Here is a 117,119-nt window from a genome sequence, read left to right as displayed (position 1 = left end):
ACTGATTTTGAGGCCAATTCTTGACCCTTTTCAACCAAATAAAGTTTAAACACGTTCCCGTATATTCATCGATCTCCCGTATGAATTTGGTGACATTTGGATCGAAACTGACGGAGCCTTTATAGCATACATAGATAGATAGATACATACAACATTCCCCTATTTATAGTAAGATGATGCCTACCATTAAAACAATGTTTCCAAACAAGCAAAAATATGTATACCAATGCACCATACATACTTCAACCACAATCCAACATATCTCAGATGTTCAATTTTACCCCGGGAATTTTACTGGGGTAATGAGAAAAGTATGATCTTTCTTCTAATACCATCTGAATAAGAAAAATGGGGAATTAGTCCTGTGACTGCCCCTTCCCTCTGATCGCGAAATATACTCCTCAAAAGAATTAAAGCATCAGATGCATATCAGCGCATTTTTGAAAACATTGGATATGATATTATTATTGATAACTGTTCTTGATCTTTCATTACATCACTTGTTCCCTAAGCTGCATACAAAATTCACTCATTACAAATTTCTGCCATCACCCACATCGTGAAGGGAGGAAGGAAAATGGAGGCAAAATTTCTATTTTGAAGCCATTTTTCAAACGTCACCAACGTCAAGGTCAAGTCACACATTGGGGGTGGAGAAAGTCATTAATTTAACCGTACAAAAGATGACCACCCAGCCCCCTCCTCATTTCTCTGAGGGTAGGGGTATTAATCGTGATCATTAAATGGTACAGAACATAGAGTATTCATTTATGCATTATGTTGCACTATTAAAGGAGCTCAATTATGACCCCTACCCTCAGACATGTGAGGAGGGGCCGGGAGATTATCTTTTGTGTGGTTACATTAATGACTTTCCCCACCCCGGGGTCAGATTTGGATCGCATACACTTACTTGCCTCAATTTAAGTGAATTCCAGTTTCACACAATAAATGGTCACCCATACCCAGAATCCCACTTCACCCAATCCACTGTGATCATTATTGCGTATTACCTTGCATTACCCACAAACCCTTTGCTCAGTAAAAAATGAATTTAAAATATGGTATATATTTTATTTGACTTCAAATGAACTTGCAAATGACCTATAAAAGTGTTGACATATATGGTAGTACACTATACAGCAAGTTGTATGCATTTTGTATCTACAGTAGACAGCAAGCTGTATGTATTGCTATCTACGGCAGACAGCAAGTTGTATAAAGTAGACAGCAAGTTGTATACATTGCTATCTACAGTAAACAGCCAATTCTATGCATTGCTATATCCAGTAAACAGTTGGTTGTATACGTTGCTATCTTCAGTAGACAGTAGTTTGTATGTATAGTCCAACCTCTCTTATCTGGATCTCTTTTATATGGATCTATCTGTTATCTGGCTGTGAAATCTTCACAGGAAAACATGTTTTTGATGATTTAAAACCTTAATTCCATGCTCTGAATGACATCTATGTTGCATAGAGCACTCTAAAGCCATCTTTCAGTGTTTATTAGTTTCCTCCGTGTTAAAACAATCTTTTGTTGTCACAATTTCAGTACTTGGGACAGTCAATGCAGAATTACATGTAATTCACTTATCCAGATTTTCACTTATCCGGACAGAGCTTGGAATAAAAGAGGTTGGAATGTATTGCTATCTACAGTAGGTTGTGTACATTGTTATCTTCAGTAGACAGTAGGTTGTATACATTGCTATCTACAGTAGACAACAAGTTGTATACATTGATATCTACAGTAGACAGTAGGTTGTATGCATTGGTATTCTACAGTAGACTGTAAGTTGTATGTATTGCTATTTACAGTAGCCAGTAGGTTGTATATATTGCTATCTACAGTAGACAGTAGGTTGTATGCATTGCTATCTACAGTAGACTGTAAGTTGTATGTATTGCTATTTACAGTAGCCAGTAGGTTGTATACATTGCTATCTACAGTAGTATTGATATATACAGTAGACAGTAAGTTGTATACATTGTATACTATCAACAGCAGACAGTAGGTTGCATGCATTAATATCTACAGTAGACAGTAAATTGTATATATTGCTATCTATAGTAGACAGTAGGTTGTGTACATTGATATCTCCAGTAGACAGCAAGTTGTATACACTACTATCTTCAGTAGACAGTAGGTTGTATGCATTGCTATCTACAGTAGACTGTAAATTGTATGTATTGCTATTTACAGTAGACAGTAGGTTGTGTACATTGCTATCTTCAGTAGCCAGTAGGTTGTATACATTGCTATCTACAGTAGACAACAAGTTGTATACATTGCTATCAACAGTAGACAGTAGGTTGTATGCATTACTATCTACAGTAGACAGTAAATTGTATATATTGCTATCTATAGTAGACAGTAGGTTATGTACATTGCTATCTTCAGTAGCCAGTAGGTTGTATACATGTACATTGCTATCTACAGTAGACAACAAGTTGTATTGATATCTACAGTAGACAGTAAGTTGTGTACATTGCTATCTACAGTAGACAGCAAGTTGTATACATTGCTATCAACAGTAGACAGTAGGTTGTATATATTGCTATCTATAGTAGACAGTAGGTTATGTACATTGCTATCTTCAGTAGCCAGTAGGTTGTATACATTGATATCTACAGTAGACAACAAGTTGTATTGATATCTACAGTAGACAGCAAGTTGTATACATTGCTATCAACAGTAGACAGTAGGTTGTATGCATTACTATCTACAGTAGACAGTAAATTGTATATATTGCTATCTATAGTAGACAGTAGGTAATGTACATTGCTATCTTCAGTTGACAGTATGTTGCATACATTGCTATCTTCTGTAGACAGAAGGTTGTATACATTGCTATCTACAGTAGACAGTAGGTTGTATACAATGCTATATACAGTAGACCAACACTAGATCTACAGTAGACAGTAAGTTGTGTACATTGCTATCTACAGTAGACAGCAAGTTGTATACATTGCTATCAACAGTAGACAGTAGGTTGTATGCATTACTATCTACAGTAGACAGTAAATTGTATATATTGCTATCTATAGTAGACAGTAGGTTATGTACATTGCTATCTTCAGTAGCCAGTAGGTTGTATACATTGCTATCTACAGTAGACAACAAGTTGTATTGATATCTACAGTAGACAGTAAGTTGTGTACATTGCTATCTACAGTAGACAGCAAGTTGTATACATTGCTATCAACAGTAGACAGTAGGTTGTATGCATTACTATCTACAGTAGACAGTAAATTGTATATATTGCTATCTATAGTAGACAGTAGGTTATGTACATTGCTATCTTCAGTTGACAGTATGTTGCATACATTGCTATCTTCTGTAGACAGAAGGTTGTATACATTGCTATCTACAGTAGACAGTAGGTTGTATACAATGCTATATACAGTAGACCAACACTAGATCTACAGTAGACAGTAAATTGTATGTATTGCTATCTATAGTAGACAGTAGGTTGCATACATTGCTATCTTCTTCAGTAGACAGTAGATTGTATACATCGCTATCTACAGTACACAGCAAGTTGTATACATTGCTATCTTCAGTAGACAGTAAGTTGTATGCATTGCTATCTACAGTAGGCAACAGTTTCTCTGCATTGCTATCTATAGTAGGCAGTAAGTTGTATGCAGTAGACAGCAAGTTGTATGTATTGCTATATACAGGAGACAGCAAGTCGAATGCATTCATATCTACAGTAGGCAGTAAGTTGTATACATTGTTATCTCCAGTAGGCAGTAAGTTGTATGCATTGCTATCTACAGTTGACAGTAAGTTGTATACATTGCTATCTACAGTAGACAGTAAGTTGTATACAGTATACATCAATTTGTATGCATTGCTATCTACAGTAGACAGCAAGTTGTATGCATTGCTATCTTCAGTAGACAGTAGGTTGTATACATTGCTATCTTTAGTAGACAGTAAGTTGTATACAGTAGACATCAATTTGTATGCATTGCTATCTACAGTAGACAATAAATTGTATGTATTGCTATCTACAGTAGACAGTAGGTTATGTACATTGCTATCTTCAGTAGGTTGCATACATTGCTATCTTCAGTAGACAGTAGGTTAGGATATATACAATGCTATACAGTAGACAGCAAGTTGTATACATTGCTATCTTCAGTAGACAGTAGATTGTATACATTGCTATCTACAGTACACAGCAAGTTGTATACATTGTTATCTTCAGTAGACAGTAAGTTGTATGCATTGCTATCTACAGTAGACAGCAAGTTGTATGCATTGGTATCTACAGTAGACAGTAGGTTGTATACATTGCTATCTTCAGCAGACAGTTGTATATGTTGCACTCTTTAGTAGACAATAAGTTGTATACAGTAGACATCAATTTGTATGCATTGCTATCTACAGTAGACAGCAAGTTGTATGTACTGCTATCTACAGTAGAGAGTAAGTTATATACAGTAGACAGCAAGAAGTATGCATTGCTGTCTTCAGTACACAGAAAGTTGTATGCATTGTTATCTACAGTAAACTGCAGGTTCTATGCATTGCTATCCACAGTAGACAGTAAGTTGTATGTACTGCTATCTACAGTAGAGAGTAAGTTGTATACAGTAGACAGCAAGAAGTATGCATTGCTGTCTTCAGTACACAGAAAGTTGTATGCATTGTTATCTACAGTAGACTGCAGGTTCTATGCATTGCTATCCACAGTAGACAGTAAGTTGAATAAAGCAGACAGCAAGTTGTATGCATTGCTATCTTCAGTAGACCGCAAGTTGTATGCATTGGTATCTACAGTAGACAGTAAGTTTGTATGCATTGCAAGTTGGAGCAGCGGTTATTCCCTCACCTTGCACCACTGAGGTCCTGGTTCAAGCTCCTGCGCAGCCCAAGGACTCATGTGCACTTGGTTTATCCCGATTCCATGCTTGCTCTCGTAGGTTTTCACCAGGATCTCTGGTTTCCTCCTGCTTTCAAAATCGGTGATTAGTTGCTTGGTTATCAAAAACTTCCTTCACCCAATGGAATTTGGGGAGCTGCATAGATAATTGGTAGATGTTACAGTCCAAGTGCGGATAGGTTTGCGCCAAGTTCAGCTGCAACCAGCCTAATTGATGCGATCTGATTGTGATGATTAACCATGGCAGCAAACTTACAGCGCTTTGATCCCTCTGAGATCTGGGAAAAGAGGCTATATAAAACACCAGAATTTATTTTATTTATTTATTGCTATCAACAGTACAAGTTGTATGCATTGCTATCTATAGTAGACAGTAAGTTGCATGCATTGCTATCTACAGTAGACAGTAAGTTGTATGCATTGCTATCTACAGTAGACAGTAAGTAATGCATTGCTATCAATCGTACAGGTTCAGGTTGTATGCTTTGCTCTCTTCAGTAGGCAGTAAGTTGTATGCTTTGTATGCATGTATATGCATAACCGGAAGTTCCAAGAATACAAAGAAAATACTGTTTACTGCTCTCAATTATGTCCTGCTGATTCTAGTATATAGGCCTAACAGGGACAGATTTAAGCGGTGGCCCGGGGCCAGTGGATTTTGCATCGGGCCAGTAAGCTTTCAACAACGCTGGCCCGGCGGGCCACTAGATTTTTGAGCCTGATATAACACATTAGAGACAAGATATAATCAGTCTAGATGCTGAGCATGCTTTGACGAGTAACCAAGTAGAAGTGATGGACATTTGTATCTTTATTTAATGTTTTTTTGTATATCGTCGGCTGTATTCCATAGTGGCGTATAGTGATTTTTGGTCATTTTTTTGAAAATTGGCACAAATCTTTTTAATGATGTTCTCTTTCATTTTTCTAAGTCTCATCAGTCATAATTAGCTAATTAATTAGTAATTAATTAATTAAATGCAGCGATAGTTACAAAGTGACATTTTTTGTATTCCATAGTGGCGTATCGACCATACGCCACTTTGTATACACATGTTATAATTTAGAAATATCGGCAAAAATGAAAAACATTGTATGTCATAGTGGCGTACACGTATCGGACCTATACGCCACTATAGAATACAAACGACGAAAAGTAACGCCATAGGGATTACACGGCGACCGAGGTGGCGTAAGGTTAACGTTAGGTTAGGGTATTGCGTTTTGTTTGTTTTCCATAGTAACGTATAGTTTTGTGCTTTTTATTTTCAGTTTGCCAGCAATAGTATGTATTTATTTCTTTTGAAAAATATATAACAATAAAATCTATTTAGTTTACTACAGAAATTTCACATATAATGAATGTCTGATTTACACAACTCGATTTTAAATTGGCATTTCTTCAAACCCGATTTTCTCGAAAAGTTGTTTATTCGCGGCGCCCCACTATACGCCACTATGGAATACAGACGACGATATATTCTTATTCTTGCGTTGCTAGCAAGTTGGAAATATACAGCAGCTTTTTTCATCGATAGTAGGCCTACGTACTACTTCCAATCTATTCCGTGCGCTATCTAATGATGATAGCGATACCACAAAAAAATGCATATTTGAACCTTTGTGAACTTTTGGAACTAAAATACCGGGCTAAAATAGGCAGGACTACTGACTGAACCCCGAGACTACACTCTCTCTACATTGAGTACCTTTAGTAGGCCTACAAAACAAATTAAAATGTTAAGGTTTGCTTGACTTTAAGGGATCGTATAGCAATGTTTTCACATATTTTTGTGGGACCTGAGAGCACATCAGACATATCAAATTGCATTTTGAAACGAGGAGTGTCCTTCTGATATCATATGATTTTGACTTTTTTTTTAAATTCGCGACATACACATTTTATGACAAATGATTAAGAATTCATATAGATTTCCCCCCCCCCAAAAAAAAACACACACAAAAAAGTCTTTTTTTGCAGTAGAACATATTGAAAAAGCTGGGCCAGTAAATTTATTGCAGGGCCACTAGATTTGCCATTTCACTGGCCCAGAGGGCCAGTAGAAAACAGAAACCTAAGTCTGTCCCTGGTATATAAAGCCTCCAGCATACTTTCCTGCCGCTTGCCGCTGCGGCAAGCGGCAGGGCGTTTCAACCAATGACAAACCTTTATTGTGTCCGTTTGTCTGCAATGCGCGTGCGCCACGCCGCTCAGCGGCAAGCGGCAGGGTAGTATGAAACCAGCATAAGACTTGGAAATTATGTCTATTCAGGCATCGTCATTATGACTGTGACTCCATGAACATGTACTCTACCTGTTGCCAACACAAAGTCAGGGTGCTTGTGATGCGATGTAATATCTTTTAGTTAAGCAGCAAAATATGCAAATGTTGCTTTCCTGGTGGTTCTTGGCACCCCAATGGCGATCCCCATATGTGCATCAAATTTTGTGATTTGCGGCAGGTTTTGTTCATGCTCCATAGCATGCATCTTGGCTGGTCCACGTTTCACAGTTGGGACCTTTTTCACAGCAACACATCCAACCACATAATGAATGCCTCATCATTCCTGTCCTTCCATTTGTGTTACTGTAGAGAATAAAAGACGAAACTGAGTGAATGTAACTGAACAAATGCCAATGGTTTAATTGGAATACACATCAAATGTATGCATTATTTAATTGCATGCTTGTAATATCTCTTAGTTAGGCAGTCAAATTTTTTTATATGGATTTTAAATATTGTTTTGTGAATGTGTGTCTCTGAAGGGTTAATGACCGTGAAATACTATAAAAACGTTGGTGGGCAGAAAACAGTATCTAACATGAGTGTTACAGAAAGCATGACTAGACTAAAAATGCACCCTCTCCCCAATGATAACAATATCCTACAAGGTCCAAATTTACAAATATGACCACTTTTTCATGTTAAACTGGGTCGACAAACATCTTTCAATTTACCTCTCTCCATTTCCCATTTGAACTTCATTGGGATCAGTAGCAGATGTTGTAGAACCACTATTATCATCAGTGCTGGGATGTACCAATCCAGATCCAGATTCATGATCAATGCTCTCAAAAGGCTTACTGTAATAAAAAGAATTTATTCAATCTTATTTTGTTCATCAATTGTTACCTATTTTTCTTTAGATATTTTGCTTTAAAAGACAAAAATTGATGATTCCTTATGTTTCCTTATCCCATACAGTAACCTCCATCCAATTAAGTCAGATTGCTCCTAATAAATACTGTCTTGTTCCTAATAAATACCCCCATCAGCTCTAAAATACCCCCCATAATTTTTTCCCTGAAAAAGTGACCGAAATGCAAATATTTACATGCCATGTCATGAGAACAAGCTTAAAACTGGCATTTGCCGCATACAATGTATTTGATAATGCTAAATTACATGGACAAAACTTCAATTTCCATCCAGTCCGTTGCCAAATTATAGTAGAATCACATTCTTGCATAAATGATGTAGTATTTACCGATGACTTGCTGCTTGTCAACTCTTGTTGTAGACATCATCATCTTGGATTCGAACTGGAAGTAGGTTGTATTTCTTGTTTTTAAAGCTTTTTTTCCATTGGAAATTTGGCTCTTCATTATTTGCCCTCTCCTCTGTCTTTACCTTTACAATTCCTCATTCAATCCAAGTAGGCAGTCACAGCTGCAAGAAGAAAAAGGAACACTCATTGTTGATGATTTAAAAAAATTGGGACAGCATATCCAAAATAGGTCATCCGAAGATATAAATAGTGAGCACCCTATATTATATAGTGCAGCTATGCCCAGGTTTGATATAAAATTGATTATTTGAGCCCATATTTATTGGTCGAGCTGAGTTTTAGAATATTGACGAGACGTAGTCGAATCTAATATTTTAAAATTAAAACTCATAACGAGATCAATAAATATTATGTAAATCATCAATTTTATCATTATTATTTTGTGTTTGATTTTCACACACTTGATAATGATTACAATTGGATTTGAATATTATTTTATTTTTCAGCCTATTTTACAATCTATTTTACAGCCTATTTTGACATCCTTAGGCTGAAGAGCAGGCAACCACAGGATTCCTCCATACATATGCATATGTGACAAGTGCAGCTATCTAATCTGCTTGAATCATGTCTTCCTCATACCTTAACACATGCCTCCATCATACCCTACTGGCTTTCTTCAGGGGAAATATAACTATTATATGGTCAATTCCAAGCAACCTCGCCCAAATTGTCAAAATTTAAAAATCAAGTCAATTATGTGATTTTGGTGTCATATTGTAGCTAAAAAGCGATATTTTCTGAAAACGTACTTTTTTAGGAGGAAGTGGTGTCCATTGTTAGAAAAACATCCTAATTCGCATAAGTTTGCATATTCTTGACTGGTAAAAGCAGCAAAACTAAAAACACAGCAACTGCTCTGTACTGTAAAATTTTGGAAACAAATTATGCATGTGAATATAAAGTTTATAACTAGCTCAAAATATAAACACCAGAAATTTTCAAATTTTATAACGTGTAGCCGTCAGCATTGTTTGAGTACCAATTTTACGATTAAAAGCATCATTCCATAGCAAAAAGTATCATTTATTACCACTGCAATTTTAAAATAAGGTTGATTTTCATTGAAACTAGAATGCAAAGCAAATTTATTCATCCCTATCCAATGAAACAAAAATAATTTTCAAAAAGTCTAATTTATGGCGGCGGTAACGACCAATTAAAGTTGCATAATTCCATAGCGCTATGGAATGATGCATAATTCATAATGTGCCCGCTTGAAAAAATATTCACAATTTTGGGTTAAAACTTTCTGAAATGCATTGCACAGAACTATCTTTACAGTAATTGATGTTTCAGCATTGCCTGAACCATTGTCAGTGACATTTCTCCACAAAACCCCTGCATCATTCCTCAAGCAACGCCATAAGGATTTATGGATTGCAAGGATTTTTTCTTTAAATTTACGATAAAATAAAAACAGTGATGATTATTTCTTGATAGATGGTGATAGTTGTTATGTTACATTCTATGGCTAACATCCAGTGCTAAATTTCACTTCCAAGAATTTTAGACTTAGCAGAATGTTGACATAATTTTAGTTTCAAAATGTGACCATGCAACACAAGTTATTGGATTAAAAAAAAATCGGTGATAAATATTTTTGGCTAAATATTGATATTTGTCAGCTAACATAAGTAGCTACGTATATAAAACACAATTTACTCAAATTTATTGATATATTTATTTTTATTTTCAAACATGGACTGCTTTTCATTTTCTATGGGATTTTACACACAGCATCATTCCGCAACGCTCCTTGCATCATTCCGCAACGTGACCTAGTGTCGGCAAATTTGGCATAAAGAAACGATGCCCAATTTTTTTAAATCGATACTGACAATTGTCAGTTTACATCCTAAGCTTTACATTAAGTGGCAAATTTAATATCTCAGATTACTAAACTCACAGTTTGTTAAAAATGTTTTAGTGCAAAAAAGACTGCTCCCGTGCGCATCATTCCGCAACGCGAACTTTGCATACATGTATGCAAATTAGGAAATTAGGGTGGTTTGGAAAAGTTTCTCCTACCTTAATCATTCACTTATCAAAAATACTTTAACATTATGCTATTCACCTTATGCTGTTAATACATATTTCGCTGCTGCATCAAAAAGAAATTTGTACGAAGGCAGTTTGCATCATTCCGCAACGCTTGGAATTGCCCATATATGTATAATTTACTGAAGCTACTGATTTCACAACCACAAAGTTCTCAATATCATTTGATTTGTTTCACCTTACAATTTGGTATACTTTGTTCAGCTGGTAATAGTCAAGACTAAATAACATTGTGGATTGATATAGAATAGCATGGTGTACATACAGCACCAACACAAAGTGCACTATGTATTACATGCGCTAAACACACAAAATTACAAAAAACAAATAATTCCTGCCTACTACAAGAGCTGTGAATATAGGTTTAGGGGTGCACATTGGTAACTAGTCTCCGGGTCCGGGAAAACATAATTTTCTTGACATGCGAGCGACTCAGCTCTTTAAAACTTACACTTTCTGCAAGCTGAAGGTCAGATAAAGACAGCTTGTGCAGAGGAAACAGAGAGTCCAGTGACTTTTTGCAGGATATTGCCGACTAGATCGCCCTATATGCCATACAGCTTACATAAGATTGAAAATAGCATGGTGTTTCTCATTTCTGAAATGTCACACATTTTGAAAGTTTAGCCAAATCTTCATAAAAAGTCAGATCATGCTCATTTTTCATAGACAATCTAATTCCCAGGCCTAAATGAGGATTAAATATGATTCAGGGCCTAATAGTTGGTTTTCAGCCTTTTCTAATGTACTACCGTACTTAAAGTTCCATGGCATTTTCCCTCTTTTGAAACACAATTATTTTTCCTACAAGGGTATCATAGAGATTCCTCTTAATACTGGTTTTCACTCTTAGGTGTGCTGTCACAGTACTAAATTGTGTGTGCTACCTATACTCTTACAGCGCATAGGCACAAGGGCGATAGCACTTGCCATGTAAGCACTCTGATATCACTACCAAATGAGGTAAAACCAAAAATAAGCCAAACAAAGATAACCTACCTCCTTTCACTCTGCCTGGAAGAACATTAGTATTTTCAACCTCCACATGTATATATTAATTTGTCATCTTGTGAACAATTTCTACACACAGTCATCCACTCATATCAGCACCATGAAGCTATTCTTATCCATGTCCAGGTTAAGAGAAATAACATCTCTAATTGGAAAGAGTCAACTTCCTAGGGCAGATAAAAACAAAACACCATTTCATTTTGTCAAAATAAGAAAAATACAAATGCAATATATCATAGAATTTCATAGCCTCAACAAAGTACAAACATTGCCACACAAATACACACTGTGTCCCAATAAAAAATAAAAAGACGCTTTATTTTGTACCCGGTACTCTAAAAGTGCATATTAAAATCACACAATTAAAAAAAACCATGTAGCACAATTTTTTCTGAAATTTGTTTGAATTTGGTTTAGTGGTTAATAGAAAGAAATGGATTTATGATTATGTTAAGAGGGTACTACACCCCTGCACAATTTTGTGCCTATTTTTGCATTTTTCTCATAAATTATAGTGCATTGGTGACAAGTAAGATATGTATATTATAGGGGCAAGGACTACAACTACTGCACTGGACATTTTATTTCAACACAGACAACATTTGTGGGGTTACAGTCAAAAATGAGGGGAAACCAATATTTGATCAATAAATCAATAACTACTTGCCTTGAATTTTCAGTGCACTAGTTGTAGTCTTTGCCCCTATAATATACATATCTTACTTGTCACCAATGCGATATAATTTTTGAGAAAAATGCAAAAATAGGCACAAAATTGGCCAGGGGTGTAGTACCCCCTTAATGCAGTTTTTTCCAAGAAGGTCCTTAAGCCATTCATATGTGTTCATTCTCAATTGAGTTATTTGCAGGGGCGTAGCAAGCGGGTGGATAGGGTGGACAAAGACTGATAATAGCAAGGCATACATCTTGTTATATACATACTGTAGATAGCAAGAGTAGGCATACAACTTGGCATCTACTCATAATAGCAAAGCATACATCTTGTTTTCAACAACTCTTCCTGTACCTTTGTACAGGAGCCAAACGTTATTAATCCGTGATGAATCCACACTTTTCCAGTACCGTATACACAAGGTTGCGTGTACGTGTTACGCGTGAGCGTATAAAATTCATCATTTTGGAACTTATGTGTAAACATTTTCGTAATGTTCATTGTTATTAAAGTAGCAGCCAACTTTACCGCTTTTAGTTTTATTGCTGATATCAATATCAACAGAGAAATCACTGATCATCTTGTAAGGTTAAGGGGGTACTACACCCCTCAATAAATTTGTGACTATTTTTGCATTTTTCTCAAAAACTAATAACACGCTGGTAACAAAAGTTATGTATATTATAGGGGCAAGGAATCCAATCACTACACTGAAATTTCAGCGACCCAAGAGAAGCGGTTCGATACTTATGATAGAAAATGAGGTACCGCTAGGATGTACCTCATTTCCTATCATATTTACTGAACCGCTTGTCTTGAGTCACTGAAATTTCAGTGTAGTAATTGGATTCCTTGCCCCAATAATATACATAACTTTTTTTTACCAGTGTGTTATTTATTTTTGAGAAAAATGCAAAAATAGTCACAAATTTACCACAGGGGTGTAGTACCCCCTTAAGTGGCAATGACAAACGGATATTCCGAATGGAAGAATTGTTACTGGAACGTCTCAGGACCCTTTTATAACATGTAAATTTGTCTCTAATAAACGCCTGTTAGGAAAAAATTGGGTAAACCATGTAAAAAATAGCCGCCCACCCATAATGACTTTGTTGCTCGAGAACTCTAGCCAAGAATTTGCTCACCGATAGCTTCACATTCTAGGCTAGAGACCTTTGCATTCAAAATCTAGTCGGATTCGCTGAAGCATGACACCGTGTAAAGCAATGGAAGGTCAGAAGTAAACACAGCCGATCACGACAGGCGATTGCATCAAAAATGTTGCTAAAATTACACTTCAGCAAAATTTTAGACTGTCCAAAATACACAAATCTTGCTCAAAAGATACAGTTGACTCATCGAAATAACTTTCATTCAAATTTCAACATTAACAGAATAAATAATCTCCGGTGTAAAAAATTGAACTGCTGTCCGACCGAAAAACCATAGTAAAGTACTCTAGCATCGAATGCGTAACTATCGTGTGCAAATTCGAAGCTAGAGTTCTCGAGCAATGACTTTGTTAAGCGTCCTGGGTGCTTATTGGAATGAATACGGTACTCCTTATTTCATCACTCTGCATAAGCAGTACACACAAAACTTGTCTATTGTTGACAATTTTCTTTTTTCACCAACGCCCTTTGTTTACCGACGGCCAGATAAACCTACGGCCATGATGAGCTACGCCTTACATGTACTTGAGAATTCTAGCTTCAAATTTGCACACAATAGTTACGCATTCGATGCGTTTTTTTTGGTTTTGGTTTTTTTTACGATAATAAAAGATCGAGAATGTGCCAAAAACTTGGGACGGCTCCAGTTATATGCATGTACTTTGGCCTAAAGTTTAGGATTTTACCACTCTAGATTTTATAAAAGTCATAGAATTGATTAAAAAGCAGTACTGTCGGAATTACTGCATGACTGTGGGCACCAAACCATCGAATTTTCACGTGTACAATATGTATACACAAGTTGTATTGAGTTGAGTAAGCTTAAGCTTACCGTGCTTTAAATCCTCACACGCTGTCTAAATAAGTTCAGTTCGTAAACATTGTAAATATTAACCCATTAAACAAAAGTACTACGATCTTCTTGATCTTACCAGAACTGACAACACAAATCCGTAGCAATCTGACGACTTTGGTCATAAATTAACACACAATACTCACCACACAATGATGGACATAGGAACGGCGTCCATGAGACTCAGCGAGTCTACCACACAACCAGGCACACAACACGGCATCGCCAAAGTACGCTGTTCAATTTGTAAACAAAGTTGAAGACCCCGCTGAAGTGTGTTGACCATATTTGGAGAGTGACGTCATTCACTCTTACGCTGCCTTTAGTTGGATTCGTAAAAAATACATCAGCTGTTCCCATTTGTTTACTTACATGCGTTGTTTATGTTTTGAAACATCAATTTAATAGGCATGTAGTGGTGAAAACGTACCCAGCATCACATCACAAGTACTAAACAAGGTGAGCTTTCTGTAGACTTAAATAAATTATAGCTTTTGTCTCATATATATCGGACTACAACTACAAGTTGCACGTCTGTAGACTTTCTGAGTTTGTCTTGAGTTGATTGTTGAATTCATTCATTCTTATTTTATTTTCATCAATCATCAACATCAATATACAAGTGATACTAATACACTAATAGATCAACAAAGTAATAAAGTTAAATGTAAACAAGAGTCATTGGTATAAATAAATTTCAATACATTTAGGTAGTAACAATTAAAGGAGTATTTCGTGATCCTAGCATCCTCTTTTTATGACATTTTTCAGTACATATCCACGAAAAAAGCATATTCCCAAAATTTCAGTTGATTCCGATTTTGCGTTTGCGAGTTATGCATGATTATGTGTATTACACTGCTCCATAGACAATACGTTGTAATTTCGTTCTGGTGCACCAGAACGAAATTCAAATTTCGCGATATCTTTGCTAAACGAATTAATCTGCAAGAAATATTTTGTACATAAACATTATGTAGCCAGAGTATTCCAGCGATATAAAAATCTCAACTTTTTTTTAGAAAAGTGGGGGGATGAGGCTGTGGATCACGAAATGCCCCTTTAAATCAATATAATTAAATTAGAATAGCATTACTATGATTGACCAAAATACACTTTAAATGATCGACATTGATCAGCAAAATAATTTTAATTTATTACGTTCATGCGTTTACGCAGAGAAGATGTAATAAAGAGGAGGTTGATCAAGCTATCCTCAAACAAAATATGTGTGAGACCGCTCACTCAAAGTAAATGATGCATCACCCTATTTAGCTGCTTTACAATAGAATACCACAATAGGGTTTGAACCCGGGATGGGTGTGATACACAAGTTGCAGCTGACTGCTTTTAGGGTTATGTCAGTGTGTTTATGTCATCATGCCATACACACCGTGCATGCAGACCCTGTCATCTTGTCAGATTTCAGATAAAATATGACTGAAGTTCCATGGCAAATCATAATTTTTGCTACTTGTTGCCACTTTCAGACTCTATTATTTATGATAAAGAATGTTAACAATTATCAGAATATCTTTATTAGGTTGGCAGGAAATGACAGGAAAATACATAAAATAATAAAATAGAAATGATCAACAATCATCACCTCTCTAAAAAATCCTAAAAATTTCTTCTTTAGAAATTTATATATTTACAAAAAACGGTGGATTTGGGGAGAAATTTTACAGCACTCGATTTCTTTCTTGTATTATCCACATGTGGTATCCCATCCAAGCAGCAGGTCCTTAACACACGCTGTTTCATACTTTTTAACAAATTCTCTATAGAAACATTGGAAATATGTTCAATTCTGAAGTGAAAATTGGTCAACCATGGGCGGTCACACACATAACATCATAGGATATTTCAAGTGGATGTCTAACTACTTGAGAATAAAGGACTATGAATAGATGCGACAGGATTACCTACGGGATTATCTCAAGGATATAATTCCGTTGACCCTCCTCTTTATTACATCTTCTCTGGTTTACGGTATGTTGATTTTTTTGTTGCATATTATATAATTATTATAATAAATATATTTTGCAGTAAGCCTTTGACGAGCGCATACTATAGCTATAATAATTTCTCGATCATGAGAGTATGAATGTACTGTGACCTGCGTGCACTGCGTAATGTTGCAAGTTTAGTGGAATGCCACAATAGCGCGATCGATTGTGCACGCACAGGAAATGCAGAGTGTGTGTGGTAGGCGTTATGTACGCTGACGCAATTGTCATTATGCGTGCCTATTGAGCTCTCATGATCGAGAAATTATTATTTTAGCTATATACCGGGATGTTGCATAGTCATAATTAAACAATGTGTACAGCGCAAAGTTCATTCATAAATTTGCAGTCGGCAACAGCAGATCCCGGTAGCAGATCGCCTCGGACACAAGTGTGTTTCAGCTTGTCAAAGGTTTACTGCTGTCATGCGCGATTAATTGCAATATACGCTCAAATGTCGCGCTATGTCCGGCTTGTCCGCAGGTTCTCGCGACATCGCGATTTTAGTTTTTTTTATTGGAATTCACTCTTGAATATTATGAGGGCATAAAATATAGTCCAGCCTCTTCAATTGTCCGACCGCAATGTCGATTTAAGGTAAAGGTAAAGGTAAAGGAGACGATCCTGTATAAACAGTGAACGGAGTGCCCATCTCTCTTTCATTGGCGATTGGGCCAGACTCCTCTATGTAATGTTGCTATAGGGGGATCGCTACACCTCCTCTACAGCGAGTCTGTTACCTTCCCAGCATTTAAGAATGCCGGTACCCATTTAAACACCTGGGTGGTGAGGAGTAATCGAGATAAAGTGCCTTACTCAAGGGCACAACACGATGACGCGCCGGGCTCGAACCCGCAACCTTTCGATCATGAGTCAGTGCCCGTTCCGCTAGGCCACCGTGCTCCCTAAATAAAACTATAGAGAAAAATTCTGAGATATGAAATGAGAGCGATGAGACATGAAAACAAGGGCTTTAGCATGTTATGTTAGGCAGCCAGTCCGTGTATGTAGGGAGTGTTTTACAATCCACACCCAAATTTGTAACACACCAAGTTTTTGCCCACATGGCCTAAATACTCTTAGTTCCAGTAACTGTAACTCAGTATCTTCATTTATCATTGGGACGATTAGAGTCAGGGCCATAGAATGTCATTATGTTTATGATAAAGACTGATGTCTTGCTGGCAAGACTAGGCTGAGGCTGATCGGTTTAATCACGGACGGACATTTTCAAAATTGATAGAAAAACAGCCTGGTAAAAAACAACTGCTGACATTTGCTTCATTGTTTTTTTTTTGATGATGAAGAGTACCGGTATCATTAGCCTATTGAAAAATGTTTTAAATGGCAGGTATGATTTGTTACTAAAAATAGAATGAAAGAAATGTTTGCGTCACAGACGGACGAGATAGTACCGTACTCTTGTCATTTCTATCTAAACTAATCAATACTTATGGTACCAATACTTTCCAGGAGAATGTGACAAATTTTGTCACAGACGGACACTTATGGGTGTCACAGACAGACACAAATGCTAACCAGAGGAGCAACTTTTAAAATTGTCATTTATAAATACCTGGTCATGTGTCCTGAACTCGCCACCCTTAGTGTTACATCACAAATATCATGAATTTTTACACAAATCGAGTTTCTAAAATCTCAGCAATTATCAACCCTAAACTAGCAAAAGTATACATTTTTGGAAAGCTCAAGGCATTTAAGCAATTCAAATATGCATATGTCAACTTATTATACAGGGTGACCTTCAAGTTATACAGGGTGCCAGAATAAAAAAGATTCGGATAAAAAATGGGTTACTTAATGAATTGCTTATTACCAACTTGCAGTAATAAACTCAAAGTAAACAACATTCATTTGGTTAGAGGATAGAGAGAGCCCATTGACTTTGGAAGAAACCAAAATCACAGCTATTTGGTAATCTCGGAATACAGGGTATCCCAAAGTATGTTAGATTTTTTTACAAGTAAGTAGAGTCAAAATCCAATTTACAGCCTTTACAGAAGCAGATTATGCACTAAAAATATCAATCCCATAGAGTTTGTGTGTACCACATCCCCCACCTCCACATCCCCCACCTTCGCCACCCTGCCTAGATTCTGAATTCTATGAAGCACATGCAGTGTCAGTATTAAAAAGGCTAACGGAATTCTTTTTACAGGGTTGAAAGTGCATTTTATTTAGCAATACAATGAGACCACAAGCATGACAATAACTTAACTTGCTTGGCAGAGATATCATCATTTACTTTGAGTCAAATTTGGGAAAATGTAACATCACCACCTTTTTTTCAAGACGCACGACCACCCCTTAGTTGAAGCAGCTCCAGTAACTGCACATTGCCATGGAAAAATTATCTTGCAATAATGACAACAAATATCCATTTTTGTTACAGACGGACAGAATTTTTGTCACGGACGGACATTTCATTACAAATTTTAGTACAATGTCCTATATATTTGACAGCTTATAAACATCAAAAGAACTCTAAACTTGGTTTTACTATATTTGTGCTGACCATATGTGTTTAAATTTGTCCTCAAGAATTGATCAACAAGGGACCCTTAATTCTTCAGATAGACCCCCCTAAACTTGCTCCATATGGCCGAAGTCTTTGTAAAAAGTTCACTCCACTAAGTACCATATCTAACAGCCCTGAATAATCAACAGTAAATAGGCATCTTTTGGTTATATATATTCAAACAGTTAATGTTAGTTACTTTGCAAAAACTGAGCATCAAGTGATTGGTCATCTTTAAAATAGACCCCCCCCCCCGAAATTGCCCCAAAATGACTGTGTACCAATATTGAAGGTTATTTATAATTCACAGTCCTCATAGACCCTCCCTCGGGTCCATGGAGAACGACTGGTAATGTAGATTACATAGCATTAAAAATCAACCCAATACATGGACCCTCCCAGTCTGTAAGCAATTTGACTTCCAGTTCCCACAAAATGCTGGGAGTTCACTTTTACGGATTTGGAGTCACGCAATCTTTCTATATACCACGTCCATGTTTTCACTACATTAACGCTTGTGTAAGCGACTAAAACAACGATATTGTATCCGACCAATCAACGCAGCTTGGCAGCGCGGGGATATTTGAAAAGGCTTCCCTAGCTAAATAATGTGCAAACATTTGCAAACCGCACGCGATAATATACGCAATATGGACAATAGGCCCCCCAAGTCCGAGTCGAGTGGTTGCCTTTTATTATTGCGCTGCACCATGGGTCTATCAGACGCGCTCCACTTGAGCTCAATACCTCTCAGTTGTTGACAAGTGTCCCATCCGATCTTAAGGCCATATCCCATGGCATAGCTTTGTGCTACCATATTTGAATTGAAACTGGGCGGGGCTTTCGTGAATTGACATCAGAATCACCGGGCTTCGTTGAACGAATATTTGGAAGTGAAATCTCTAACACTTCGGAACAGTCTCGGCGTGGGGAGCGGTCACTGAAGTTTAGAGTTCAATATCTAGGAGGTGTGATCAGTGTAGTGGCATCAATTTGAGCTAATTTGTGCAGAGAGAGGAATTGGTTTTGGGCTGTGTATTTAGAATGGGGGGGGGGGGGTACCGGGTGTGAAGGAGTATGGCATATTTTGGTAGGCTATTATGTAATTATGTATCGTTACATTATCCAGGCCGGACCGCACCGAGACTGTGGGACAGTCTACAGTCCTCATAGAGTAACATATCATTTTCAATAGTGAATCAAGCAACAATGAAAGTACTAAAGGCATCTGTTGCTTTATATGTTTAACTGGTTAATGTTAGTAGCTTTGTAAAGATTGAGCATCAAGAGATTGTACATCCCCCTGAAATTGTCCCAAAATGGCTGGGGACCAATATTCCTGACACAAAGTACCATTTTCAGTACTAGTGAATAAAATAACAATGAAAGTGAACTGAAGGCACCTTTTGCTTTAAATACGGTATTTAATTTGTGTTGCTTTGCAAAGATTGAGCATCATCAAGAGATTGGTCACCTTTAAAATAGACCCCCTGAAATTAAAATGTCCGTCTGTGACACTTATTTTGTCCGTCTGTGACAAATTTTAAATTGAAGATTTATCTTAATTAATGGTACCTTTGTTAAATATCATTCCTGCATGGGAAATGGCATGTATGTGATTGATACTTCAGCATGTTTTTATTTTTCTACCCTGTGTTAGCAAATAGTTAAAACACTTTCAAACATGTTTTTCATCATGGACGGACATGCTGTTACTAAGTGATAGCGCCTGTATTATTTCCCACCAACATTTTATAAAATGTTTATCCTATTTTATAAATATCTAGCTATATAACAGCACCAATCTTGAAAATGTAACATTAACTTGAAAATGTTGCTTTTTGAATTTGAATTGGCCATGTCTGTCCATGACACATATTACTTACACCCCTTCGGCAATATTGGGATGTTCCAGAATACTGAATGCATTTTCAATTTTTTTTTCATAGTTCCAACTTCCAATTCTCGCTATTCACAATAAAGAAGCGCCAGCCAGGTTGCGATGTAATTGATGTATCACGGAAAAGATTCGACATCAAGTCCGCATAATCTGAATATTACCATGCTATTACATAGGAACATGTGACAATATTTTTAGTTTGTCAATATAACGTATTACACGCAAATCGATAGAGAAAAAATTAATTGTGCACATTTCAAATCACATTATTAAGTATTATTGAGTATCGATTCGCGTGTAACACCTTTATTTTGACAAACTAAAAAATATTGTCACATGTTCCTATGTAATAGCATGGTAATATTCGTATCGCGCGGACTTGGATGTCGACCTTTTCCCATGATACATCACGATTACATCGCAAACTGCTGGCGGCGCCCTTATTGTGAATAGCGAGAATTAGTATTGACCCAAACTGTGAGGTATGTTTCAATATCAATATTAGAAATTTAATTTTTCAGACCAATGCTAACTCTAAACCGATCAGCCTCAGCCTACAATTCTGACTTTGTACACAAATCCTAAATTTACACACCCAGTTTTTTGAATTTACACATTCAAACCTTCAAATCCTGCCTAAGACCCTGCATGAAAATAAAAGGCTGAATATTGTTTATGTAAATCGTTGTCGTTTGATTTGTCTATTTTAACTGTCATTGTTTGATGATTATTATTTAAAATCAACTATAACATGGTGGCAGCGGAAAAAGAAGCAAATCTTCAGGTACGCCATTAGGAATACTTGTAGGCCTGGAAAAAACTAAAGAAGAATTTTGACGCAATACATAGTCGGCAAAAAGTGATAATGGCGAGCAGCGGTGCCAACATTATATAAGTTGTGATGCTAAACGTATTTAACTTGTGTTTCAAATTGCCTAAGGTCATTGGAATTAATGTACTGTACGTATAATCGTGTATGTACATAGTACTAGATTGGCATCCACAACTTCCCATAGTGCAGCTATGACCCAAGTATGGTTGCAATAGGATTTAAACTGTTCATATGAGACCAAAATTTAATTTACAGACTGGTTGACCTCAAATGACCTTTGACCTCAGTATGACCTTGAACATCACCCAAAAAAAAAAGTAGCCAGAGTTTTTGACCACGATAGATCGACCCACTCACCCACCTATCCTTAAAATCTGAAGTCAATCCGCCCATCCATTCACGAGATAAAGAATCCGGAGGGATGGAAAGATGGAAGGACGGACATTGCATCAGTCTTTTGGTTTGTCCCTTTCCTGGAATTCCAGCATCTTTTTCTTGCAGGGCCATCACCTTGTTCGTTTGGTTTTCATCAAGATTTCAAGAGTTAGTTGATCACTAATTATTGAGAAGCCACGAAACTGCCAACTATGGATGTCCCACTCCTACATTGTATGATACTCATACTAGGATTGGGATACTGGGCATACATGTTAAACTGTACTATAGGCAAAAATTTTTATGGATCATGAGAGCCAACTTGGGTACCGGTACGCATAGATATTTGAGTCGAGCGTACTACGCAAAGACACACGCTTGCGGGGCAAGCACATCTTTTGAGTTTGACCAATCACAGTCTTTGGTCGCGCGATCGTGTTGTTCTAAGAAAAGTACGCTATTATGCAACAGTACGCAGAAGGTACATCCTCTCATGATCAAAGAATTGGATGTTTTGCCAAAAGCAAATATTTGTGTCATCTCGGCAAGTTCTCGCCTTCATCAAATATTGCAGTGGGTGTTTTTTTTTCTATCCACAACAACTTGTCTACATAGCCTCTAGTTTATTAGCAAATTGTTGATGGTATCAATTTGTCCCAGCTTTTTCAATTCTATAATATAATTCTATAACCCCCTTAATTTTGGTGTAAAAAATTATAACCCCCCCTATTTTTGGTCTCAAAATTCTATGACCCCCCAGTATATTCACGATCCACCTTCCAAAGAAAATGACAGCACCCTAGAATCAGAAAGAAAAGCAAACACTCACTCAACTCAACCGGGGGGGGGGGGGGAAAATTTCCAAATGGCTCGCCAAAAATTGCTTGTCCCCCCTCTTGGACCACCAAAAATTGCTTCCCCCCTCTCGGCCTGCTCAAAATTCTTTGCCCCCCCCTTATGCTAAATTTTTGGGATCCCAATTTACAAACCTTAAATGGTCTAAATACATGTAGCGAACGCAGCGAGCAGGAAAATTTGCATATTTAAGCATTTCCGTACTGTTTTCCTAAGCCTTTTATTTAAAAGTTGCCTCATGAATGTGTGCCAAAATCACTTGCCCTCCTCTCAGCTTGCCAAAATTGCTTGCCCCCTCAATTTTACGCTCCCCTATGACTCATAATTATTGCACAGCCCCTGAGTACGGTAATAAATTTTGGATTTGGCTAACAAAATTAACGAGTATAACTCATGTTTCGTATTTTCTTTTTTTAATTTACACATTCAGACTCTACTCTTTCCAATGATATTGTTGTCATTCACAGTGGATTACAGATTTTGTACAAAAGCACTACAAACAAGAGTGTACTACATTTTGCCTCAGCCTGTACTAGTAAGTTACATAAGCTGGACAACTCAAACTTCACCCCTGGATATCTGCGGGTATGCGTACCACTATAATAGGACTTCCCTGATAATAGTTTGTGGGTCACGACAAATAAATAAGGCAAAAATTGGGTAACTTACAAGTGTTTGGGAACCGCTGGCATATGGTAACCCTAGTAAATAGAGTCATTATACTATTAGTTGGGTACTACAAGTTTGTTTAATTTCCTGGTAACTACATACAAGTAGGATGGGAGTCTCCCCTACCCGGTTAGCCCAGTGACGCCAGTCAATACAGCTTGCTGGAAATTCATGCCCTTGAACTATTTCTGTGATCAAACTAGGCGATTCCATGGTTACTTGCATAACACCGCTTTTGAGTTCTTTTTTAGCTGGCAATCTTTCAAACCCAGCATTCAAGGCTTTAGGGAAAACCAAAAGATTGATTATGTCCTTTTAACATACAATGTACCCACTCCCATCCCCTCTCTCCCAGTCTGTAACAAAATCAGAAGTGTTTTTAGAGCACAGGTGAAACAAAGCTAACATTTATAACCCCTTCTTTGCTACCTAACAAAACTAGTTACTTTCATAGGACTTATGGTTTGTTCCCTTATGTATTCCAGCACCCTTTTCTTGCAGGGCCATCACCTTGTTCCTTTGGTTTTCATCAAGATTTTATTTGATCAAAAATCATTGAGAACCATTAACCAGAATGGTCGACTGCAGATCCGTTGGATAACGCTTTTTCAATGGGAAATGAACTTTGCTGCTTGGATGATGTCACAATGAGGTTAGCATTTATTCCGTATTGAAAAGCATGTTCCGACAGATCTGCACTCGACTGGCCTTGGATGTCCAACTCTTATGATACCCAAACTGGGATTGGGATACCAGGCCATGTTTTTCACAGTATGCATGTTAAAACTGTACTAGCAAGTATTTGAGTCTTCTCTGCAAGTTTTTCACCTTTAGCAAATATTGCATTCCAAGGGTGTTTTTTTTTCTATCCACAAGAACTTGTCTAGCATTTCCTCCAGTTCGATAGCAAATTGTTGATGGTATCAACTTGTCCCAGCTTTTTCAATTCTCTGGCATATTTCTGCTATGCAAAATGTAAATTGCTTTTGATAATGTACCTCTGATTAGATTTGCTTCATTCCACAAAGCAATATCCTGTACAAATACTGTAATGACTCTCATTCCTGTTTGGATTTTGAATCTTTCAAACTACAGAACTTAAACCAAGACCTTCAACTGACAAGTACAATAGGTACAAAAAGAAAGTCTACACTTTGCAGGGTCATAATTATTGATAGGATTGATTAAATGCAGTAAAATTGTGAAGAATTTTGTTTGACTACACATTAATATCTCATTTATGTCAAAAAAAATCGAAATCTTTTTGGTTTTTACCGGTTTGGTGCAATTTCAAAAGTTGCAAATTCAAAAAGATTATGTGAAAATGATTCAGCCTCAGATGTTCCACTTGGATCAGGGGTGTGAGAGTCCTCTTTTCAGCTGATTTCCTCATTTTTGTTTGGCAAAATGTATGTGTTTTCTTTTATTTTCAGCCCATATTTGATGTTTTACCCTGATTTTATGCTGTTTTTCGCGTTTTTAGTGATTTTCCTCATTTTTGGTCTGTGGCCTCTCACACCCTGTTGGATGAAATGAGTACACTAAATCCCAGTCAGCATGGTCAGTGTGTGTGTCATAGGTGATCAGTAAAATTCAGCACAGACTGTGATCTTTCCAAATTGTAGGGCATAGTGTGTGGCTGGTAATTATTAGAGTGTATCCTTTTACTCAGTACTAACAGATGTTGCAACATTTTATATTGCACCAATTTGCGTGTAATGTCAATTCTGGACGATTTTGAACAGTCAATTTTACTGTGTCTGTATTTATTCAACCGTATCAAAAATTATGACCCCTCAAGTGTGGACATTCTTTTTTGTGTTGTGTTTACATGAGTTCAAAGCAGATGAAATTCCTGTTTTTCACCAAAGGAAACTAATTGGTAACCACATAAATGAGATTTAGCATCCTGTAATTATCTGCACATTTCATATTCACTTAATTGAAGCTGACACTGGCCCACAGCCATTGTACAATTCTTGGTTTGGTGCAGAGTGAAAAATTGAGTGCCTTTAAGGCTATGTTACTCAGCCACGTATCATGAGCAACCAAAAGATATTTTTGTGTGTTCTGTGAGCACCCCCACACTAACAGGACATGAGGTCAGATTGACTTTCCCCATGGAAATCCAACTAATCCCACCATTTCTAATCTGCACAGATGAGGGTCTACATCCTCTACCGTCACAAATCACTCAAAACGGGGGAAACTTTGGCCCGCACTGATATCGCCAGTACCTTGCTTTGAATGCTTTCCAAGGGAGGTGAAATAGGTGGCCTAGAATGTTATCTTTATAGTGCATCAGTTCCAATATGTGAGGAGGTGTGGATATAGTAGTCCCTCGGTGCTGCTTAGGAAGGGGACGGCCCTGTGTGGACAAGAGAAAATTAAGAGGATATTGATGCACCATAAGTCATCTATGCCTCCAGAGTATACATACAGTCTGGGAATAGAGACGAGTGATACCCAATCTTCAAGCAGTTTCCTGACTCGTTATAACTCAAAGATTTGTATGGTGATCTAGTACGGATGATTCCATTTCCACAAAATGTGATGATCATTTTGTCTTTTAAGTCCCCAGTAGATGCGCTTTCCTTTGGTGGGCAAAGACCTCTAGTGTTTTTGCATAGATATGTTAATATTGAGTAACTTTTGACTTTTGATATGTTACTTCAATGTTAAGTGACTTTGACTTTTGATATGTTACTTTGTAATGCTTATACCTTAAAGTTTGTTGGTGTTGACAGAGATGCTAATTAAAAGTCTGACTCATGTTTTCTAGTATTTTCTAGTTTTTTTTAGTCATGGTTAACCTAGTTTTGCTTTTAATAGGTTGAGAATACGAAGGTTTTAGACTGAAAACAAATAATGTGTTTTTTTAATTTAAATAATTTTTAATCTTGTGGTAAGAAAAAACAGAAAACACCTGTGTGAAAATATAAAAAAAGAAATATTTATGTGTATACAATATAGGACAGTTTGACCTTATCAGTAAAATGTCCCTAGAACTGGACCATAATGACGCCCTGAATTAAAGGACATTTCACATCCACAGCCTCATCCCCACTTTTCTCAAAAAAGTTGAGATTTTTATACCACTGGAAACCTCTGGCTACATAATGTTTATGTACCAAAATTTCTTGCAGATTAATTCGCTTAGCAAAAAATTGTCATATATGAATTTCGTTCTGGTATACCAGAACAAAATTACAACACTGGCCTATGGAGCAGTGTATGTAATACACATAATCATGCATAACTCGCAAAATGCAAAATTGGAATCACCTGAAATTTTTGGGAAAAGTTTTTTCTTGGATATCTACTGAAAATGTCATAAAAAGAGGATGCTAGTATCACAGAATCCTCCTTTATATGTCTATCAACTAACATTTTCTTCCCACACTAACATAAAATGTGTTCAGAAAAATCATAAAATATGTTCAGAAAAAAATGTCCATTCAATTTCTGAGTACATGATAGTACATAGGATTGTTTGACCTTGGTTCAGATTTCCAACCAACCTCCAGGAATAGGAAATGCAATTTATTCTTCTAACAGGGTATGTCGGAAGGCAGTCACACCTGCTCACTGACGGCTAATGCATCACAACAATACTGATAATTTGCTAGGTTTCAAACCCTGTGTGTGCAGAGATGGACGTTGGAATACGAGTTATGACACTCGTACATGTAGGTGACATTGAGTACTGGTAGTATTTGACACTGAATTTAGAAGATTAGTCTTATGAAGATTTTAAGGTATAGGATCTTAAGACTTGGATGGAAACAAATTAAAACTGTAACACTACAGTGGAGACCAAGAAGGGATGCAAGAGTAATATCAGTCATCAATGGTTCATAGACTGTTCATCATCTATTTTATTTTGACCATATCGATGGAAAAAATGATTTTGTGCATTGATGTTGGATGCAAGGTACTGATTTTATGTGATAAATGTGGTAGCAATTCCTTTTTATTTTCTTTGTTTTATTATCTTAAAATGGGGTGATCATTGTGTTTTGTTAATTTCATAAGTAAATAGGCTATGTTAAAAAAAGTAAGCACACATATTATATCAATGTTGCATTTTATTTGTCTGTTTTAAGTTTCACTTGTATCATTGCTGTATTTACAAGTATCACTTGTAGCTGTGTTTTAATAACATTGCAAAAAATGAATGACCCTCGTATTATTAAAGAGTTGACAAAATATTTTGCAAAAATGTTTGTTTGCCAAAAAATATTTTACAATAACAATTTGACAACATTTTTAAAATGTAGCTGTTTTTCATAAAAAAAGTTTTTAAAGCAGAACATTTTGAATAAAACCAAAACTTGTTTATAGCATGTGTGTTAAGAACATTTATTTGCTGGGTTATTTGTTAAGAAAATGTATGGTGCCTTTAACGATTTAAAAAACTAGTGTTACAAATCAATGGCGCTAGGTATTTAATTTGTACAAAGTGTAAAATGTACAATGAAACCTGAGAAATCCTTCGGTGAATTGACATATGGATATAGAGACAATGCATGCATTTCATGGCAAGTGTTGTGCTACATTAGAAATTAATATGTATAATATTTTCCAAGGTTCCTTTGACAGCGTGTGCATTGGACCTTGTGCAAAATAATACGTGCTGGACGGCTAGCAGTACGCTTAATTTGATAAAGGAAATTTGAATAACAGAATAGGCCTATGGTACATAACTGTTCTGTTTTGTTTTTGTTTTTGTTTTTTATGCAGGAATGGAACCCAAGAAGTACTTTGATATAACTACCTCCCTATGATGGATCAGTACAACATGCAACATACACCTTGATATTACCAAAGATCACTGAAATTAAGCAATTATGGCAGACTTTACCCAGGTAACTGTATACCACACACACCCAGAGGAGATATCTTGCATTTCCCATAATGCATTTCTTCTCTTCACTGATTTGCTATTCTGTGCAACATTGGTCAATAGTGACTATAATCAAATTAAGTAATTCTTGGCCGAATTGGCACATGCGCGCTGCGTCCACGTAGTGTACTAAGCGTGCACGCAGTGTAAGGCGCGTGTATACTTTCTTCTGTACCACGCTATATTCAAGCGTGTGTTTATCGCTGAGCCACTAGCGCTCACAGTGTTCCAGTTTGGCCAAGAATTACTTAATTTGATTATAGAAGTACCTCAATTGCAAGACCTGGATGAGCTCTGTTAATTGAGGTATTTTTGTCACTATCAACCCACTGATGTAGCAAATCAGTATAGGGAAGAAATGCAATATGGGAAGTGTAAGATATCTCCTCTGCTTGAGAACAAAACATCTCCATTTTGTATTGCAAATCGCCGATCGGACAATCATTTCAAAACAAGTTTCTACTTGCAAAGTGTGTGTTATGCGTAAAGCGCGTCGCCTGTTAAACATGTGCTTTAATTGCAGCGTACTGGCATTGCTTAAAAAGCGAGAGAAACAAAAATGCACTTTTTGGGCACATGTTTGCAGGGAGAACCTCGTTTTGGTAGTATGATGGCGGATCTGTGCAAAGGGCGAATTGACATAATAATACAAGAATAGCTTCACATGAAATTATATATCAGGTGTATTTCAAGTCAGAAAATAATTCAAATCAAATAGACAGTAAATAAAGTCCCATTTTTGAGATTTTTATTTTATTGGTTATAGTTTAATATTAAAATATTAGATTAGAGCATTTGATTTCCATAGCTTGCAATATTTAATCTTGTAAGACAATCTAGATTTCCTTAGGCCCAGTTGTAAAGTCTGTGAGGAAATTGTACCAATGGATTAAGATGTCAGTGGCCGTTAAAATGCAGACTTGCATTACCATCATGGTAAAGCATTTTTTTTGCTATAATTGCTCCATACATGTATATGAAACCCTTGTATCATAATACATAAACTTTTTCAGGTGGAGATGATGGTTTTCATAATTTAACATTTGAAGGTGGTCTTTTGTGATTACCACAAACCAGAAACTGCATGGATAAGCCTAGATATAATTTGAAGGGTGTGGGATAAAAGTAACATTAGATCCTGGATTTTTTTTTTTGTCGCTCTGATAAAGAAGGTGATGATATATCCGGTATTGTATTAAGGTCAGGTGATTAAAGATCAGTTTGAAAGTTAGCCTACAAGTTATCCATATGTATACACTTTCACTGCTCACCACCACAAACCACCATATCCCTTGAGGGAAATCTTGTTGCCGCCCTCACCAGTGGTATGCTGGCCTAGGATGAATTTTGACACTTGCATGTACAATATACTATAAGTGTTAGTGACATTGACTCCTCAAAAAACAATAAGGCTCAAATAATATAAATTGTTCACATAATTGTCACATTGATTGCTTCCTCAATTAGTTTCATTCTATTACAGCTAGTCTGTGGCATTCATATCCTCCACACAGGCAACCCTATTGTATCCTGTTTACCACGTAGTGAAGTGGAAACCAGCGTTGGCTATAATGAACAGATTACACGCCTGTATTATTAACCCAGATAGGAATAGCAGCCATCAGTTGACACTTTGAGATGAGTGTAATTCATTAGTTGTATTTGTCCTGGTTGCTTCATAATCTGTCTGATGTAATCAAGTTGAGTTGGAAGCTCTACGGAATTGAAATTGTGGGAGTATTGTGATTGGAAACAAACAATATAGATAAATATGATATTTTATGCTTGATCCACAGCAGTGTCTTAGCTTGCCACACACCCATAGTTTTGAAGGAAAATTTAGTCCTGGAATGTCTTTGACAGATTGTTTAGCTGTTGTAGCAGTTTATTTTACTCTGAAGTAGGTCAAATTCATAAATGAATGCCATAGCACCACACATTTGTGAACTCTTTGAACCTCTAAAGCCTGGTTAATATTATAATGTAAAATCAAATTCTGATGGACAATTAAAAAATGATGGCCAAACCAAACCTCAAAAAGACACCGATGCCACGTAACTAATACGATGCCAACTAACTAATAGCTGAGAAGTTTACTTGTAGCATGGACAGGGGCATATAGCCAGCTTTCTTGGTTAGTGGGAAAATTAAAATTGGGGGCAAAGACAAAAAATCCTGATTGCATTATTTTGACTCGGTATTATTAATGGATATAGTCTGTTTTTTTAGAGAGATTGTACAGTGTAGTCTTTCGAGCTTTCAAAAAAGGTTTTATTGGGGTAATGTTGCCATGTAGCGTGCAGATTTTTTGTATTTTACACAATTTGGCCCATGATCATGGTAAAACAGGCTTTATTGGGACAATGTTGTATTTTACACTATTTTGGCCCCTGATCGGAGTGAATTTTGGTGGAAAGTGGATTCGTGCCCTTTTCATTTCCTTTACCTTCCCAATTTTCTCTTTCATTTTTGTCAGTGGGGCACTCTGTCCACATTTACAAGGGAGGGGCCCTTGTAAATGTGGACATTTACGGTCCTGGTTTTAAGCCCTCTATATTTGAATACCATTCCTTCTTATAATTTCCATGCACTTAATGGGGACAAGCACTTACACAATGCTGTAATGAAAAGCATCTGAGCTACAACAGAATGTGTTTTAAATTATGAAGACCCGATTTTGTTGTTTTTCTCTCCGATTATTACTAAAAACAGACAACATCTGATCAGGTTCAGAACATCAAGAAACTTTTGCACTTAATAAGATAATCTTGTATCCAAATAAAGTTTCAATCACTCATTAGGTTTTCTGTATCTGTACATTACATCTAATTCATGTATGATTATATACATTCCTGTGGAGATTGATACAGATTTGAACAAGCTTCCTAACTGGAAATATAGGTACCAAATAGTAACCACTATCAGATTTGCTGCTTGCCTGTACGAATCTCTGTAAACCAGCCAAAAGTGCAAGTGAAAGAAACTCTATAGTAATAACTTAATAGGGAAAAGTTAATTGTGTAAAATAGGTTGCACAAAGTGCAAGATCCCCTGTAAACATGTGTTCATTTACCTGGAGTGTGTATTTTTGGAGTAGTGCACAAATTGATATGTGTCCAGGTATTCGCTTAGGGAAAAGCAAAGGGGAAAATGTGACAAATTGGTTAAATTTCCTGTGGATTTAAGGAGTTTTCCTGGAGATTTAAACTCCTTCCTGCATGTCACAGTCGTTTAAGGTGGGAGAGAGGGGATGTTTCTTGGCATGGTCTTTCCTGGAGAAAATAATCTTGGTATTCCCAGGGCTGTGTGGTGATTAACTCCTTGCCGACTAAACTTACAAAGAACATGTTGGCAGAAGAACCACTAGCATAAGAATGTGATATACATGCAGTTATTTGGATGCAGTCTGTGAAATGAAGGCTAGCTTATCATATTATGTCGATTTTTAGCACAAAATGTGATATCATTACATCAGTGTGGGCAATGTCAAACCTGCCGAATTTGGCACATAACCACTGTTAAGGGTTAATTCAAAAACATGTGCATTGTGCGATGATGTAGTAGCAGTTTTGTATAAAATTTGGTTGCATCCCGCCAGAGGCTTGTAGTTCATTGAAGGGATTTGTCGAAGGATTACAGAAGCTCTCAATGCTTACAAGTGTACAAGGGAATTACCACAGGAGTCACATTTGCTGTGTACTAACAAGCCTTGGATTGTAAGTCTCTATTCGTTATTGAATTAGTCTCTTTTCAGATTGAACTTCTACAAGTGGAATGTAACTTATATTTTACATCAGAAAATTTTAGCTGGTGATGGTATTTTGGTGTTTCTGTTTTTCCTTTTTTTATGTAGCTTGACTCAAAATGTTCTGATGTGATTTTGTCAGACAGGAGTGTGGCACAGTGTCTAAGGTTTTCCCAAGTGCAACAGCACCCTTGGGTCTTGGTTCAATCCCTGGTGGAGGGAAAACCATTGACAATCATCTGCTCTCTCCATTTCTGCATTAATTGAATTGTGAGGCTGATGCAGCAGATGACAAAGACCTCATAGCCAGTTCCAATCTGAGTAACACTTGACTGTTCATACATTCTGCCCTTTTCCTTACGGAAGAACAGTGTCGGAAAACTGAAGGATTCACCCAATTTAAATTAGAAATTAAAAATATGCAGATCATTATTGCATAAATATAAAAGTTAGGTTGTGATTGACTAATTGGTTTAGATCATGATTTTGTCAGGTTGTGGGTTCAATCCTTGTTAGAAACATCATTTGTTTGACCCTACAGAAGATGAATCATTTGCTGCTGAGCCATGGTTATAAAATACAAGCATTTTTTTAAGTGATGATATAATGAATGTATTGGTTCTCTAAGGTGCAGTGTACATTTTGAAGCAACAATTTTTTTTGATAAGTTTGATAATGCGATTAATTGACATGAAGCAAAATGTGATTGTGTGGGTTTTTTTCCTTTTTTTTTTTGTTCCAGAGTATAATCCTTTCTCATCCACAAGACTTCTGGACTATGGACAGTGACAGCCAGTACAGCAATGCATCTGTCGTTGTGGAGAAGATTCATAATGGAGACCACAAGTACAGTCCCAAACCAGAACATGCTACACCTCCAACTCCGCCTGACTCACACACCATGGAACAAAGTGACAACAGCGGAGATAAGGGAATAGACTTGAGGATGGAAGATGTGTCAACTGATGATACTCATCCATCAAAATGTACCTCCCCTAGCAGAGAAGTGGATGATGCCAGGTTGAGGGAGAATAGCAGGGAACAGCCTAGCTCTCCTACCAATAGTGTGGAACTTACCAATGGCGATAGAGGGGAGGTGTCCCTTGGTTTGAGCAATTTGCCGTTATTTACTTGTAATCAGTGTGATTTTACTAGCAACAGTGCTCACTTACTTCATCAGCATATGCGTATGCATGTGGGTAAGTCTGAATGGAATGTTTTACCTTTTCTGATGCCACTGATTTTCACTAATAAAAATAGCGATCATCAATTTTTGTGTGAAAGGAAATGTTTAGAATGTTATCAGATTTTCAGCAGTCTTGATGAATTTTTTAGGCCAAAAAAGCCATATTTACAGGCTTTTATATGGATGCCTACCAGCAAAAAAAAGAAAAACTGGGCTAAAAAAAAATTCTAAAAAGAAATAATTCTGTGTAGCACATAGTTTTTTTTTTACTAAAAAAAATATTTAAAAACCATATTTTTTTGCAAAATGTGTGTAAAACCACAAGGTTATGACTGCAACCACCTAACACTGAACATGGAGGTTTACAGCAGATGCTCATAAATCCATGTAAATCTGCAGAATCTCAATAGCTGTCTTAATCTTATGATGAATTTGCATCTGCCGAGAAGCCTTAGTCACACATATGCAGTATTGTTGCACACAACAGCAATTCAGCCACACAGTACATTGGAGATGATACTTAGCTTGTGTTAGATATAAGTTGGGATATTTGGTCCCGGGATTGAGCAACATCTCACTTTCACTTTTTCTGGGAAAATCAGTAAGTCACACAAAAATGTGATAAGCAGTTGGGGGCATGTAGTTAGTACATGGATATTTTACTTTGAACTAATAGAATGTGCTGTTCTGAAAACATAGCGAGTCAGGTTTGCTAAAAAAGTAACAGTGGTACTATTTTCCATTAGTTTTCCAATACATATTCAATCAAATATCATATTGAGCACAAGTTTTTATGAAAGGGGAATGATAAGGCTTGGTATTTAAACATTAAATACTAAATGCTGTACTATGTTGAATAATATTTCCGACAAAAGAATTCCCATTTTCAAAATATTATTTTCTTATGGTCATTCTGAAGCAGAGATGGGTATTTTGTGAATATAATTAAGGTAATCTTACTACTTTGGGCACCCTTGACTCTTGGATTTTGTAAAAATAGAGGTTGGAAGCCGAAAATTTCTACGTAGTTAGACTTGATGTGTTTGTTAATTGGTGGAAATGAAAGAGACCCAGTGAAACTTCACAGGTTGGTCCCATGACTGAGTTTATGCCATGATTTTATACTCCTTTTGCTGGATGTAACAATCTAGATAAATAAACCAATACATGAAAGTGATTACCTCAACATAGGCAAGTAAAACATATTCAAACAAACAAAAAGTATTTTATCCACAGCTTTTATTGAAAAATATGGCAAAACATTTTCAGTAGAACTAACTTTTTTGTACTTTGGCTCTTCTTATTCATTTTGCTACTCATAGCATGCATGGCTAGAACTATTCCTGCTAAGTGCTATGACTCATTTTATCTGGTCACCTAGACATCAGTAGTATTGCATTTTATTTTCAGGTGCTCTCTCCCATTTCTTCCAGGGACCGACCTCACAAATGTCACATCTGCGGATTTGCATTCTCACAACGTGGAAATCTTACCCGTCACGTCAAAACACACTCAGATGAGCGCCCACACAGGTGTCCATTATGCTCGTATCGAGCTCGCAGACGAGATGCTTTGGTATCCCATCTACAGACACATAAACACAATCGCAATCATATTTGCATATGGTGTGGGTCAGCCTACAAGCAGAGAGTTACACTCAGGGAGCATCTGAAGAAGTGTGCTTTCAGGAAACAGGTCAGTAAGGCGACAAAAAAACCTGTTCTATGGGCTGGCAGACCTTTCAAGTAGAGTCGTCTGTCAGGTGGTTTTATGGTTTTTTTTATTAAACATTGATGAAGCAAGAGATTGTGGCCCGGGGGAAACGATACATCATAATGGTTATAGTCATGTTGAAATGCACGCATAAAGGGAGCGCCAGAATCTATGCTGAATTAGTCAATTTGGCACTCTCCTAAGTGCTAGCTAATTTGTGACGTGCCATCTCAAAAGGAGACACTTTTTGGGCAGGATCGAAAATGGAGAAATAGCCAAAAATCTGCCACGGGGGTGATTTTTTTGGGTTCGTCGTGAATTTGTGATGTTATTAATGTTTAAAATATTGTCTGATATTTTCAGACTGGAATATAACTGGCATCTTGTATTTTTGAGACATTTTTCAAGGTAATTCCTATTCTCAACATTGTCAATAATATTTTTAAAGGCCAATATCTCAATTTCCAATTTTGTAATACCATAACTTACGAACTCAATATCTTCGCTTAGGAATGTCCGATTTCATTGGGGAAAAGCGGTGTTGTGGAGCAAAATATCTCTATATTTTTAAAAAACCTCAAAATTGATAACCTGCCTAAAAGTGTGTCCTTTTGACATGGCACGTCACATTTTACTATTTAATTCATGAATTAGAGCACAGTCTCGGAGCACAATCTTTCTAGTGAATATGAGTGATTGTGGAATAGGTTGTTGGGTATCACCCACGATGAAAAAAATCATTTGTTAAAAACATTGTTTTCTTGCCATGGCGGCGCCCACCAGCATAGCTACAACCCTGGACCTATTACATGTACTAGTGCTAACCCCAGAGACAAAAACAAATTGGAGTTTTAGCACATTGGGCCTTTCAAATTCTATTTGTGTATTGGTAGGTGGCATACCCCAGGTGCAATTGGGGACTTGCCCATTGGCAATCAATGGAGAGCTTTAAATGCAGAAATACAACTAATCTTGCTCAAATATGTAGTTGTAAAGATGAGCCTTGTAAAGTCTGAAGTAAAATCTTACTCATTGTGTAAACCAACTTGAATAATCATAGCCAAAATATCATTCAAGCTGTTTGAAATGCTGTTAGGCAAGTTATGAATCATAGCAACTATAATCAAAATGTTGAATTCTCGATCAAGAGTGTGCATACCTACTGAGACGGTACTCTCGTCAAACACACTTTTTGTGGAATAACAAGGTCGCAGCCTACCCTTGACCTAGCCTAGCGACGGCCGTTTGAAGATAAGTGATTGGGCAGTTCTTAAGCAGTGATGCTTATCCCATAGCACATGGTCATTGCATTGTACACGTTACACAAGCATCTCTGTGTACTGAATGGTATCGGGTGATTGATAATTAAGTATTTTGATTGACCTTTTTTTGGTAAATCCCATAACTCCTTGCGGTAAGACCCGAGATCTTGCCTCACCGATGTGCACATCATTCAGTGAACATCATTAATGCTCATTACAAGTTGGCGTGGCGTCAAATGACAACATCTAACCGCAAGGAATTGTGGGATTTACGGAAAAGGTCAATTATAGTTCAACCTGAATTCATGTGCAAGTTTATAGCAGTTCAGTGTGAGCCCTCATAACTAACTATCTTGTCATATCATTTACCTGATACAGGTGGGTGCAGTGCAGAATGAGATACAAGATGTGGATGTAGTATACTATGATGGAGCACTTGTGGTACCTGAAGACATGTCTGGGGTGCAAATCTTGGATAACTCATTGTCACCTGAGGCTGGAACTGAACATGAGGAAGTAGATAAAGAATCCAGGAAAAGAAAAGAATGTTATCACTGGACTTAATCCTGGTGAGTTTCTTACTTTATTCTTTAAATTCATGCAAATCAAAATTAAAAGATTTTGTTGTCAAGGGAAAAATTTTAGAGACTCTTAAAGGAGACAGGTTTACACCTATATGTTTATTTGTCTTGACCACATGCCAAGCAAACTTGTTCCATGGGAGATGTTTACCGATTGCTGGAGTTACTCTTATTTGTTTCCCAAAACACCTAAATATTTTAGAAACAGATCACAGAAAAAATATACTTCCATGTTACGCATACGCTGGCATTCATCACACAGTGTATGTGGACAATTGTCACGCTGTGAACAATTTCTACTCTAGGGTCATATTTATTTTCATATTCTATCATTGTTTAAATCAATATTTTACATTTGTATAGAGGGTGATCAAATACTGAAACTAAGTGAAGAACCAGAGATCGTGGAAAGAACACTTGCTGATGGTGTTATTGAAAATGGTATTGCAGAGGACACCTTGGATAAATCCAAAGACAACCAAGCTGAAGGAGATGTAAGTTATTCTTTCTAAAGCCAGTGCCTGTTGGTGATCACGACTGTGTGCCCGAACATGATGTAGAACTACAATACAGCCATGCATGGTGCATTACAAAACCCAATGTGCATGCAGAAGGTCAGTCAGTCAGTCAATTATTATGGCACACATGCTTAGTAAGGTACTGGACTCTGATGTAATGTGTGTATAGCTCCCTGTGAAATGCTCTTGTGTACAAATAATTTGACTTCCAGTAGAGAAACCCAAGATTCTCATTGTATTATTTTAATGAAACATGTGAAGCCAATTGTTAGACGATAATGCATTTTCTTCTCACCATTGATTCTCTGAATGAAAAGAATCATGGTCAGAAACAAGTATGTTCAGTTTTGGCTTGGCACATATCAGGCAGGTTCAATAATTTCAGTAGAGTGTGTCTCATTAAGTTGAAAGGAACGCCATGTTAGATTTCACAGTGGCAGTTTAGAATCAGTCCATTCACACCATTGCGTCACCAGCGTATGGGCAAGTCGCTCTTCTGCACGTGTGTATATGCCCTGTTTGATTAGGTTAGCTCGGATTTGAATCTACCACTGCGAAATGAAACATGGTGTTACTCTCAACTTGAAACAAGACACACTATAGTCTCACTGGCATCCACTACTCAAAAATGAATGCAGTCATATATAGAACCATGAATTATATAAGTGCACAAATAGATGCCAATGGAATTGAACTGTGGCTGTATAGAATATGATTTGTGAGCTGTTACACAATAAAAAGTGATGAGGACTAAACAAGCAATCAAGTATTGATTTCAATCTTATCTTTATAGGGTTTGGAGAGCACCTTCACAAGTGTGATGCAGATGTACGGACACAGCACAGAAGATCTGAGCCTATCTAAGCAACCACGTATCACAGAACCAACACCACTGACTCCAACCATCACTGCTGTGTATTCCCAAGCTGCATTAGAGACACAATCATCTGCCAAATCTCAACTGTCACCGGTAGACACGGGCAAAGATCCGAACATTCCAAACAAGTCTATGGAAGGACCATTGATTTGAACAGAACCAGGGATTTCCTTAATCGCAGCTCGACATTTCTTCATACAAACTCAGTTCGTGGTGGTGCACATGATGCTCATGAAGATATGAGTGATTCTACAAGCACGCATAGTGAGCAAGAACCGAATCACTTGCCAAACCAACATAAATCTCCTGGTTCAGGTAAGCGACCATCAAAAGGGTATGACCATCCTGAATCAGAACGCTCATCAATGGTATCTCCAGATTCGGAATCTTCGCTGGCAAGAAGAGATCTGAAACGCAGCTACAATGGAGAGGAATCATCGCAGCTTTGTGCCAAGTGCAATGGACATGGACCACCACAGACAAGCAGCTATAAATGCGACCATTGTCTGATAATATTTCTGGATCATGTCATGTATACCATCCACATGGGTTGTCATGGATTTCGTGATCCGTTTGAGTGCAATATTTGTGGGCAACGATGTAGGGATAGGTATGAGTTTGCATCACATCTTGCAAGAGGAAAACACCTCTGAAAGACTTTTAGTATTTAGTTATTTGTATAGCTTTATTTGTGCATTATATTAAGCTCTTTGTGCCTTTTCGTAAGTAGCAGTAAGCTGGTTTAGGAGTAAACTATATCATAAATTAATTTAAGTTTGATGTCACAGTCATGAACTCCTTGTGCGAACTTGAATTGAGTTTGATAATATGTATTCTAGTTTACAATTCCTAAAGATAGGTGGCCTGATTGTAACACGTGATGTTTTCTACCTCTGTGTATCAGAGTAGCCAATAGAACAGTACATGACTTCTGGGGTTGTACACCACCAAACTATTAGGTTGTATGCCTTCCTCGAGGCAGTAAAGTAAAATCATTTTTGCAGAGATCTGTTATGCTAGTTGGATTCCCTGCATCATTTCTTTCCTGAAAATGTGTACTTCTATATACTTGTCATCATTGTTGAAAAACAATATCTAAAACATTACTTTCGTGAGTAAAGCATACAGACTATACCATGTTTTTGTTTATACTGCCTAAACAAATCGGATAACAAAATCTGCATTTTGATGGGTGAAGAAGGTGGTGAGGTTGTCAATCAGGTCACCCAGCTTTAAGCTAGAAAAGCTATTAGGTCCAGCAATATGAAAAAAACTTTACTTTCATGATATCTTAGAACTAGCTCTATTTGCAAACTGTGACGCCCTCGAACAGCGCAAATAGAGCGAGCAGCATGGGCTATCTTAGATCATACAGGTAGATCTAGCACAGAGCATGCTATCATTGCTATGGTATCTTAACACATAATCAGGGTCTTAGCTAGGATTTGACAAGTGCCTGTCACTTTCACCAAACCTGCCTGTCCACAAAGACCTCTGCTCCTTCTAGGAGATCATTAAGTTCAATTTATAACCTCATTAATATAAGCCTATCATTTTTATTTATTTGCCAAAATGCACTCTGAACGCGGTTACTATTATTCAACAGTGGATCTTGCACAAATTGTGATTTGCACTTCTGTTATTGGTCATCCTGTTTTAGCCTGATCGATTTTTGGAAAAGCAAAACGTAAAATTTTTTTATTTTTGAGGAAACTTGTGTGTTATTTTGTAAAAGTGAAGAGATGAAAGTGACGGTTATGAATGAGGTTAATAACTCACGGAATATCCCTCGGGCTGTTCCCTCGTGATATTCCTCAGTTCCAAAGGCAAATTGTTCAGATTTTTCACAATGCCCTCCAAATAACTGATGCGCAGTCATTAACCTCTAAATAGTAATTGCAATAGCCTAATTAGATTTAACCTTTATTTATTGGTCTGGACTTGTTTTGAGTTCACATAACTTGAACAAGAATTTAGCATCTGTCAAATGCATTAATCTTGCCCGTTCCATGAGCAAACTGCCTGTCCAAAATGACAGGCAGACAGGTTCTACTAGCTAAGACCCTGCACATGATCATGTTTTAATCTTAACAGTTACACTTGTCAAAGCATTACGTTCATAACATGGTGCTCTGAAATACAATTTATAAACTAAAGAGAATAATCTAATAAGCAAAATCTCATGCACAAGTTACTAAAATTTTAATACTTATGTCTTGGTTGAACCTTTTCCTGTTCATAGTAAGTGCAAACATTAACAACTGCATTGTAAAATAGCTATGATGAAAGTGTGATATATATGTCTGTGATAGAAAACATACCTTTATTGAACTTTTTTATGCTAGTATTTCTTGGTCCCCTCACACAATTCCTGAACAAAATAGCTATCTGAAATTGTAATAAGTCAGTACAAAAAAAACACCACCATAGACATTTGTTTATTTTTCAAATGTTAAGTTAAATATAGACTGATTGTGAAGCATGATTTGATAATAACTTGGATAGAATGTACATCTACTGAAGTTGTACATGGCTAGGAGCAGTTGAGAGCCTAACTCAATAGGTTAAAAGTGGGGTATGCAAGTAGCATTTAGACTTGGAGTGATGGTTTACATACATAGAGATGTTTACTATATCAATCCAGTAGAAATGGTTTTGAAATTTGGTATGTTTTTAGAAATACTTTATGTATCCATGCAAACAAAGCATCTACTATAATGTTTAACAGATTTAAGTAAGATCATTGAAGGATGACTGTTCTTCATTGTATTGAACCAGAGGTTAGACTAGAGAGTCCATCTTCCAAATATCCTCTACATTACACTATGGTGAATCTGTCATACTGGATTGTTACAATGAGGACCTAAAAAAATGTATCTCCAGCTTTTATCGCAAAAGCCCTGAAATCTAATGACAATGTGCGATTCCATTTAAAATCCACACTACCCCTGCGGAAGATTTTGGAATTATCTTGAGTATGAATTTCACACGAAATTATCACATTAGGCAGTTAAATTCCATACACCACCTGAGAAAGATTCTACCTGAATCTTCTACAGAGGGAGGGTGAGTTTCAAATGGAGCTGCTAATGATAATGTGTTCATTCCATTTGAAATTCATACTCCCCATTTCCATAACCTTCCACAGGAGGTGTGTGGATTTTAAATGGAATAGCCCAAGTTTTAGCATTTCAAAGATTTGTGCATATACAGGCTGTATCAAAATAATTGGTACTCATCAGTTTCCAGTGATTATGGACAAGACTACCACATCAAAATACAACACAGGAGCTACCTATACCTTACTTTTAAATAAATGTTATATGGTCATAATAACTATAAATCCTGTGCATTTCAAGCGGATCCATAGTTGCATTGTCGATAAACACCAAAACTGATGGGTGGGTACCAATCATTTTGATACAGCCTGTAATGCATAGCAAGCATGATCTAAAAAAACAAATCTAAATGTTCACTATATTGCCATTCATGAGCGAATATGTTGGAGTATGGACGCGCTAGTCTAACCTGTATCAGAGATGCCACTTTTCAGGTTTTAACATGAATTCTGTTTTTTGTGAGTCCAACTTTCTGTGCTTTTATTTATTTTCAGCCCATTTGGGGGGCTTTTTGGCCTGCATTCACATGCTTTTTCTCATCAGTTTCAGGTTTCTTGAGTGAAACTGAGTGGCATCTCTGCTGTATTTATTGGAAACAAATGCAAATATGGAGAAAATATATATATGATGCTATACTGCCTGTAACATGTGCAATCTGGTTAAGCATGGTGAGTCATTTGTCAGAACTTGTACCTATATCAATTTCAAGATATCCAAAAGAAGTGTTCAACTTTGTTAGTATATCATGAAGTACTCATACCTCAGAATTTGTAGTTCAGTGTAGTTTGTAGCATCATCAAAGCTATGAATATGATTGGATATTGTGATTTGTATGATCATGTATTACATGTAAACATGGTGTACACTTATATGGGTAGCTATTTACAGGGTAATGTGATTGTTCAGAAATTAGCCATAAGATTTTCTTTTTGTAAAAGGAAATCAATGATTAATAACTATTTTTTTCACATAAATATATAGTTAGATATCAGTGATAGAAGGTATAAAGTTTGATACAGGGCTTTGTCAATAGTTACCATAAATCCTGTAATCTCAAAGCATAGACCTCGGAAACTGGAGGTATGAGAATAATTATTTCAGTGCAATGCGTGTGTAAATGCTTCTTTGGCACGCCAACTGCTGTGCGATTTGTACTTGCCTAGCGCACCACGCTCTTTATGTCGTCGCATTTTTAAGCATCAACCCCTGATGCCACATATTTGGTTTGTACTTCTAGGTTGAAGCAGTATACTTGTATCAGGACCTACTTGCTATTACATGGAGCATGGGTTTCTCTACCGGAAGTCAATTTGTACTGAAATTCCTTCCCACAATGCAATTTGCATATATATTGTATAACAAAGGAGATGGATTACCCTCCAAGCGGTAGCTATTGATAAATGCAATACACCTGTTACATGTACCTTGTAGGAAGGAATTTTAGTCAAATTCACTTTCAGTAAAGGAACCCAGGACCGCGCATTGGGTTGAAAACAAAAAAAAAAAACAATGGAAGTAAGAAATCTTTTATGTACAGTCCAGCCTTACTTATCTGAACCTTTCTATTGATCACTCTGTTATCTGGCTGAATTATATTCAAAGAAAATCATGTTTTTCAATGCTGTTTGTTTACCCCGGTTGGTCTGTGAGGGACACATGCTAATCCATGGGAAATACATGGACCGTTCCAAGCTCATACTAAAAAACAAAAACAAGTCTGGATAGCCAGTGCAGGCTAATAAAATGCATGCTGGACTAGAAAGCTTTGATAAACAAAGCAAGAAATGGAAGAAAATGGCAAGGAAAAGAAGAGAAGGCCACTCCCAAACACAATAATTGTACAATTTTACTCTTAGCCCTTACTTCATGCGAAAAGAAAACTGGAACTGTGTGACGTCAACACATGTTATTTTCATGTTCGAACAAAAGCATTTGGAAAGGCATCTTACTGTTGTGCACAGCACTATATTATACTGAAATATGATCTTTCAGCGTTATCATCCCATGTGAAGTAATATCTTGTTTAATTTCCCCATTTTGAATATCCAATGCAGAATTACACATGATTCACTGATTCTTTAGGCCAGATAAAAGAGGTTTCACTGTGGTTTGTTAGCCTTTGTTTTAAAGCCATAATGTGCGAGTTTTATAATAAACCTGAAGATCTCCGGTTTTATTCACCATCTTCACTGATCGAGTGATGGCTAACACGTCTCATACATGTGTATCATTGAATCATTGACGTATAAACTGTGTGTATATCCCTATTCGTTTTACCTCTTATTTGTATGCGTCCAAGCTGCGTTAAGCTCATAAGCGATCCATCCGCAAGCTAATACTAGCATTGACAATAATTATATAGGTGCTGGAATGAAATAGCAAGTTTCTTTGTTTTACCTCATTTGTTGGCTCGAAATTAAATGGGGACATAATGTGATCAGTGAAAACTAACATTTTGTAAAAACAAATAAGAATCTATTCTTTATGGAAATCACACATTGCTTGAATTTAATTTATATCTATTGTGGTTAAGAAATTATGTGTATGTGGAAAAACTGTTTATCAGCATTAGGTGAAATATTTTCTGGGGTGGTGAAAAATTCACTTGACTGCTTGTTTGGGTAATAAACTAGCATCCTTTTGTGATGCATTTGTTAACTTTGCAAAAACCTGAAAATTAGCAGGTATCCCAGACAGAACCATTTACCCAATGGTCATAACATTTTGGCTGCTGGTTCACACCAAAATCCTGTGAACCAGGCTCTATATTTAAAAAAACCAGACTGTTAGTTAAAGACCCGGTTTTGTATTAATCTTTGTAGCTTGTACAATTAAACATAACATGATGACAGACACTTTTGATGAACAAAAACCTACACATGTTCCTCTGCATTACCATATGTGTCATGATGCTTTGCCAAACACATGTTCCATGATTCCAAAAGTTTAAAACGACTTTCAGCACACAAATTCACTAACCTTAAATTTTTAATGTGTGACACACATCATTGTAACATATTCAATGATGTTACTTGTTTCATATGAATTGGTAACATGATATGCATATGCTAAGCAAAAAGTTCACACGTTTGATTTTTCATTAACAAGAATAACATGCATCTAAATGTCTCAGGTGAGCTTGGAAAGCTGTAGAAATAATAAAAAAGAAGCATTTTAATACTTTCTGAAAAATAACTCCTAGCTCTTTAAAAATGGCATTTGGTTCACCTGATAATCACAGCGCTAAATATGTGGATCCAGGTTTGCTTTACGATGTATAGATGTAAGATGTAAGAAAAATAATTGTAATTTTGAAGAAAGTAGTGCATCTCAAATCAACTTGCAATAATTATTTGTCATATTTGTTGTAGTGTACATTGTATATAGAGGATCTAGCTAATTGGTCCATTTTGGTTTATTTATTTTTGTGTACTAAAAAAGTGGTAAAATGTATATAAAATATATAAAAGTAACAAGCTGAAATTGTGTTTTCTTTTGTGTGCTGTGTGAAAACCAAACATGACAGATGGACAGACAAAACTGTTCCTTTGAAGTAGTTTTTGACCTAATTAGCACCTTTCCGTAATAAGTGCCAGTGCCCAGGTTATGGAATTTTGAAAGTAACATCCGTTTAAGCACCCTCTTTTGACTTCAGATACACTGTATGGGACATGATCAAGGGAAATGAGTCCGATGTCGCTAATATTGATTTTAAAATATTGAAAGTGTTGAAATTCTTTTGTTTTATATTGTTTTCAGCGATTGATAAATTAACGTAACCGCAAAAGAAAAGAAAGGTGTATCAACATGAGGTTTTCAGTTTCTTAAAGCCCTAAATATCCTCTTTAGAAACATGTAAAACTCATTTTTGTTATATTGTTTTCAGCGATTGATAAATTAACGTAACTTCGCAAAGAAAAGAAAGTTGTATCAACATGAGGTTTTCAGTTTCTTAAAGCCCTAAATATCCTCTTTAGAAACATGTAAAACTCATTTTCGACCAGGGTCGACATGTGACTCATTCCCCTTGATTATGTCACATATGTGTAAATTCCAGATGTTGACCAATAGTTCATTATTTTTGATAACACCCCCCCCCTCCCCTCCACCATGATTGATTTAGGGCCACTACTTTGGTTTAATATGGTAATTTATCATTAAAAAAAGGAAAGTGGTATTTCACTGTAAAAGGATGTTCATTTTGCAAGATTGAGCAACGATTGTTACACCCTGTTGTCCAATTGCAAAAACATTTTGAGTAAGAACATACAAATTTGATATGTAAAATTTGTCCTGGTAAAAAAATACATGTTGATAAAAGCGTATTCAGAGTCTATGATAAAAGCAGCAAAAGTACCATGTCCTGCATAAACTATTTAAGTGATGTTGAAGTGTATTCAATAACCATTTTACCGATTCAAAAGCCTATTATGGTAATAAAACTAGACAAATAATTTAAACAAATTCAAAAGAACGGAAAATTGAAGTAGTTAACAGGAAGGACCAACCAATAATTAGGAATTTAGGAATTTTTGTTTTTACTATCCTCTATTATGTCACACGGCCCCACACTTCTTAGATCGCCTTGATAAGAGTTCGAAGCCATGTCGTCAACAGAGGGCAGCAAACTCGAGGTAAAGAATATCCCATATCGCGCTAATGAGCTGGACAGTAACCGTAGAAAAAGCTCGTTTCTGGCGAAAATTGACAAGTAACTTGCACAAATTTCTAGATACAGTTACTATAAGGTCGTGCGATGTATTCAAACCATTTGTTAACCATTTCTTTTTTAGGAGCAATACTTATTTATCATGAATATTATTGTCATGTTGATGACATCATAGTTACTCGCATTTTGTTCATTTTTAAATTTTGAAACATTTAACGCTCAAAAGTCACACAAAATCAATCACATATATTTTTCTTTATTTCACCAGAGTGTCCTTGCCAAGATTCTAGCATCAGACCATGCGCTTTCTCAAGATACAGCCTTCATAAGTGTTCTGTCACTTCTGTACAATTCTTAAAATTTGTTTCATGCATACAAATAGGGATGCACGTTTTTGTTGTGTTTTTGATAGGTTTTCATGTCCGATTTTAACGATAAAACATTATTCCTATAGAAAACAATATGGCAAAAGATACAACAGTTTGTAACATTCTCCATGAACTTAACCATCTATGTTTGGATTGTGATGTAATTAACGTGTGTAATGAGATTTTCTCTTTCTGAATCTGACTTGTAAAATATTATTTTTCATCACAATTTCTCATCAAATTCATACATTTCTGGGTCAAAAGTCAGGTAAAACACTTTGTGGTTTTGAAATTTGGTTTAGAAATAACGCTAATAAAATCATTTGGGTTCATCAAGCAGTTGCTTTTTATGATTTTCAAGGCAATATGCATAAATGATGAATTTGCATGTACATAATTTTTCACTTCAGTAAGCCTCGTCTTTTGACCAACGTTCATTATTGATCACGGGTTATATTGTATGCGATTGACATCAAAGAACCACATGTGTATGAGCTTGTGCATTGAATTGAATTACACAATGGTTATTCAGGTTATTGATCGCTAGATGGAAGCGAACATGATACATATTACGTAGGATTTCATGCCTGTGCGGGGATTTGAACCCTAGCGACCAGAACTATGAACACTTTGAAGTGTTAGCACCTTGCAGGGCCGTGGTCATAGTGGATAGGCAGGTCAAATATATTGAATAGACTATAATACAACATTAAACAATAGAGGAAAATTAAAAAAAATTCCTATCATCTATAAAGTTATAAATATGCGAATAAAGGTTGACCTTCCTTGTTTGCTCAGAAAAATGCTGCTGCACATGGAATACTTGCACTCCCAATTTTTTGCAGTGCTTTTGGTATGGTCAGGGTTAGTGAACGCCCTGGCAAGGAGAAAACAGTGGTTGTTTAATGAATGCCCTGACAAGGGGAAAATGTGGTTGTATAACCCTAACTCCAAGGAGGCTTTTTGGTGGAGGGTAAGGAAAGAAGGAAGAAGATAAAGAGAATTTTAATTTTCTCGGTGTAGCTTTGAACCCTCAACCCCTCGGGTGTTAGACACACAGAAGACCATACCTTGCCACAGGGGATTACCTTGGCCAGCTAAGCTTTCTGTGCCCAGTGGTTCTTTTGCATGATAATGCAATCGCATCACATGGAATACTTGCGCTCAAGTTTTTGCTGCTGTAGCATTTTGTGGCTTTTGATATGGTTAGGATTAGGATTGTTTGTAAATTGTACTTGTACCCTTTAAATTTATTTTAATGTATTTCAGTTTAATCATTTTGTTTCTTTTTCATTGCTGTGTCAATGCGCCACGAGCATCATTTTTGATGGATACCGGCGCATAACAGATGTCCTTTATCATTATGATTAGGTGAAAATAGCTCAGCCATTGACCTCAAAATCAAGGCTGTAAGGTAGAGCATGCGATACAGTTCTGACATTTGGTCATGATTGGTCTTTCAAGAAATAGGGTTGGGAATCCCTGTCAAATCTCCACCAAGAGACAATACACAAAAAACATACAAGACAAGTTATCAACAAAGTCTTGGTCACAACACTGGAATTTATTTATTGTAGATAATTGTACTACAATGCTAGAAAGAAATCCATATTACACTTTTACATGATTGAGAATGAAATCACACTATATATAGTGTTTTTATACACTTGTACAACATTGAACACAAGTAGCTCCAAATAACTGAAGCAATTCCCTGTGATTATATACCAATTTACATAACTGTTTTTAAGAAACTTGAACATGGCCAAGTCACAATTTTTAACGATCTTACTTTTTTTCAAACTTGTACAAGTCCTGCGAATATGTGTTTCATGTGTATATATATTATGATAATTTGAATTCTGAAAAATTCATCTTAATAAGTATTTAGGAATACATTTTTATCATTGAATAATTTTGTTAATTTAGGTATCTGGTATAATAGTATGAATAATTTAGAGCAAACTATCATCATATTTAGTATTTTGCTTCAAAAATATGGACAACGTTTGCAATAATATGCATACACATTAATGGGCGAATGACATGTTCATGATTCAATGTTCAAAATTGTTACCATACGAGTGGAAGACTATTCTAAATTGGTGATGAAAATCAAATCATAAACCCTGGTATTATCAGACAAATTCGATGAAAAAATATCACTTTTTTTGTAGCTTTTATAACAGACATCCTAGCTTAGGACATTTTAGTTTTCTTTAATACAAAATATCATTTGATTTATAGTCTCTCTGCTTCAAAACAAGTTGGCAACACCATACAAAAACATTCTCAAGATAAACCATACAAATTCACCAATACGTAAAAGAGATCACTTATACAATGTCATGTGTGAACTAGTGAAGTTGGCTGCTACAGAGACTGACATCCACCTCCCCCAATTCAACACATTCCCTATACCTACTGTTTCAGCTTATGGCAGTGTTAAACTGGTCAGTCATTTTGGCCTAACTTTATTTCACTTCAAATGTTATGTTGAAAAAACTACTAATATTCCAGACTTACAATTAGAAAAGTGACAAGTCATAAGAAATTGTGTTTCCCAAAAAATAGTAATACCTTATTATATTAGAATATGTAAAATCATCCTGAAGCCTTTCATACAACATGTTTCTACTGGTCTCATTGCTCTGATCTTTCTATATCATTTTGGCTATACACTGGTTTGCCTCTAGGTTGGTAGTGACGTAGGCAAGTATTTTGCTGGGCACAGAATCGAGCCATGCACGTACAGTTAATTGTGCCGAGCGTACACAATTCGCATACAAGGGCACGGTTGCAGAGCAATGCTAAACGGAATTGATGTCACTACTGAACTTGAGGTAAACCAAAAAATAGATGCAATACCCACTGCAATAAGACAAATACCTCATTATTATAATGAGGAAGGCCATTTGCAGTCAAGCATTGTTAAATGAAAGTATACACACCACAGCAATTGGTGTGGATCTATACAAGTTCTATTGGTAGAAATTTCCCTGGCATCATCTAACTTTTGAAGAATAAATGTTTGAGAAATGCTTTCCTTTTGGTAAAAAGAGAACAAATGCCAGAGGAATATTGAGCCATAAAACAAGCAATTTGTTTAACTCAATAGAAACACTTTGATAGATAAATACCATTTAAATTATTAACAACATGTTTCATTACAGGAAGTCCATACATATGCAAATTAATGCTTCAAAAAAGCCCTATACCACAAGCACATGAATACATACACACAGAAAACAAGTTTATTTGAATACTGATTTACTCTTGTGAGATTTTATTTCTTTTAGGATTCTGATATTGTGAATAATTACGAGCAAAGTAGCCCATTTCATATCATAATGCTGACTAATTTGGCTATTGCAAAACCATGATAATTAAATTTTGGCTAGAAAAACCTGTTCTACGAATGCCCGGATGGACAAACTTTAAAAGTAGTGTTGGTTGGCAAGGGTTTTTTTTCTTGAGAAGAATACAAGGCCTTAAAAATCAAAAAGCTTGAAAAATGTAGTCAATATCAATCCACTTTGACCAAAAATACAGCTGTTTTAACATGCATACAGATAATTTTTTTTATCAAAACGCAAGGTATAGGTCAGTCGGGCCCGTAGAACAGGGTTTTCTCTCTCACCTAAACCACTTCTTGAAGTTGTTTTTGTAACGTTCGTTTATAACACTGCCTGCAGTAATCATAACCATTTTTAAAAACAAATATCAACAATACAGTTGTATCAAATAATATGTTTAAATATTAAGACATAAACAAACAATTTGCTTTGATAAAATCTATCTTTTGTCATTATTTAACAAATAAAAACTGGAATGGAATAGTAACTAGGCATATTGCACATACATAACAGTATGCAGACATGAAAAATACAACAGAAATGCACACTGAGAAAACTACACCAACATTATACAAAACTAAAATGTCACTTGGCTTTCTCTCCTGCTGTGATTCTGCTGTATTAAACAAGTGCATTTTAAACACTGTATGGCTAGAAAAAAACTTATGGCACTATTCCTAGTCCTCACAAAATCAGCTAAAATATAATTCTTTAATACAAAATAAAACAAACAACACAAATCAACCAAGCAATTTCTGTTCACTAAACATCAGCCTCAATTTTGAATTCCTTTTTAACAAAAAAGTATTTCGAGGGAAGTATAACTAACCCCATTTTACAAGAAGTTAAAATCGGTGCTATCATGTGACATCAACAAAACGTGTTCAAAACTACTAAGATAAGATCTAACATAATTAACAAAAACTATTTGAGTATTTAAGAATTGCTTACACTTACAATGTGAAAAAATGTTGAGTTCTTTTTGTTTTGAACATTTGGATTAACCAGATATTTTTGTTCAAAAAATACTCTCTCGAAAACAAACAAATAATTGACACACAGGTGCTTTTGAAATCATGCGACTAATTCTATTTATACCAGACTGATAACAATAGTTTGTCATTGTCTCAAATAAATTGGACAGTTACTTGATAAGACTTTTGGGGTATTCCAGTTAATATCTATATACCCCTACAGAAGACATGACCTTAAATCTCCCACATAGGAGGTGTAGATTTCAAATGGAGTCACTCATTAAGGTAACCCCATTTGAAATTCACACTCCCTGTGTGGGAAATAAAAGTCATGCCTAGCATACGGGTATATGGATTCATACTGGAATACCTCATTCGTGGGGTCAGAAACTGCTTGTTTGCAAACAGGCCACATTTTAGAGAGTTGTATTTTATAACAGCTTCAGAATTACAATTGCCTCGCACACATCTATATATAATCATTTTATGTTCCCAGTGAGAACAGTTGAAACATCACACTTACTGAATCTCTCAGACTTCAATCAGTCAACGTTCGCTAATTCAAACACATGAATCAACAGAGAAACTATAATAACAGTGAAGCATTTGACAAGATACTGTCAATTGCTGTTGAAAGCCTTTCATACATAAATTTATACAACAGAGTACACTTATTTACATAATACTATATGAGAAATAAAAGATTGATATGCAGTTCAAAAGGAAAGATAAGAACGGATACAGTGATATAAGTAGATATTATATACATGCCACTTATATTGGCATACATAAATCTAAACTGATAATACACATTTTAGAAACAGCAAATCAGTAAACATGCAACAAGTATTGTACAGTTTCATGTATATAGTAAGAATGAAAATTACATTACATCATTAAGCAAGCTACTACTGAATCTATTTACAAGATCAGAATCCCCAATTGAGGACAATTGAGCCATTGGCAATGCCATGCTTATCGATCAGTGGAGATACATTATCAAGTCAGATTCAGTCTAGCCAATTGATGATCTTTAAAACACAGTAATATACACTTTTTGATCTGTGTGATACCCTTACTTGTATTGGAGTCTGGTATCAATGAGAGATATAAATCAGAGTGCACCAAGTGGGAGGCATTTAAGTTGTAGTTGTCAGCACTGATGGGCAATACCGGTAAGAGACAAAGTCATAATTAGGAGATTGCATTAAGACATCAAATACACGCATCTCATCAGGTGATCAACAGCTCTCCCCAGGGCACTGCACTGCCTCATCTCTCACTGATGTCATTGCAGACATCCACTTTTAGTTTTACTGAAGGATTAAAACAGACAGTTTAACTGTACAATAGAAGATTAGTAAGACTAAAAAGATGCTACTTAACTACAACAATCGTATACTTATAGGTCAACTCAACTTTCACAAAATTAGGTCGCTATATTTTATTTATTCAAAAATGTTGTGATCAGAATGAAAAAAGGCAATATATTCATCAAATTTCAAAATATATTTTGCTTTAACATAAACCTGAACAAGAAATTATTGTATAATATTACAGATTTTTTTTTAAATATTACGCAGCAATGAATTTTTTTTAAGACAATGGCACTTTGCTCATTAAATTGATTGTAACATAGAAGTAATTTGTTGGCTAATTAGAGAGTATTTGAAGGCAATACAGACAAAATGACACACATTCATAAATTGAATATAATTGGCACACAATGCAATTATGCTGGTCTGATATATACACTCATACATTTGAGTGTGTGCGTAATTAAGCAGTGTATGCAATGCATTAGGAGAACATAGGAATAAAATTGGTTAAAAAGAGACAACTGATTTTCAAACATTAACAGTATTGAGAGAGACAAAATTGAATAATTCACAACAAATGTGATTATATTTGGCATACAGTAAACATTAAGCCTAATAGGCGCACCTGGGCTCTTTTGACTTGGGGTAAATTTCATGTACAATAGAGAGCTCCCTCCTCTAGAAATCCCAACAAGAATTAAGGATGTGTGCCCTTATTTGCTGGTGAGATTTTTATAGGAGGGAACTTTTATTGTGTCTAAAATTCCAGTTACGTCAAGGGAGCCCATAGCGCCATTAGGCGAACTTTTACGGTATGTGACTAGCATTGCATTTTAGTATCAACTGGGGGAGTTTTTAATTAACATTAAGTTTTGAAGACAGCTTTAATTATTGTGTCAGCAAATTAGTACAAGAGATGTGCTATAATAGTCAAGTATTCTGGTATTTCTACCATAAAGCAATGCATAAAGCATTGTAGCCAAATTAAGTCAGCCATTCATCCGAAAGGTCAATTAAAGGTCAATGCTAGTCACACATATTATTCCTACAGACTTTCAATTCACTGTGCTCAAATTCATTTGTTTTGTTTGTGCATCCCAACAGAAATTTTTCACAGACTTCAAAACTTATGAAATTCAGCACATACAATTTTGCAAGTTTTTGAAAGATCAAATGCTAAGTACAAGACAAGATTTTTCATACCAACATATCCCTGATTGTGTGTATATTGCTAAACAAGTAAGAAATACTATTTATACATTGTACAGCTATTGTAGTTAACAGGTCAAGTGCTACATTTATACAGCATAGAAATGGAAAGGGAGGTTATTTTTTTAGGTTTCTCAATCATCTAAATCTCCTACATGAAATCATATGCCACTCAGTATCTACATACTGTTCTCTTATTACACAGTTAATACTAAACCAAACCACATATTTTTTTAAACTACCACAACTATAAGTAAATGAGCTAATTAATCATGTTTAAAATAGAACCAATTACTTAAAACAGGTTTTTGCATTTTTCTTGAACACAACTACATAGATAAATAGTTGTTATTTAAGCACTATATATGGTTAATAATACACATGATGGTGATGTTAGGTTTTACTTTGGTTTTAACTGGTAATTGAGGGTAGTTGAAAAATATAGTACATCCACAAAAAGGCAAATACCCATGTAGGCAACAATTAACTGAATAAATCATCACCCTCAAAAAATTGAACTAGCCCATGATTTCCCCAAAAAAAAAAAAAAAACAGATCAGTTCATTATTGCCTACAGGGTAGTTTCTCTCATTGTTAATCTGCCACTCAAAAACATTTTCTGAAGCTTACAAAATTTCTTTTAAAAAAGTTGTCACACAAAAATGTTGCACCAAATTAGGTTGCCTGATTTTTCAAAATAAATCTCTTCCGCGATTATCTAATCTTAAAAAGTTCACAATATCTTCACAATTCCTTTCCTATTTTCCAAAAAACAATGTCTATTTTCTTTCAACCAACCACTGGAGGGCGCTTCTCTCAACGAAGCAAATATTCTTGCACAACTAATTTCTCTGCTAATAATAGCCTAAATGTGCTAAGGAAAGACATTAACAGTATGGAAATGATGCAGTAAATTTGTTCAGTATTTTCTTCTAGGAGACTATATGTGATTGGCAGTGAATACTACATTCTGGGTGATGAGGTATATGAGCCTTCAATTTGGTAATGGCACCAAATAATGTACCCGCATGTTACGTCCAATGAGTCAGTGATAATTATAAATATCAAAATTGGGTACCGCTATTATAGTATTAATATTACCTATATTTTTTCTTACTTGTCGAATCTACAGTTGACAATACAGATTAAAATACATTAAAATTTTCCACCTTAACAACAGATTACATGATTTTCTTTACTTAATTAATACTTCTTGACATTATTCATTTTTTTCTTCAATAAAAATAGCCTTCCCAATTTTGAAATCCTGTCTCATTTATGAGGGCAATCTACAGTCTTTATTAGAAGCCTCATTATGTTTTCCCTTACACGGGTATCACTGCAATAATAATCGCCTTAGAAGGAGTTACCACGATGCCTGGAAGTCACTTGTCCTGAGGCTGGTTTTCCCTGTTGCACTGTGTCCCTCATCTCCACTGCTATCTGAGGAATCTGTATCATAGTCAGCTGCCGTCTGTATACACACAATAGATTGATATATAGTGATTTAATAGATATCATGCAAGTAATAAAGAGTTTGAAGGTTGCAAACATGACCTGACTATGCAGTATATAACATGTACACATCTGTAATTGTGATAGAAATATGTGAGAATTTGCACATTTGCAGAGTGTGACAGTAATTGTGTTTTTTAATATTAAATTGGTTTGTTTACTATCTTCACATAGCCTCCAACAGTACAGTTAAGCCTTACTGGATCTGCATACTACTCTGAACTTCTCTCAAATCCGAGATAATTTGCAACACCTGACTTACAACCTTTTCCTCAGGATAATACAAGCAACAACCAAAACCAAAAACAACAAACAAACAAAAATTCACTACAATTAAATTTAAGAACAAACTTTGCACTTTAATAGGAAAATGAATGTTTTGGTTCTCGTTCACAGGATTTTCATGAATTTATGAGCGAGAATTTTTTTTCTTCAATGTAAAATGAGCATTGTTAGTTTTTTGTTCTTTTCCAACAGTGCTCAAAGATATGAGGAGACTCTTCTTTTTTTTTTTCTTCAAAAAGAGGATAAACCCTAGATTACCACAAAAATACTTGGAAGTGATCCTTGTTCTCTAATAAACTTATTTATATGTGTGAAGTTTTCCTAACATATTCCAAAGTCTTACAATCTTTGAAAAATCTATCTAAAAAAATCTGGTAAATTCCAGACATTGAGGCGGGAAGGGACAAGTAGTCAAAATATTAACTTTTTTTCGGCCTTATAGCTAAAACTACACAGGCATACTTACGTCAAATATTTTTTCTCTTGAGATTTGCTTCATCACTTTACGCACTGCTCTCTCCTTATCTGATAACCCATCTGAGTGTGTGTTCCCTAGGTCACTTGGCACTTCTGGTGTGCTACTACGTGTGGTGGACGATAAACTACGAGGCGTAATAACCCTTGGATGGTTCGGTGTTGGCCCACGTGAGCTGGTGTTCTCATCATCTGAACAGTTACTGCAAGTTGAACCCACTGAATACTTTCGTGTTAAGCTTCGTATTCTGTTAAACAAAATGTTAGAAAAACGGTTTAGAATTTCTTCCCAAAAAGGAATCATTGATATCATGTAGGCTAATATTTTAGGCATGGACTTGACTTGGCACACAATACTGAAGTATGAATCTTAAAAAGTATAGTATGGGAAAATATGTATTGTGTTGTTACCCTATTTCCATGCATTGCAGCAGACAGCAGTGAATTCATGAATTAATTGATCTATGTCCATTTATCTGTTTGAATTAAGATTGAGCTATATATATGTTTCATTTGGCAAAACATGATCTTTTTTTTGAAATGCTGATAAATTTGTGCTGTAGTTTTCTGGAATCAGAAGAGAGTGCTGCATACAGGCCCAGTATCCAGGGGTGTGACACACTCCCCCAAAAAAAAACTGCCAAAGGCCCAAAAGTCCCCTTTTTGGCCCAAAAGTCCCATTTGCAAGCGTAACAAGCTTAAAAAAAATAGAGGGTTTTTATGCCTTTTTGGTCCAAAATTTCCAAATCCGAGTCCAAAAGGTCCAAATTTGGGAAAAAAGGTCCACTTTTTCAAAATCAGCACCCCCCAAATAAATTCTGGCTACGGGCCTGGCCGCATGTATTTCACTTTGCTACAGTTGTCTATGATTGCCATCTTACTGGCAGATCACTATTACAGAGAGAATAAGGACTTACCTGTCCTGACAGATGGTTTCTTCATCACTGGAATGATCATACCTGGTGGTATCTTCATCACTTGACGATACATCATGAACATTCTGGGAGGAAAGAAACAAGGAACTTAAGTTTAAAGTATTTCAACTATCACATATCTTAGAAATGATGAGGTGCAACTAAAAGCAACCACAATAATATGAATCTGAAATTCTATACAGCCAGAATAATGTTTTACAGCATAATTTCAGTTTACTTATTAAATGCTTTAAAAATGCTTTGTGGATCCAATCCTGCTAGACAAAAACATGTTTGCCATGTATAGAAAATCTGCAAGTTTATTTGCTCCTACTTGGGATGTCTTGGGTATTTATGGTTTTGTAAACCTATGCAAAAATGTATTGTTACCGAGGACACATGGAAACTGCTGCGTAAATAGCTTTAGCATAACAATGCACAATAAATTTGGGGTGTAGGTTTGTTTGCACTAGGGCAATAAAACAAGAGTTTCATTCCAAATGAGTGGTTACATGTATGTTTTGTAAGAAAGACTTAGTTTCTGTCTTCAGCATGCATGTATCTTGTTGTTTTCATCTTTTTGTCCAATTACAATTATATCAATTGCTTCCATATTTCGCCCATGTAGCAGTGACATCAACGCATTGAAGCAGCTGTTTCACACATGCATCTATGCAGTGTTTTTAATCATGTGCACGCAAATGCTAGCGATTTGATGCTGTACCCAATTATGAAATGCGCACTGACGTCACTGCCACATCAGGGGGGAAAATGGTATAACAAGTTGGCATTAAATATCTAAAATCGAACTTACCTTTGTAATGTTGATGATAATCTCATTCAACGGCCTACCCTGAGACGTTTTCCTCTTTGAAGGTGAGGGACTTCTCTTGTGTTGTGATAACCTCCTGGCACCTCCTGGTCCACCTGCTCTTCTCATTGGACTCTTATGAGTAATTGCAAGTCTCTCACCTATATAGGAACATGGCAGTGTACTGCCCTCCTCATTCCCATTACTGCTGCTATTGCAGTTCAAAGAAGTTGGAGTAGTATCTGTGGGTGTATTGCTATTCACATCATCACTGTCACTTGCAGGCAGATGATGGGTTATAGAAGTAGATGGGAGGTATAGAGGGTTTGTGCTTATACATGCTCCAGTACCAAGAAACAAGTGGGTGTTTTCTGCAGGGAGGTATTGTTTGGTGGTGGTACTCATACCACGGTCAGAGACTGGATAGGTCTCCTGGTCTTACTTTGCTGACCTTTTGTCCATGAGGTTGAGTTAAGCTCTTACACGATTGACAGTTTCTATTCTCATTTTGTTGATTTTGAATGAGTTCAGGCTCTCTAATTGAGGCAGATGGTCCGAAATACTTGAAGTTTTCACTCTGAGCACGCTTGAGCGCCCTCCTTTCATAGTCTGATTTTTCGTTGTCTGACTGATTCAGATGTGCACTTTCTGCATGTCGTAACCTTTCCTTAGCAGTCCTTGGCAATGTGCCAGAATGCAATGGTGGAGGCGGTGGAGGAACTTCTTTAGTGGGGCTTCCAGCCCCCTTTCCAAAGCTACTTCTGCCAAGACTATTGTTTCTTCTGTGTCTCATTTTTGCGCTGGGCTCTGAGAGCGACTTGGAGAGGTTTTGTTGGGCACAACTGGGCTCCGTGGTGAAGACGCATGGTGAAGGCGACGATTGCTCAAGGGATCGATTTCTGCTGGGCTCAGGGTTATGTCACTCCCAGGGCTGGAAGTCCTGTAAAAGACAAATATTATTCATAAGCTGATTAGGAGGAGGAAGCTCTCTACTTGTGAAATTTACCCAAGGCAAAGGAGCCCATGTACATCATTAGGCAAATCTTTACGGTATGTTGATTAATGTGAGTGGTGCATCATTTAATGATTGTGGCAGTGGGTTTTACAAGGCTTGTTTGTGGAATCAAAGAGCAAAGGTTACCGTAAATATATTTTGCTCTACAGACTTTCCAAACTGACAAGAAGAATTGTACATTTAATCATTCAAAGTATGGTAGCAAGTCATAAAAACAGTACATTTGCTGTCCCCCCCATTTCTAGCAACAAGATATGCATACCTGACTAATGACGATGTGCTGTGAGCTTGCTGTAGTGATTTCTTGATGAGCCTCTCTACTTGTGTTTGAGCCTTGATTATGGGTGTCTTGATGACACGTTGTTGCTTCTTCTTCACTGTCAGCTGCTGTTCTCTCCTAATAATGGCAACAGAAAATATAAAGACAATTTATATCTACCCGATTCATATTATGCTTCATTTTGATTGGCATGCATGGGTGGAAAAATGGTGTCCCTAACTTCGGATTATTTTGCCAATATGCGCTAAACACTACATAATCAAAACTTTCTGATGCTCAAGAACACAGATTATCGTTGATTTTGGACCTTTACCGAGTAAGGTTCATGGTACACTATTTTGGGTCCCGTATTTGACAATGCAATATGGCAGATTTACCATAGCGTTACACACAGGGACTTTTTGAGCCAGGATTCTCTAGTCTAGCCAATTGACCAGCGCAGATTTTGGATACCAGTCCTCGGTCTTCCATGTCGGAATGCTAATGGAAATTTGAAATCATACCAAAACTCCTACATTACTTTCAGGTTGCACAAAGACATGTGTCCTATATCATTACATTGTACAACATTAGGTGTTCACCACTAATGTGTGCTTCAATTACACACAAAAATGATCGATGACCCTGGCCTATGACCTGCTTACCTCATTATCTCTCGCTCTCTCTGTTCCAGCTGCAGTAAGCAAGTACTGAGCTCCATGTACAAGTTGTTAGCTCTTTCTAACTTCTTCTCATAGTGTTCCCTGATGTCTTGTGCATGACTGTACAAAAAATAACAATTCATGGTTAACAGTAAGTTGCCACAACATGCATGTTAAATATAATACATATGGCTATATGTCAGTAAAAAACACACAAAAAATGTGCAAAAAACGAAGAAGGATCCTTCCACCAAGGCAATATTGCTTCTCAAATATATATTAATATAAAATTTTGTGTTTTTGAAATAACAGCCATAAGAATAAAGATGGGTAAAATCATCATTTAGAACAATAAATAGTCGTTGCACATTCCCACATATCGTATTCTCTCTAATTAACACCCCTAAAAATGCCCCCCCCCCTATTTTTAAAGACCGAAATGCAAATATTCCCATAGCATGTAAGCATGGTAAGTAAGCTTAAAACTTTCATGTTATGATCATAAAATTAATTGGACAAACCCTATTCAAATTAAATTTCCATCCAATTCATCGTCATAGTAGAATGTTCATATATTGACTTTTGCCCAGAGTTTTTTCACTAAATTGAAAGTCACTTGTAATAAATACCACCTTTCGAAACTTTTACGCCATACGGTATAACACAACCATTCCAATCGAGTACTACCCCTCCTCATTTGATCTACCTACCTGAGTTCATCCTGTCTCCTCTTGATCAACTCTTCATCCATACGGTGAAGATGTGAGCCCTCACTCTTCATCTTTTCAAACTGAAGCTTGATCTCTTCCCTCCAGTCCACCTGAGTACGACACAAAAATAAGAGGATCATTTAACGAAAAAATCTAATTAACATGAAAGTTACATGGTTGGGAAAAAAATCATTTTGTCATTACACAGCCCTTAATCCTCAAGCTCTGTTGAAGTGGTTATTTACAAGTAATTAATATTCACACTGTAAGAACAAAACTCACACATTTCAATAAAGTTCATTCATATTCACTAAAATGAGAACTACATCACAATACACTTGCTCAGTTTCAATAAAACATTGGGCTTCTATGTGTCTCTTCCAATTAAATAAAAATAGTTTTAAAGATAATGAAAAAATCTTTTACACAGATTTAAATATCATTCACAAATTCCCTGAATTGAAATATTGCCAGATCCAGATTTGGAACCCATTAACAATATCCAGTACTAGAGGATCTATTAATAATTTGTTATTCTACAAGATAATAGACCTGTAAAATTGCCATAGCAACTGGGATCATAAAAAAACACATCATAGCATAAACACACAGCTGGTATTGTAGCGATGCACGGCACCATCTGTTTGTTGCATTAATAAAACGATACCTCGTGACTTTTAACACTTTCTGGATGGAAATATTGAAGCCTGTTTACCAGTAACATTAAGGTTTTTTCAACAATAATACTAATTATGAACAAATTAGCAATATTTCAAATTCAAATTTTAACAGTGAAACAAAATCCAAAACAGAGTCAGTTCATTCCACCCTATACCATATTTTTACAGCATTAAACAATAAAAATCCCTGAACTAAACCATACACATGATAACAATAGAGTTAGATTTGACATTGACATTAGAGCCGCATCACTTGATTGAAATTAATTTTACTTTGTTGACATGCAACACAAGCAGATGATGTCACTGAATTATAATGAAAATATATGGATGCTGAAATAAAATCAACTAATTTATGGTTAGGTATGACTCAACCCCAGCAGCAGTTACACAAATTAAAAGCAATCATATGGACTCCTCTATCTCTTTTATTTATCATTATCAAATTCAGATAAATAAGTCTAATAATAAATAACTGCCTGAATCCAAATGATAAGAACGACTTCTGGAGCATACATCAAATTTGTATGCAAACAAACACTTTGATAAAAACACCTCCTCAATTACCAAAGTGTGTACCGGTAAGTATTATTGACAATACACACTGTAATGTAAGATTTGTGCACCTGTATTTTGGACTAATTAATTGCGGTCAAATAACAATAACAAATTCTTGTTATTCTTAGTCTAACCACCTGAATCAACATAGCATGATAAAACCACAAATTCTTTTTTCCAAGACTGAATGAATACCTGGATAACAAACATCATCTAATTGAAGATAAAGGTCAATGTTACAACAACACACATCAAGAGCACAAAGATTTCATGGAATGTGCATTATTTGTATCAACTTTGATATAAATTTCTATGTCAGCAAGCAAATACTGCAACAGCCACAAAATGTGCAGCTAATTCTACAGTCCCAATGGAAAACAAAGTACGGTTTTTAGAAATGATTACATTATACAAATATTAAACCATGAGAAAAATATGTTTGAAATTTACACCGCAAATGTCTGTAAGATCTGCTGATCAATTGCAAATCTACCTGTTTACTTAACAGTATAATTCTATCCCAAATCCAATCTAGGGCAAAAAATGTGTACAATTTGTCGCAACAAAACACCTGAATCCCATCGGATGATTGGAATCAAGTATTTTGCGAGTAGTGAATGACTATTAAACAAGCTAGCAAGGTAATTGCAGTATTATGAGATCCAGTTGGATGATTAGGACAATTCGACAATCTATATGAGAATCCCAGCTGACTTACAAACTAACAAAACAAATGCTATCTAATCCTCATACTTTATCCAGGGTAGTAGAAAAATAACACACCTACACACTAACAAATAAAACCATGAAATTAATATTAAGCTGAAGATTAGTATCATCTTTCATTTCTGATTAATCTATAAACCCTATAGGTACAGATCAGAGCCTCTTGTTTATCTTGAAGCGGTTTATTCCTATTATTTGTTACTTCCTAGTTCATCATTAACCCCTGAGCACTACCTGCCGATCTAACATTGCCTCTGATTGGTCAATTACATGATATTTTCACTTTAATCACCAATCAGCATGGAGCTTTTCAAATAATTCACTCCAATTTTTTTGCGTTGGTGAAATTATTCTAACAATGTTGCTGATTGGGTCAGTTGATAATGAAAACCTTTTTTTGGCCAATCGGGGTTAAGATCAAATTAATCCGGATCATTTTGGAATTAAGGACTTCTAATTACCCAGATTGAATCATGACTCGTAACAGAGGGTATTAGACTAAACGAAAGTTCAGTGATAATACAAACAAATAATATTTATTGATAAACAAAGTAGACTCATATGACATTATGATGTCATTAAGCAAACAAGATAGGCTACCCAATACAGGTGAAGCTAGATAAGCATTTATCTCACGTAGCCTACACCCAAGAGTCTATATCATATTCAAACCATCCCAATTCTAAACATGTCCGACTCTTATCCAGTTTTCATATTTTACTTGTTTACGGACGAGGTTACCTCCGCATACTAGTAAGAAATCTACAAGGGTGGCTTTGTGTATAAAATCCAAATGGGCAAATATGAGGGAATTGATGATCAATCATGCATGTCATTCTTTATGGAATGAAGTAATGCTGGTATAGCAATTTCAGAGCATATTTTGCTAATGATTTCAAATAATTATGCATCATTTATTACAGACAACACATAGGTATGTTGTTTTCACGCATAAAATGCTAAGTATTTTTTTCTATTTATAGAAAAAATGAACATGGAATTAATGATTCACGTGCATATATCAGTGGTGAATGTTATATTACATTATATATGATTCATACAAAATGACTCCTCAAACTCATTTACAATACCCACTGGTGATTAAACTAGGAATATTTGTACCTGCTTTGTAAGGAATAATCAAATTGATAATGTAATTTCTTTCCTGTACTTCTGATAATGATCATGTAATAAAATTTCATGAAGCATGCTCTCGCAGCAGAAAGTGGCGATCAAGGGGCGATAAATCACGGTAATAGAAATCTGACTCACAACTTGAAAATGCTTCACCTCATCTCAACGTGCAGAGATAAAGTATACAAAATGCACTTGGATAAACAGGAGCATTGACCTGACAATTGTAAATGGGCTATTCCATTTAAAATCCACACTACCCCTGTGGAAGATTTTGGAAATATCTTCCACAAAGGGAATATGAATTTCAAATGGAATGAACACGTTAGCAGCTCCATTTGAAACTCACTCTCCCTCAGGCTCAGGGAAGATTCAGGTTGAATCTTTCTTAGAGTGTGTATGAAATTCAAATGGAGCTGCCTAATGCACTCATTTCATTTGAAATTCATACTCCCCCTGTGGGAGATATTTCCAAAATCTTCCACAGGGGGAGTGTGGAATTTAAATGGAATGGCCCAAGTCAAGTTTAAAGCCAAATTTGATTTCATAACACAAATGATCCTCTTATCTGGTTTGTATTCCGGACACACGAGTTGTCTCCAAATGATGTCATTAAATAAATAGGCTGCTTATGGGTCAATAGAAGAAATCAGGTGGTATAATTGGAGCTAGCTTGCGATTGGGGAGCTGCTAAATGCATGCCGCAACTTGCTCTCAGCCACATGCAAGTTATATTTGCTTTTACAAGATATGATTTTACTAGCGAGCTGAAATCTTAGGAGGCTTAGAGTGAACGCTGTAATGGCGGTCATCTTTGAATTTGAAGTGTTGTAATTAAAGTATTAAGTGGATTAGTGTGGAACAAAATATCTGACTTATTTGATTACTCTTGAGTTCAATGCCAGGTGAAATGTTAAGAAAGTCAAGATTAAATTTAAATAGTGTACTATATAAGATAAAGTAATCTTTTTTTTTTAAATTAGAACACCGAATAGAATAGTAGATAAAAAAAATGAAATAAATTTGTGTTTTGTTTATATACACTAATTTTTAGATCACAAAATTATGCAATCTCTTAATTCACTTTTGTCAACAGAAAGTAAAGCATCAAAAACACAAAATAATTTCGACACAAAAAGATTGCTTATAAGCTAATTCCACTTACTCTCCCATAAAATTATAATTTTTTACAATACAAATTTCTCACTTTTCTTCCCCTCATCATAAAAGTTTGTTTAATATTTCATACCAAAATGGAACTAAAATTATAATCTCCATCATCCCGTTAAGAAATCTATTCACCTCTTTCCGGAATTGCCTCATGAGATTTGGCTCCTCACAATGACAACTTTCCACTTCTGACACTCTGCACTTTAAATCTTTTTTCTTAAAGGATTCAATACAAATAGCAACTTGAGTTGTAACTTCATGAATAATATATTTTTCTACTTCAATCTATTTAATATTCATGAGCCCTACCTGCTTGTCAAAGTAAGCTTCTTGTGGTGTTGAAAGGAAGTCAGCAGCTGCAATGTCTAGGTGCATCAGGATCTGTCTGAAGGATGGTCTGTTCTTAGGTTTGGCACTCCTATTGATGTGAAAAAGAGATGAAATGTAAGAGATAATAAAAAAATAATAAGTATAGTACAAAGTCATTATTGAAACTATGTCAGAAGTGTGTTCAAAATACTAATTCAGTTAATTTGCATAATTGTATTCAATGGTGAAATTGATACCCTCACTCCAGAGTCAACATTTCTTAAAGTAACAGCTAATGTAACTTCATCTACCCAACATTTACATAATCATATTGAATGGTAAATATTATCCTCTCTGTGGATTTGAAATACCTGAAAGCGACTTTAATTGTATCTACCCATTTAGGATATCATGAAAAAATTACCAACTTGCTTTTAAACAAGTAAAAGCTCTTTTAGCTGAGGCGTTTTAGCTGAGGCGTATGTTTAATTGAGCATTATAACTAAGTGAGTAACTTTCAAATATTATTCAATACATATCTGAAGTCAGATTACTTCACATTTGAAGTTATTACAGCTAACCCTAATTACAAACCTCTTATGTGATGCGATCAAGCAAAACCAGTCGGAACTCGGAAATATTAAATTTGCAGTTTCTTATAGGATAGTAAAAAGCATTTACAAATCTGTATTTAGCAGAAAACAACATTGAAATTGAACAACCAATTCCAAAGATATGAGCAATTAATGAGTTCCCAAAACAAAAGGAAATATTGCCTTTGTCTGGCTATTATATCTCAAAATCAATATTTCCGAGTTCCGACTGATTTTGCTTGATCGCATCACATATGATAGATCCTTTTCTCAAAAATGACAGTAAATCTACTCTATTATGACATACTCTTTGATTACTTACCAGCATTGCATCATAAGCAGTTTAAATCCATCAGGACATGTTGAAGGGATAGGTAACTGCAAGCTGTTACTCCCTACACCCCAAATAATGGCTGATGAATCCACATCTTTATAAGGCATCTCTCCGGTAAGTAATTCCCATAACACCACACCAAACGACCACACATCTACCTTCTCTGAGCATGGTTCATTCCTGATCACCTCCGTGCCATCCATGCAACAGTTCCTGCAAATGACATCTTGGTGCTCTTCTCGTTCCATTCGCGACTCGTGCCAAAGTCTGAGATCTTCAGGCAGTCATGGTTGGCGACTAGAACACTGCAAAAATTAAACAAATTGAAACCACTCACTTATTGAGTTCCTTCCCTATGATAAGACATTTGATTTGCCTCTGATTTGATTAACTTATATCTGACAATGAAGTACTTGCAAAACAAAAATAACATGTTCCTGTCAATTTCCTAAAGCATGACAAACTCACATCCATGACATGATTCAAATACAAAAACATTTCCTTTATCTCGAATGTAAGTTCATACGTGCTGGTGACAAAAAGTTTCCTTTTTCATAAAGTATTTACACACACATACATAAAAACATTTTGCTTAACACACATTTCCCAAGGCCCTGGAAAAGTGAAAAATATTTTTGAAGTCCAAAAGTATTTGCCGGTGTGATATCATGCCAAGGCCTCACAAAAACTGAAAATGCCTCACAAGGTCAATGCAAAGCGGATGTTAACTATTCGCCCTGTGCACAGATCCGCCATCTTACTACCAAAACGAGATTCTCCCTGCGCACACATGCGCAATATGTGCATTATTGTTTCTCACACTTTTCTAGCAATGCGCCAGAAGGCTTTTGCAAAGCTTACGTGGCACTTAAAGCATGCGTTTGACAGGTGTACGCACACACAGCACAAACTTTGCCGGTAAAACCTTGTTTTGAGATGACCATGCGATCGGCGAATAGAGGGGGGCAGTAGGGTATAGGACCCTGTTTCAAATGTTTTCACAGGACTTATGTTTCAAGGTCCTTGTTGTATTGTCATAAGCAAGTTCTCTTGAACTAATAACAAACCATATGCACCAATCCATACACCCACACCCACACACCCCCCACATCACAAGCATTACATTTCTTTACACATATAACCACTTATTCAAATCATGTTAGTATGTTCACCCCCTAATAACAAAGTTACTATAGGGAGACATTGACGTTACTTACGACTAAGTGTTGATGTCTCTAAAAATCTGCCCTGGAGCCAAATAAAACCACATCCCGGTAAAGATGATCAGAAATACTTTCGATTCAAACTTCCGATCAATGACCCACTATGTACTAACAGCATCAACTTATTCAAAATTTTAACTATAATATCATTCCCACACTACAAAGTTCCAATTATTTTGCATTCCCGGTATTCCCATGAGAATGAGGAGTTGATTGTAAAAGCTTCCTCACTGTAGCTAAATTTATGATGCGGTTTTGCGGAAGCCACTTGTTCTTCTTGAAATAGACACTCCATTCATTATTTTATATTCTCTTGTGATTTTCTAACCTTATCTAAGAACATTGAAATTTATAACACACACACCTATTACAAAGTACCAGCTGTACGTCAGGAAAGAGCAATATTTGACACATACAATTTTTTTACGGATCACATTCGGAATAACATATCTATACTTTATGTTCTGGTACCTTGCACAAACACATGCAGAAGCAATACTTCACAAACAGGTTTCTTAATTACACATTCTCATATACTAATTTTGTTTCTTGCAATATTGTGGTTGTCACTAATTAGAAGTGGCAATATTTCACACACAAGTGTTTCTCAATCCCGCACTCACACTCCACTCATATCATGCAATATCGTAATTTACCATTCCACTTGATGGTAATAGTTCCCACGCCTCTTAAGGTTACTGATTTTGAGAAAAATATATATATGATGTAAGATTGAAGTCACATGATTACTAAAATCATAATTTGCAGTCTGCAAAACTTACTTGGGCGATTTTAGATCCCTGTGTATGATTTTGTGTCACGTGTAGATAATGCATTCCTGGGCTATTTGTTTACTCCAGTCAACCATCAGATGAGGTGGGATTTCTCGGCCCTCTCGTAACACCTCGTAGAGTTGACCATATGGACAGTACTCCATCAATATACAGTAGCATGGTGCTACTGTGCACACACCCCTGATAAAAAAACAATCAAGCCAATATTAATTGATATTACTTGTCAGTTTTAAAAACAAAAAACACATTGACGGTACAAAAGCTAAGAACATTAAACGTTGGTTCAGTGGTTCAGGTACAACATTACAACATATAAAGTTTCATCAAAGGAAATGAGGAGGATATTTTACAGTCGCTTTCAACTTGCAAGTAAATTTCCTTCTAGACTTATGTTCTTACTAACAAACAAACAAATATTTTGCTTTTTTATGCAACTTCATGAACAGCTATTTAGTCAAACTATTACATTACACAACCCATTAATGGTACAAACTCTTTGTCACATAAGATCAACATATTTTCATTGGGAATTGAAAGTCAATGGTAACAGGTCCCCTATGTGGAACACATTTCCTAAATGGATCAACTTATTTCAGACCTTTCTCACTAAGTCAATCCCTGCATCAATCAACAAACAATCTACCTATCGATAGTATTCTTCCGGGTACCAACTAAGTGAACAAATTTTATGTTGGAAAATATTTCAAACTTGACCAATTTTAAATCAATCAGTTTGTTTTTCAGTTTAGCAACCTTATATACATGCATATATAAATTAGTTTTCTCAACTTATGATTTATCTTCCTTTAAAATGCATTTGAATTATTTCACAAGAGAGTTTTAAAGTGTAAAATGTGTGAAAATAAATGACTTCTGAAACTTGTGTTTTACCATCCTTACACAACAGTGCTCCCTATGGCCTTACAAGTGTCATTCTCCTTGACTAAGAGATTCACCATCTTATATATTCTTTCATTTCAAAGTCCATTACTGTCTATTTCTAAAACACCAATCCACATCTAATAACCCAAATTCTAAAAGACCTCATTCACTACACGCTTATTATGACTATCAACTGCAGGCCGACAGCAGCTGCCTGCACAAAATTAGGCCCCTTCCCTCATCTCATCTACAACGATGTAACTGCTGCAACCACAACTTACTTGATTGATCACGATATTTGGATGGTTCAGCTTGCGTGAGATGTTTGATATCGGTCTCTTTTTCGTCGTCCGCACTTTTTTTCACTGCGATTTCTTAAGCTTTGAGATTCCCGAAAATACGGCACCTTGAGCCCGCTCCCCAACCACTGCAAATTACGTACATCTTCAAATGGCACCTCCCATTCGTCGGCTGTGGGGAAATGGCAAGGATAATGTTGCATATATATGATATCATACAAATGTGCTGTTGATTGATGACTTCTAACCATTTTTTCTACCATATGTGTGCTGCCCAAGTTGTGCAAAGCAAGCAAATGTTGGCAATTTTAACCATACTGTATTCAGATATACTTGATAAAATTCCTGAGAATGCAGAACAATATTGTAGGCAATTAAAATGAATACATGCATACATTACTTAATTTTAGTTCATCATAGTAAATCTTCAGACTGACAGAACATTGCATGTGAAGTTTAACAACTGTTTCAAGGAAGTTGAATTTGTCTCCCAGAACTAACCTATTATATATGGTGTTGTTTTCCTGTATTGCGTCCCTGGTGACTGATAGCTTAGCTTTTTTTTTTACACAAATACTAAAAATAATACATATAGCAGCTATGGCCCATTCAATGTTCTTGCAGGAACACATCACAAATATTGATACTAACCAATAGTTTTGTTCTCAGCTGCAGCAGCTTTGCCTATAATTGTCCATACTGGTCTTAAGCATCCCCATAGGCCTTCCAGAAGCCCTCTCCTCTGGCGGTTAACTGAAGGACCACTGTATGTCACTGCACCACCTGCAACTGCCCCAGCACCTTTCTCTCCATTGTTGCTTGGTGGTGTTTCAACACTCTTGGACTTCTTACATGTTGATATACTGGATTTGGTTGAGTTTAAGTCAATTTCATCACAGTCCTCTAGTTGTAAGACACTGTCAGAACAACATAAACAAATTGATATTGATATTTTGACATCTGTTTTTTGTAATTCAGGGACTGTCTTTAACATATATCACGATAGCTTACCTAGGTGGCTCATTGTGTTGTAGTATATTGTTTTCATTCTGTACAGACATGTGTCCTATTCTAGAACATTTTGAACAATATCCTCACTTAAACACAAAAACTGTGAAATATTCTAGACATGTTTTGAACCTTTCAGCTGCAAGCCTGTCACTTTGCACTACGTATTGGAGACACTTTGTTTCAGCCTTGGCTGCTGGGTCATCTTGTGCCAAAAAAAGCCACAAAAATACTTATTTTGTTCATTTGTAAAATGATATTTGTTCTTTCCCAAAATCCAGATTTTACTGATACTCTGTATTTAAAAACAGCAGTACTTGGCATGGAGCTACCCTGCATAATGAAAACTCCAATGTTATTTTATCAATCTTGCAATTCACCAATTTCCAAACAGTAATAATTGCTCTTCTGAGGTTGTTACTATAGTAACCAGATGATAATGGCTTTGCACAAGTGGTCATCGTTCCTCATTACCGTAAGTAATTATAAGTCAGTAGATGGAGTGCAGTTGATATTTCAACTTCATCTTTAACTAGATGTATACTCGCTTATTCTGAATGAAAACACCAAGAAGCTAATGGGCAGCTATTTTTAGAATTATGAAAGTCCTGGATTGATGACAACAGTAACAAATCAGTATCTCTTCCACCTTTCTTGTTACTGTTACTGCTTTCTTTTGTAACTGACTGTTTTATTTACTTTTTAATGTTTTTCAAAACAACAAATTCTTACCAATTTGCAAATTCTGGACCACCCTTTCTACATTCACTTTGGCAGGGCTATATCTACTAGTCATTGGAGAATCCTTTCTGCCCAACAATTACCACAGTCCGTCACTGAAAGCGTTGCCATGCTCAGGGGCTGGGCATGTGGACCGAAGGTGGTGGGTTCGGTTCGAGAGAAACAAAATCTGCTGTTGTTGGTTTTTTCTTTCACTCAAATCAAGTTGAAATCAATATCACAGGTTATCTGAAAGAACAAAATGAAAATAAGCAAGATATATTTAGCTGCAATGTTCAATATGATGAAAAAAATAACTTCCAAGCTTGCAACAAAGAGGAAACAACATCTTAATTACATTAACTTCAGTCTTCAAAAATTGATCAGATTATAAAATACAGACTTAGAACCTGATACATCAAACCAAAGACAAAGCAAAGCATTGTAGAGCAAACTATTTATCAATTAGATCCATACATTCAGAATTTTTCAGATTAAATTACCCATTTCATCATGAAAAATCCAATTTCGCCACTTAAAAATCAAGTACACTCATAAACATATTCAGAATCAATTTATACCTAAAGTCTACTTTTCATCAGCTTTTCATCATTTCAAAACCCCAAATAAAAATAATACTATGAAAATTACAATTTGATGACATAAAGCATGCACACCAATCAAGCAAGTGCTGCCCTATCGGCAATATCCTGTTTCATACCGGCAATTAGGGTACCTACCGTATGCATCAATATGAATTCATATATTTAGCTCCAGGCTATGCTAGCCTGATACAGTGCACATTCAATCAATTTGAAAATTATGCAAACCAATATCAGAAACAAAAAACTTGCACAGAATGCATGAGTAAGTATAGCAAGATATATTGTCTCAGGAGTCTCAATGTACCTGCAAGGTAATAACTGGAGGCTAGGTTTCGATTCAAAACTCCAGAGAAAATGTCATCATGGGATAGTCACTATCAAATTTATATCAAATTGTACTTATTTTTCATGGCAAGCCACCTATAAATTTACATATTCATGTATATTTAATTTAAAATAACAATTAAATTGACATTAGTGTTATCACATTTGAAGCTGCCTACAAATTTACATTTACATGCAAATGTATATTTAATTTGAAATAACTATTAAATTGACATTAGTGTTGTCACATTTGAAGCTGCCTACAAATTTAGATGTACATGCAAATGTATATTTAATTTGAAATAACTATTAAATTTACATAATTAGTGTCTACAATTTTCACTTTTAGATATAAAATTAATATACATTTTCTTTGAAGCCTGTTATGGTTGTCACTTTTTTCTGTCATTTTTCATTTACTTTCAACTTAACCTGTGTAAGTTTTGACTCATTTTGTAAAAGATAATTTGATGAGAAATATGACACCTAATATTTAGGGCATCCTTTCAGAGTGTTTTCTCTGCTCCATCCTCTTCCTATTCCTCCACCCACTCAACTCACTGCCCCATTTAAAACCTGTTATAGAGGTTCAATAATCCAAGCCACTGTTTACAGAACAGTTTTCCTTCTCTTATGATAACCTTGAGGAAGATGCATCCTGTCCCATGTGATCAAGCCAATCATGGCCTCGCAAAATAACATGATTTCTGAATAGCTCAAAACCTATCTCAGCTGCAATATTTGCTTTTGTAAATGACACATATATTTTACGTTTTCACGATTCGATAAAATTGAATCATCCGATGGAGAAAATCCCAAGACACCAGCCCTAGGTTTATCAAAACATAAATATATTTCTCAGACAAAATTCAGGAAAACAGACATAACATCGTTATATCCATGGGATTTTGGCACAAAGGATGAGGCATAACTCAACATCCAATATATATGAGCTACCTATGCTCAACAGAAGACAAAGAGTAAGGTTGCTATTGAACCACAACCAATATATCTCTTGCAGTGTTATTGAAAATTTTCCTTATTCACTGATTTTTTTTTCCATAAAATATTCCCGTGAATTTTCTGTCTGACCAAAAAGTTACTAATGAAAACAATGCTGGATAATGTGGACACACAAATCATCCCACATTCATCAAATATTAGCAATTACAATGGTGTTAAGCAAATAATATGGTATAAATATTCATTTCTTGATGCATGTGAACAAGTTAAAATTCTACATCTTTAAAGTAAAATATTGAATTTGACATCTCCTTCAACAATTCAAGTGACAACTTAAGCGACCACCTTTTATCTCTAATATATTCTTTATTTCTCAGTCGTATTTGAATTGAGTCACATATCAAGTGCTGAATCACTTGCAATTTATAAATCCTTTTCTGTGACTTTGTAAGGAACGGATCACGACAACCAACTGTGCTGTGACCGTATTATCCATCTTCCTTCTCGCATCCCATCTTCCCTCTCACGCTTGCGATTCCTTTCCACGCTTAACTGGGCCGCATTGTGCCTCACTGCACGCCAGCATTCATGTTATGTATTTGGAGTGGTATGCTAATCAGAGTGCCACATTGTGTACACATTAACTGTCATATGATTTATGCATGTGTCGTCGTTGCTAACTCCACTTGCAAGCACATTTCAGTAATTTCTACCTTCACGATAATCAAGAATATCATATGTGGCATACTACATGTACTAGTAGTATGTAGGTGGGAAAAATTAAGTCCCCTGCCATACAAATTTGTGCACACATATATGCATCTGACTATGCAATCAACTCACAGATTTTCAACAGGATATTAATATTTCAACGTATTACAAAATCATCAAAAATGACACTTTAATCACCAATTTTCCCATTTTTTAATAACAAATGATTGCATATTGCAATATTCAAATAACCCATTTAACATTAAGCTCATATAATACTCTGTAGATCTGAATCATAGCAATATGATCCACATATGATTGACATTCTCATGCACATCGGTGCACAGATGCGTGTGCTCAGAGGCTCATGTGCTGATCAACATACAGAATAATGATTACCGTACGCCACGCATTTTGATTTCCATATTTATTTTCTACACTGCCCAAGCATGCCTTGGCACATCCACCATGTAATTGTACACCATTATGTTCATGCATGTTAATTATATAGCTTTCACCTCAGCGCCCACATGATTGTCATATATTACGTATCTATATCTTAGCAGTGAGATTGTTAAATTAAGGCAGTGAATTATGGTCCGTCCACTGGTTCCTCATGGGGCATTCAGGTTTTACCTGTCTGCCGAAGATGAACATTCATTTTTCCCTTCACATAGATGGCCTGAGATGCACTTTCAGGATCTGTGATTAAACACACCATTTACTAATGGAAAATTACAAATTTTTATGTCATTCTGTTTTCATCAACAAAATTACATTGTGCATTAAATTTTGATGAGGCAAAATATTTTATCACATTCTACTTTGGTTTCTTGATTCAAGTATTGTAATGAAAACATTAAAATAAATAAATGAAAATTTAATTAATTGTTCAAAGTGGGACTTTTCTTGGTTTTCATACATGTGTACATAGTAGGCCTATATATTTCAAACATTATTGATGAACAAATATTGAATTCAGATCCCAACAATTACCTTTTTACTGCTGTTTTTTTTTTAAATTAACAAACTTGTTTTACCATGTAAATTTGACATATACCATGATCCAAAACATATTTCCATCATAAAAAATAGTACAACAATAATTACAAAACGTGCCACTACTACACTTGAACTTGTAGTTGCTAAAATATCTAGTCTTAAAAGACATTTATTATCATTCCATTGCGTGTCAATTTGGTAAATGGCAAATTCCTTTTAACAATGTGAAGGCCAGAGTAATGTTACAAGCCCACACAAATCCTTTCAAGTCATCGCTCTAATTCAAACCATCAAAACAACACTTAACATCGCGTAGATATTGTAGTACTATAGACCTTTTTCATATGCAATATACTACAGGCTTTCTCTTGGACTTTTTGATTGATTGTGACATCATGGAAAAAGGTAGATATGCTCAACAATTAGAATTAATTTCACTGAGCTCTTTAGGACTTTGAACTACTGTGTTTACTTTTTATGCACAAATATATTTTTTTCTAACAACCTTTTGAAATGTCAGACATTTTTTATTGAAACATTGACTGATCATGCAGTCATGCAGGTGCAAATGAAATGATTTAATAAAATCAGAAATCCATATACATTTTGTATTTGATATTTTCAATATAACACTCTCTCTCTCTGCATTTAATATTTACACTGACACTCTTTGAAGTGCTTCATGCTAAGCGGGTTTCAATGTCAATGGCCAATGTGACCGTGACAGAGGAGGATCTCGGTCATCAACAAAAATGAAATCTACAGTATCAATATTCATATGACAAAATGAAAATATGGATGAAAAACAAGGCATATAGAAATAGAATCATAGATTAGAATGGTAGCTACATGTACTAACTTCAAGCTTATATAGCAGGGAAGACAAAATAATAAAGATTCTAAATCAAATTAAATCATATTCTCATCTGAATTACTAATGATTTGTAAGGATAAGTATCTCTGTAATGCTAATTTTGAAACCTGACAAAGAATTCAAGGGAAACAAAGACATATACATACTCACATTTTATAAATGTTGTTATGTACATTATTCCTCATAATTGTTGGCCAAAACAATTAATGCAAATATTATTTACACAACAAAATGACCATCATATGAAAATGTCAAATAACAAAATATATTCTCCAATGATGACTTTAAAAGAATAAAAAATTTGTAAACAAATGATGGCCGTATTATTTTCTTTCATCTGTTGATTTATCTATATAAGGATCAGATCGAAAATAGCAACATCTCTGACTGATATAGAAAATAAGTTTTAGGGCGCGGGAGATTGTCATATTCAATATGGTATACCATGCACTACGCAGTATCTGATGATAAAAAATGCATGCACTCAATCAGCATACTTGCACAAATATTCTTTGATCTTAAAATTCAAATAAGAGTTATTTTCACTGAACAAATATTTTCACAAATCAGGAAACAAAGTTACTTGTTACAGAATCTGCACCAATTTTGTTTACTCACAAACCTTCACAAATAAATTGAAATTGGGATTCAGAAAACAAAATTGTGTTGAACTTGTAGACAACAAAGCATATGCATGTATTTGAATCCATCTACGCAACTGAGTGAATCTAAAGCACATTAGTTAATATTACATGCTAAATCCCAATTGTATGCATCATTGAATACAACTGCGTATAAGCTTAATTGACAAACATTTCAGACTCATCAATAATTCAAATTTGAATTACAACAAAGTGAGTGCAAAACCACTTGATATACTAGTCAATATCATTTTCCAATAGTTTCAAGACAACCAAACTCTGTTGGTTGTCACGAATTAGATTACATGTGATCAGGGATTATGTGTTTACCTGATGCGCCACATTTAGCAAGATTCAGCTTCAGCATTTTTGATTGATCAAAGAAAAAAATGACATAAAACAAAATTGAAGCTGGTTTGTAACACCAGTACAAATACACACAAATCATAACCACAATAATTTCATTGCTATCCAAAATACAATTGAAAATGCATAAACAATATAATTTGATGTGTTTTTGAAAAACACAGAATTGATTTTCAAAACCCAAGTAAGTTAACGTGGCACTTTCATAATGCACACACATAGCCCTCTTACACAAACAATCCAAGCCAGCTGCCATAAATTACATTCCCATAACCTGTAGTTCATTACTCTCCGCAAGATATTTTTCACGAATCAACCACTTCAATTCATTGAATAATGCATTATGATTTCATACAAAATAGCTCCATTCACTACAACTCAAACACAAGCAAAGGTTGAGAAATGGTCAGTGAGATGACAAAAGACGCAGCGATGGCGGCACGGACGGAGATGCGCGTTGACCACTGGTAATCGGCACATAGTCAAATTACTCCTTAAGATGTCACTTGACAATACTGACTTTAAAGAAGAAAATCTTTGATAAAAATATAAGACAAAACAACATCATATTATTATGATGCTCCAATTATCAAAATGATGTCGAACATTTTTTCAATACAATGAAGTATTAGGTGTCATTACATAAGTCTGCCAAACCAACTTGATGTCAGAAGTTGTCAATAACCTGTAACAGTTATGTCTATGACTTTCAAGCTTTTTCCCCCAATCAATAATTGCTTGCAGTATTACAACACGTCCCTAGTGGATACTTACAAAACGGGGATAGCTACAGATAATAACAATACTTTGCCTTGTTTGAGATGAATTAAGATTCATCGGAGTTCTCTAATGGATTTTGAGCTACTACTTGACCCTTTCTTTGTAAGTCTTAGTCAGAACTACTTGAAATTCTACCTCATAGATCACACACCAAGTAAGCTTATTCATTGGTTGAACTTAATTTGAACCAAGTTAAAAATGTATATTTTCAACTTAAATTCTGTTTTATTTTCAAGCAATTCATAGAATTGAAAGTCCCTGACTCATATGCGTTTCTTTTATCATATTCCGAGCACCTCTATTTGCAAAATACAGGAAGATTTAGGATTATAAAAGGTACATTTTGTAGTTTACCAAATACCAACATTAGCTTCAAGTTTTAAGTATAAGCATTCACATAAAAATCCAGCAAATATACTTTTGCAATTTTATGATTTCAAAAAAAATAATTATGCTTTTTATTTTCTATCTACCTGCAACTTCCTGAGATTTATCATTACTATAATAGCTACAAAATCTATACATTTGCCTATAATTTAATTCAAAATAAAATCCAAATGCCCCATCAATTTTTCACATATTGTAACAAAAACCAATCTATTATAATGGTTTCTAATGACTTTCAAATCTCACATTTGTCAAACTGTAAATACGCGGTAGCAGGCATTTGTTACTTGAAATTACATTGCAAACCTTAAAATAGGTTCTTAATGTCCTCTGCACCTGCTTATATATTACTGTTTAAAATGAGCAGACAATTGTATGAAGCATTAATGATACAGCTAGGCATTTATTTTGAGACAACTACTGATGTCAAATAGATAAATTGCTATATTTATAAACTGCATACTTCGCTTTCTAAAGCCATCTTTTAGAACTAAAAGCTTTATAACCTAATTAGCAAGATCAAGAATTTAAGAACTACAACTTCGCTTCTTTTTTCTTTTTTAAATGACTCTGTATAATATTGAACATCAGACAAATGCCTGCTCCCTGATATAAATGTTTTATTACACCAACAATAAACAGCCAGCTGTTTAATTTATTTTTCAGGGTAGCCTTGCAAAACTGCATGCAACTACGGTTTTGTCGGCAACCAACACATTTTATTGCGAAGCATGCTAACTGCTACATGACCTTTTCACAAACAAGTTATTGTTGTTGCTAAACAACAATCCTTTTATATTGAAAGAATTCCTTTATATGTTGAAACACACTATTCAATTTGACATAAATATTGTCACTGCTTTCAAGATTATCCTTTTGCTGTCATGTTTAATCAAACTATATCTACAGGAAGTAGAAGTATAATGGCCCTTGCCGTACCACTGTACTTGTTCCTTGCGGCAAGGAGACATCAACCCTGGTAGCTTCTAACCCAGATTTGATATTCTTGGAGAAAAGAGGAACCACTGTACCTGATAATACTCACTAATGACATGCTTAAGATGATAGCATCCTACTCGTGAAATACCATCTGCTACACTTCAACTTCAATAGCAAATTTTCTTCAATATAGCACAATGTTATCAGCTGGTATATATTTTAAAACATGAAAACCATCTTCAGAAGATAGCACAGATACTTTTAACATAGAGGCATAATATACTATCCTCCAAGTCTGTTGATTTTTATGGATAGAAATATTGAAGTTACAATATTATGTTTAGTAGACAGTACAATGTGTTATCTTCAGTAGATAGCATGATAGGCTATCTTCAGTGGATAACAGAATTTGTTATAAAGTTTCACCATATACCAGTTAAAAATTACTACAAATACAATGCTATCTTCAGAAGATAGCGACAGCAAAACTACCTACAAAAATCTTAATTTCCATGTGCATGCTATCTTCAGAAGATAGCATTAACAATGCTAACAATGCTATTTTATCTTCAGAAGATATGCTATTTTATCTTCCGAAGATAGCATTAACAATGTTATCTTCAGATGATAGCATTAAAAATTCTTAAGATTTAAAAAATGAGGGAGGTAATTGCAAAGTTTCAAATTACTTTAAAATATAAAACATCGAGTTTAATATATTATTTTATTTTTACAAGTCAACAGATTGAACATACTGACATGTATGTAATATCCGAAACTTATACTAGTCTGTGACTTCTTCCATAAAGGTCACAAATCTTTTCGACTTTTTAAATTTACATCAGCAAAGAGAAACATCATCCACTCTGAGTGATACTAGGCACCAGTATATGCCTAAATCGTTAAAACACCAAGGATTGTGATATCAACAACATTCTTAAACCAATTTATGACTATTTTCCCACCCTAAATAAAAACTCATGCATTTACTCCGATATTTGTTCTCAGTATATAGGTTGGTGTAAACTTACATCCTGTTTAATAGAATTCATGCAAATATTACTAAAAATAATTTGAAGTTTGTTGTTTTGGCAAAGTTTGCCACATACAATTGGTTAACAAGGAGATTTCTGTTCTGGACATGTTGGCACCAACGACAGGCTATTGCATAAGGAAGCATGTGTGAAGTAGGCTTAGTGAGCTGACCAGGGGTAGGCAGGTTATCGCCATTTACCAGAGTATTACTGCAAAATTGTTTGTGCCGAGGGATGGGGAAAAATAAGAAACTTTGCTCACGGTGAAAGACTCTGTGTCTCCGACCGCTGGAAGTGATGTCATGCGGTTGCAGTAGGAAATATATAAGAAGGGGTTTTTTCAATTCTGCATCTAGATAAAGGAACAGATATTAAGTGAACAGAAATAACTCTTTCAAATCAAGTATAAATTAAGATTCATGAACGCACAACCTGAGATAAACACAAGCATGTATTTTTACCAACAATTCTAATGATCTTAATCTACATTAGAATGGTTTGAAGGAAATATTTGATGTCAACTGAAATAATAAAAAAGAAAATACAAAACATTGTCAAACAAAAAAGGCCTCACTATGCTACATAAGGAAACCAAGTATAGTTTTAAATGTTCCAGGGCTTCAACTAAACCACATCCGGCCCTGAGGCCTCGGCAAAAAAAAAACCTCCAGGTCCTTCATTACGTCCACAATAACATATGTTGTCATAAGTCTGTCAGTTCTTACTATGATACACTCTCATCTTTCACATCCCCTCTCTTCTGTATCTGTTTTTCCTCTTCTAACTTTCATGGACATCACAGAGCTGAAGGTTTGAATAATAAGAACAGATTTACTATAAGCGTCGGAAGTAAGAGTGTTACGTTCAATACGTATTACACAATTGCTATTACATAGGGACCTCATCTTTCAACAGCAAGCTTGTTAGCAACTTTTCATCTCATGTTTCTTTGCTATTGTGATACACAGAAGAAAAAGGACCCCATCTGTAGTAGAGTGTCATCTTTCACAGAGTATGTTTTCTTGAAGACAATATCCAAAGGTCAATGGTTAGATGAATCATGCTCCGCCACAGCTGGAGAAACAAATTAAGCATCACAAATTGACACAAATGATTTCACTCTGTAGGATGGTAATCACATAATGAAACAATTGAATTACTTTGGTGTTTTAAAACAAAACACTGAGAAAATACTAATTCAATCTGATCATAACTGCCCATGCTGCAGTGTGAACCTTAACCATAGTGGATCGCTAGTCCACAAATAATGCTTACTTTCCCAAACAGAATTCTGGATGTCAACAATACATGATGTAGTCAACAATGAGTTCTCATTTTGTATTGTTTTTGTTGATCAATACAACCTACATGCTTTGCAAGCAATTAAGTTATTTATATAAGAATTGTTATCGACAGTCCAAAGTGTTCTAATTTCAAACATAAAATCATGTTTACCGTACCTGTTTTTAAATGGGTTTCAATTTTTCCAGGTACCCGGTATCATGTTTTGACAAAGGAGGTATAAAGTAATCGTAGCTTTTTATACATGTATGTATTCACTATCTGTTTTTTTCCATCACAACTTAGTCGGGAAAAAGACCAAGCCGACCCTGTCAGAGACCTTTTCAACTCTCAATAAATCAACACCACCATTTGAGTGACTTGCCATATCTTGGAATATATCATCCTCCGTAATTAGCAAGAGATACTGACAGCGGACCATCATGGAACCAAACTCGAGTTGCTGCTCTGCCAACAGCTAATGCCATTCAGAAGTAAATTGCCATGTGTGCTCAAGTTCCTGGTCGATCTCAAAGCTAACTTTCGCTGGTCATCGACACCAATTTCACACACTGGGACCCCGAGCCAAGTGTGATGGAGCTCGGCTTTGCTTTTTTGAGTCATTATCATGTAGATATAGAAGATGAGCATCATGATGATGATTACCATCATGATGATGATCCTTTTCCTAGAAGCTGACAAATGAAGTACATCTGTCTTGTTGACAGAACATAATGATTTCAACTACCCCTGATATGTTGCAATATCCTGCTTATCTAGCATTTTTATGGGAAGATAGGCTCATTATATTAAAATAATATTAATGGGGGTAAATCCTCTGTAAACAAAAAAGCCAGTACACATGTAAGAAAGTATACTTTGTTTACTATTACCTTCTTTCCAATTGGTAACAATTAATGATGCAACCGGAAAAGATAAATATTGCCACCTTGTGATAGCATCTTTTTTTATATGCAGTATTTATTACAACCATTTCAAATAAGGACATAGCCTCTACATCTAAATACACAAAAACAAGAGTATCTCGCTGGTAGATCTCTGAAGTCAAGTGTATGCCAAGTTTGCCAACTGACCAAATGATGTACATGTATGGTCACCCCATATACTCCCTAAGGTTGCATATGGCGTTTCTTAGATCACAGATTCTAGAAAGGGTTCTGCGCTTAGATATGCACATTATTCACACAATGATGACCCTCACTGAAATGGGTACAAAAATCATTTTCATTCAAGGAGAGGCCAGATATAAAGAACAAGTACATGGTGTTTGTGTGTCTTCGTCTGACTGTCACATCATCTGACTATGTGTATCTGTGTGAGCAATGGGCATACATGTAGGTAGGTGACATAATATTAAATGAGTGACATATAATATTTGGATATGGAGCATCCTCAATTTTTCAGAGTTTTTTAATTTTTACAAATTAAAACTCTAATTATTACTCCTGCACTAATCTCATTTTCAATAGATGACACATTAACCATTGACATCATACTATACCCAGATCAAATATAGCCGAAAAAAAGAAACCAAATCATCCATCAATGCTGCAGCACGCTGTATCTCACACTATACAACTGACAACATCGATAATTATAACCGGCACCTGAAGGCAGCAATTGCATCCCAGATTCATGCTCCACTATCCAAATCAAACTTATGTTGGTGTCAAATTCAACATACATTGATGCAACATCAAGCCTGCTGCTTAACAATCATGTTGGATTTCACAGTGTTCCAAATAAATGTTCTACAGAGCTGAGGAAGGGTGAATAACTTCTGGGTGTAACTTAAAGGCCCATTCAGTGATTTCTGTATAAAATATGTTGTCTTCTGCATCAGAAAATGATCAAAAATCCCAATTTGATCAGGACATCATATCCATTGCATAATGTAAATAACCCATTTTGAACTGCTACAATGTATCTGCAGCTATAGCCACAACATGCCAAATTCGACAGCCTTGCTTGTGGGGTAACAAAAACATAATGAAAGCAGAGATCTATATATTTTTGTTCTATTTTCAGTTTGATGTCCAATATCAGAATGCTTTCACATTTGCCATTTGTCTGCTTCAGTAGAGTATCTATGATTGTTCAAGAAATGCTAAAATCTGAATTTGTATATATATTTTAGGGCGTTTCGGTTCAGCAAATCGCTGAATATGCCTTTAATGAGTACCTTGCTAGTTGATTCATCTACAAATGTTTTTATTTAAAAAAAATACTGGATAACCTTTTCAAACTTGGAAGTAAAATATACTATACAATACCACCACCATCCTTTTTACCAGTATTGCTTTTGTTTTATCAAATGACTTCTTTTGCTTAATGAGTTTATTCAGAAGAAACCAGACAAAAAATCCCAATTCCAATCTATATGCAAAGGATATATACAATTTATATTGAAAAACCATATTGTTATGACAGTCTTCACCAATATAAATGATACAGGAATTTTTGATAGCAAATCAAAATCATACCATCAACAATCACACCAATATGCAATTCTATTCTTTCAAGCCCCCTTAACATTTCAAATATGAACACAATCACAACCAAGAAGATAATTAATCTGTAAAAATTTTACAGTTTTCTATCAAATAATAAACACTACACAACATCTCTATTTACTTGAAACTAACAGCCAGCGAATAAAGTCAATACTTAAGTGTTCCGTTATAAAATTTTGATCAATCCAAGCCAGCCATCATGTCGCCACGCGGCGATAAATACAGGCCCACTCACCTGAGATGTGTGCTAAAAAATGCGAGCTATCTTACAAACAGATATTCAAATTACGCTCTAACCATTTGCGCACAGGTAAGAATTAACTTTACGTAATCTTCCCAGGCCTGCAGACTCATCAGGACGCCTCTAAGTAGGATTAGCAAACACTAATTGAGACATTATGAGAATTCATGTTGAATTCTGGAGTAGATCTTTTGAGATATGAAATGAACATCTACCAAAAATCCAGCTAGAAAAAATTTCCATATATATGAAAATGAATAGCCATACTATGAGCTCAACTTCTCAAGGTATTAGCAGTCCTGTAAGACAATACTGAGGAAGCAAAGCCTCGAGTACACTTCTTGCACATGCTGCTCAATCCCTCAAAATAGGGATAAACCTATAATTGGTGAACTCTTGAAATACAGTACATCGTCCGCAAATCACGATTTTGACTTAAAAAATGATCTAGTTATTTGTAAATGTCAATTTATGCACTGCCTTACTGATTTCAGGTTGATTGACTCATTTTCTGTAGACATGTGGTGTTGGATAACAGGACAGTAGTAGTAATCCATAGATGACCACTTTACCTACATCCACATCAAATTACCTGTGTCATTTAAAGGACATGTCATCCACATTACTGGCAGAGTACAAATGCAAGGAAGCTTTGTTTCTAACAGTTATGATTTAGCAATGGTAATAAGCAAATCACTTCAGGGTATTCTAGAAAAGCACACCTGATATGAAGGTAATTTGAGGCACAAATGTTAAGTCATAATAACCCAGTCTTGAAGAAGAAAAACAAATAATAATAATAATAATGATAGATGGAAACACTGTAGAATTTATATGCATTAAGGTGCATAGTGCAAGTCAAAAAGGCTTTGGAATTGGAACATGGAACTTCAAAAGTCTACAATGTCAGTAAAACATTTTTTTAACAGGAATCAGGTAGGCTACACTTCAAAATGTTAAAAATCTGTGATGTTTAGTGTTAATTGATTATTTCTTCACTAATGGGTTTAGATAAATCAGAGGAAGGCATTTGTAAATTTAACTAAAGCTTGATCCTCCCATGAATTACTTCTTATGAAAATTTATCGAATTCATAAATTTAAAATAAAATATCCTTCAGACTTGTTAATTCACTAGATTTTATGAATTGAAGAAAACTACAGCACATCCATTCAAATTTGTAACCTACATGTTGGGGCCTACTATGTAAAAGTTTTCCCCATCTGAGTTGATATAAAGTAAGTCAATGTGAATAATTCTTGTTATTGCTGAGCAAGGGACAGACCCTTGCCTTGAATAACAATGTGACAGTTTCTTACAGCTAAATTTGTTTACTGTACTACATATATATGGTCAATTACAAAACAAGATTGAGGGATGAAATTCTAAATGAAATCTTACTAAATTGGCAGCCTGCATTCAGATTTCACAGCCATGCTCCTGGATGTGGCAATGTTTGCTACATAAAAGCTCCAATTCTTATACCAGGTCAACATTAAATGTACTTCAAAGCATTCTAACCCAAGTTCCATTTATGGGGCACATTTACCACTGCAAATAAGGCATATTTTAAATTTTAAATACAATTATTGTTATCAGCAAATTAAGACTGTGGCTATTTTTTTAAATTTTCAGTTCTTTAAAGGCAGCTCTGACCATGCCAGTACTGACAATAGCTAATCAACAATCCCACAATTTCCTAACTACCTACCTCCTCTATCCATAGATTCTATATATGAGATGGAGATGCTAACTAAGCAAATATGCACATGTCTTTCTGCCAGATCTGCTCTCCTCCAAGTCACTTCATCTTCTGTGGTCCATAAGAACCAATCACACACTTACTTACCAATATTAAACTTGGAATGAGTAACTGCTGATTATACATACTGAACAAAGTCCAATGCAAAGAAATCATGATTACAAAAGGGACCTACCTGAAGCAAGCTAAATGATCATTATTCATTTATTGTTAGTCAATAAACCAATCAAACAGCGACATAGAGCCATATCCATTTATGATCCAATCTAAACAATAACTGCAGACAAGTTTCCCTAATCTTATGGTTGTCAAAACTGATATAAACAAGGTACCTTGGACCCTAATTGTTTGTAATCAATAGTGGGTGAAAAAAGGTAGCCCAGATGTATCAGAAAGAATGATTTTGTTACGAGTAATATCGAACAGGGACCAGATTGGCTACTGATCCTTCAATAGGTGCACAGAGTACAAAGGTCTGTGGTTAAGGGACATGCCACCCAGATGATGTCATAGTAGCAGAATAGGACCTGTTGCTGGTGTTAGACTCCTGCACCTATTGTCATATTCAAGCCTGCTTCACCTCTCAACTTACACACCTCTTTGATTTCTTCTAGCACAAAAACTTTTCAAGCTTGTGATTTTTTGTTGTCTCTGCGGTTTTCCATCTATTGTGAATGAGGGCTTTATTAAAATTGATTTTTGAAAAGAAATTGATTAAAAGAGTGAGGTAATAAACAAGTTAAGTGTAAGGTCCTGAATCTTTTATCAGGGATTTGGGTCCTTTGTATTTTCCTGGTCTTTTGATGCCATTTTGTTATTTTGATAATGGACTTGTGTGGAATAAGTTTGTATCAAAAGGTTTGTGTAAACAGGAAGTGTAAAGAATGGAACAAGTGATCAAGTTAATTTATTTACAGAAACATTAAGTAATATAATGACATCATCATAATCACATTATTCATGAAACATTGATCCAGGAAATTTCCCAGCTGGAATAGCCAGGGTAATATTTACTTCAATGAAAACATTATTAATGTGAAATAAGTTTGCCTTATGTAACCATTTAAAGAAAGATTGTGAACTAGAGATTGAAAAATGCATGATATCTTATACAATCGTAAATAATCTTAAAATAGACACACCAATTTCTATACGAGGCAAGTGTCTCATTTCCCACTTCAAGTTAATTTTCAACTGTCCCACTTCTATCCCTCTCTATTTCCCATAATTTGCCTTTACAAATTCAATTATTAACGCTCTTTTTCACCACCATGTTCCCATTGCATAACATTACCTGCTGACAAAATATGACAGGTCAACTGGCCTTCTTCATATGAATCTCTTCATTGGTTATCTTGCCTTTGGACAGTATATAATACCTTAATTCACTCAATTAAATTTATGCTGAAGTTATGACTACCTCCTTACTATCTTGTGCATGATAAAGAAACCAAACTTATGTATTTCTACTACTTATGCTGTCATCACTTGCTCAGCCAATATGGAAGAAAAATCCCCATCAGATTCCTGAATTAAATTTGAAATCATAACTATTTTTGAGTTAATTTTCAATATTGAACAAATTCAACATATGAAAACAAATTTAAGTGAAAACATGACTGCATTTGTATTGTTATCAATGCAAAAGTTATTTTCATATTTCTGTCACTGGTACATGTACATCTTTTCAAGGGATATGATAATTCTAATAAGAAATTAATAAATTGCTTTAAGAAATTAATTTTTTTGGCACTAGGCCCTACATGTACCTCCATTCAAAGATAGCGAAGGACATGCTCTGATGCAAATTTTGCAGAGATTCAACTCATTTTGCTTTAATTATTACACAACATGACTGAATTATAAATCCATTTGACACTGCACCAGGTGGTGAATTATGGTGGAGTAGGCCAATGCAAATTTTGCATCATTGCAGATAATTTTGTGACATTCCAAAGCCAAAGAATAAAAATATTAAAATATATAACATGATTTAGGCCTACTCCACTCAGACCTAAGTCAGACATTTTGAAAAATGGAATTGTTACCTTTTTTGACTAACTCACTATCTATAATTTAATACTGGCTGATGTTAAAATCTCTGCCATACTTGGTTGAAAGTTGTGAGCTTTTATTTGGTCATTTTTGGGTTACTAGGTTAGGTTAGGGTTAGTTAAGGGTTAGGATTAGGGTTAGGGTTAGGATTAGCTTACATGAAATAATTACATGAAGGATCGACCATTTTTGGGGGATCTTTTTTTTTTGCCTATATTTCTCAATTTCATTATTGCCGACTTCGGTCTGATTGGATCAGATCATGTCACATTGCATAAATTTGTATGCTACATACCTTAAATCTAAGCCACTGTCTCCTGTTTTGTTATAAGATTCCATAGCTGGTAGTTAGGCAATGAATCCAAAATGATGATATCACAGTGATCGCCAATGACAAGTACTCATATGAAATTCACTCCTCAATAATTCCTCATTGTAAAGTAAGACCAACAAAATACAACTCCTGTGATGCCAACTTGGCCGGGCAAATTTCCATCAGTAATGAAATAACATACAAGTGTGCCAATACTACCACTCACGTTGCAACGGAGTGCACTAAACAAATATCAATACACGCTGATCAAATGATAACCTCCATTAATTTATAATCCTATACCACTGCTCTGTCTATCCATAAAGTATGCGTGGTATGGTGATAAACAAAGTTGTGTTGTTTAATTAATACGTCACTGTTGTCACACACTAACGATACCAGTAACAGACCTCTCTCCTCGAATTGTGATGTTGACTGCATTGACACCATGCAAGCTCATGGTTGCGTTATGTATGCATCACCAACTCTCAGTCATGCTACAGAATTGCATTCAAGGTATTATAATAAAAGCAGAATTGAACAATGTATGCACACCAGAGAGTCTTGTATTGAACCACACAATGGCCATGGCATTGGACTTGGTGTTTGACAATGACTAAAGAATGTGAAATATGCAATGAATTCTCGTTAACAAGAGCCAATCAGCTGTTGTAACTAGTTGTAATATTTACCCTCCCTATTTTCTATTCTCATGATACCCGACCAATTGCATTGGGGCTATATGTGTGCCAACATGTGGGTGGGTGTGTCATGGTTTGTAAGCGTGTGTACTGTTTAGGGGGTCACTAACATACACACAAAAACGGTATATATTGAAACAGAATTTGTAATGTAAACACCTTATTTCATACTAAGACCAAAACAATCATTGCTCTGGGGAAATGTATTTGTTTTGTGTAATTTTTTGGGGGAATTTTACAATATTAGAGACATTTGTCTGCTTCAAGTGGGATAATATATAAAACCTTTTTTTCACAATATTTTTTACATTAATCTTTATTTTTAAAGAGGCAAAACCCAACAATTGACCCATAAAAAGGGTTTTACTTTCGCTTTTAAAGTTTTGCATCCCCTTTTGTTATTGTTTCAAACTTTTGCTTGTCAAAGCAATGTGCATATACCCCCATCAAGTTACAAAACACTGATGCTACTTTTTAAATTTCTGAAAAAGAGGGCGAAGACTTCCCCATTTTCTTCCTTCAATATATTTTCTAGAATTGGGTTGAAGCATGTTCATTGCATTCAGGCATGTCACATGTAAGTGCAATTTAACTCAATTTCCAAGGCTTGTATTTTTTCCACACTTAGGTTAGTACTTACAAAAGTTTGCAACCATCAGATATGATTATTTTCTAGCACTTCACTTGCTCACCAATTTCAAGGTGATGTAATGGTCACATTTGCTATCAATTTATTCCTCCGCAACCACAAATTGTCAAAATCTATATTAAAAATCAACATCTTACGTAAATCCATTATCAATATCTAGGTCTGCTAAAATGGTCAGATCCGGATTCTGCAGTAATTTGCCAATGTGATATGAACATGGTGAAAGCGAAGCTGGAGCCTGCATGCCTGCTACTCGGCTCCCAAACCCCTTAAGGCTGTGAGCATAGTGTGCTGCGAATGTTAGAGTGTCAACATTCGTGCATCGCTGCTCAAATTACCCAGGACAACGACCAAAAATAGTCCTGACAGGAGATTTATATACTAGTTCACCAAGTTCATGATAGAATGTTATTTATTTTTGTCTTCAAATGTATATTTTTTATCTGGCTTATATTTGTATGACCTCCATCTATGTTTGATTAAAAGTAAATAAAAATAAAATGTAAACTTAAAATAAAGACACTCTCTTGGAATTAGTATGAATGATCACTTCCCAATCTGACTTCAGTTGAGTTGAAATACTGTCACAAATGTGTCTTTTATGAAGACATATTTCTACCATAATTAAAGGAAAAAATGCAGAGGGTTGAAAAAAAAAGAATGTTAATTACCATTATTCCAATAGTGACCAGCAAGCTTTTGTAATATGCTGTGGTGACCTGATAATGAGATGTAGTAAAGTGATGCAAAAATTCCAATTCCACAGTTTCCTTCAAGTCCTCATCATCAACATATCCATCACTACTGGCCATCCTACTAAATATTCATAAGGAGTTTCCTCTCAGACTTGACGAACCTGTGCATAATATACACTAATAGTAATACAGCCACCACAAACCAATATTAACTCTCTACCACAAAGATAATTCATTCATTTCACTTTTAAACAGATTTTTAATTATGCAATGTCTCCAAGAAGATCACAATAATATTTATAGTGACCCTAAAACATGGAATTAAATAAATTTAGTGTGCTTGCATTTTCCACCTCTGATTTTTAATTATGCACTGTCTCCACAGAGGTCACAATTTTATTTATAGTGACCCTAAAGCGTGGAATTAAATAATTTTAGTGTGCATCGTTTTCCAAAAAATTTTTATATGTTTTAACAGAATCCATCTAATTTTACTTATTTGTTGTCTCCATGAAGATTGCACAATTTTGTATCATAATAATATAGAGACTACAAAATACATGTATGGGTTTTTTAAAAAACATTGCAGCATGCTAGCATTTTCACATTTGTATTTAGCCCCCCCCCCTTTTTTTCACAAATCAATTTTTTTAAATGATTTACTTAAAACTTCCTGAATATATCTAATAAAGTCATTATATTATTTATATCTTTAATTAATTGATCTTTCTTAGTACTTGGCACAATATTTTCCAACAGTTCAAAATCACAGAAATGCCCATAGCCCTGCTCTAATTTCCCTTTTACAAAAATCCAACTTAAATGGAAGACCAATAATTTGAAACCTATAGCAATTTGCTGCTGCTCCAATCGGCTTAGCTCTTGGCACCAAAACAAACACCGGTCCTGGGTGATATTTACAAATCGCAATTTAAGAAATTGGGCGCTGTAAACTGTAATGCGTGCCGACAGAATAGGTGCATGCTAGATGACAAGATAAATTTGCAGCATCTCTTTTTGTCTGCGAATATCTGATCACATTGGCACCTTGATTGTACTGCACAATCAAATGCTTGTCTATAAATATTTATGTCAATTATTTGTTTCATTGTGATATATAATTTAGATTCAAAACCAAGTTGTCTGTAGTCATGGTAGCCTTTACTTTAACCCAATTAATTTTGGCTTCAGTATAGACAGGGGATTGCAATCAGATTTGGAAATTGAAATTAGATTAACGCACAAGCAATTGTTAAGTAATCTTTTAGATGAAATAATAATAACATAAGGTAGAGACTATGGGAGCCATGGAGTGAATTGTTGGGCAGTATCTGCAGCTCAAAGCACTGTGCTCAAAGGCACGGCAATACGGCACCTAAAACACGATTAACCATCCATGTACTGCATCCCAAACACTACATGGAGATTTGAAACAGAAAAGCTTATATTTACTAATAAAATCAGGGATTTATTGATTTAATAAAATGCTTCCAATTTTATCACAAATTCCCATTATTATCATCTACAAGCATGCATAGTCATGGTTATTGACTGTCCACTGCTGGCATATATTCCTTGACATGGATGAATTGAATAGCAATAGCCCATTCCTTGCTGCCATAGCGTTTCCAATATATTATTAGTCGGCTAGCTAAGGAGTCGGTCTGGCAGGCACGGTAATACAGTCCTTATAAACCCCCAGAGGGTTAGAAGGTGGCTGATGATAGTATGATGCAATGGACAGTAATTATCGCCACAAAACCTAAATCTCAATCTCATCCATCTCATCCTATTTCATCTATGGTAATTGTGGCACAGTTGCCATGGCAACCTTTTCTCTGTAACATATCCTTAATACGGTATGGAAGAAATAGCACACCTTTTTAGAAAAGTAGGCAGCTGTTTATTTCACAAACAGCATAATCTCACTAGCTTTAGTGCATTCTGCCTCCAGCTGTATAGCAATGAATTTACAATACAAATCAATTTGTTTCACTCAAAAATCACAACAGTACCAAAAGGGTCAACATATTATCAGTTCTTCTCCTTCATCATTAAATTACTTAAGTGCTATTCTTCAGACACTATGGTACAAAAGATAGTAATATCACAAGCTCCCAGGTTTTCATACAGCAGTCTGACAGTCTGGCTATCCACCTAGGTTTGCCGTCCTATGGACTAGCTCCTGAATGCTGTGACACGACACTGTCCTTTGATAAAACAGACTGATGTCTCGTACTTGTAGCTACCGACCGACCGGCTTTTTTTCCCCCTTTTTTTATAAACTTTGTTTCTCTAATCAAAATATACAAGTATCTAATTAAAAGGCTGTGCCTCCGGTCATTCACACTGACATGCGAGTTTCAAGTACTGTATGTTAATGGCCTCCTACATTATTAGGAGAGGAGCAAAGACAGAAAACTTAAAAGTTATATGACAATGCCTTTTGTACAGACCCCAGAAATGTCAAATTTATTTATCATAACATGGTAGTAGATTTAAATCTTCAATGATCGAAAACTGCTGTTTCAGTAGATGAGCAGGCAGTAAGTGCAAATTATGTTACATCAAATATGAATGGATGATGGGGGACCAGAATGGATGACAAGGCATTGAGCAAGCCATGCCAGGAAAGTAGGTCATACCAACCTCCAACAGGCCCATATTCAGTTGGAAATACTACAACATACAAGTCTACAATCACAACAAAGCCACTGTCACCCACAATATTTTCATAAATTTGGCACACACATAGTGACAAAAAAGCATACAATTGACACTGATTTTGTACAAATGTTTGACTTTTAAAAGCAAATCTACTACAACTTCACACTTGTAACACAAATACAAACCATTTGTTTAAATTAGAAAGGAACAAGTGTTGAGTGCTGTGCTGTAGCATATATATTTCACACAGCTATTCTACTTTTTAGCACACATCAGAATCAATAGGCATATCAAAATTCGCGGGTGCATTCACCAGCCACTGAGGAACATGCCTGATAGGAATGAGGGAACTACTTGGAAGGCACATTTCTATGTGCCGCATGTGAGCACAACTTAACAATTTCAGCAAAATTTAAGGAGCTGTGGGATGTTAAAGGGTATTATCTACAGCCTACATTAAAGTAGTCTTTAATTAATCTCAACTTACGACCCCGGCTTACGATAAAGTTATAAAATATGCAAGTTGATAATCTATCAAATCTAAATATTCCAGAATTAACAAGTTATCTCCTATTATATGGAAATATTACAGCAAGGTATACCAACCCTGGAAGCATTTGGTAATAAAGCAACAACATCTACAAAAATAAAAGATTCACCTGGGTTAATATACTCTCTATAGGGGCTCTAGCGACTCTATATTGGCGTATGTCAACCCTTGCGACGATTGGATCTAGGACCGCTGTAGGCACACACTGGTTGTCTTGGGACACGTTCCCTGACAAATTTAAAGGTTAATCAATGCACCCTCCACGACTGCCCCTCATTGAGCTAGTATCATGATACCTTATTAATGGGTATTTATGTGGATGATATAATATTGTGTGCAGTCTTTTCTTTACACAAAATATCACATTTTGTATATATAAACAGCCATTTACTTAGACTTTCAACTTAAAGACTTAAAACATAATATATGATTTCCATCAAATTTGATTTTTCTTATTCTTTACCCAAAATGGTGAAATAATTTAAATAATAACTACCAGGAAAGTTTTCTGTCCATTTTGGCTGATATAACAATAGGTAAAGTGAAAGAAATACCACTGGCTATTTGGGCCGTTGACTTTATGTTAAAATTGCTCAGTTAACCTACAAACACAACTGATTCCATTGAGGTCTAAGACAGTTAACCAATTTCATAAGATCGTACGTTAAGGCTTTTAAATGCTATGCTCATTTAGCTAGATTACAAGTTGAATTGGTAACTAACTAGTTTGCCATTTGAATCCAACTACTTGCATACCCTCCAGCAATCAATCCCTCTCACTCATAAATTAATAGCATAATTTCCAATCATATAGGCCTAGTATAATCACCTTCATGCTGTAATTCATCATATTATTTTTCAGAGAATCACTTTTTTTCACTCAGCAAATAAGTTCAAACAACCCTGAATCTGAATCGAACATAATATAAAGCCAACTTTCTCATATGTCGCTACCCAGAGTGAGCCTATCCACACATCCCATTTGAAAAACAAAGATACTGTAATTGTCACCTACAGCACCATTCGACGGCGTTTACCATGCTCTTCAACACACTCTAGTAGATTTCATAAATTTGTACTCTGATATTATTTACCCTGCCTAAAGGATGTTTCGTATGTTCACAGCATGAGCTGCAAGTTCAACCGATGTGACAGCATCTGCCAAGTACAAACTCTTGCTCTGGATTTATATCGGCAATTTGGTTCACATCCTGCAACATTTTATGTTTCTAGAGTATGGTAGCTACAATATTTGTAATGCTTGAACAAAAAGAAACCCATTTTTAGACCTGTTCACCTGTAGATAGTACCTTCAAAATTAATCATAGGTTGTCCAAAGCAAAAAGTTCATGAGCAATTTTATCAGTGATATTATTTAAATTTATCATAATATTTTTGTCTGTCAAGGAGTTTTGACCCTAAAATATGTCTGCTTAAATCATGTGAATGTAAATAGTAGCTCCAAAGCCAAACCCGATTAAAACATGCTGCACAGCACTTTGGCAGATCCAAAACAAAGGTACGGCAGCACCCAAACATCTAATATAGTGGTTGCTTTTTCACATACAGCATATATCACGTGCAACTTATAAATTCCCATTAGGCGCCCCATTTCTTTTTTTTTACATTCAGTTATTGTGCAACGTTTTGTTGTTTCCCATATCATTTTACTAGTAATAATAGTACATGCCTAAATAAATCTCAGAATGTAGAATTATTCAGGATTCCAGGAAAATATCCAGGAAAGTGTAGACATGTTGTTATGTTTGCAGCATAAAATAACAAACATACCACTTTGACCACAGTAACCTTTGATTGACACTAGACTCTTCTCAACAACACTAATTTGGTGATTGATTCGGTTAACTATTGTCACTAGAATAGGTATTAAACACCTGCAAATAAACAAAGTTGTCCACGTAAGTGTGATTGGCACCTGTCAATCATTGCACAAAATGCAGTGGTGTCCAAAATTGCAACTGTTACTGTTGTTCTTCATAGAAAATTGTGACATTATACCCCATTTACACTGAAAGAAGGTGACTTTTTTAAATGGTCTATGCTTCAATAATGGGACATCAAATTCAGATTGCAACATAAATGATTTTGGATGGGATGTTAATACAGTAAATACACCAAACACAAGTTAAAGCGCCATTTGTAAATGCTGAAATTTAAAGGTGAAAATAAACTGAAACTGAGCAAAACTGCTCATGCTTCAACATATACCGTATTTCGTCAAATAGTCGCCCCCCCCCTCAAATAAACGCCCCCACCACTTTTTTCAACCAAGATGTTTCAGAAATTCCGATATTTCCATGCTATCTTGTGTAGTAAGCTTACCAAGTTGCTCACATGGTTGATAATAGCAGCAATAAATGGCGAAAATCTGCATCGGCAACCCGGAAGTGAACCAAAAGTCAGTGTCAAAAGTTCATAGTTCGTCATTTTAGCGTGACTTTTAAGCTTACCAAAGGCACAACTTGCTAATGCTTCAACCCAAGTATATCCATCAGTGTGTGATGCTTCTATACAAACAATTGTACAACCAGATGAAACACCAAAATTGAAAGACATTATCTCTTCCCTCAAAGCCAAAGTTGATGACTACCAAATTCAACTTGCTCAGTTTCAGGAGGTTCGCAATAACTTTGCACATCTTTCTTCTGCATTCCGCGAGCTGAGTGACAGAAACTGTACGCTGGAAGCAGAGATCTTCAGCCTAAAGTCACAAGACGCACATGCCTTTGAGACTCCAAGAGTGACAACAAAGAAATCTGCAAACCCTGCCCCTACTATAACAGCTCCAGCAACTACTACATCAAATCCCTTCAACATTCTTGTGGATGAAATGCCCACTTCAGAACAAGTCCCAACAGTGCCAAGTGCTCCAAACATGTCACTTATGACACCACCCAGACATCAGACATCAGCGCAACCTCATCGCAAGTCCCCAAACCCACCCTAGAGTCACATACACGTCAAGCACTCAATACGCCTCCAACTGAGACCACAACCAACACTCATGACATTGTGATTTTCAGCAACTCTATGTGCAAAAGAATTGATGAACGACGCTTCTACCGAGGAAAAACCACAAAAGTGTATCCCAAAAGTGGTGCTCGTATAGAGGAAATCAAGAATCTAGTAGTGAACTCCACAGAAACAAACCCTAAAATCGTCATCCTGCAAGCTTGGACGAATAACACTTCACGACAATCCCCTGAAGAATGCCACGAACATGCAACAGAACTTATCCACGCCACTATGGAGAAATTCCCCTCGGCTCATGTGATAATATCAGGAGTTCTGCCAAGACTGGTTCCCTTACATAGGAATAATATGCCAAATCGTGTTGCATATGCACTTAACAATATGTTTTCTAGGAACTCTCAAAGCACTCCCAACATCTCATTTGTGAACAATGCCACATCTTTTGTGACCCATCAGGAGATATACTACAGGACTTATACTGGGATGATGTACATCTGAATAACAAGGTACTAGGTAGACTTGTAATTAACCTACGTAGGGCTATCACTTCTGTTTTTCCTCATTGGAACCCTCACTTTCCAAAGACTTAGACTCTTCTTATAATATCGCACAGCCGGAGAGCAAGCGGAATTCCCGGCGGAATTATAAAGAAATTAATAGTGTTTATCAGAGCAAGGTAATTTCTGTTGGTAACAATATAGCAAGGAACATAGGTCTTTCTTCTTGTATATATAGTGAACATGGTGAAAAACAATGTGAAATTAAAAGGACTATTTCAAGCAATCAAACTGATCATTCATATTGTATAGGTTCTACATGTAATGATAACACATCTTCTTCATCTATGACTATTGTAAATAATTCTAATAATAACATCAATAGCCAAAATGTAAATTCTATTCATTCACCTCATCATGTCTCAAGTGTTACCTATTGTGCTCATGAAGTCACTCCCTCTCATTACAATCATCCATTCATTCATTCTCATTCAAGTGTTGTTGATGTTGTTGAACAAGGTAATAGTGATGATACAAGTAGATTATGTTTTAAAAAGCAGATGTTTATCATGAAAGTACTTCTGTAAATTACAATTGTTCCCACAATATTCCTAGTAATAACAATGTTCATGTAAATAATATAACAAATGATATAAATATTGTAAATAATATGAGTGATGACACTAACCATGTTAATGCTACTGTAAAGAAATCTGTACATATAACTAGTGCTATTACATGTAGTAATAATGATGCTTCAATCGGTACTTCTGCTATGGGAAATGAAAATTCTCATGATGTTTATGCCAATGGTACATGTACAGACAAGGGAAATCTTGATGATGATGAAATTACTAGTGTCACAGCATGTGACAACAATGAGTGTACAAACAAGTGTTGTAAGGTAAAAGATAAAAACAGTGCTGTTAAAAAAAGAACTGAAACTTCAAAACTGTAAAGAATGTCAAAATTTGTAAGAAAACTGAAAATGATTTTTGTGGTGAGTGTGTAAGAAAAATCTTAAAAATGATCTTTATGTAACTTGTAATAATTGTACACTTGATTTTCACTTTAGATGTGTTGATGATAATGATGTTAAGCTAAATAATTATTGGTATTGTAAGAATTGTTTTCACAGATTTGCTAATGATGAACTTCCTCTTAATGAGGGCTTTATTGATTTAAAGTGTAAGATTAGGAAGGGCCTTAAAATAGCTCATTTAAATATCCAGGGTTTAATCCACAAAGTTGATGAGGTTAATTTCCTTTTGAATGACAATGCTATTGATGTGTTATGTATTAATGAGACTTGGTTAGATAAGGATGTTGACGACTCAGAAGTAGAAATAGATGGTTATAATACTTATAGACTTGATAGACAAAATGGTAAAATACGGGGTGGAGTTTTATGTTATGTTAAAAATAGTATTTTGTCAAAACAAAATGAGGATTTATATGATAATGATATTGAAGGTATTTTGATTGAACTTAATTTAACCAACACAAAGCCTATTTTAGTTGGCAGTATTTATCGCCCACCAGACTGTACTGTTGATTTTCTTGATAATCTTGATGATATATTTAAAAATGTAACAATTTATATGATGATGTATATATTTTAGGAGACTTTAATTTAGATCAGGTTAAAATTGGTAATTTAAGAAAAGTGACAAGGTTGGCAAACAATTCTAATATGAAACAAATTATAACAGATTATACAAGAATAACTGAAACTAGTAAAACAAAAATTGACTTAATATTTGTATCAAAACCAGAACTTGTTATCTCATCTGGTGTTCATAGTTTAGGTCTTAGTGATCATTCATTAATATATGCTGTAAGAAAATGTAATAAGTTGAAACTTCCACCAAAAATTGTAAGATCCCGATGTTTCAAAAACTTTAATGAAGTAGACTATATTGATACAATCAAAAATATTGATTGGGGTAGAATATGTAATATAAATGATGCCAATGAAGCACTTAATGAATGGCAGTCTTCATTCAATGCTGCCTGTGACAAGCATGCACCATTTAAGGAAAAGAAAGTTAAAGGTTGTTTACCTGAATGGGTAAATAGTGAATTTTTGAGACTAAGTAAAGATAGGGACTACTATTTTTCAAAAGCACATAAGACAAATAATGCTGAAGATTGGAGTAAAGCAAAATCTCTTAGAAATAAAGTAAACAATATGAAATATTCACTGAAAAAGAGTTATTGTAACGAGGCTATAAGTAACAACATAAATAATAGTAAAAATCTTTGGAAAACAATTAAGAAAATTATACCAAACAAAACATCAAGTATACCTTCAGCAGTTGTTAAAAAGAATGGTAATTACTCAGGTAACAAAAAGGATATGGCAAATGAGTTCAATGAGTTTTTCACTTCAATAGGTAATGAACTTGGGAGTAAATTTAATAATAACAATGATAATTATGTATGCACTTGTAATACTGTATGTTCTCATCAAAATCATAGTGTAAACAAATTTAGTTTTAGAGCGATATCTAATGAATTTGTTCTTAAACAAATAAGTAAAATGCAAAATTGTAAATCATCAGGATTAGATCCATTCAATGTAAGGTTATTAAAGTTGGCTGCGCTTTCATCTCAAAATGCCTTGTTCATATTTGCAACCGGTCTTTGAATGGGTCTACTTTTCCTGATGCATGGAAGAAGGCTAAAGTAACTCCAATATTTAAATCAGGTGATAAAACTAATGTTAGTAACTATAGACCTATATCTGTATTACCAATTGTATCAAAGATCATTGAAAGAGCTGTTCATGATCAATTATATGAATATATGAGTAATGTAGGACTGTTATCAAATGCTCAATCAGGATTTCGTCCGAATCATTCCACAACAACAACCCTTCTAGATGTTCAAGATTACATTTTAAAGAATATGGATACAGGTTATGCTACAGGCGTTTTATTTATAGACTTAAAGAAAGCATTTGATACTGTAAATCATGATATTCTGATTAGTAAACTTAAACAATATGGGGTATATGGGGATGAATTATTATGGTTTAAATCATACTTAAACAACAGAGAACAAACTGTTAATGTTAACTCAACTTTTTCTGACTTTAGGCCAATTGATATTGGTATTCCTCAGGGCTCAATTTTAGGTCCTTTACTGTTTATCATTTTGTTAATTGTTTACCTAATGCTGTGTCTGAATGTAAAACTGTAATGTATGCAGATGATACCTCTTTAATGTGCAAAGCTAAAATGAATCTGATCTTAAAATTCAAATGGAGTCATGTCTAAGTAAGGTAGCTGAATGGTTCAAAGTAAACAAACTCACTTTAAATGTTGAAAAGACTAAGTTTATGATCTTTGGTACAAACAAAATGCTTGAAAAGTTCAACAATATACATTTATTATATAACAACAATGACATTGAAAGAGTAGATGAGTTTAAATATCTAGGTGTAAAATTTGATAGCAAACTGTCTTGGTCAGCTCATGTTGATAATGTTAGTAAAACAATTTCCAAAAGAACTGGAATAATAAAAGCGTATCAAGTATTTCCTTCCATACAAAACCACTGTAATGTTATCCAATGCTCTTGTTATTCCCCACTTTGATTATGGAAGCATGGTCTGGTCAAATTTTGGTGTAGAGTACCATAATAGGCTTCAGGTACTTCATAATAATTTAGCTAGAATAATTCTCTCAGCAGATATAAGGACACCAACTAATGATTTAATGAATACATTGCAGTGGGTTAAACTTGATCAAAGATGGCATAATACTCTATTAATGACTGTTTTCAAATGTTTAAAGAATGAATATCCATCATACTTATCTTCTCAATTTGATTTTGTTCATGATAACCATAATCATATAACTAGAAATCATACTTGTAATACATTGATTGTACCAAAATTTAAATCAAATTCTGGTCAACGTTTTTCACGTCAGGGCAGCCTATGCATGGAATTCTTTGCCACCGACAGTAAGAGCTCAGATGGAAAATATGACTTTAGGCCAATTTCAGTCAAAAATTAAAGAAATTTAGGCCTGTCTTTATCTACATTTTGTTCATTTGCTTGCTTGATTTTTGTATAAATATAATTATTGTATTTCTGTATTTTGAATCATGGTTTTATAATTATCTTTTAGTTGATGATACCATTATATACTTATTTGTAATACTAGTATATTGTTAATACATTGTTAATACTGTATGCTATTTTTGTAAATATTGTGTATCGTAATATATTTTGTTGCTATAACATGTGTACAATGAGGGCCTGCTTGAAAAGCAGTGTTTGTCACTGAAGCAGTATTACCCTCAATAAAGAAAGAATAAATAAATAAATAAAAATAAATAAATAAATAAATTTTAACGGGAATTGTCGTGCTAAAAATGACCTCTAATAAACGCCCCCCCCCCCTTGGGAAAATGTAACGCCCCCGGGGGCGTTTATTTGACGAAATACGGTAGGCCTATGTGACAAAAGTCTAATAAACTCAAACGCCATGATACATTATGTTTTTTTCTGTGATAATTTGCCTTAGTTTTTAATAAGACTCTGCACAAATTAAGTGTAAATGTCATAACAATATTTCAGAAGCCATGTATTTAGGAACTGCATGTCATAACAGGTCCTTAGCCCCGATTAATATAGCCTTAATATGAACATTTTAATACATGATCTAGTCAAAAATGAAATGCATCCCCATCCCAAAGGTTTCAGCATCAATCTAATTAATGCCAATGACACCCTGACATGGTATTCTTTCTCTCAAATTACCACATTTTAAGTAAGCAAATAACACTGGAATAAACCGATCCTTGCCAGTCACATCCTATTTCTTCCCATCAAGACTATACGATATGCAGAAAGATCTTAGATTTACATAAATAAGTCAGTCAATAGAGCGAAATTTGTACTCATATGTACACAATTTACTAACAAAGTAATGTTTCCATGTTTTTGTGATTGGCTCCTATTTATAGTAACCCAAAATATAACCTTAATAACACTCAAATTTTTACAAATTTGGCTTGCATAATTTGATGGATGGGTGGGTATTCTGTGGCACTGAAATAAAGAAGCTAACTTTCAATTAATTATTTAGACCATTTTCACCAGGGGTTAACTCATGAATGGATTTATGATGCGGGTTTCATGTAAGCAAATATTACAAAGCTGTGTTTTATTTAGCAGTTCGCTGACCTTTCCCCTCATTTTCCCTGAAAACTAGTTCCACTCAAGCTTACTACAAGCATACGAGAAAACTTCAGAAGTTATTCATAAAATTACAATTAGATTATGATTAGATTCTGATTTATCATTCACTCAATAGCTTCATTCACACCTTCATCCCCCCCAAAAAATCAACTCTGAATAAAAAATAAATAACCATACCTTTAAAAAGCTGCTATCGGAGATGGTACATCATGTGCATGTTAAACTCATTCTGGCTTACCTACATTACGATACATTTTAAAACTTAATTCTGCCCAGTGATCAAGTATGGACATGATTTGACACACACTCATAGATGGAAACTATATAGGCCCCTACATGTAGGCTTGTATTCTTCCAAACAAATAATACTATGACATTAATTGATGTATTGTAGACCACAGAGTATAGAGTTAATAGAAGTATTGATTTCTTGCAAGGATTAAAATCAATTAAGACAAATTGACCTAGAAAATTTAAAAGCTGGGAACAGACAATTAATTACAACAATTTAAATTCGGCCTTAACCTACATGCATTCACAATATGTCTTCAAATTGAAGGTTAATAATAAGCTCTGTCTCTTTATTTTGATTGTTCTATCTTCATTGATAGGTGTTACTTTAAGGTTTCAATGGCATAAAATCCCCACGATTTACACTTGCATATTGCACTTGCATACTGCGGTAAGTTGTCAGTGACCACATTGTATGCAAATCAATATGCAAACACTTAGGACATGTACCCTCGCCTTGAACTTCTCCACGCAAAAAAATGGCGCTGGTTGGTTTCGGTCTGGCATGCTTTCACAGTATACACAAATACAAATTAACCCACTCAACCAAATTCACAAGCCAGGAAAACACTGGGTATCTATCGTCATGACAACTTCATGCTCAATATTTTTACTGCATGTGCAATTTTACACATTAATTAAATCAATAATTAATTTTCAGTATTTATTGACTTCATGCAGATGTACATATTATACTGGAAGCCACATGGTTTTGTAATGGCCTTTAATAAAATGAAGCCAATATTTTTGAAACTATTGATACAAAATGCTTGAAAAAAATACAAATATTAATAATATTGTAAGAAAAGGCATACTCTACAAATACAATGCTCTAGTCTTGTTTAAATCTATTTTCTCTCTCACAGATATTTTCAAAAATATATAAAAATCAAATTTTACATGCTTGAAGCTTTTTTTTTATCAGACAAAGGAAATTCCACCAGAACTAATTCACACTAGGCATTTTACTAATTCCATTTGCAATTTAATTACTGTTTGTTCATATTAATCTTCCCCTTTCTCATCAATAGCCCATCCACTTAATAAATCCCAATGGATTGCTGTGTTGGATGGCAGCTTACGAATATTTACTTTTGCTTTAATAACGTTGGTAGTGATCATTAGCATATGTGGCATGCACACAGCTAGGCACGCTTACGCCAGGGCACGTTCTAGGATCAGGTGTCCGCTTTCACAGAAAACATCATCAAGATGAAAAATTCCAGCACAAAATCACCAAGCCTTGGCCTCTCCCGATCTGTTGAAGTAATTGTATGTTCTTTAAACAAAGAAGATAAATTTCGAATGGCCAATAAGATTTGCACTCGGAGCGAGTTTAGGATATTCACTTCTATTGTTTTATTTACAGCTTTCTTTTATATCCATTTTTTTGTACATTCCGTCTTTTGTCATTATTATGTTTTGATGGATCCAAGTTGTGATAATATTGGATCCAAAACATAATAATGATAAAATTGATGCTTTACGCCCAATATTTATTGGTCTCGCTATGAGTTGTAAATATTGGACTCGACTCACGCCTCGTCCAATATTTTAAAACTCATAGCTCGACCAATAAATATGGGCTCAACCGATCCAATTTTATATCAAACGATGGAAAGTCAGATGTAGAACAGGAAACAATATACATTATTGGTGACACAATTACTACCGAAGTATCGAATGTAAGGTCACGCATAGGTGCTGGTGATACTGATAAACAATTTTTAAAAGTTTAAACTGACTTTCAGCACAATTCACCTAACCTTGACTTTTCGATGTGTGATACACATCTTCATTTGTACCGAAATATGAAAAAGTTATTACCTAATGATTTCATCTACAATTTGCAATTTACATCGATCAAACTGTCTGGATGCAGAATGTCATCTCCTAACATAAATCCAGGAGATGAGAAAAGATTTATTTCTCTGGTAACTCTGAACAAAACATCCTTTTCCCTCCTCACATCATCTCCATAAATCAATGTCATCTTAACAATCTCCCAAGTTCATCATCAGTTTGTATCCAACCAGTCCGTTCCCATTCATCATCTCTCTCTGTAACTGTCAGTGAATTTTCCTCTTGTATCCATCAACTGACCTACTCATTTGGGTGCAATGACATGAAGATCTCATCTTGTCAATTTGAGCCAATCCAATGCAAGGAAATAAACTGACCATTATCGGCTTTTAAAAATAGTGATTTTTTTACATCGCTTATTCTTTACTTTCTTTCGCTGGAAATGTATGTGGCTAAGAATCAGGGCAATGCATAAATAATTACATCGTGTGTACATTTATAATAATCAAACATTTGCTTGAAAAGCTTGCTACTTTCTTTTTACATCATACACAGCCATTGGTGTAAAGCAATTGCAAACTGTTTTAGTACATTCAAAATAAAAACTGACTTCTGCTTCAACGATTCTGTAAAAATACTGAAAAGGGGACAAAAATTTTGCCTGTTTGTAAACTTTTTGTTGCATTTTTCGACATCCTAGGATGATATCAACTAGCGAGTTATAAACACATTCAAGAATCGACACACTCACACTGATGGACCCTCAGTTTTCAAAACACCCACAGCGTTGATAAGATAATACTGAATATTAACCCTACTCAAATCAGGCAATACTACAGCCCTCGCTCACACCATCTCACAGAGCCGAATCAACGACCTGCATTTGTCAAGCCCGCCATGGTTACGGCCGTGACGTCAATACACGGAAGATGCCAATTATTGCAATTGATGAAAAGAATAACTACCAATTGATTGCAAGGTCAAAATTGAATAAGAAAGGAATCAAAATAGCATCAACCACTTGACAATGTACGGAGCTTACTGTGGAAGTGGTGATATTATTTAGCAATGAAAAGAGAGAGAAACACGTCTTCCCAATGTGTAAAAGTGGTTTTAATATTTAAAATCTCTGAGTAAACAGAATCTTCTTTGTATTCATCACCAATCAATCAAACTCTTCCTTGCACGACATGCATAGAACTTACTACAGCTTTGTGTTCGTTAGTTAAACTCATCATCATCAAGCAAGGGGCCTGGGGAATTTTTAATCTCAAGAAGCAATTTACCAAGATGGGTTAGTAGATATAGCAAAGGTAATAGTTTACCTTTTTACATTACATAGCAAAGGAGGTATACATTCATGACAAATTTCGCCTTTGGTGTTAAGACTTTTAACAACCCGCAAATTGCCTGTAAAGGTGCCTAAACATGTGGTAGCATATCAATGGATGCATGAGAACACCCAAACCAATATCACAAGTCCTGCTTTATTGAATCATCTAACAATCGAACCGAAGAGCAAAATTAAACCTATTTCCCCAATATATTAGTGCCTTAGAGCTGCTTAACCAACTCTAATGGGAATATGACATGAAGCAATATGTGTAGGCGGCTGTAGATGAAAAAGGCGGGAAAACGGACAAGCTTGTGAATAAAAGGAACAAAATGAGGACGCGTAAAATGATTCACTATTTGGGCACCTAGTATTGATGCCCATATATGGAAAGTCGCTTAATATTCACGACAACTTGGGAGTTTTGAATCATCGCGTAACGTGAGAAGATGAAACTATGACAGGTGTGCTGACCTCTACTTCACCTGTGCGTATTCTTCATAAAAATCGCATCTTAACCTCCTCCTCCTGGACCGATTTATTTGCAACCACTTCAATATTTTATATGGTTGAGATCGGTTACATGGTCTTCTAAGGTGTGAAAACCGTTGTAAAGTAAAGTGGATGATACCGCGATACACTACTGCTGGAGTGCTGCAGTTCTGAGGAAATTTCAACTTGTACTTTATATTGGGCTAGGAGGTATATCACATACAAGCATTGATGATTACTAGTTTACTATGTCCTCCTTTGTTTTATCGTTACTAAAAAGAATTCATTTCTAATGAATTATGTCACTTGATACCAAGACTTCTAGCTGTTCCGGTTAAATTGAGATGAAATGGGAACAAAATGTCACACAAATTTAAATATGTTGAGGCCTTCATACACCCTAACAAAGGTGTGAAACATATATATTTCAATCACCTTTTAAAACTTAAAATATTTAATCCTTTAAACATTTTCTGGTGTTAGATGTTTGTGTGCGTGTGAATGTTGTGAGGTTGCTGTTATTTTATTTTGTTTTTTGGGGGCAGGTATAAGGAATATGTAGCATTGCATGATTGCATCAACTTCCAATTGAAAAAAAAACAAGGCTGAAAAAAAACCCACCAAAGCTTACTGTGACCAAATTTTAATTTCACAGAAATACCTGCATTCAATCATGACACCGGCAGAACACACAATCATCTTGGGTCCGCATTTGCATACAGAATTAATTTTGACCAAAGCCCAATGCAATAAAGGGATGCTCATCTATGGCAAGCAGACAGTACGGATCTCAAAATTGGCCCAAGGCAACAACCAATCGTAGATCAAAGGAACTAGGATAAGACAAGATTCTGTGTTCTGGTATTGCAAAAACGTGTCAATCTGTTGTCCAAATCAATAATGCTATTTTTCCGCTTCTTATTTTCAGTTTATTTTCTCCTTGTATTTGTACGACGGGTTATTCTAGTTCTTGTCACTATTTTAGATCTGGGTCAGTGTAAAACGGGGTCATTCTGTGGATACATATTCTCTTTTTTTTTATAAATGATTGAATCGAAAATTCAATAATAAAACAATTTGTATACTCTATGTTGACTCAGGGGTAGCGCTAGAACTAAACACTCTGGTGTCCGCAGACACCCCCGAACTTGCAGAAAATTAAAAAGTAGGGGGTCCGGAGTAGAGTTTGGCGAGTCCGACTTGCACAAATGCAGCATAAATAGTATGCAATAGTGCTAGATAGAAAAACTGGGGTCTGCAGGGACCCTGAACTTGCAGAAAATTTAAAAACAGGGGTCCGAACTCTATTTTGGTGGGTCCGGGACTCCAAAAAGCAACCTAGCGCTACCCCTGTGTTGACTTGTAGTGATTCAATAATATCTTTTTTAAAACTGATGTAAGTGAAAATTGAAAAACCTCTCATTGATAAAACAAAAATCATCATTTCGCCCTTTTGTGTCATTTACAATGTATTTTAGACGATGCAATCATTAGTTATGAGTCCTACCCCATGTTTGTATGTAAAAATACATAATTTGTACAAGTCATTGGCAAAGCTTGGATTATGGTAACAAAAGATGCCATCTCCATCTCATCAAGCACTCAAATTTTATGATCCATTAGGAAACTGGTTCCATAATGCTTTGACCAAAGCCTAGCTTTAATACTTGCTGAAGGACATGTAATCTAGCCTGTCAAACACTCAAAGGACAAAGTCCAATGCAAAAGCTTTTTGGTTGTATGTGTGCTTCATGTCAATTTATTTTATAATATGGCGAATGAGAGACATATGAATTAAGTTTCTCATTATTTTGTCTGATCAATGTGGTTTTCATTTTACTGTCAAACACAGTTTGAAGCCTCTCAAACATGGGACTGAATCTAAAACCACATAGTAGAGAACACCTTCTTGTCTACTTGTGGTTTACTACCTGATATGAATCTTTAATAGAGATTTGCTGCTTTAAAATTGCTTGTAACAGACCTGTACATTTTACTTGAAACAGAAAATCTTGCAAGACATTTTATTTTGCAATGATGTATCTTTAAATATGTCCAGGCTGGTTTTTTTATTCTGCGATTCTTTTCTGAACAAGAGATACAAAGGAAATCAATTCTTTGGTGACAATTATATATTTCCATATTTTGTATCACAGATTGATGAGTTACTAGTAATACTTCCAGACCAGGACGCTCTTATTTTAAAATTTGTTCAGATGAATGTGCGATTATACCCAAAATGTTGGTGTTTTTTGCACATTCTCCCTATACATTGTATAACCAAACATCACAATTTTTTTACAAACTTTCTTCTGCAGCAAAGCAATAAACCAAAAATAAAAATGTTCTGCTTAAGGGGGTACTACACCCCTTGCCAATTTTGTGCCTATTTTTGCATTTTTCTCAAAAATTATAGCACATTGGTGACAAGTAAGATATGTATATTATAGGGGCAAGGACTACAACTACTGCACTGTAAATTCAGCAACTCAAGGCAAGTAATTATTGATTTATTTATCAAATATTGGTTTTCCCTCATTTTTGACTGTAACTCCACAACTGTTGTCTGTGTTGAAATAAAATTTCCAGTGCAGTAGTTGTAGTCCTTGCCCCTATAATATACATATCTTACTTTTCACCAATGCACTATAATTTTTGAGAAAAATGCAAAAATAGGCACAAAATTGAGCAGGGGTGTACCCCTTAAGGGTGGTTACATGCAGGAATATCAAGAACAAAGTAATTTATTGCATTGTTTAAAAATTCAAAAGCTAAAAAAAAAATTAATGATACCTCCATCAAGCTACAAGAGCATACTAATTTGAATAACTTTAGCACTTCACTGTCATAACAACGAATAACATTAAATTATTCAACAATATAGCAATATTTGATTTGGGTCACATGGGATTATACCCAAACCGGGTAGGCGGGTACCCATTCCTCACCCTCACATTTGAGAACATTTCAATTTCATGGGGATAAGAACAGCTCAATTTGTCAATTATTCACAATCTGTGCTATCTTGTCATGGGAAAATAGGTCACTCCATTTCAGAGTTCACTATGTTGAAGAGCTTTTGTATTGTCACTTGGAATTGCTCACTTCAAAAACATAAGAAATATCTTGAAATTGAAGAGTTTATTTGAGAGAAGAATCCAATCTAGCTACAGGTACTGACTCATTCATCACCTGGGTAGGGAGGATATGATCATCATGTGCTGGGATTCACAGTACTCTATATTTGATAGTAGTAGTATACCATACTCTTAATTATTACTTTATGCAGTTTTTAATCTAATGCTTGCTTTCAGATTAAAATGAATAAATTATCAAATACATTTAAGGTAGCAATGGAACTATCATATTTTCTCTTGAAGAAAGGTTTAAATTAGCCCTGGGAAATCAGCATGAACATCCCTGTTGAATTGTTGTACTCTACGTTATTTGAGAAGTCCAGCAGTATACCTTACATTTCCTGATAACACTTAGCAACTGCAGCAAGTTCATGTACTGCTTCCATGTTCATACATATACGCGCTATAACAGCATGTGTGACTGATTGGTCGATAGACAGGCATAAACAATGTTTTTTGCCCAGCTTTCCAGTCGTAAACAATCCGCGCTAGAACCAATGGACGCTCGCGAGTAGGATATACGCACGTTTGCTTGTGAGCTATTTACGCAAAGTGCGAATGATGTACATGATGTTCGAGCACATCCAAACATGGTGGACTGAGCAAATAAACGTTTTCTTACAATTAACGATGGAAAAACTTATAAAGGATAAGGAATTGGAAGTGTTTAGTCTAAAATGATGGTATTTTTTAGTTGTGGAGGAAAATAACAGCAACCAGAATGTTCCGAATATATGAACAGGTAAAGCCCTTGGGCATAAACAATATATGAATGAACCCGTAAATTATAAACTACTCCCTGTATTTGGAATACACGGAACCTCAATGAGCAAATTCTAGAAAATACCCACATTCGGTGACTGTATTACATTATAAACAATAATTTTAAAATATATTGTGTACAGTACTATGGTTCTTTAAAATGTAATATTCAGGTGTTTTTTTGTTACTTTTTTTAAATGCCAAAAAGCAGCTCGGCATGACCACAGGCTCAGCTCTTACCTAATCATGTATGATTGAATGTCATTTCAATATTCTTGCACCCGGGTCTTGCACCTGTTACATCTCTTCAGATTAAAATTTATTTACCCATCAAGGTATATAGATTAGATGAAAATAATACTTTTCATAGTAGTACTACTTCCACCAAGCACATATTATTTTGCACAAGGTGCAATGCACACACTTGACATCGCAGGACTACATCATGTATGCTATTAAAAGGATTTGAAAAACAACTAGATGTAAATGTATGCTGTGCATGGGTGCGAATCATTTGTATAATGTAAATGTACAAACACAATTAATTTCATCTTCAATCAAATTAATTTATAGATTAGACGCGAATAAGCTGTGTATTATTTTATCTGATGAGTCAACCATGCCGGTCACAAAGATTCACCTAAAATTTAAATTACCATTAAAATTATAGACAGTACGAGTATTGTGATGGTGTCACCACGGCAATTGTGCTGCTTGTATAAACGACTAAGTCATTTGAAGTGCCTGACTCCGTATCTTTGATTCAGGACACTTTCAATATCATGTGTCAGTGTGTTCAGCGGGAAATAGCAGAACCATCCAAGATAAATATGAATTAAGATGTAATGTAAAATTGAACATGGAACATCTCAGGGGGGACCTGATGATGATAATCTGGTGTGTTTTTTAAATACACAAGAGGTACATAGAAAATCATAATAAAGCTTCAATAATCATCTATTAAAGCTAAAACATTGGAACCATTCCAGAACACACGAATACTACACACGCTTCTGATGTAAAACTCGTCATTTTACGTAGCATCATACATTAACATTTTCTACGAACTCGGCTGCCACCATTGAAAGTCATGGGTGGTTCATTCACTGTCAACGTATACATGGATAGGAAATCATACGTAAACAGTTCGTGGCATAAGCAACAGAAATGCTTCAACCTTCGTAAAAGAATGCTAATATAGATACATTTTAATACCGTAATTTCTTAAAATGATGAAAAGACTTACCTATCGGCTTAATTTCCTTGTGTTAAAATCGCCCGCAGAGCGGTATCAAATCCACAGAACGTCCATCATGCTCATTTGCTATGTGAGGTTGGCGAGATGAACAGAGGCCATCTTGTTGTGATGGTAAGGCAAATGCGCTGTTGGTTTTATAATACGCCCTCCTCCAAATACTTATTTATGAAGGACAAAAAATAAAAACAATAAAAGTTGATATATTTTAGGAAATTTCTTCAATTGGAAATATACAAATACGTGCTTTCGTGCATTTCAGTATATTATTTTGCTCTAATATAGTATTTTTTATTTAGGCGGCCTTATTCTAGATATACACTCTTTCCCTACACCTCGATCTGACTAGAATTGCATAGCTATCACGTGATCCCGTTACTAATTATAGCCATGACGCTCCGTATATTTTAGTACAGGTGCATATTGGACTCCATAAGATAAAAGGAGGCGCTGTGATATGTAAACACACTGTAGAACGGAGCAATTAAGATATTAAAATTATTTGCTCATATATTTTGTCCAAATAGGCGGCGCTTTTTATGACAAAATGGTAACCATTATCTTATTGTAAGCTATTCACACCGCAAAGAAACCAATTTTCTCAAATGTTGATCCAGCTTTCCCGATGCTTCAGGCGCCCGACAGACGCCAAACATATCTGAAACCAGGTAGGCCTATTTCATCAGAAATAAACCACAACAAAATGAAACCGATTAGTCGATTACTCTTTCTAGCTATCTAAAACTTTTATAATAGGGTAGGTGCAGGTAATATGGGACAGCAGGTAATATGGGACACCTGTTTTCATTTTAACAAAAAAGTAGCTTAGAGAAGGTAAACACTTTAAGTTGATTTGTTAAGTGTTTAGAGACATCAATTGTGCTTCTAGAAATGCAGTTTTGGAGTCTGTGTATCAAACTCTTGAAATCAATGCCAAAAAGAGTGAAATTGCCCAAAAAATTATGTCGTTTTTTTTGGCCTGATATAAAATCAATGACGTCACATTTTATGATTGTGTATCCAAAAACTCTGGTACTGAGGGGGCCTTTGTCATTTTTATGATCTTTAGGTGATGAGTTAAGCTTATCAGCAGGTAAAATTCCACTGACAAGTGGCACTTTCCTTTTATAAATGATTATTTTCTCTGATTTTCAACTGAATGGGTGCAGGTAATATGGGACACATAGGAAATTGTGTGCATTGTCAATGCGAAAAGCAAAACTATTTAGAAAATTGAATTTTCTTGTAGAAATTTGCATTTAACATTCAAAATCATGTAACAAAAATGTTTTTTAGAACAAAAGAGTGATTTTCTGAACTTTTGATTTTCACCATAGAGATAACACAGTGTCCCATATTACCTGCACATGCAGGTAATATGGGACACTTTACGATGACGTCATTTTGACGTCATAGCGTCCAAACAAACATAAAAACAAGGTAACATTGCCTGTTTTATTAATCTTAAAGGACAGGTTGTTCATCATAACAATCTCTTGTGGGCATATCTTCTTTAGTTTTTATGCAAATAAGCTAAACGTCCTTAATGGTCCCATATTACCTGCAGGTACCCTATTATACACGAATTCAAACTTTTCAAAGTTCGAATCATCAAGGCCAGGCAATCTGGTCCAACTCTACTTTTGCACAACTTCAGTGAATAGAGAAAGAAGAGAGAAAGAGAGAACGAACAAAAGAAAGAAAGAAAGAAAGAAAGAAGAAAGAAAGAAAGAAAGAAAGAAAGAAAGAGAGAGAGAGGGGGAGAGAGAGAGAGAGAGAGAAAGAAAGAAAGAAAGAAAGAAAGAAAGAAAGATTACTGATTTTTAGACCATTCTGAAAATTAAAATAGGGGAAAGAGACTATTTTCCCTTTCACTATGAGTTCCGCTTTGATGCAGATTTGATGTTTTGAACACCACCATATTTTCCTCTGATCCTTTGTTGCTGGTAAATCAGCTTTCTAAAACTGATTGCCACAAGATGGGCTTTTTTCAGCGTATGGTGCCCATTTGGAACCAGCTCCCTAGTATTATCAGATCTGCAAAAGCTTACAAATTCTGTTTAAGCAACAAGTTTTGGAGTTTTACCAGTCCAAATTTGCTCGCACCTTTGATGCAACTTCTGTTTGCACTTGGACCTCTTTTTTTTGTAATTGTCCACATTGCAGGCAAATGTAACTTAACCTGCATTTCCCCTCTAATTTATTTTTCCCTTCCTTCTTTTTTGGATTTGGTGGGGCGGTCTTAGAGGTGCCTGGCACCTGTTCGCTCCAGCCATTCACTGGACTTTTTAAAACAAATATTGTTCCTTTCATAATAATGTGTAATTTTTGTTGTAACTTATGTGCAATATTATAATGTTATTTTGTAATTCTGTGCCAGTGATAAAGTGTAATAAATAAAATAAATAAATAAATAAAAATAATAATTACATAATCTATTAAAGCTTATTAAAGTCCTATTCATTGATTTGCTCACCTGAAGGATCGTCAAAATCATCAAAATTCAGATTTTGGGACCTTTGTTATTTAGTTTGTTATTTAGTGTCAGAAGATGTTAATCCCGGAAGACGTTACAATTTGAACACAAAGTTAATCAATTTAATTGATAATATTCCAGGATATTCACCGGGGGTACCAGAATATTCATACTCCATTTTGATGATATGTGGTATGTGCCACCGTTTTGGGGTACCTTCAGCGATTTTGGTATATGGATGGTTTTGTTGTTGTTGTTGTTCTTGTTTTTTTTGGTGAAAATTGGTAAACTGATGGGAAGCAAAACAGCAAATTTAGAAAAAGTCGGCATCTGAATGTCTGCGTAGCTTCATCCCCGTAAAAATGATTTCGAACAATTTCCTAGGCGTGCAGAACACTTTCACTCTGAACACTTTCGACATCGATATTTGATTTTCAACGAACCATCTAATATTAATAGTATAGACCTCTTGATGGGCCCTGTTTTATTTTAACAGAGAAGTTGAATGAGAACACAAACATCACCCAGCTTTGTTGTGCCTGCATGCAGACCCTAAACCATGAAGCCAAACTTTCAACCAATCAGGACGCTTCAATTTCATAAAGTTATGAAAGTACAACAGAGGGCGTGCTATCTGAGCAATTGCCAGTCTCAGGCCCTGGCCAATCTGCATTGATCGAGTCAGGTTTGTATAAGCATATACATTATAATAAGAAGTGCATGATAGGATGTTCGAATTATAACTCAATGTTCAATAATAATAATAATAATAATAATAATAGCCTACATTTACATCGGTGCCGAACGACTTTTGGCTCTTTCGATAGCTAAACAAATTAACCGATCGCGATCTAGGCCTTTGTATAGACGTAGTAGTGGTGTAAGTGTTATTTCTTTGATGTGAGTGTTCTTGATGGCAGTGGGCCTCTTACATTAAAAAAACCCAAATAATGATGATAATAACACTATATACAATTTATTTCTCGTCCATCTTGCTTGTTAGAGTGTATGAGGCCTGGTAGAGTGAACCCAAGGATGGGGTTTGGAATGTAAGAACGATGACTAAGATAGAGAATACAATAGATCGTTAGGTAATACTATAGTGTTAACAAATATAAAAGGGAGAGAGAGAGAGAGAAGAAAAAGAACTAGATAAGGCTAAGATGATATTATTTTCTACTGAAGGACATTAATGAAAGGGCAGAGATTTACATTAGTAAGTAGTACATATATCTGATCTTATAGTGGTTATACGGTTTCAGAATATTTTTTCTTTCGTATCATAATTAGACATACGCTGTAATAATAATACACGGTGTGAGCACCAACACTTTGTGATTAATCCTGATAAAACACAACAGCAGAACAGGAAGGAAGATATACAGTGTATATACTGGAACCATGATATTTAGGAAAACAAGTCCAGTTTATAACACATTGGACTTTCGTAACAATCAGTGGTCGCGGGTCCATTTTTAAAGTTCGTTTAACTTTGTGCTAGTTATAAAGACCAAGTTCAATTGAAATTAACAGATCATCACATGATCATGTGATATTTTCAACATGTCTACCAGCAGGTTACTGTTTGTCATTGTTTGTCTAACAATATATCTTCATGAATCATCAGCTTTTCGCATACGATCCCCTTCACCTTCATGGCTTGGATACTCTGATGTTAATTCGGTTCCCGTCTCCGATCCAAAGGCTAACAGACCTCAAGTGAACACCACATACGGTCCAGTACAGGGGGTGTATCTGGACAATGGTGTGCGGGGTTTTCTAGGTGTTCGGTACGCAGCACCTCCTGTTGGAGATCTTCGATGGGAACCTCCTCAGATACCTGATAAATGGGATATGTATTATGCTGTCGGACAGCCCCCAGCATGTCCTCAACAATGCACTGATCCGCCTGACGATTGCGCTTATTTTGTAAGTATGATATAGTTCTTAGGCCATTAATAGGCAATTCAAATTAAAAGTTGAGAGTTGGATCTGCCAATTCGGACGGAAGGATAGCTGCATGACTTTGGGTGTTTGAGCTTATTTGCAACATTACACTCAAATATTGAGACAAATAAAACGGACACTCAAGAGGAATGGTATGGATTTTATAAAGGAGATCCCAAGGCTTGATATAAAGAGTATCATTTCCGAACCGTGTGCATTATTGTTTTCGGGTAACCCGGAAGGGGAAAAGCGCACAAGTTTCGTTTTGATATAGGCCTATTATTGGCCTTAACTCCAGACTTATGGAAATACAATAAATATTGACTTCCTTGACTCATGTAATACAAGATTTAATAAGTGCACTGCATGCAGTAAAATGACTAAACCTGTTAAAATATGATTCCTGCCATCCCACTCGCCTTAAAGTAAATAATACATCGTATCACAAAAATCTGGAAGAGGCTTTTTGTAACTTTTTGGCGACCTTTCACGAAAGAACCGTTGCACTTAGTTAATCTGTTTTTGGTTGTATATCTTTTTTCTCGTCTTGTTTAGTGATATAGTATCATACACTGTTTGGTGGATTGTCTTTGCTTTCATTGGAGCAGAGCAATTATTATAGTTATACGCGTAAGTTTGCAATCCACTCGTCTCAACTAAAATATGTTATAAATTTTAACTAACGTGTTCCGAATTTTGACCAAAAAATTTAAATATTTTAGCCATTTCTTTCTCATCATTTTCAGTACCTTAAAGATTGCTTGTACCTAGATATCTACACACCACCCAGTGCAACTTCCCGCGTCCAATCTTCCTGTTATGATGTTTTTTCACATTGGTACTTTCCGTAGTGGTGCATCATCTGCCACATGTACTTTTATGATGGACGATTCCTTTTCGGTTTTGACCAATACTATAGTTGTGGCTTCCAACTGTCGATCTAGGTATAGTCATTTATTTGGATACGTTGTATAATAGACAATTTTAGGTCTAGTTTACCATCTTTTACCAAACGTGAACAGTACACAACATAGTTTTCGCATCAGTATATTCTCTAGTAATTGTTCGTACACCAGCACCGATCAGAATCACGCCCGGAATCACGTTAGCAATGTTAGGAGTATACCTAAGTGCCAGAAATCCTGCATTTATCTCATTTTCATGTTGCTTAATATTTGAAAAGTCTTGGTTTCAAAACCCTTACATCCACTTGAGCAGCAATTTTTATGCGAACACATCATCCTACCTAAGCATCTCGTCAAAATCTGTTTTTGCTGCAAACCCCATCAGTTACTTTTTTGATGATTTTTTGATGTTTTTTCTCAAAATTGCTCAGAAATGGACCTATAGAGGGGTTTGCTAACGCTTCATCATTTGCTATTTCAATTGATTACGTTGAATTTCGCCGGAAATACAAGATATTTTAGTGATGTCTCTTGTCAAAATGCCGACATTTTAGTCTTTTTGCGTAAATATCGAGTATTTCAATAGGGACTCCTTGCCAAATGCCGATATTTAAGCCATAGCCTCCCATGTGTCGAAATACTAGCATTTCCAAATATTAAGCATTTCGCCGGGTCCCTTGCTTAATATCAGAATGGTTTATTTCTAATTAGCGTCGTTTCGCGGCAAGTCTTAAAAATGACTCAAAATAAAGGATTTAGAGTTGTGGCTTACGGGTTAGAATTATGAGATAAGGAGTTGAGGTTATAGGATTAATTTGGGATGACGACCACTATTCTAAAATAGCTTCCTCAGTATAGTCTCCACGTGATACGCGTCTTTTGCCTAAACATGCTTCTAAATGCCGGTAGGCCTATTTCAGCATGGTCTCTTGACTGAACGTCTCTGTATCCCAAAAATATTGGCATTTTGCTTTATATCCCAAATACAGGTAATTCATGGCGGTTCTGCATCCTTCCAGTGGCCCCCATACCGGCATTTTGCAATAAAGAGTGTTTTTGTCAAACATACTCTCTTACTGAAATGCTTTTTCAGCAATATTTTTTGTTGTCTGGATACCCGATATTTTGACGATTTATCGTAATGTTGCAGAGACCAGTTGCATTAACTTTTTTTACTTTTGAAAGTATCCGGTTAATTTCTTTTCTTGCCCTAATACTGAATCCATGCAGAGTCAATCATTCGGAAAAAGAGGTTGCAAGAGGCTGCAGCAATGTTTTGAGGCCGTATATATGATGAATACCGGTATTTCATCAGGCCTTTTCGCGAAATAAAATTATTACCGGGACTAGATTTCTCCAAGATTTAATCATTTTGACATCCTGACGCCGGGATCCTGACGCAATACATATCAGCGGGCTACGCGAAGATATCATGATGTATTATCACTATAGACAAAAATTCCATTACTCAGCTCAGTAAAAGCCTCCTGCCGAATTAAAAATTAATGCCGCGATTTCTCTCTTGCTGAAATATGGGCATTTCAGTAGAATCTTTGGAAAATACAGTGAACAAAGACTCATGCCGATTCCAAAATATCTGTATTTCAATTGATTACGTGGTGTCTCTTGTCAAAATGCCGATATT

At 35.4% G+C, this 117,119-nt stretch overlaps 2 protein-coding genes and 1 long non-coding RNA gene across 3 annotated transcripts; 1 reads left to right on the top strand and 2 right to left on the bottom strand.

Moving 5' to 3' along the window:
• Nucleotides 1-6,848: 6,848 nt before the first annotated feature.
• LOC140154222 (uncharacterized) lies at nucleotides 6,849-8,527 on the bottom strand. The gene is made up of 3 exons (XR_011859268.1): nucleotides 8,387-8,527; nucleotides 7,857-7,982; nucleotides 6,849-7,485 (listed from the first exon to the last, which is right to left on the bottom strand). It is a non-coding gene; the product is annotated as an uncharacterized lncRNA (long non-coding RNA).
• Nucleotides 8,528-14,584: 6,057 nt separating this feature from the next.
• Nucleotides 14,585-39,202, top strand: LOC140155127 (uncharacterized). The gene is given in 10 exon segments (XM_072177837.1): nucleotides 14,585-14,696; nucleotides 16,025-16,229; nucleotides 28,160-28,284; nucleotides 32,810-33,270; nucleotides 34,687-34,948; nucleotides 36,607-36,765; nucleotides 36,767-36,797; nucleotides 37,173-37,303; nucleotides 38,121-38,310; nucleotides 38,313-39,202. Coding segments are annotated over 8 exon segments (1,797 nt in total). The 5' UTR covers nucleotides 14,585-14,696; nucleotides 16,025-16,229; nucleotides 28,160-28,266; the 3' UTR covers nucleotides 38,858-39,202.
• A 15,382-nt stretch (nucleotides 39,203-54,584) lies between these two features.
• On the bottom strand, nucleotides 54,585-70,425 carry LOC140154397 (mitogen-activated protein kinase kinase kinase 13-like). The gene is given in 20 exon segments (XM_072176965.1): nucleotides 54,585-54,692; nucleotides 55,485-55,740; nucleotides 56,410-56,492; nucleotides 57,221-57,643; nucleotides 57,645-58,024; nucleotides 58,027-58,157; nucleotides 58,495-58,629; nucleotides 59,157-59,273; nucleotides 59,864-59,973; nucleotides 64,441-64,549; nucleotides 65,356-65,560; nucleotides 65,563-65,672; nucleotides 67,373-67,564; nucleotides 68,028-68,055; nucleotides 68,548-68,660; nucleotides 68,662-68,737; nucleotides 69,217-69,482; nucleotides 69,664-69,778; nucleotides 70,306-70,381; nucleotides 70,384-70,425. Coding segments are annotated over 20 exon segments (3,075 nt in total).
• Between the last annotated feature and the right edge of the window lie 46,694 nt (nucleotides 70,426-117,119).

Source organism: Amphiura filiformis, chromosome 6 (assembly GCF_039555335.1).
Source record: "Amphiura filiformis chromosome 6, Afil_fr2py, whole genome shotgun sequence".
Lineage (NCBI taxonomy): Eukaryota > Metazoa > Echinodermata > Ophiuroidea > Amphilepidida > Amphiuridae > Amphiura > Amphiura filiformis.
Note: the sequence above shows the minus strand (reverse complement) of the source record. Positions and strands in the feature narration are given on the sequence as shown.